Raw genomic sequence first — 144,179 nt, forward strand, 5'->3', positions numbered from 1 at the left:
TGCAAATATCTCGGAAACGAAGCGAGCTATGGCAAAATGTTCAGAGACCTTTTTTGTAGAGAATTATGTTTCCTACAATTTAGGTTCTCTGATATTTTTTGATCAGCAGCGTAGTTTTCGAGATATATCGAGATATTTAAAAGTTCCGAAGCCGCACCAACATAATAGAAATACAGAAACACCGTGGCCCCTTTCTTTGGGATAACTCTGCACTATTGCGAGCTGGAAATGCCACTTCCAGTTTAGCTGTGCAGAAGAAGAACAACAAGAAGAAGAAATATCTCGAAATATGTCCGTCAGGACCATTCCCTTGAGATAAATCTGCAAATATCTCGGAAACGAAGCGAGCTATTGCAAGACGTTAAGAGACCTTTTTTGTAGAGAATTAAGTTTCCTACTTTTTATGTTGTATGATATTTTTTGATCAGATGCGTAGTTCTCGAGATATATCAAGATATTTAAAAGCTCCGAAGCTGCACCAACATAATAGAGGTACAGAAACACCGTGGCCCCTTTCTTTGAGATAACTCTGCACTATTGCGAGCTGCAAATGCCACTTCCAGCTTAGCTGTGCAGAAGAAGAACAACAAGAATAAGAAATATTTCGAAATATGTCCGTCAGGCCCCTTCCCTTGAGATAAATCTGCAAATATCTCGGAAACGAAGCGAGCTACGGCAAAATGTTAAGAGACCTTTTTTGTAGAAAATTAGGTTTCCTACTTTTTATGTTCTAGGATATTTTTTGATCAGATGCGTAGTTCTCGAGATATATCAAGATATTTAAAAGTTCCGAAGCCGCACCAACATAATAGAGATACAGAAACACCGTGGCCCCTTTCTTTGCGATAACTCTGCACTATTGCGAGCTGCAAATGCCACTTCCAGCTTAGCTGTGCAGAAGAAGAACAACAAGAAGAAGAAATATCTCGAAATATGTCCGTCAGGCCCCTTCCCTTGAGATAAATCTGCAAATACCTCGGAAACCAAGCGAGCTATGGCAAAATGTTAAGAGACCTTTTTTGTAGAGAATTAAGTTTCCTACTTTTTATGTTCTATGATATTTTTTGATCAGAAGCGTAGTTTTCGAGATATATCGAGATATGTAAAAGTTCCGAAGACGCACCAACATTATAGAGATACAGAAACACCGTGGCCCCTTTCTTTGAGATAACTCTGCACTATTGCGAGCTGCAAATGCCACTTCCAGCTTAGCTGTGCAGAAGAGGAACAACAAGAAGAAGAAATATCTCGGAATATGTCCGTTAGGCCCCTTCCCTTGAGATGAATGTGCAAATATCTCGGAAACGAAGCGAGCTATGGCAAAATGTTAACAAACTTTTTTGTAGAGAATTAAGTTTCCTACTTTTTATGTTCTATGATATTTTTTGATCAGATGCGTAGTTCTCGAGATATATCAAGATATTTAAAAGCTCCGAAGCTGCACCAACATAATAGAGGTACAGAAACACCGTGGCCCCTTTCTTTGAGATAACTCTGCACTATTGCGAGCTGCAAATGCCACTTCCAGCTTAGCTGTGCAGAAGAAGAACAACAAGAAGAAGAAATATCTCGAAATATGTCCGTCGGCCCCTTCCCTTGAGATAAATCTGCAAATATCTCGGAAACCAAGCGAGCGATGGCAAAATGTTAAGAGACCTTTTTTGTAGAGAATTAAGTTTCCTACTTTTTATGTTCTATGATATTTTTCGATCAGAGGCGTAGTTCTCGAGATATATCAAGATATTTAAAAGTTCCGAAGCCGCACCAACATAATAGAGATACAGAAACACCGTGGCCCCTTTCTTTGAGATAACTCTGCACGATTGCGAGCTGGAAATGCCACTTCCAGTTTAGCTGTGCAGAAGAAGAACAACAAGAAGAAGAAATATCTCGAAATATGTCCATCAGGACCCTTCCCTTGAGATAAATCTGCAAATATCTCGGAAACGAAGCGAGCTATGGCAAAATGTTAAGAGACCTTTTTTGTAGAGAATTATGTTCCCTACAATTTATGTTCTATGATATTTTTTGATCAGATGCGTAGTTCTCGAGATATATCAAGATATTTAAAAGTTCCGAAGCCGCACCAACATAATAGAGATACAGAAACACCGTGGCCCCTTTCTTTGCGATAACTCTGCACTATTGCGAGCTGCAAATGCCACTTCCAGCTTAGCTGTGCAGAAGAAGAACAACAAGAAGAAGAAATATCTCGAAATATGTCCGTCAGGCCCCTTTCCTTGAGATAAATCGGCAAGTATCTCGGAAACGAAGCGAGCTATGGCAAAATGTTAAGAGACCTTTTTTGTAGAGAATTATGTTTCTTACAATTTATGTTCTATGATATTTTTTGATCAGATGCGTAGTTCTCGAGATATATCAAGATATTTAAAAGTTCCGAAGCCGCACCAACATTATAGAGATACAGAAACACCGTGGCCCCTCTCTTTGAGATAACTCTGCACTATTGCGAGCTGGAAATGCCACTTCCAGTTTAGCTGTGCAGAAGAAGAACAACAAGAAGAAGAAATATCTCGAAATATGTCCATCAGGACCCTTCCGTTGAGATAAATCTGCAAATATCTCGGAAACGAAGCGAGCTATGGCAAAATGTTAAGAGACCTTTTTTGTAGAGAATTATGTTTCCTACAATTTATGTTCTATGATATTTTTTGATCAGACGCGTAGTTTTCGAGATATATCGAGATATTTAAAAGTTCCGAAGCCGCACCAACATAATAGAGATACAGAAACACCGTGGCCCCTTTCTTTCAGATAACTATGCACTATTGCGAGCTGTAAATGCCACTCCCAGCTTAGCTGTGCAGAAGAAGAACAACAAGAAGAAGAAATATCTCGAAATATGTCCGTCAGGCCCCTTCCCTTGAGATATATCTGCAAATATCTCGGAAACGAAGCGAGCTATGGCAAAATGTTAACAGACTTTTTTGTAGAGAATTAAGTTTCCTACTTTTTATGTTCTATGATATTTTTTGATCAGACGCGTAGTTTTCGAGATATATCGAGATATTTAAAAGTTCCGAAGCCGCACCAACATAATAGAGATACAGAAACACCGTGGCCCCTTTCTTTGAGATAACTCTGCACTACTGCGAGCTGGAAATGCCACTTCCAGTTTAGCTGTGCAGAAGAAGAACAACAAGAAGAAGAAACATCTCGAAATATGTCCATCAGGACCCTTCCCTTGAGATAAATCTGCAAATATCTCGGAAACGAAGCGAGCTATTGCAAAACGTTAAGAGACCTTTTTTGTAGAGAATTAAGTTTCCTACTTTTTATGTTCTATGATATTTTTTGATCAGATGCGTAGTTCTCGAGATATATCAAGATATTTAAAAGTTCCGAAGCCGCACCAACATAATAGAGATACAGAAACACCGTGGCCCCTTTCTTTGCGATAACTCTGCACTATTGCGAGCTGCAAATGCCACTTCCAGCTTAGCTGTGCAGAAGAAGAACAACACGAAGAAGAAATATCTCGAAATATGTCCGTCGGCCCCTTCCCTTGAGATAAATCTGCAAATATCTCGGAAACGAAGCGAGCTATGGCAAAATGTTAAGAGACCTTTTTTGTAGCGAATTCAGTTTCCTACTTTTTATGTTCTATGATATTTTTCGATCAGAGGCGTAGTTCTCGAGATATATCAAGATATTTAAAAGTTCCGAAGCCGCACCAACATAATAGAGGTACAGAAACACCGTGGCCCCTTTCTTTGAGATAACTCTGTACTATTGCGAGCTGCAAATGCCACTTCCAGCTTAGCTGTGCAGAAGAAGAACAACAAGAATAAGAAATATTTCGAAATATGTCCGTCAGGCCCCTTCCCTTGAGATAAATCTGCAAATATCTCGGAAACGAAGCGAGCTACGGCAAAATGTTAAGAGACCTTTTTTGTAGAAAATTAGGTTTCCTACTTTTTATGTTCTAGGATATTTTTTGATCAGATGCGTAGTTCTCGAGATATATCAAGATATTTAAAAGTTCCGAAGCCGCACCAACATAATAGAGATACAGAAACACCGTGGCCCCTTTCTTTGCGATAACTCTGCACTATTGCGAGCTGCAAATGCCACTTCCAGCTTAGCTGTGCAGAAGAAGAACAACAAGAAGAAGAAATATCTCGAAATATGTCCGTCAGGCCCCTTCCCTTGAGATAAATCTGCAAATACCTCGGAAACCAAGCGAGCTATGGCAAAATGTTAAGAGACCTTTTTTGTAGAGAATTAAGTTTCCTACTTTTTATGTTCTATGATATTTTTCGATCAGAGGCGTAGTTCTCGAGATATATCAAGATTTTTAAAAGTTCCGAAGCCGCACCAACATAATAGAGATACAGAAACACCGTGGCCCCTTTCTTTGAGATAACTCTGCACGATTGCGAGCTGGAAATGCCACTTCCAGTTTAGCTGTGCAGAAGAAGAACAACAAGAAGAAGAAATATCTCGAAATATGTCCATCAGGACCCTTCCCTTGAGATAAATCTGCAAATATCTCGGAAACGAAGCGAGCTATGGCAAAATGTTAAGAGACCTTTTTTGTAGAGAATTAAGTTTCCTACTTTTTATGTTCTATGATATTTTTCGATCAGAAGCGTAGTTTTCGAGATATATCGAGATATTTAAAAGTTCCGAAGCCGCACCAACATAATAGAGATACAGAAACACCGTGGCCCCTCTCTTTCAGATAACTCTGCACTATTGCGCGCTGCAAATGCCACTTCCAGCTTAGCTGTGCAGAAGAAGAACAACAAGAAGAAGAAATATCTCGAAATATGTCCGTCAGGCCCCTTCCCTTGAGATAAATCTGCAAATATCTCGGAAACGAAGCGAGCTATGGCAAAATGTTAAGAGACCTTTTTTGTAGAGAATTATGTTTCCTACAATTTATGTTCCATGATATTTTTTGATCAGAAGCGTAGTTTTCGAGATATATCGAGATATTTAAAAGTTCCGAAGCCGCACCAACATAATAGAGATACAGAAACACCGTGGCCCCTTTCTTTGAGATTACTCTGCACGATTGCGAGCTGGAAATGCCACTTCCGGTTTAGCTGTGCAGAAGAGGAACAACAAGAAGAAGAAATATCTCGAAATATGTCCATCAGGCCCCTTCCCTTGAGATAAATCTGCAAATATCTCGGAAACGAAGCGAGCTATGGCAAAATGTTCAGAGACCTTTTTTGTAGAGAATTATGTTTCCTACAATTTAGGTTCTCTGATATTTTTTGATCAGAAGCGTAGTTTTCGAGATATATCGAGATATTTAAAAGTTCCGAAGCCGCACCAACATAATAGAGATACAGAAACACCGTGGCCCCTTTCTTTGGGATAACTCTGCACTATTGCGAGCTGGAAATGCCACTTCCAGTTTAGCTGTGCAGAAGAAGAACAACAAGAAGAAGAAATATCTCGAAATATGTCCGTCAGGACCCTTCCCTTGAGATAAATCTGCAAATATCTGGGAAACGAAGCGAGCTATTGCAAGACGTTAAGAGACCTTTTTTGTAGAGAATTAAGTTTCCTACTTTTTATGTTGTATGATATTTTTTGATCAGATGCGTAGTTCTCGAGATATATCAAGATATTTAAAAGCTCCGAAGCTGCACCAACATAATAGAGGTACAGAAACACCGTGGCCCCTTTCTTTGAGATAACTCTGCACTATTGCGAGCTGCAAATGCCACTTCCAGCTTAGCTGTGCAGAAGAAGAACAACAAGAATAAGAAATATTTCGAAATATGTCCGTCAGGCCCCTTCCCTTGAGATAAATCTGCAAATATCTCGGAAACGAAGCGAGCTACGGCAAAATGTTAAGAGACCTTTTTTGTAGAAAATTAGGTTTCCTACTTTTTATGTTCTAGGATATTTTTTGATCAGATGCGTAGTTCTCGAGATATATCAAGATATTTAAAAGTTCCGAAGCCGCACCAACATAATAGAGATACAGAAACACCGTGGCCCCTTTCTTTGCGATAACTCTGCACTATTGCGAGCTGCAAATGCCACTTCCAGCTTAGCTGTGCAGAAGAAGAACAACAAGAAGAAGAAATATCTCGAAATATGTCCATCAGGACCCTTCCGTTGAGATAAATCTGCAAATATCTCGGAAACGAAGCGAGCTATGGCAAAATGTTAAGAGACCTTTTTTGTAGAGAATTATGTTTCCTACAATTTATGTTCTATGATATTTTTTGATCAGACGCGTAGTTTTCGAGATATATCGAGATATTTAAAAGTTCCGAAGCCGCACCAACATAATAGAGATACAGAAACACCGTGGCCCCTTTCTTTCAGATAACTATGCACTATTGCGAGCTGTAAATGCCACTCCCAGCTTAGCTGTGCAGAAGAAGAACAACAAGAAGAAGAAATATCTCGAAATATGTCCGTCAGGCCCCTTCCCTTGAGATATATCTGCAAATATCTCGGAAACGAAGCGAGCTATGGCAAAATGTTAACAGACTTTTTTGTAGAGAATTAAGTTTCCTACTTTTTATGTTCTATGATATTTTTTGATCAGACGCGTAGTTTTCGAGATATATCGAGATATTTAAAAGTTCCGAAGCCGCACCAACATAATAGAGATACAGAAACACCGTGGCCCCTTTCTTTGAGATAACTCTGCACTACTGCGAGCTGGAAATGCCACTTCCAGTTTAGCTGTGCAGAAGAAGAACAACAAGAAGAAGAAACATCTCGAAATATGTCCATCAGGACCCTTCCCTTGAGATAAATCTGCAAATATCTCGGAAACGAAGCGAGCTATTGCAAAACGTTAAGAGACCTTTTTTGTAGAGAATTAAGTTTCCTACTTTTTATGTTCTATGATATTTTTTGATCAGATGCGTAGTTCTCGAGATATATCAAGATATTTAAAAGTTCCGAAGCCGCACCAACATAATAGAGATACAGAAACACCGTGGCCCCTTTCTTTGCGATAACTCTGCACTATTGCGAGCTGCAAATGCCACTTCCAGCTTAGCTGTGCAGAAGAAGAACAACACGAAGAAGAAATATCTCGAAATATGTCCGTCGGCCCCTTCCCTTGAGATAAATCTGCAAATATCTCGGAAACGAAGCGAGCTATGGCAAAATGTTAAGAGACCTTTTTTGTAGCGAATTCAGTTTCCTACTTTTTATGTTCTATGATATTTTTCGATCAGAGGCGTAGTTCTCGAGATATATCAAGATATTTAAAAGTTCCGAAGCCGCACCAACATAATAGAGGTACAGAAACACCGTGGCCCCTTTCTTTGAGATAACTCTGTACTATTGCGAGCTGCAAATGCCACTTCCAGCTTAGCTGTGCAGAAGAAGAACAACAAGAATAAGAAATATTTCGAAATATGTCCGTCAGGCCCCTTCCCTTGAGATAAATCTGCAAATATCTCGGAAACGAAGCGAGCTACGGCAAAATGTTAAGAGACCTTTTTTGTAGAAAATTAGGTTTCCTACTTTTTATGTTCTAGGATATTTTTTGATCAGATGCGTAGTTCTCGAGATATATCAAGATATTTAAAAGTTCCGAAGCCGCACCAACATAATAGAGATACAGAAACACCGTGGCCCCTTTCTTTGCGATAACTCTGCACTATTGCGAGCTGCAAATGCCACTTCCAGCTTAGCTGTGCAGAAGAAGAACAACAAGAAGAAGAAATATCTCGAAATATGTCCGTCAGGCCCCTTCCCTTGAGATAAATCTGCAAATACCTCGGAAACCAAGCGAGCTATGGCAAAATGTTAAGAGACCTTTTTTGTAGAGAATTAAGTTTCCTACTTTTTATGTTCTATGATATTTTTCGATCAGAGGCGTAGTTCTCGAGATATATCAAGATTTTTAAAAGTTCCGAAGCCGCACCAACATAATAGAGATACAGAAACACCGTGGCCCCTTTCTTTGAGATAACTCTGCACGATTGCGAGCTGGAAATGCCACTTCCAGTTTAGCTGTGCAGAAGAAGAACAACAAGAAGAAGAAATATCTCGAAATATGTCCATCAGGACCCTTCCCTTGAGATAAATCTGCAAATATCTCGGAAACGAAGCGAGCTATGGCAAAATGTTAAGAGACCTTTTTTGTAGAGAATTAAGTTTCCTACTTTTTATGTTCTATGATATTTTTCGATCAGAAGCGTAGTTTTCGAGATATATCGAGATATTTAAAAGTTCCGAAGCCGCACCAACATAATAGAGATACAGAAACACCGTGGCCCCTCTCTTTCAGATAACTCTGCACTATTGCGCGCTGCAAATGCCACTTCCAGCTTAGCTGTGCAGAAGAAGAACAACAAGAAGAAGAAATATCTCGAAATATGTCCGTCAGGCCCCTTCCCTTGAGATAAATCTGCAAATATCTCGGAAACGAAGCGAGCTATGGCAAAATGTTAAGAGACCTTTTTTGTAGAGAATTATGTTTCCTACAATTTATGTTCCATGATATTTTTTGATCAGAAGCGTAGTTTTCGAGATATATCGAGATATTTAAAAGTTCCGAAGCCGCACCAACATAATAGAGATACAGAAACACCGTGGCCCCTTTCTTTGAGATTACTCTGCACGATTGCGAGCTGGAAATGCCACTTCCGGTTTAGCTGTGCAGAAGAGGAACAACAAGAAGAAGAAATATCTCGAAATATGTCCATCAGGCCCCTTCCCTTGAGATAAATCTGCAAATATCTCGGAAACGAAGCGAGCTATGGCAAAATGTTCAGAGACCTTTTTTGTAGAGAATTATGTTTCCTACAATTTAGGTTCTCTGATATTTTTTGATCAGAAGCGTAGTTTTCGAGATATATCGAGATATTTAAAAGTTCCGAAGCCGCACCAACATAATAGAGATACAGAAACACCGTGGCCCCTTTCTTTGGGATAACTCTGCACTATTGCGAGCTGGAAATGCCACTTCCAGTTTAGCTGTGCAGAAGAAGAACAACAAGAAGAAGAAATATCTCGAAATATGTCCGTCAGGACCCTTCCCTTGAGATAAATCTGCAAATATCTCGGAAACGAAGCGAGCTATTGCAAGACGTTAAGAGACCTTTTTTGTAGAGAATTAAGTTTCCTACTTTTTATGTTGTATGATATTTTTTGATCAGATGCGTAGTTCTCGAGATATATCAAGATATTTAAAAGCTCCGAAGCTGCACCAACATAATAGAGGTACAGAAACACCGTGGCCCCTTTCTTTGAGATAACTCTGCACTATTGCGAGCTGCAAATGCCACTTCCAGCTTAGCTGTGCAGAAGAAGAACAACAAGAATAAGAAATATTTCGAAATATGTCCGTCAGGCCCCTTCCCTTGAGATAAATCTGCAAATATCTCGGAAACGAAGCGAGCTACGGCAAAATGTTAAGAGACCTTTTTTGTAGAAAATTAGGTTTCCTACTTTTTATGTTCTAGGATATTTTTTGATCAGATGCGTAGTTCTCGAGATATATCAAGATATTTAAAAGTTCCGAAGCCGCACCAACATAATAGAGATACAGAAACACCGTGGCCCCTTTCTTTGCGATAACTCTGCACTATTGCGAGCTGCAAATGCCACTTCCAGCTTAGCTGTGCAGAAGAAGAACAACAAGAAGAAGAAATATCTCGAAATATGTCCGTCAGGCCCCTTCCCTTGAGATAAATCTGCAAATACCTCGGAAACCAAGCGAGCTATGGCAAAATGTTAAGAGACCTTTTTTGTAGAGAATTAAGTTTCCTACTTTTTATGTTCTATGATATTTTTTGATCAGAAGCGTAGTTTTCGAGATATATCGAGATATGTAAAAGTTCCGAAGACGCACCAACATAATAGAGATACAGAAACACCGTGGCCCCTTTCTTTGAGATAACTCTGCACTATTGCGAGCTGTAAATGTCACTTCCAGCTTAGCTGTGCAGAAGAAGAACAACAAGAAGAAGAAATATCTCGAAATATGTCCATCAGGACCCTTCCCTTGAGATAAATCTGCAAATATCTCGGAAACGAAGCGAGCTATGGCAAAATGTTAAGAGACCTTTTTTGTAGAGAATTATGTTCCCTACAATTTATGTTCTATGATATTTTTTGATCAGATGCGTAGTTCTCGAGATATATCAAGATATTTAAAAGTTCCGAAGCCGCACCAACATAATAGAGATACAGAAACACCGTGGCCCCTTTCTTTGCGATAACTCTGCACTATTGCGAGCTGCAAATGCCACTTCCAGCTTAGCTGTGCAGAAGAAGAACAACAAGAAGAAGTAATATCTCGAAATATGTCCGTCAGGCCCCTTCCCTTGAGATATATCTGCAAATATCTCGGAAACAAAGCGAGCTATGGCAAAATGTTAAGAGACCTTTTTTGTAGAGAATTATGTTTCCTACAATTTATGTTCTATGATATTTTTTGATCAGAAGCGTAGTTTTCGAGATATATCGAGATATTTAAAAGTTCCGAAGCCGCACCAACATTATAGAGATACAGAAACACCGTGGCCCCTTTCTTTGAGATAACTCTGCACTATTGCGAGCTGCAAATGCCACTTCCAGCTTAGCTGTGCAGAAGAGGAACAACAAGAAGAAGAAATATCTCGGAATATGTCCGTTAGGCCCCTTCCCTTGAGATAAATGTGCAAATATCTCGGAAACGAAGCGAGCTATGGCAAAATGTTAACAAACTTTTTTGTAGAGAATTAAGTTTCCTACTTTTTATGTTCTATGATATTTTTTGATCAGATGCGTAGTTCTCGAGATATATCAAGATATTTAAAAGCTCCGAAGCTGCACCAACATAATAGAGGTACAGAAACACCGTGGCCCCTTTCTTTGAGATAACTCTGCACTATTGCGAGCTGCAAATGCCACTTCCAGCTTAGCTGTGCAGAAGAAGAACAACAAGAAGAAGAAATATCTCGAAATATGTCCGTCGGCCCCTTCCCTTGAGATAAATCTGCAAATATCTCGGAAACCAAGCGAGCTATGGCAAAATGTTAAGAGACCTTTTTTGTAGAGAATTAAGTTTCCTACTTTTTATGTTCTATGATATTTTTCGATCAGAGGCGTAGTTCTCGAGATATATCAAGATATTTAAAAGTTCCGAAGCCGCACCAACATAATAGAGATACAGAAACACCGTGGCCCCTTTCTTTGAGATAACTCTGCACGATTGCGAGCTGGAAATGCCACTTCCAGTTTAGCTGTGCAGAAGAAGAACAACAAGAAGAAGAAATATCTCGAAATATGTCCATCAGGACCCTTCCCTTGAGATAAATCTGCAAATATCTCGGAAACGAAGCGAGCTATGGCAAAATGTTAAGAGACCTTTTTTGTAGAGAATTATGTTCCCTACAATTTATGTTCTATGATATTTTTTGATCAGATGCGTAGTTCTCGAGATATATCAAGATATTTAAAAGTTCCGAAGCCGCACCAACATAATAGAGATACAGAAACACCGTGGCCCCTTTCTTTGCGATAACTCTGCACTATTGCGAGCTGCAAATGCCACTTCCAGCTTAGCTGTGCAGAAGAAGAACAACAAGAAGAAGAAATATCTCGAAATATGTCCGTCAGGCCCCTTTCCTTGAGATAAATCGGCAAGTATCTCGGAAACGAAGCGAGCTATGGCAAAATGTTAAGAGACCTTTTTTGTAGAGAATTATGTTTCTTACAATTTATGTTCTATGATATTTTTTGATCAGATGCGTAGTTCTCGAGATATATCAAGATATTTAAAAGTTCCGAAGCCGCACCAACATTATAGAGATACAGAAACACCGTGGCCCCTCTCTTTGAGATAACTCTGCACTATTGCGAGCTGGAAATGCCACTTCCAGTTTAGCTGTGCAGAAGAAGAACAACAAGAAGAAGAAATATCTCGAAATATGTCCATCAGGACCCTTCCGTTGAGATAAATCTGCAAATATCTCGGAAACGAAGCGAGCTATGGCAAAATGTTAAGAGACCTTTTTTGTAGAGAATTATGTTTCCTACAATTTATGTTCTATGATATTTTTTGATCAGACGCGTAGTTTTCGAGATATATCGAGATATTTAAAAGTTCCGAAGCCGCACCAACATAATAGAGATACAGAAACACCGTGGCCCCTTTCTTTCAGATAACTATGCACTATTGCGAGCTGTAAATGCCACTCCCAGCTTAGCTGTGCAGAAGAAGAACAACAAGAAGAAGAAATATCTCGAAATATGTCCGTCAGGCCCCTTCCCTTGAGATATATCTGCAAATATCTCGGAAACGAAGCGAGCTATGGCAAAATGTTAACAGACTTTTTTGTAGAGAATTAAGTTTCCTACTTTTTATGTTCTATGATATTTTTTGATCAGACGCGTAGTTTTCGAGATATATCGAGATATTTAAAAGTTCCGAAGCCGCACCAACATAATAGAGATACAGAAACACCGTGGCCCCTTTCTTTGAGATAACTCTGCACTACTGCGAGCTGGAAATGCCACTTCCAGTTTAGCTGTGCAGAAGAAGAACAACAAGAAGAAGAAACATCTCGAAATATGTCCATCAGGACCCTTCCCTTGAGATAAATCTGCAAATATCTCGGAAACGAAGCGAGCTATGGCAAAATGTTAAGAGACCTTTTTTGTAGAGAATTATGTTTCCTACAATTTATGTTCTATGATATTTTTTGATCAGAAGCGTAGTTTTCGAGATATATCGAGATATTTAAAAGTTCCGAAGCCGCACCAACATAATAGAGATACAGAAACACCGTGGCCCCTTTCTTTGGGATAACTCTGCACTATTGCGAGCTGGAAATGCCACTTCCAGTTTAGCTGTGCAGAAGAAGAACAACAAGAAGAAGAAATATCTCGAAATATGTCCGTCAGGACCCTTCCCTTGAGATAAATCTGCAAATATCTCGGAAACGAAGCGAGCTATTGCAAAACGTTAAGAGACCTTTTTTGTAGAGAATTAAGTTTCCTACTTTTTATGTTCTATGATATTTTTTGATCAGATGCGTAGTTCTCGAGATATATCAAGATATTTAAAAGTTCCGAAGCCGCACCAACATAATAGAGATACAGAAACACCGTGGCCCCTTTCTTTGCGATAACTCTGCACTATTGCGAGCTGCAAATGCCACTTCCAGCTTAGCTGTGCAGAAGAAGAACAACACGAAGAAGAAATATCTCGAAATATGTCCGTCGGCCCCTTCCCTTGAGATAAATCTGCAAATATCTCGGAAACGAAGCGAGCTATGGCAAAATGTTAAGAGACCTTTTTTGTAGCGAATTCAGTTTCCTACTTTTTATGTTCTATGATATTTTTCGATCAGAGGCGTAGTTCTCGAGATATATCAAGATATTTAAAAGTTCCGAAGCCGCACCAACATAATAGAGGTACAGAAACACCGTGGCCCCTTTCTTTGAGATAACTCTGCACTATTGCGAGCTGCAAATGCCACTTCCAGCTTAGCTGTGCAGAAGAAGAACAACAAGAATAAGAAATATTTCGAAATATGTCCGTCAGGCCCCTTCCCTTGAGATAAATCTGCAAATATCTCGGAAACGAAGCGAGCTACGGCAAAATGTTAAGAGACCTTTTTTGTAGAAAATTAGGTTTCCTACTTTTTATGTTCTAGGATATTTTTTGATCAGATGCGTAGTTCTCGAGATATATCAAGATATTTAAAAGTTCCGAAGCCGCACCAACATAATAGAGATACAGAAACACCGTGGCCCCTTTCTTTGCGATAACTCTGCACTATTGCGAGCTGCAAATGCCACTTCCAGCTTAGCTGTGCAGAAGAAGAACAACAAGAAGAAGAAATATCTCGAAATATGTCCGTCAGGCCCCTTCCCTTGAGATAAATCTGCAAATACCTCGGAAACCAAGCGAGCTATGGCAAAATGTTAAGAGACCTTTTTTGTAGAGAATTAAGTTTCCTACTTTTTATGTTCTATGATATTTTTCGATCAGAGGCGTAGTTCTCGAGATATATCAAGATTTTTAAAAGTTCCGAAGCCGCACCAACATAATAGAGATACAGAAACACCGTGGCCCCTTTCTTTGAGATAACTCTGCACGATTGCGAGCTGGAAATGCCACTTCCAGTTTAGCTGTGCAGAAGAAGAACAGCAAGAAGAAGAAATATCTCGAAATATGTCCATCAGGACCCTTCCCTTGAGATAAATCTGCAAATATCTCGGAAACGAAGCGAGCTATGGCAAAATGTTAAGAGACCTTTTTTGTAGAGAATTATGTTTCCTACAATTTATGTTCTATGATATTTTTTGATCAGAAGCGTAGTTTTCGAGATATATCGAGATATTTAAAAGTTCCGAAGCCGCACCAACATAATAGAGATACAGAAACACCGTGGCCCCTCTCTTTCAGATAACTATGCACTATTGCGAGCTGCAAATGCCACTTCCAGCTTAGCTGTGCAGAAGAAGAACAACAAGAAGAAGAAATATCTCGAAATATGTCCGTCAGGCCCCTTCCCTTGAGATAAATCGGCAAGTATCTCGGAAACGAAGCGAGCTATGGCAAAATGTTAAGAGACCTTTTTTGTAGAGAATTATGTTTCTTACAATTTATGTTCTATGATATTTTTTGATCAGATGCGTAGTTCTCGAGATATATCAAGATATTTAAAAGTTCCGAAGCCGCACCAACATAATAGAGATACAGAAACACCGTGGCCCCTCTCTTTGAGATAACTCTGCACAATTGCGAGCTGCAAATGCCACTTCCAGCTTAGCTGTGCAGAAGAAGAACAACAAGAAGAAGAAATATCTCGGAATATGTCCGTCAGGCCCCTTTCCTTGAGATAAATCGGCAAGTATCTCGGAAACGAAGCGAGCTATGGCAAAATGTTAAGAGACCTTTTTTGTAGAGAATTATGTTTCTTACAATTTATGTTCTATGATATTTTTTGATCACATGCGTAGTTCTCGAGATATATCAAGATATTTAAAAGTTCCGAAGCCGCACCAACATTATAGAGATACAGAAACACCGTGGCCCCTCTCTTTGAGATAACTCTGCACTATTGCGAGCTGGAAATGCCACTTCCAGTTTAGCTGTGCAGAAGAAGAACAACAAGAAGAAGAAATATCTCGAAATATGTCCATCAGGACCCTTCCCTTGAGATAAATCTGCAAATATCTCGGAAACGAAGCGAGCTATGGCAAAATGTTAAGAGACCTTTTTTGTAGAGAATTATGTTTCCTACAATTTATGTTCTATGATATTTTTTGATCAGAAGCGTAGTTTTCGAGATATATCGAGATATTTAAAAGCTCCGAAGCCGCACCAACATAATAGAGATACAGAAACACCGTGGCCCCTTTCTTTGGGGTAACTCTGCACTATTGCGAGCTGGAAATGCCACTTCCAGTTTAGCTGTGCAGAAGAAGAACAACAAGAAGAAGAAATATCTCGAAATATGTCCGTCAGGACCCTTCCCTTGAGATAAATCTGCAAATATCTCGGAAACGAAGCGAGCTATTGCAAAACGTTAAGAGACCTTTTTTGTAGAGAATTAAGTTTCCTACTTTTTATGTTGTATGATATTTTTTGATCAGATGCGTAGTTCTCGAGATATATCAAGATATTTAAAAGCTCCGAAGCTGCACCAACATAATAGAGGTACAGAAACACCGTGGCCCCTTTCTTTGAGATAACTCTGCACTATTGCGAGCTGCAAATGCCACTTCCAGCTTAGCTGTGCAGAAGAAGAACAACAAGAAGAAGAAATATCTCGAAATATGTCCGTCGGCCCCTTCCCTTGAGATAAATCTGCAAATATCTCGGAAACCAAGCGAGCTATGGCAAAATGTTAAGAGACCTTTTTTGTAGAGAATTAAGTTTCCTACTTTTTATGTTCTATGATATTTTTCGATCAGAGGCGTAGTTCTCGAGATATATCAAGATATTTAAAAGTTCCGAAGCCGCACCAACATAATAGAGATACAGAAACACCGTGGCCCCTTTCTTTGAGATAACTCTGCACGATTGCGAGCTGGAAATGCCACTTCCAGTTTAGCTGTGCAGAAGAAGAACAACAAGAAGAAGAAATATCTCGAAATATGTCCATCAGGACCCTTCCCTTGAGATAAATCTGCAAATATCTCGGAAACGAAGCGAGCTATGGCAAAATGCTAAGAGACCTTTTTTGTAGAGAATTATGTTCCCTACAATTTATGTTCTATGATATTTTTTGATCAGATGCGTAGTTCTCGAGATATATCAAGATATTTAAAAGTTCCGAAGCCGCACCAACATAATAGAGATACAGAAACACCGTGGCCCCTTTCTTTGCGATAACTCTGCACTAATGCGAGCTGCAAATGCCACTTCCAGCTTAGCTGTGCAGAAGAAGAACAACAAGAAGAAGAAATATCTCAAAATATGTCCGTCAGGCCCCTTCCCTTGAGATATATCTGCAAATATCTCGGAAACAAAGCGAGCTATGGCAAAATGTTAAGAGACCTTTTTTGTAGAGAATTATGTTTCCTACAATTTATGTTCTATGATATTTTTTGATCAGAAGCGTAGTTTTCGAGATATATCGAGATATTTAAAAGTTCCGAAGCCGCACCAACATAATAGAGATACAGAAACACCGTGGCCCCTCTCTTTCAGATAACTATGCACTATTGCGAGCTGCAAATGCCACTTCCAGCTTAGCTGTGCAGAAGAAGAACAACAAGAAGAAGAAATATCTCGAAATATGTCCGTCAGGCCCCTTCCCTTGGGATAAATCGGCAAGTATCTCGGAAACGAAGCGAGCTATGGCAAAATGTTAAGAGACCTTTTTTGTAGAGAATTATGTTTCTTACAATTTATGTTCTATGATATTTTTTGATCAGATGCGTAGTTCTCGAGATATATCAAGATATTTAAAAGTTCCGAAGCCGCACCAACATTATAGAGATACAGAAACACCGTGGCCCCTCTCTTTGAGATAACTCTGCACTATTGCGAGCTGGAAATGCCACTTCCAGTTTAGCTGTGCAGAAGAAGAACAACAAGAAGAAGAAATATCTCGAAATATGTCCATCAGGACCCTTCCGTTGAGATAAATCTGCAAATATCTCGGAAACGAAGCGAGCTATTGCAAAACGTTAAGAGACCTTTTTTGTAGAGAATTAAGTTTCCTACTTTTTATGTTCTATGATATTTTTTGATCAGATGCGTAGTTCTCGAGATATATCAAGATATTTAAAAGTTCCGAAGCTGCACCAACATAATAGAGGTGCAGAAACACCGTGGCCTCTTTCTTTGAGATAACTCTGCACTATTGCGAGCTGCAAATGTCACTTCCAGCTTAGCTGTGCAGAAGAGGAACAACAAGAAGAAGAAATATCTCGGAATATGTCCGTTAGGCCCCTTCCCTTGAGATAAATCTGCAAGTATCTCGGAATCGAAGCGAGCTATGGCAAAATGTTAACAGACTTTTTTGTAGAGAATTAAGTTTCCTACTTTTTATGTTCTATGATATTTTTTGATCAGAAGCGTAGTTTTCGAGATATATCGAGATATTTAAAAGTTCCGAAGCCGCACCAACATAATAGAGATACAGAAACACCGTGGCCCCTTTCTTTGAGATAACTCTGCACTACTGCGAGCTGGAAATGCCACTTCCAGTTTAGCTGTGCAGAAGAAGAACAACAAGAAGAAGAAACATCTCGAAATATGTCCATCAGGACCCTTCCCTTGAGATAAATCTGCAAATATCTCGGAAACGAAGCGAGCTATGGCAAAATGTTAAGAGACCTTTTTTGTAGAGAATTATGTTTCCTACTTTTTATGTTCTATGATATTTTCTGATCAGACGCGTAGTTCTCGAGATATATCAAGATATTTAAAAGTTCCGAAGCCGCACCAACATAATAGAGATACAGAAACACCGTGGCCCCTCTCTTTGAGATAACTCTGCACTATTGCGAGCTGGAAATGCCACTTCCAGTTTAGCTGTGCAGAAGAAGAACAACAAGAAGAAGAAATATCTCGAAATATGTCCGTTAGGCCCCTTCCCTTGAGATAAATCTGCAAATATCTCGGAAACGAAGCGAGCTATGGCAAAATGTTAAGAGACCTTATTTGTGGAGAATTAAGTTTCCTACTTTTTATGTTCTATGATATTTTTTGATCGGATGCGTAGTTTTCGAGATATATCGAGATATTTAAAAGTTCCGAAGCCGCACCAACATAATAGAGATACAGAAACACCGTGGCCCCTTTCTTTGAGATAACTCTGCACTATTGCGAGCTGCAAATGCCACTTCCAGCTTAGCTGTGCAGAAGAAGAACAACAAGAAGAAGAAATATCACCAAATATGTCCGTTAGGCCCCTTCCCTTGAGATAAATCTGCAAATATCTCGGAAACGAAGCGAGCTATGGCAAAATGTTAAGAGACCTTTTTTGTAGGGAATTAAGTTTCCTACTTTTTATGTTCTATGATATTTTTTGAACAGATGCGTAGTTCTCGAGATATATCAAGATATTTAAAAGTTCCGAAGCCGCACCAACATAATAGAGATACAGAAACACCGTGGCCCCTCTCTTTGAGATAACTCTGCACTATAGCGAGCTGGAAATGCCACTTGCAGTTTAGCTGTGCAGAAGAAGAACAACAAGAAGAAGAAATATCTCGAAATATGTCCGTTAGGCCCCTTCCCTTGAGATAAATCTGCAAATTCTCGGAAACGAAGCGAGCTATGCCAAAATGTTAACAGACTTTTTTGTAGAGAATTAAGTTTCCTACTTTTTATGTTCTATGATATTTTTTGATCAGATGCGTAGTTCTCGAGATATATCAAGATATTTAAAAGTTCCGAAGCTGCACCAACATAATAGAGGTGCAGAAACACCGTGGCCTCTTTCTTTGAGATAACTCTGCACTATTGCGAGCTGCAAATGTCACTTCCAGCTTAGCTGTGCAGAAGAGGAACAACAAGAAGAAGAAATATCTCGGAATATGTCCGTTAGGCCCCTTCCCTTGAGATAAATCTGCAAGTATCTCGGAATCGAAGCGAGCTATGGCAAAATGTTAACAGACTTTTTTGTAGAGAATTAAGTTTCCTACTTTTTATGTTCTATGATATTTTTTGATCAGAAGCGTAGTTTTCGAGATATATCGAGATATTTAAAAGTTCCGAAGCCGCACCAACATAATAGAGATACAGAAACACCGTGGCCCCTTTCTTTGAGATAACTCTGCACTACTGCGAGCTGGAAATGCCACTTCCAGTTTAGCTGTGCAGAAGAAGAACAACAAGAAGAAGAAACATCTCGAAATATGTCCATCAGGACCCTTCCCTTGAGATAAATCTGCAAATATCTCGGAAACGAAGCGAGCTATGGCAAAATGTTAAGAGACCTTTTTTGTAGAGAATTATGTTTCCTACAATTTATGTTCTATGATATTTTTTGATCAGAAGCGTAGTTTTCGAGATATATCGAGATATTTAAAAGTTCCGAAGCCGCACCAACATAATAGAGATACAGAAACACCGTGGCCCCTTTCTTTGGGATAACTCTGCACTATTGCGAGCTGGAAATGCCACTTCCAGTTTAGCTGTGCAGAAGAAGAACAACAAGAAGAAGAAATATCCCGAAATATGTCCGTCAGGACCCTTCCCTTGAGATAAATCTGCAAATATCTCGGAAACGAAGCGAGCTATTGCAAAACGTTAAGAGACCTTTTTTGTAGAGAATTAAGTTTCCTACTTTTTATGTTCCATGATATTTTTTGATCAGATGCGTAGTTCTCGAGATATATCAAGATATTTAAAAGCTCCGAAGCTGCACCAACATAATAGAGGTACAGAAACACCGTGGCCCCTTTCTTTGAGATAACTCTGCACTATTGCGAGCTGCAAATGCCACTTCCAGCTTAGCTGTGCAGAAGAAGAACAACAAGAAGAAGAAATATCTCGAAATATGTCCGTCGGCCCCTTCCCTTGAGATATATCTGCAAATATCTCGGAAACGAAGCGAGCTATGGCAAACTGTTAAGAGACCTTTTTTGTAGAGAATTATGTTTCCTACAATTTATGTTCTATGATATTTTTTGATCAGAAGCGTAGTTCTCGAGATATATCAAGATATTTAAAAGTTCCGAAGCCGCACCAACATAATAGAGATACAGAAACACCGTGGCCCCTTTCTTTGAGATAACTCTGCACTATTGCGAGCTGTAAATGCCACTTCCAGCTTAGCTGTGCAGAAGAAGAACAACAAGAAGAAGAAATATCTCGAAATATGTCCGTCAGGCCCCTTCCCTTGAGATATATCTGCAAATATCTCGGAAACGAAGCGAGCTATGGCAAAATGTTAAGAGACCTTTTTTGTAGAGAATTATGTTTCCTACAATTTATGTTCTATGATATTTTTTGATCAGAAGCGTAGTTTTCGAGATATATCGAGATATTTAAAAGTTCCGAAGCCGCACCAACATAATAGAGATACAGAAACACCGTGGCCCCTTTCTTTCAGATAGCTATGCACTATTGCGAGCTGCAAATGCCACTTCCAGCTTAGCTGTGCAGAAGAAGAACAACAAGAAGAAGAAATATCTCGAAATATGTCCGTGAGGCCCCTTACCTTGAGATAAATCTGCAAATATCTCCGAAACGAAGCGAGCTATGGCAAAATGTTAAGAGACCTTTTTTGTAGAGAATTAAGTTTCCTACATTTTATCTTCTATGATATTTTCTGATCAGATGCGTAGTTCTCGAGATATATCAAGATATTTAAAAGTTCCGAAGCCGCACCAACATAATAGAGATACAGAAACACCGTGGCCCCTCTCTTTGAGATAACTCTGCACAATTGCGAGCTGCAAATGCCACTTCCAGCTTAGCTGTGCAGAAGAGGAACAACAAGAAGAAGAAATATCTCAAAATATGTCCGTCAGGCCCCTTCCCTTGAGATAAATCTGCAAATATCTCGGAAACGAAGCGAGCTATGGCAAAATGTTAAGAGACCTTTTTTGTAGAGAATTATGTTTCCTACTTTTTATGTTCTATGATATTTTTTGATCAGACGCGTAGTTCTCGAGATATATCAAGATATTTAAAAGTTCCGAAGCCGCACCAACATAATAGAGATACAGAAACACCGTGGCCCCTCTCTTTGAGATAACTCTGCACTATTGCGAGCTGGAAATGCCACTTCCAGTTTAGCTGTGCAGAAGAAGAACAACAAGAAGAAGAAATATCTCGAAATATGTCCGTTAGGCCCCTTCCCTTGAGATAAATCTGCAAATATCTCGGAAACGAAGCGAGCTATGGCAAAATGTTAAGAGACCTTATTTGTGGAGAATTAAGTTTCCTACTTTTTATGTTCTATGATATTTTTTGATCGGATGCGTAGTTTTCGAGATATATCGAGATATTTAAAAGTTCCGAAGCCGCACCAACATAATAGAGATACAGAAACACCGTGGCCCCTTTCTTTGAGATAACTCTGCACTATTGCGAGCTGCAAATGCCACTTCCAGCTTAGCTGTGCAGAAGAAGAACAACAAGAAGAAGAAATATCACCAAATATGTCCGTTAGGCCCCTTCCCTTGAGATAAATCTGCAAATATCTCGGAAACGAAGCGAGCTATGGCAAAATGTTAAGAGACCTTTTTTGTAGGGAATTAAGTTTCCTACTTTTTATGTTCTATGATATTTTTTGATCAGACGCGTAGTTCTCGAGATATATCAAGATATTTAAAAGTTCCGAAGCCGCACCAACATAATAGAGATACAGAAACACCGTGGCTCCTTTCTTTGAGATAACTCTGCACTATTGCGACCTGGAAATGCCACTTCCAGTTTAGCTGTGCAGAAGAAGAACAACAAGAAGAAGAAATATCTCGAAATATGTCCGTTAGGCCCGTTCCCTTGAGATAAATCTGCAAATATCTCGGAAACGAAGCGAGCTATGGCAAAATGTTAAGAGACCTTTTTTGTAGAGAATTAAGTTTCCTACGTTTTATGTTCTATGATATTTTTTGATCAGATGCGTAGTTCTCGAGATATATCAAGATATTTTAAAGTTCCGAAGCCGCACCAACATAATAGAGATACAGAAACACCGTGGCCCCTTTCTTTGAGATAACTCTGCACTATTACGAGCTGCAAATGCCACTTCCAGCTTAGCTGTGCAGAAGAAGAACAACAAGAAGAAGAAATATCTCGAAATATGTCCGTCAGGCCCCTTCCCTTGAGATAAATTTGCAAATATCTCGGAAACGAAGCGAGCTATGGCAAAATGTTAAGAGACCTTTTTTGTAGAGAATTATGTTTCCTACTTTTTATGTTCTATGATATTTTTTGATCAGACGCGTAGTTCTCGAGATATATCAAGATATTTAAAAGTTCCGAAGCCGCACCAACATAATAGAGATACAGAAACACCGTGGCCCCTCTCTTTGAGATAACTCTGCACTATTGCGAGCTGGAAATGCCACTTCCAGTTTAGCTGTGCAGAAGAAGAACAACAAGAAGAAGAAATATCTCGAAATATGTCCGTTAGGCCCCTTCCCTTGAGCTGAATCTGCAAATATCTCGGAAACGAAGCGAGCTATGGCAAAATGTTAAGAGACCTTTTTTGTAGAGAATTATGTTTCCTACTTTTTATGTTCTATGATATTTTTTGATCAGACGCGTAGTTCTCGAGATATATCAAGATATTTAAAAGTTCCGAAGCCGCACCAACATAATAGAGATACAGAAACACCGTGGCCCCTCTCTTTGAGATAACTCTGCACTATTGCGAGCTGGAAATGCCACTTCCATTTTAGCTGTGCAGAAGAAGAACAACAAGAAGAAGAAATATCTCGAAATATGTCCGTTAGGCCTCTTCCCTTGAGATAAATCTGCAAATATCTCGGAAACGAAGCGAGCTATGGCAAAATGTTATCAGACTTTTTTGTAGAGAATTAAGTTTCCTACTTTTTATGTTCTATGATATTTTTTGATCAGACGCGTAGTTCTCGAGATATATCAAGATATTTAAAAGTTCCGAAGCCGCACCAACATAATAGAGATACAGAAACACCGTGGCCCCTTTCTTTGAGATAACTCTGCACTATTGCGAGCTGCAAATGCCACTTCCAGCTTAGCTGTGCAGAGGAAGAACAACAAGAAGAAGAAATATCTCGAAATATGTCCGTCAGGCCAGTTCCTTTGAGCTGAATCTGCAAATATCTCGGAAACGAAGCGAGCTATGGCAAAATGTTAAGAGAGGTTTTTTGTAGAGAATTATGTTTCCTACAATTTATGTTCTATGAAATTTTTTGATCAGAAGCGTAGTTTTCGAGATATATCGAGATATTTAAAAGTTCCGAAGCCGCACCAACATAATAGAGATACAGAAACACCGTGGCCCCTCTCTTTGAGATAACTCTGCACTATTGCGAGCTGCAAATGCCACTTCCAGCTTAGCTGTGCAGAAGAAGAACAACAAGAAGAAGAAATATCTCGAAATATGTCCGTCAGGCCCCTTCCCTTGAGATAAATTTGCAAATATCTCGGAAACGAAGCGAGCTATGGCAAAATGTTAAGAGACCTTTTTTGTAGAGAATTATGTTTCCTACTTTTTATGTTCTATGATATTTTTTGATCAGACGCGTAGTTCTCGAGATATATCAAGATATTTAAAAGTTCCGAAGCCGCACCAACATAATAGAGATACAGAAACACCGTGGCCCCTTTCTTTGGGATAACTCTGCACTATTGCGAGCTGGAAATGCCACTTCCAGTTTAGCTGTGCAGAAGAAGAACAACAAGAAGAAGAAATATCCCGAAATATGTCCGTCAGGACCCTTCCCTTGAGATAAATCTGCAAATATCTCGGAAACGAAGCGAGCTATTGCAAAACGTTAAGAGACCTTTTTTGTAGAGAATTAAGTTTCCTACTTTTTATGTTCCATGATATTTTTTGATCAGATGCGTAGTTCTCGAGATATATCAAGATATTTAAAAGCTCCGAAGCTGCACCAACATAATAGAGGTACAGAAACACCGTGGCCCCTTTCTTTGAGATAACTCTGCACTATTGCGAGCTGCAAATGCCACTTCCAGCTTAGCTGTGCAGAAGAAGAACAACAAGAAGAAGAAATATCTCGAAATATGTCCGTCGGCCCCTTCCCTTGAGATATATCTGCAAATATCTCGGAAACGAAGCGAGCTATGGCAAACTGTTAAGAGACCTTTTTTGTAGAGAATTATGTTTCCTACAATTTATGTTCTATGATATTTTTTGATCAGAAGCGTAGTTCTCGAGATATATCAAGATATTTAAAAGTTCCGAAGCCGCACCAACATAATAGAGATACAGAAACACCGTGGCCCCTTTCTTTGAGATAACTCTGCACTTTTGCGAGCTGTAAATGCCACTTCCAGCTTAGCTGTGCAGAAGAAGAACAACAAGAAGAAGAAATATCTCGAAATATGTCCGTTAGGCCCCTTCCCTTGAGATAAATCTGCAAATTCTCGGAAACGAAGCGAGCTATGCCAAAATGTTAACAGACTTTTTTGTAGAGAATTAAGTTTCCTACTTTTTATGTTCTATGATATTTTTTGATCAGACGCGTAGTTCTCGAGATATATCAAGATATTTAAAAGTTCCGAAGCCGCACCAACATAATAGAGATACAGAAACACCGTGGCTCCTTTCTTTGAGATAACTCTGCACTATTGCGACCTGGAAATGCCACTTCCAGTTTAGCTGTGCAGAAGAAGAACAACAAGAAGAAGAAATATCTCGAAATATGTCCGTTAGGCCCGTTCCCTTGAGATAAATCTGCAAATATCTCGGAAACGAAGCGAGCTATGGCAAAATGTTAAGAGACCTTTTTTGTAGAGAATTAAGTTTCCTACGTTTTATGTTCTATGATATTTTTTGATCAGATGCGTAGTTCTCGAGATATATCAAGATATTTTAAAGTTCCGAAGCCGCACCAACATAATAGAGATACAGAAACACCGTGGCCCCTTTCTTTGAGATAACTCTGCACTATTACGAGCTGCAAATGCCACTTCCAGCTTAGCTGTGCAGAAGAAGAACAACAAGAAGAAGAAATATCTCGAAATATGTCCGTCAGGCCCCTTCCCTTGAGATAAATTTGCAAATATCTCGGAAACGAAGCGAGCTATGGCAAAATGTTAAGAGACCTTTTTTGTAGAGAATTATGTTTCCTACTTTTTATGTTCTATGATATTTTTTGATCAGACGCGTAGTTCTCGAGATATATCAAGATATTTAAAAGTTCCGAAGCCGCACCAACATAATAGAGATACAGAAACACCGTGGCCCCTCTCTTTGAGATAACTCTGCACTATTGCGAGCTGGAAATGCCACTTCCAGTTTAGCTGTGCAGAAGAAGAACAACAAGAAGAAGAAATATCTCGAAATATGTCCGTTAGGCCCCTTCCCTTGAGCTGAATCTGCAAATATCTCGGAAACGAAGCGAGCTATGGCAAAATGTTAAGAGACCTTTTTTGTAGAGAATTATGTTTCCTACTTTTTATGTTCTATGATATTTTTTGATCAGACGCGTAGTTCTCGAGATATATCAAGATATTTAAAAGTTCCGAAGCCGCACCAACATAATAGAGATACAGAAACACCGTGGCCCCTCTCTTTGAGATAACTCTGCACTATTGCGAGCTGGAAATGCCACTTCCATTTTAGCTGTGCAGAAGAAGAACAACAAGAAGAAGAAATATCTCGAAATATGTCCGTTAGGCCTCTTCCCTTGAGATAAATCTGCAAATATCTCGGAAACGAAGCGAGCTATGGCAAAATGTTATCAGACTTTTTTGTAGAGAATTAAGTTTCCTACTTTTTATGTTCTATGATATTTTTTGATCAGACGCGTAGTTCTCGAGATATATCAAGATATTTAAAAGTTCCGAAGCCGCACCAACATAATAGAGATACAGAAACACCGTGGCCCCTTTCTTTGAGATAACTCTGCACTATTGCGAGCTGCAAATGCCACTTCCAGCTTAGCTGTGCAGAGGAAGAACAACAAGAAGAAGAAATATCTCGAAATATGTCCGTCAGGCCAGTTCCTTTGAGCTGAATCTGCAAATATCTCGGAAACGAAGCGAGCTATGGCAAAATGTTAAGAGAGGTTTTTTGTAGAGAATTATGTTTCCTACAATTTATGTTCTATGAAATTTTTTGATCAGAAGCGTAGTTTTCGAGATATATCGAGATATTTAAAAGTTCCGAAGCCGCACCAACGTAATAGAGATACAGAAACACCGTGGCCCCTCTCTTTGAGATAACTCTGCACTATTGCGAGCTGCAAATGCCACTTCCAGCTTAGCTGTGCAGAAGAAGAACAACAAGAAGAAGAAATATCTCGAAATATGTCCGTCAGGCCCCTTCCCTTGAGATAAATTCGCAAATATCTCGGAAACGAAGCGAGCTATGGCAAAATGTTAAGAGACCTTTTTTGTAGAGAATTATGTTTCCTACTTTTTATGTTCTATGATATTTTTTGATCAGACGCGTAGTTCTCGAGATATATCAAGATATTTAAAAGTTCCGAAGCCGCACCAACATAATAGAGATACAGAAACACCGTGGCCCCTCTCTTTGAGATAACTCTGCACTATTGCGAGCTGGAAATGCCACTTCCAGTTTAGCTGTGCAGAAGAAGAACAACAAGAAGAAGAAATATCTCGAAATATGTCCGTTAGGCCCCTTCCCTTGAGCTGAATCTGCAAATATCTCGGAAACGAAGCGAGCTATGGCAAAATGTTAAGAGACCTTTTTTGTAGAGAATTATGTTTCCTACTTTTTATGTTCTATGATATTTTTTGATCAGACGCGTAGTTCTCGAGATATATCAAGATATTTAAAAGTTCCGAAGCCGCACCAACATAATAGAGATACAGAAACACCGTGGCCCCTCTCTTTGAGATAACTCTGCACTATTGCGAGCTGGAAATGCCACTTCCAGTTTAGCTGTGCAGAAGAAGAACAACAAGAAGAAGAAATATCTCGAAATGTGTCCGTTAGGCCTCTTCCCTTGAGATAAATCTGCAAATATCTCGGAAACGAAGCGAGCTATGGCAAAATGTTAACAGACTTTTTTGTAGAGAATTAAGTTTCCTACTTTTTATGTTCTATGATATTTTTTGATCAGACGCGTAGTTCTCGAGATATATCAAGATATTTAAAAGTTCCGAAGCCGCACCAACATAATAGAGATACAGAAACACCGTGGCCCCTTTCTTTGAGATAACTCTGCACTATTGCGAGCTGCAAATGCCACTTCCAGCTTAGCTGTGCAGAGGAAGAACAACAAGAAGAAGAAATATCTCGAAATATGTCCGTCAGGCCAGTTCCTTTGAGCTGAATCTGCAAATATCTCGGAAACGAAGCGAGCTATGGCAAAATGTTAAGAGACGTTTTTTGTAGAGAATTATGTTTCCTACAATTTATGTTCTATGATATTTTTTGATCAGAAGCGTAGTTTTCGAGATATATCGAGATATTTAAAAGTTCCGAAGCCGCACCAACATAATAGAGATACAGAAACACCGTGGCCCCTTTCTTTGAGATAACTCTGCACTAGTGCGAGCCGCAAATGCCACTTCCAGCTTAGCTGTGCAGAAGAAGAACAACAAGAAGAAGAAATATCTCGAAATATGTCCGTCAGGCCCCTTCCCTTGAGATAAATCTGCAAATATCTCGGAAACGAAGCGAGCTATTGCAAAATGTTAAGAGACCTTTTTTGTAGAGAATTGAGTTTCCTACTTTTTATGTTCTATGAAATTTTTTGATCAGATGCGTAGTTCTCGAGATATATCAAGATATTTAAAAGTTAAGAAGCCGCACCAACATAATAGAGATACAGAAACACCGTGGCCCCTTTCTTTGAGATAACTCTGCACTATTGCGAGCTGCAAATGCCACTTCCAGCTTAGCTGTGCAGAAGAAGAACAACAAGAAGAAGAAATATCACGAAATATGTCCGTTAGGCCCCTTCCCTTGAGATAAATCTGCAAATATCTCGGAAACGAAGCGAGCTATGGCAAAATGTTAAGAGACCTTTTTTGTAGAGAATTAAGTTTCCTACTTTTTATCTTCTATGATATTTTCTGATCAGATGCGTAGTTCTCGAGATATATCAAGATATTTAAAAGTTCCGAAGCCGCACCAACATAATAGAGATACAGAAACACCGTGGCCCCTCTCTTTGAGATAAATCTGCACAATTGCGAGCTGCAAATGCCACTTCCAGCTTAGCTGTGCAGAAGAGGAACAACAAGAAGAAGAAATATCTCGAAATATGTCCGTCAGGCCCCTTCCCTTGAGATAAATCTGCAAATATCTCGGAAACGAAGCGAGCTCTGGCAAAATGTTAAGAGACCTTTTTTGTAGAGAATTATGTTTCCTACTTTTTATGTTCTATGATATTTTTTGATCAGACGCGTAGTTCTCGAGATATATCAAGATATTTAAAAGTTCCGAAGCCGCACCAACATAATAGAGATACAGAAACACCGTGGCTCCTTTCTTTGAGATAACTCTGCACTATTGCGAGCTGCAAATGCCACTTCCAGCTTAGCTGTGCAGAAGAGGAACAACAAGAAGAAGAAATATCTCGGAATATGTCCGTCAGGCCCCTTCCCTTGAGATAAATCTGCAAATATCTCGGAAACGATGCCAGCTATGGGAAAATGTTAAGAGACCTTTTTTGTAGAGAATTAGGTTTCCTACGTTTTATGTTCTATGATATTTTTTGATCAGATGCGTAGTTCTCGAGATATATCAAGATATTCAAAAGTTCCGAAGCCGCACCAACATAATAGAGATACAGAAACACCGTGGCCCCTTTCTTTGAGATAACTCTGCACTATTGCGAGCTGCAAATGCCACTTCCAGCTTAGCTGTGCAGAAGAAGAACAACAAGAAGAAGAAATATCTCGAAATATGTCCGTCAGGCCCCTTCCCTTGAGATAAATTTGCAAATATCTCGGAAACGAAGCGAGCTATGGCAAAATGTTAAGAGACCTTTTTTGTAGAGAATTATGTTTCCTACTTTTTATGTTCTATGATATTTTTTGATCAGACGCGTAGTTCTCGAGATATATCAAGATATTTAAAAGTTCCGAAGCCGCACCAACATAATAGAGATACAGAAACACCGTGGCCCCTTTCTTTGAGATAACTCTGCACTATTGCGAGCTGGCAATGCCACTTCCAGTTTAGCTGTGCAGAAGAAGAACAACAAGAAGAAGAAGTATCTCGAAATATGTCCGTCAGGCCCCTTCCCTTGAGATAAATCTGCAAATATCTCGGAAACGAAGCGAGCTATGGCAAAATGTTAAGAGACCTTTTTTGTAGAGAATTATGTTTCCTACTTTTTATGTTCTATGATATTTTTTGATCAGACGCGTAGTTCTCGAGATATATCAAGATATTTAAAAGTTCCGAAGCCGCACCAACATAATAGAGATACAGAAACACCGTGGCTCCTTTCTTTGAGATAACTCTGCACTATTGCGAGCTGCAAATGCCACTTCCAGCTTAGCTGTGCAGAAGAAGAACAACAAGAAGAAGAAATATCTCGAAATATGTCCATCAGGCCCCTTCCCTTGAGATAAATCTGCAAATATCTCGGAAACGAAGCGAGCTATGGCAAAATGTTAAGAGACCTTATGTGTAGAGAATTAAGTTTCCTACTTTTTATGTTCTATGGTATTTTTTGATCAGATGCGTAGTTCTCGAGATATATCAAGATATTTAAAAGTTCCGAAGCCGCACCAACATAATAGAGATACAGAAACACCGTGGCTCCTTTCTTTGAGATAACTCTGCACTATTGCGAGCTGCAAATGCCACTTCCAGCTTAGCTGTGCAGAAGAAGAACAACAAGAAGAAGAAATATCTCGAAATATGTCCATCAGGCCCCTTCCCTTGAGATAAATCTGCAAATATCTCGGAAACGAAGCGAGCTATGGCAAAATGTTAAGAGACCTTATGTGTAGAGAATTAAGTTTCCTACTTTTTATGTTCTATGGTATTTTTTGATCAGATGCGTAGTTCTCGAGATATATCAAGATATTTAAAAGTTCCGAAGCCGCACCAACATAATAGAGATACAGAAACACCGTGGCTCCTTTCTTTGAGATAACTCTGCACTATTGCGACCTGGAAATGCCACTTCCAGTTTAGCTGTGCAGAAGAAGAACAACAAGAAGAAGAAATATCTCGAAATATGTCCGTTAGGCCCGTTCCCTTGAGATAAATCTGCAAATATCTCGGAAACGAAGCGAGCTATGGCAAAATGTTAAGAGACGTTTTTTGTAGAGAATTAAGTTTCCTACGTTTTATGTTCTATGATATTTTTTGATCAGATGCGTAGTTCTCGAGATATATCAAGATATTTAAAAGTTCCGAAGCCGCACCAACATAATAGAGATACAGAAACACCGTGGCCCCTTTCTTTGAGATAACTCTGCACTATTGCGAGCTGCAAATGCCACTTCCAGCTTAGCTGTGCAGAAGAAGAACAACAAGAAGAAGAAATATCTCGAAATATGTCCGTCAGGCCCCTTCCCTTGAGATAAATTTGCAAATATCTCGGAAACGAAGCGAGCTATGGCAAAATGTTAAGAGACCATTTTTGTAGAGAATTATGTTTCCTACTTTTTATGTTCTATGATATTTTTTGATCAGACGCGTAGTTCTCGAGATATATCAAGATATTTAAAAGTTCCGAAGCCGCACCAACATAATAGAGATACAGAAACACCGTGGCCCCTCTCTTTGAGATAACTCTGCACTATTGCGAGCTGCAAATGCCACTTCCAGCTTAGCTGTGCAGAAGAAGAACAACAAGAAGAAGAAATATCTCGAAATATGTCCGTCAGGCCCCTTCCCTTGAGATAAATTTGCAAATATCTCGGAAACGAAGCGAGCTATGGCAAAATGTTAAGAGACCTTTTTTGTAGAGAATTATGTTTCCTACTTTTTATGTTCTATGATATTTTTTGATCAGACGCGTAGTTCTCGAGATATATCAAGATATTTAAAAGTTCCGAAGCCGCACCAACATAATAGAGATACAGAAACACCGTGGCTCCTTTCTTTGAGATAACTCTGCACTATTGCGAGCTGCAAATGCCACTTCCAGCTTAGCTGTGCAGAAGAAGAACAACAAGAAGAAGAAATATCTCGAAATATGTCCATCAGGCCCCTTCCCTTGAGATAAATCTGCAAATATCTCGGAAACGAAGCGAGCTATGGCAAAATGTTAAGAGACCTTATGTGTAGAGAATTAAGTTTCCTACTTTTTATGTTCTATGGTATTTTTTGATCAGATGCGTAGTTCTCGAGATATATCAAGATATTTAAAAGTTCCGAAGCCGCACCAACATAATAGAGATACAGAAACACCGTGGCTCCTTTCTTTGAGATAACTCTGCACTATTGCGACCTGGAAATGCCACTTCCAGTTTAGCTGTGCAGAAGAAGAACAACAAGAAGAAGAAATATCTCGAAATATGTCCGTTAGGCCCGTTCCCTTGAGATAAATCTGCAAATATCTCGGAAACGAAGCGAGCTATGGCAAAATGTTAAGAGACGTTTTTTGTAGAGAATTAAGTTTCCTACGTTTTATGTTCTATGATATTTTTTGATCAGATGCGTAGTTCTCGAGATATATCAAGATATTTAAAAGTTCCGAAGCCGCACCAACATAATAGAGATACAGAAACACCGTGGCCCCTTTCTTTGAGATAACTCTGCACTATTGCGAGCTGCAAATGCCACTTCCAGCTTAGCTGTGCAGAAGAAGAACAACAAGAAGAAGAAATATCTCGAAATATGTCCGTCAGGCCCCTTCCCTTGAGATAAATTTGCAAATATCTCGGAAACGAAGCGAGCTATGGCAAAATGTTAAGAGACCATTTTTGTAGAGAATTATGTTTCCTACTTTTTATGTTCTATGATATTTTTTGATCAGACGCGTAGTTCTCGAGATATATCAAGATATTTAAAAGTTCCGAAGCCGCACCAACATAATAGAGATACAGAAACACCGTGGCCCCTCTCTTTGAGATAACTCTGCACTATTGCGAGCTGGAAATGCCACTTCCAGTTTAGCTGTGCAGAAGAAGAACAACAAGAAGAAGAAATATCTCGAAATATGTCCGTTAGGCCCCTTCCCTTGAGCTGAATCTGCAAATATCTCGGAAACGAAGCGAGCTATGGCAAAATGTTAAGAGACCTTTTTTGTAGAGAATTATGTTTCCTACTTTTTATGTTGTATGATATTTTTTGATCAGACGCGTAGTTCTCGAGATATATCAAGATATTTAAAAGTTCCGAAGCCGCACCAACATAATAGAGATACAGAAACACCGTGGCCCCTCTCTTCGAGATAACTCTGCACTATTGCGAGCTGGAAATGCCACTTCCAGTTTAGCTGTGCAGAAGAAGAACAACAAGAAGAAGAAATATCTCGAAATATGTCCGTTAGGCCCCTTCCCTTGAGATAAATCTGCAAATATCTCGGAAACGAAGCGAGCTATGGCAAAATGTTAACAGACTTTTTTGTAGAGAATTAAGTTTCCTACTTTTTATGTTCTATGATATTTTTTGATCAGACGCGTAGTTCTCGAGATATATCAAGATATTTAAAAGTTCCGAAGCCGCACCAACATAATAGAGATACAGAAACACCGTGGCCCCTTTCTTTGAGATAACTCTGCACTATTGCGAGCTGCAAATGCCACTTCCAGCTTAGCTGTGCAGAGGAAGAACAACAAGAAGAAGAAATATCTCGAAATATGTCCGTCAGGCCAGTTCCTTTGAGCTGAATCTGTAAATATCTCGGAAACGAAGCGAGCTATGGCAAAATGTTAAGAGACGTTTTTTGTAGAGAATTATGTTTCCTACAATTTATGTTCTATGATATTTTTTGATCAGAAGCGTAGTTTTCGAGATATATCGAGATATTTAAAAGTTCCGAAGCCGCACCAACATAATAGAGATACAGAAACACCGTGGCCCCTTTCTTTGAGATAACTCTGCACTATTGCGAGCTGCAAATGCGACTTCCAGCTTAGCTGTGCAGAAGAAGAACAAGAAGAAGAAGAAATATCTCGAAATATGTCCGTCAGGCCCCTTCCCTTGAGATAAATCTGCATATATCTCGGAAACGAAGCGAGCTATGGCAAAATGTTGAGAGACCTTTTTTGTAGAGAATTACGTTTTCTACTTTTTATGTTCTATGATATTTTTTGATCAGATGCGTAGTTCTCGAGATATATCAAGATATTTAAAAGTTCCGAAGCCGCACCAACATAATAGAGATACAGAAACACCGTGGCCCCTTTCTTTGAGATAACTCTGCACTATTGCGAGCTGCAAATGCCACTTCCAGCTTAGCTGTGCAGAAGAAGAACAACAAGAAGAAGAAATATCTCGAAATATGTCCGTCAGGCCCCTTCCCTTGAGATAAATCTGCAAATATCTCGGAAACGAAGCGAGCTATGGCAAAATGTTAAGCGACTTTATTTGTAGAGAATTAAGTTTCCTACTTTTTACGTTCTATGATATTTTTTAATCAGATGCGTAGTTCTCGAGATATATAAAGATATTTTAAAGTTCCGAAGCCGCACCAACATAATTGAGATACAGAAACACCGTGGCCCCTTTCTTCGAGATAACTCTGCACTATTGCGAGCTGCAAATGCCACTTCCAGCTTAGCTGTGCAGAAGAAGAACAACAAGAAGAAGAAATATCTCGAAAAATGTCCGTCAGGCCCCTTCCCTTGAGATAAATCTGCAAATATCTCGGAAACGAAGCGAGCATTGGCAAAATGTTAAGAGACCTTATTTGTAGAGAATTAAGTTTCCTACTTTTTATGTTCTATGATATTTTTTGATCAGATGCGTAGTTCTCGAGATATATCAAGATATTTAAAAGTTCCGAAGCCGCACCAACATAATAGAGATACAGAAACACCGTGGCCCCTTTCTTTGAGATAACTCTGCACTATTGCGAGCTGTAAATGCCACGTCCAGCTTAGCTGTGCAGAAGAAGAACAACAAGAAGAAGAAATATCTCGAAATATGTCCGTCAGGCCCCTTACCTTGAGATAAATCTGCAAATATCTCGGAAACGAAGCGAGCTATTGCAAAATGTTAAGAGACCTTTTTTGTAGAGAATTGAGTTTCCTACTTTTTATGTTCTATGAAATTTTTTGATCAGATGCGTAGTTCTCGAGATATATCAAGATATTTAAAAGTTAAGAAGCCGCACCAACATAATAGAGATACAGAAACACCGTGGCCCCTTTCTTTGAGATAACTCTGCACTATTGCGAGCTGCAAATGCCACTTCCAGCTTAGCTGTGCAGAAGAAGAACAACAAGAAGAAGAAATATCACGAAATATGTCCGTTAGGCCCCTTCCCTTGAGATAAATCTGCAAATATCTCGGAAACGAAGCGAGCTATGGCAAAATCTTAAGAGACCTTTTTTGTAGAGAATTAAGTTTCCTACTTTTTATCTTCTATGATATTTTCTGATCAGATGCGTAGTTCTCGAGATATATCAAGATATTTAAAAGTTCCGAAGCCGCACCAACATAATAGAGATACAGAAACACCGTGGCCCCTTTCTTCGAGATAACTCTGCACTATTGCGAGCTGCAAATGCCACTTCCAGCTTAGCTGTGCAGAAGAAGACCAACAAGAAGAAGAAATATCTCGAAATATGTCCGTCAGGCCCCTTCCCTTGAGATAAATCTGCAAATATCTCGGAAACGAAGCGAGCTATGGCAAAATCTTAAGAGACCTTTTTTGTAGAGAATTAAGTTTCCTACTTTTTATCTTCTATGATATTTTCTGATCAGATGCGTAGTTCTCGAGATATATCAAGATATTTAAAAGTTCCGAAGCCGCACCAACATAATAGAGATACAGAAACACCGTGGCCCCTTTCTTCGAGATAACTCTGCACTATTGCGAGCTGCAAATGCCACTTCCAGCTTAGCTGTGCAGAAGAAGACCAACAAGAAGAAGAAATATCTCGAAATATGTCCGTCAGGCCCCTTCCCTTGAGATAAATCTGCAAATATCTCGGAAACGAAGCGAGCTATGGCAAAATGTTAAGAGACCTTATTTGTGGAGAATTAAGTTTCCTACTTTTTATGTTCTATGATATTATTTGATCAGATGCGTAGTTCTCGAGATATATCAAGATATTTAAAAGTTCCGAAGCCGCACCAACATAATAGAGATACAGAAACACCGTGGCCCCTTTCTTTGAGATAACTCTGCACTATTGCGAGCTGCAAATGCCACTTCCAGCTTAGCTGTGCAGAAGAAGAACAACAAGAAGAAGAAATATCTCGAAAAATGTCCGTCAGGCCCCTTCCCTTGAGATAAATCTGCAAATATCTCGGAAACGAAGCGAGCTATGGCAAAATGTTAAGAGACCTTATTTGTGGAGAATTAAGTTTCCTACTTTTTATGTTCTATGATATTTTTTGATCGGATGCGTAGCTCTCGAGATATATCAAGATATTTAAAAGTTCCGAAGCCGCACCAACATAATAGAGATACAGAAACACCGTGGCCCCTTTCTTTGAGATAACTCGGCACTACTGCGAGCTGGAAATGCCACTTCCAGTTTAGCTGTGCAGAAGAAGAACAACAAGAAGAAGAAATATCTCGAAATATGTCCGTCAGGCCCCTTCCCTTGAGATAAATCTGCAAGTATCTTGGAAACGAAGCGAGCTATGGCAAAATGTTAAGAGACCTTTTTTGTAGAGAATTAAGTTTCCTACTTTTTATGTTCTACGATATTTTTTGATCAGATGCGTAGTTCTCGAGATATATCAAGATATTTAAAAGTTCCGAAGCCGCACCAACATAATAGAGATACAGAAACACCGTGGCCCCTTTCTTTGAGATAACTCTGCACTATTGCGAGCTGCAAATGCCACTTCCAGCTTAGCTGTGCAGAAGAAGAACAACAAGAAGAAGAAATATCTCGAAATATGTCCGTCAGGCCCCTTCCCTTGAGATAAATCTGCAAATATCTCGGAAACGAAGCGAGCTATTGCAAAATGTTAAGAGACCTTTTTTGTAGAGAATTGAGTTTCCTACTTTTTATGTTCTATGAAATTTTTTGATCAGATGCGTAGTTCTCGAGATATATCAAGATATTTAAAAGTTAAGAAGCCGCACCAACATAATAGAGATACAGAAACACCGTGGCCCCTTTCTTTGAGATAACTCTGCACTATTGCGAGCTGCAAATGCCACTTCCAGCTTAGCTGTGCAGAAGAAGAACAACAAGAAGAAGAAATATCACGAAATATGTCCGTTAGGCCCCTTCCCTTGAGATAAATCTGCAAATATCTCGGAAACGAAGCGAGCTATGGCAAAATGTTAAGAGACCTTTTTTGTAGAGAATTAAGTTTCCTACTTTTTATCTTCTATGATATTTTCTGATCAGATGCGTAGTTCTCGAGATATATCAAGATATTTAAAAGTTCCGAAGCCGCACCAACATAATAGAGATACAGAAACACCGTGGCCCCTTTCTTCGAGATAACTCTGCACTATTGCGAGCTGCAAATGCCACTTCCAGCTTAGCTGTGCAGAAGAAGACCAAGAAGAAGAAGAAATATCTCGAAATATGTCCGTCAGGCCCCTTCCCTTGAGATAAATCTGCAAATATCTCGGAAACGAAGCGAGCTATGGCAAAATGTTAAGAGACCTTATTTGTGGAGAATTAAGTTTCCTACTTTTTATGTTCTATGATATTATTTGATCAGATGCGTAGTTCTCGAGATATATCAAGATATTTAAAAGTTCCGAAGCCGCACCAACATAATAGAGATACAGAAACACCGTGGCCCCTTTCTTTGAGATAACTCTGCACTATTGCGAGCTGCAAATGCCACTTCCAGCTTAGCTGTGCAGAAGAAGAACAACAAGAAGAAGAAATATCTCGAAAAATGTCCGTCAGGCCCCTTCCCTTGAGATAAATCTGCAAATATCTCGGAAACGAAGCGAGCTATGGCAAAATGTTAAGAGACCTTATTTGTGGAGAATTAAGTTTCCTACTTTTTATGTTCTATGATATTTTTTGATCGGATGCGTAGCTCTCGAGATATATCAAGATATTTAAAAGTTCCGAAGCCGCACCAACATAATAGAGATACAGAAACACCGTGGCCCCTTTCTTTGAGATAACTCTGCACTATTGCGAGCTGCAAATGCCACTTCCAGCTTAGCTGTGCAGAAGAAGAACAACAAGAAGAAGAAATATCTCGAAATATGTCCGTCAGGCCCCTTCCCTTGAGATAAATCTGCATATATCTCGGAAACGAAGCGAGCTATGGCAAAATGTTGAGAGACCTTTTTTGTAGAGAATTACGTTTTCTACTTTTTATGTTCTATGATATTTTTTGATCAGATGCGTAGTTCTCGAGATATATCAAGATATTTAAAAGTTCCGAAGCCGCACCAACATAATAGAGATACAGAAACACCGTGGCCCCTTTCTTTGAGATAACTCGGCACTACTGCGAGCTGGAAATGCCACTTCCAGTTTAGCTGTGCAGAAGAAGAACAACAAGAAGAAGAAATATCTCGAAATATGTCCGTCAGGCCCCTTCCCTTGAGATAAATCTGCAAGTATCTTGGAAACGAAGCGAGCTATGGCAAAATGTTAAGAGACCTTTTTTGTAGAGAATTAAGTTTCCTACTTTTTATGTTCTACGATATTTTTTGATCAGATGCGTAGTTCTCGAGATATATCAAGATATTTAAAAGTTCCGAAGCCGCACCAACATAATAGAGATACAGAAACACCGTGGCCCCTTTCTTTGAGATAACTCTGCACTATTGCGAGCTGCAAATGCCACTTCCAGCTTAGCTGTGCAGAAGAAGAACAACAAGAAGAAGAAATATCTCGAAATATGTCCGTCAGGCCCCTTCCCTTGAGATAAATCTGCAAATATCTCGGAAACGAAGCGAGCTATGGCAAAATGTTAAGCGACTTTATTTGTAGAGAATTAAGTTTCCTACTTTTTCCGTTCTATGATATTTTTTAATCAGATGCGTAGTTCTCGAGATATATAAAGATATTTTAAAGTTCCGAAGCCGCACCAACATAATTGAGATACAGAAACACCGTGGCCCCTTTCTTCGAGATAACTCTGCACTATTGCGAGCTGCAAATGCCACTTCCAGCTTAGCTGTGCAGAAGAAGAACAACAAGAAGAAGAAATATCTCGAAAAATGTCCGTCAGGCCCCTTCCCTTGAGATAAATCTGCAAATATCTCGGAAACGAAGCGAGCATTGGCAAAATGTTAAGAGACCTTATTTGTAGAGAATTAAGTTTCCTACTTTTTATGTTCTATGATATTTTTTGATCAGATGCGTAGTTCTCGAGATATATCAAGATATTTAAAAGTTCCGAAGCCGCACCAACATAATAGAGATACAGAAACACCGTGGCCCCTTTCTTTGAGATAACTCTGCACTATTGCGAGCTGTAAATGCCACGTCCAGCTTAGCTGTGCAGAAGAAGAACAACAAGAAGAAGAAATATCTCGAAATATGTCCGTCAGGCCCCTTCCCTCGAGATAAATCTGCAAATATCTCGGAAACGAAGCGAGCTATGGCAAAATGTTAAGAGACCTTTTTTGTAGAGAATTAAGTTTCCTACTTTTTATGTTCTATGATATTTTTTGATCGGATGCGTAGCTCTCGAGATATATCAAGATATTTAAAAGTTCCGAAGCCGCACCAACATAATAGAGATACAGAAACACCGTGGCCCCTTTCTTTGAGATAACTCTGCACTATTGCGAGCTGCAAATGCCACTTCCAGCTTAGCTGTGCAGAAGAAGAACAACAAGAAGAAGAAATATCTCGAAATATGTCCGTCAGACCCCTTCCCTTGAGATAAATCTGCAAATATCTCGGAAACGAAGCGAGCTATGGCAAAATGTTAAGAGACCTTTTTTGTAGAGAATTATGTTTCCCACAATTTACGTTCTATGATATTTTTTTATCAGAAGCGTAGTTTTCGAGATATATCGAGATATTTAAAAGATCCGAAGCCGCACCAACATAATAGAGATACAGAAACACCGTGGCCCCTTTCTTCGAGATAACTCTGCACTATTGCGAGCTGCAAATGCCACTTCCAGCTTAGCTGTGCAGAAGAAGACCAACAAGAAGAAGAAATATCTCGAAATATGTCCGTCAGGCCCCTTCCCTTGAGATAAATCTGCAAATATCTCGGAAACGAAGCGAGCTATGGCAAAATGTTAAGAGACCTTATTTGTGGAGAATTAAGTTTCCTACGTTTCATGTTGTATGATATTTTTTGATCAGATGCGTAGTTCTCGAGATATATCAAGATATTTAAAAGTTCCGAAGCCGCACCAACATAATAGAGATACAGAAACACCGTGGCCCCTCTCTTTGAGATAACTCTGCACTATTGCGAGCTGCAAATGCCACTTCCAGTTTAGCTGTGCAGAAGAAGACCAACAAGAAGAAGAAATATCTCGAAATATGTCCGTCAGGCCCCTTCCCTTGAGATAAATCTGCAAATATCTCGGAAACGAAGCGAGCTATGGCAAAATGTTAAGAGACCTTTTTTGTAGAGAATTAAGTTTCCTACGTTTTATGTTGTATGATATTTTTTGATCAGATGCGTAGTTCTCGAGATATATCAAGATATTTAAAAGTTCCGAAGCCGCACCAACATAATAGAGATACAGAAACACCGTGGCCCCTCTCTTTGAGATAACTCTGCACTATTGCGAGCTGCAAATGCCACTTCCAGTTTAGCTGTGCAGAAGAAGACCAACAAGAAGAAGAAATATCTCGAAATATGTCCGTCAGGCCCCTTCCCTTGAGATAAATCTGCAAATATCTCGGAAACGAAGCGAGCTATGGCAAAATGTTAAGAGACCTTATTTGTGGAGAATTAAGTTTCCTACTTTTTATGTTCTATGATATTTTTTGATCAGATGCGTAGTTCTCGAGATATATCAAGATATTTAAAAGTTCCGAAGCCGCACCAACATAATAGAGATACAGAAACACCGTGGCCCCTTTCTTTGAGATAACTCTGCACTATTGCGAGCTGCAAATGCCACTTCCAGCTTAGCTGTGCAGAAGAAGAACAACAAGAAGAAGAAATATCTCGAAATATGTCCGTCAGGCCCCTTCCCTTGAGATAAATCTGCATATATCTCGGAAACGAAGCGAGCTATGGCAAAATGTTGAGAGACCTTATTTGTGGAGAATTAAGTTTCCTACTTTTTATGTTCTATGATATTATTTGATCAGATGCGTAGTTCTCGAGATATATCAAGATATTTAAAAGTTCCGAAGCCGCACCAACATAATAGAGATACAGAAACACCGTGGCCCCTTTCTTTGAGATAACTCTGCACTATTGCGAGCTGCAAATGCCACTTCCAGCTTAGCTGTGCAGAAGAAGAACAACAAGAAGAAGAAATATCTCGAAATATGTCCGTCAGGCCCCTTCCCTTGAGATAAATCTGCAAATATCTCGGAAACGAAGCGAGCTATGGCAAAATGTTAAGAGACCTTTTTTGTAGAGAATTAAGTTTCCTACGTTTTAAGTTGTATGATATTTTTTGATCAGATGCGTAGTTCTCGAGATATATCAAGATATTTAAAAGTTCCGAAGCCGCACCAACATAATAGAGATACAGAAACACCGTGGCCGCTCTCTTTGAGATAACTCTGCACTATTGCGAGCTGCAAATGCCACTTCCAGTTTAGCTGTGCAGAAGAAGACCAACAAGAAGAAGAAATATCTCGAAATATGTCCGTCAGGCCCCTTCCCTTGAGATAAATCTGCAAATATCTCGGAAACGAAGCGAGCTATGGCAAAATGTTAAGAGACCTTATTTGTGGAGAATTAAGTTTCCTACTTTTTATGTTCTATGATATTATTTGATCAGATGCGTAGTTCTCGAGATATATCAAGATATTTAAAAGTTCCGAAGCCGCACCAACATAATAGAGATACAGAAACACCGTGGCCCCTTTCTTTGAGATAACTCTGCACTATTGCGAGCTGCAAATGCCACTTCCAGCTTAGCTGTGCAGAAGAAGAACAACAAGAAGAAGAAATATCTCGAAATATGTCCGTCAGGCCCCTTCCCCTGAGATAAATCTGCATATATCTCGGAAACGAAGCGAGCTATGGCAAAATGTTGAGAGACCTTTTTTGTAGAGAATTAAGTTTTCTACTTTTTACGTTCTATGATATTTTTTGATCAGATGCGTAGTTCTCGAGATATATCAAGATATTTAAAAGTTCCGAAGCCGCACCAACATAATAGAGATACAGAAACACCGTGGCCCCTTTCTTTGAGATAACTCGGCACTACTGCGAGCTGGAAATGCCACCTCCAGTTTAGCTGTGCAGAATAAGAACAACAAGAAGAAGAAATATCTCGAAATATGTCCGTCAGGCCCCTTCCCTTGAGATAAATCTGCAAGTATCTTGGAAACGAAGCGAGCTATGGCAAAATGTTAAGAGACGTTTTTTGTAGAGAATTAAGTTTCCTACTTTTTATGTTCTATGATATTTTTTGATCAGATGCGTAGTTCTCGAGATATATCAAGATATTTAAAAGTTCCGAAGCCGCACCAACATAATAGAGATACAGAAACACCGTGGCCCCTTTCTTTGAGATAACTCTGCACTATTGCGAGCTGCAAATGCCACTTCCTGCTTAGCTGTGCAGAGGAAGAACAACAAGAAGTAGAAGTATCTCGAAATATGTCCGTCAGGCCCGTTCCTTTGAGCTGAATCTGCAAATATCTCGGAAACGAAGCGAGCTATGGCAAAATGTTCAGAGACGTTTTTTGTAGAGAATTAAGTTTCCTACTTTTTATGTTCTATGATATTTTTTGATCAGATGCGTAGTTCTCGAGATATATCAAGATATTTAAAAGTTCCGAAGCCGCACCAACATAATAGAGATACAGAAACACCGTGGCCCCTTTCTTTGAGATAACTCTGCACTATTGCGAGCTGCAAATGCCACTTCCAGCTTAGCTGTGCAGAAGAAGAACAACAAGAAGAAGAAATATCTCGAAATATGTCCGTCAGGCCCCTTCCCTTGAGATAAATCTGCAAATATCTCGGAAACGAAGCGAGCTATGGCAAAATGTTAAGCGACTTTATTTGTAGAGAATTAAGTTTCCTACTTTTTACGTTCTATGATATTTTTTAATCAGATGCGTAGTTCTCGAGATATATAAAGATATTTTAAAGTTCCGAAGCCGCACCAACATAATTGAGATACAGAAACACCGTGGCCCCTTTCTTCGAGATAACTCTGCACTATTGCGAGCTGCAAATGCCACTTCCAGCTTAGCTGTGCAGAAGAAGAACAACAAGAAGAAGAAATATCTCGAAAAATGTCCGTCAGGCCCCTTCCCTTGAGATAAATCTGCAAATATCTCGGAAACGAAGCGAGCATTGGCAAAATGTTAAGAGACCTTATTTGTAGAGAATTAAGTTTCCTACTTTTTATGTTCTATGATATTTTTTGATCAGATGCGTAGTTCTCGAGATATATCAAGATATTTAAAAGTTCCGAAGCCGCACCAACATAATAGAGATACAGAAACACCGTGGCCCCTTTCTTTGAGATAACTCTGCACTATTGCGAGCTGTAAATGCCACGTCCAGCTTAGCTGTGCAGAAGAAGAACAACAAGAAGAAGAAATATCTCGAAATATGTCCGTCAGGCCCCTTACCTTGAGATAAATCTGCAAATATCTCGGAAACGAAGCGAGCTATGGCAAAATGTTAAGAGACCTTTTTTGTAGAGAATTAAGTTTCCTACTTTTTATCTTCTATGATATTTTCTGATCAGATGCGTAGTTCTCGAGATATATCAAGATATTTAAAAGTTCCGAAGCCGCACCAACATAATAGAGATACAGAAACACCGTGGCCCCTTTCTTCGAGATAACTCTGCACTATTGCGAGCTGCAAATGCCACTTCCAGCTTAGCTGTGCAGAAGAAGACCAACAAGAAGAAGAAATATCTCGAAATATGTCCGTCAGGCCCCTTCCCTTGAGATAAATCTGCAAATATCTCGGAAACGAAGCGAGCTATGGCAAAATGTTAAGAGACCTTATTTGTGGAGAATTAAGTTTCCTACTTTTTATGTTCTATGATATTATTTGATCAGATGCGTAGTTCTCGAGATATATCAAGATATTTAAAAGTTCCGAAGCCGCACCAACATAATAGAGATACAGAAACACCGTGGCCCCTTTCTTTGAGATAACTCTGCACTATTGCGAGCTGCAAATGCCACTTCCAGCTTAGCTGTGCAGAAGAAGAACAACAAGAAGAAGAAATATCTCGAAAAATGTCCGTCAGGCCCCTTCCCTTGAGATAAATCTGCAAATATCTCGGAAACGAAGCGAGCTATGGCAAAATGTTAAGAGACCTTATTTGTGGAGAATTAAGTTTCCTACTTTTTATGTTCTATGATATTTTTTGATCGGATGCGTAGCTCTCGAGATATATCAAGATATTTAAAAGTTCCGAAGCCGCACCAACATAATAGAGATACAGAAACACCGTGGCCCCTTTCTTTGAGATAACTCTGCACTATTGCGAGCTGCAAATGCCACTTCCAGCTTAGCTGTGCAGAAGAAGAACAACAAGAAGAAGAAATATCTCGAAATATGTCCGTCAGGCCCCTTCCCTTGAGATAAATCTGCATATATCTCGGAAACGAAGCGAGCTATGGCAAAATGTTGAGAGACCTTTTTTGTAGAGAATTACGTTTTCTACTTTTTATGTTCTATGATATTTTTTGATCAGATGCGTAGTTCTCGAGATATATCAAAATATTTAAAAGTTCCGAAGCCGCACCAACATAATAGAGATACAGAAACACCGTGGCCCCTTTCTTTGAGATAACTCGGCACTACTGCGAGCTGGAAATGCCACTTCCAGTTTAGCTGTGCAGAAGAAGAACAACAAGAAGAAGAAATATCTCGAAATATGTCCGTCAGGCCCCTTCCCTTGAGATAAATCTGCAAGTATCTTGGAAACGAAGCGAGCTATGGCAAAATGTTAAGAGACCTTTTTTGTAGAGAATTAAGTTTCCTACTTTTTATGTTCTACGATATTTTTTGATCAGATGCGTAGTTCTCGAGATATATCAAGATATTTAAAAGTTCCGAAGCCGCACCAACATAATAGAGATACAGAAACACCGTGGCCCCTTTCTTTGAGATAACTCTGCACTATTGCGAGCTGCAAATGCCACTTCCAGCTTAGCTGTGCAGAAGAAGAACAACAAGAAGAAGAAATATCTCGAAATATGTCCGTCAGGCCCCTTCCCTTGAGATAAATCTGCAAATATCTCGGAAACGAAGCGAGCTATTGCAAAATGTTAAGAGACCTTTTTTGTAGAGAATTGAGTTTCCTACTTTTTATGTTCTATGAAATTTTTTGATCAGATGCGTAGTTCTCGAGATATATCAAGATATTTAAAAGTTAAGAAGCCGCACCAACATAATAGAGATACAGAAACACCGTGGCCCCTTTCTTTGAGATAACTCTGCACTATTGCGAGCTGCAAATGCCACTTCCAGCTTAGCTGTGCAGAAGAAGAACAACAAGAAGAAGAAATATCACGAAATATGTCCGTTAGGCCCCTTCCCTTGAGATAAATCTGCAAATATCTCGGAAACGAAGCGAGCTATGGCAAAATGTTAAGAGACCTTTTTTGTAGAGAATTAAGTTTCCTACTTTTTATCTTCTATGATATTTTCTGATCAGATGCGTAGTTCTCGAGATATATCAAGATATTTAAAAGTTCCGAAGCCGCACCAACATAATAGAGATACAGAAACACCGTGGCCCCTTTCTTCGAGATAACTCTGCACTATTGCGAGCTGCAAATGCCACTTCCAGCTTAGCTGTGCAGAAGAAGACCAACAAGAAGAAGAAATATCTCGAAATATGTCCGTCAGGCCCCTTCCCTTGAGATAAATCTGCAAATATCTCGGGAACGAAGCGAGCTATGGCAAAATGTTAAGAGACCTTTTTTGTAGAGAATTAAGTTTCCTACTTTTTATGTTCGATGATATTTTTCGATCAGATGCGTAGTTCTCGAGATATATCAAGATATTTAAAAGTTCCGAAGCCGCACCAACATAATAGAGATACAGAAACACCGTGGCCCCTTTCTTTGAGATAACTCTGCACTATTGCGAGCTGCAAATGCCACTTCCTGCTTAGCTGTGCAGAGGAAGAACAACAAGAAGAAGAAGTATCTCGAAATATGTCCGTCAGGCCCGTTCCTTTGAGCTGAATCTGCAAATATCTCGGAAACGAAGCGAGCTATGGCAAAATGTTCAGAGACGTTTTTTGTAGAGAATTAAGTTTCCTACTTTTTATGTTCTATGATATTTTTTGATCAGATGCGTAGTTCTCGAGATATATCAAGATATTTAAAAGTTCCGAAGCCGCACCAACATAATTGAGATACAGAAACACCGTGGCCCCTTTCTTCGAGATAACTCTGCACTATTGCGAGCTGCAAATGCCACTTCCAGCTTAGCTGTGCAGAAGAAGAACAACAAGAAGAAGAAATATCTCGAAATATGTCCGTCAGGCCCCTTCCCTTGAGATAAATCTGCAAGTATCTTGGAAACGAAGCGAGCTATGGCAAAATGTTAAGAGACCTTTTTTGTAGAGAATTAAGTTTCCTACTTTTTATGTTCTACGATATTTTTTGATCAGATGCGTAGTTCTCGAGATATATCAAGATATTTAAAAGTTCCGAAGCCGCACCAACATAATAGAGATACAGAAACACCGTGGCCCCTTTCTTTGAGATAACTCTGCACTATTGCGAGCTGCAAATGCCACTTCCAGCTTAGCTGTGCAGAAGAAGAACAACAAGAAGAAGAAATATCTCGAAATATGTCCGTCAGGCCCCTTCCCTTGAGATAAATCTGCAAATATCTCGGAAACGAAGCGAGCTATTGCAAAATGTTAAGAGACCTTTTTTGTAGAGAATTGAGTTTCCTACTTTTTATGTTCTATGAAATTTTTTGATCAGATGCGTAGTTCTCGAGATATATCAAGATATTTAAAAGTTAAGAAGCCGCACCAACATAATAGAGATACAGAAACACCGTGGCCCCTTTCTTTGAGATAACTCTGCACTATTGCGAGCTGCAAATGCCACTTCCAGCTTAGCTGTGCAGAAGAAGAACAACAAGAAGAAGAAATATCACGAAATATGTCCGTTAGGCCCCTTCCCTTGAGATAAATCTGCAAATATCTCGGAAACGAAGCGAGCTATGGCAAAATGTTGAGAGACCTTTTTTGTAGAGAATTAAGTTTCCTACTTTTTATCTTCTATGATATTTTCTGATCAGATGCGTAGTTCTCGAGATATATCAAGATATTTAAAAGTTCCGAAGCCGCACCAACATAATAGAGATACAGAAACACCGTGGCCCCTTTCTTCGAGATAACTCTGCACTATTGCGAGCTGCAAATGCCACTTCCAGCTTAGCTGTGCAGAAGAAGACCAACAAGAAGAAGAAATATCTCGAAATATGTCCGTCAGGCCCCTTCCCTTGAGATAAATCTGCAAATATCTCGGAAACGAAGCGAGCTATGGCAAAATGTTAAGAGACCTTATTTGTGGAGAATTAAGTTTCCTACTTTTTATGTTCTATGATATTTTTTGATCAGATGCGTAGTTCTCGAGATATATCAAGATATTTAAAAGTTCCGAAGCCGCACCAACATAATAGAGATACAGAAACACCGTGGCCCCTTTCTTTGAGATAACTCTGCACTATTGCGAGCTGCAAATGCCACTTCCTGCTTAGCTGTGCAGAGGAAGAACAACAAGAAGAAGAAGTATCTCGAAATATGTCCGTCAGGCCCGTTCCTTTGAGCTGAATCTGCAAATATCTCGGAAACGAAGCGAGCTATGGCAAAATGTTCAGAGACCTTATTTGTGGAGAATTAAGTTTCCTACTTTTTATGTTCTATGATATTTTTTGATCGGATGCGTAGCTCTCGAGATATATCAAGATATTTAAAAGTTCCGAAGCCGCACCAACATAATAGAGATACAGAAACACCGTGGCCCCTTTCTTTGAGATAACTCTGCACTATTGCGAGCTGCAAATGCCACTTCCAGCTTAGCTGTGCAGAAGAAGAACAACAAGAAGAAGAAATATCTCGAAATATGTCCGTCAGGCCCCTTCCCTTGAGATAAATCTGCATATATCTCGGAAACGAAGCGAGCTATGGCAAAATGTTAAGAGACCTTATTTGTGGAGAATTAAGTTTCCTACTTTTTATGTTCTATGATATTATTTGATCAGATGCGTAGTTCTCGAGATATATCAAGATATTTAAAAGTTCCGAAGCCGCACCAACATAATAGAGATACAGAAACACCGTGGCCCCTTTCTTTGAGATAACTCTGCACTATTGCGAGCTGCAAATGCCACTTCCAGCTTAGCTGTGCAGAAGAAGAACAACAAGAAGAAGAAATATCTCGAAAAATGTCCGTCAGGCCCCTTCCCTTGAGATAAATCTGCAAATATCTCGGAAACGAAGCGAGCTATGGCAAAATGTTAAGAGACCTTATTTGTGGAGAATTAAGTTTCCTACTTTTTATGTTCTATGATATTTTTTGATCGGATGCGTAGCTCTCGAGATATATCAAGATATTTAAAAGTTCCGAAGCCGCACCAACATAATAGAGATACAGAAACACCGTGGCCCCTTTCTTTGAGATAACTCTGCACTATTGCGAGCTGCAAATGCCACTTCCAGCTTAGCTGTGCAGAAGAAGAACAACAAGAAGAAGAAATATCTCGAAATATGTCCGTCAGGCCCCTTCCCTTGAGATAAATCTGCATATATCTCGGAAACGAAGCGAGCTATGGCAAAATGTTGAGAGACCTTTTTTGTAGAGAATTACGTTTTCTACTTTTTATGTTCTATGATATTTTTTGATCAGATGCGTAGTTCTCGAGATATATCAAAATATTTAAAAGTTCCGAAGCCGCACCAACATAATAGAGATACAGAAACACCGTGGCCCCTTTCTTTGAGATAACTCGGCACTACTGCGAGCTGGAAATGCCACTTCCAGTTTAGCTGTGCAGAAGAAGAACAACAAGAAGAAGAAATATCTCGAAATATGTCCGTCAGGCCCCTTCCCTTGAGATAAATCTGCAAGTATCTTGGAAACGAAGCGAGCTATGGCAAAATGTTAAGAGACCTTTTTTGTAGAGAATTAAGTTTCCTACTTTTTATGTTCTACGATATTTTTTGATCAGATGCGTAGTTCTCGAGATATATCAAGATATTTAAAAGTTCCGAAGCCGCACCAACATAATAGAGATACAGAAACACCGTGGCCCCTTTCTTTGAGATAACTCTGCACTATTGCGAGCTGCAAATGCCACTTCCAGCTTAGCTGTGCAGAAGAAGAACAACAAGAAGAAGAAATATCTCGAAATATGTCCGTCAGGCCCCTTCCCTTGAGATAAATCTGCAAATATCTCGGAAACGAAGCGAGCTATTGCAAAATGTTAAGAGACCTTTTTTGTAGAGAATTGAGTTTCCTACTTTTTATGTTCTATGAAATTTTTTGATCAGATGCGTAGTTCTCGAGATATATCAAGATATTTAAAAGTTAAGAAGCCGCACCAACATAATAGAGATACAGAAACACCGTGGCCCCTTTCTTTGAGATAACTCTGCACTATTGCGAGCTGCAAATGCCACTTCCAGCTTAGCTGTGCAGAAGAAGAACAACAAGAAGAAGAAATATCACGAAATATGTCCGTTAGGCCCCTTCCCTTGAGATAAATCTGCAAATATCTCGGAAACGAAGCGAGCTATGGCAAAATGTTAAGAGACCTTTTTTGTAGAGAATTAAGTTTCCTACTTTTTATCTTCTATGATATTTTCTGATCAGATGCGTAGTTCTCGAGATATATCAAGATATTTAAAAGTTCCGAAGCCGCACCAACATAATAGAGATACAGAAACACCGTGGCCCCTTTCTTCGAGATAACTCTGCACTATTGCGAGCTGCAAATGCCACTTCCAGCTTAGCTGTGCAGAAGAAGACCAACAAGAAGAAGAAATATCTCGAAATATGTCCGTCAGGCCCCTTCCCTTGAGATAAATCTGCAAATATCTCGGAAACGAAGCGAGCTATGGCAAAATGTTAAGAGACCTTATTTGTGGAGAATTAAGTTTCCTACTTTTTATGTTCTATGATATTATTTGATCAGATGCGTAGTTCTCGAGATATATCAAGATATTTAAAAGTTCCGAAGCCGCACCAACATAATAGAGATACAGAAACACCGTGGCCCCTTTCTTTGAGATAACTCTGCACTATTGCGAGCTGCAAATGCCACTTCCAGCTTAGCTGTGCAGAAGAAGAACAACAAGAAGAAGAAATATCTCGAAAAATGTCCGTCAGGCCCCTTCCCTTGAGATAAATCTGCAAATATCTCGGAAACGAAGCGAGCTATGGCAAAATGTTAAGAGACCTTATTTGTGGAGAATTAAGTTTCCTACTTTTTATGTTCTATGATATTTTTTGATCGGATGCGTAGCTCTCGAGATATATCAAGATATTTAAAAGTTCCGAAGCCGCACCAACATAATAGAGATACAGAAACACCGTGGCCCCTTTCTTTGAGATAACTCTGCACTATTGCGAGCTGCAAATGCCACTTCCAGCTTAGCTGTGCAGAAGAAGAACAACAAGAAGAAGAAATATCTCGAAATATGTCCGTCAGGCCCCTTCCCTTGAGATAAATCTGCATATATCTCGGAAACGAAGCGAGCTATGGCAAAATGTTGAGAGACCTTTTTTGTAGAGAATTACGTTTTCTACTTTTTATGTTCTATGATATTTTTTGATCAGATGCGTAGTTCTCGAGATATATCAAGATATTTAAAAGTTCCGAAGCCGCACCAACATAATAGAGATACAGAAACACCGTGGCCCCTTTCTTTGAGATAACTCGGCACTACTGCGAGCTGGAAATGCCACTTCCAGTTTAGCTGTGCAGAAGAAGAACAACAAGAAGAAGAAATATCTCGAAATATGTCCGTCAGGCCCCTTCCCTTGAGATAAATCTGCAAGTATCTTGGAAACGAAGCGAGCTATGGCAAAATGTTAAGAGACCTTTTTTGTAGAGAATTAAGTTTCCTACTTTTTATGTTCTACGATATTTTTTGATCAGATGCGTAGTTCTCGAGATATATCAAGATATTTAAAAGTTCCGAAGCCGCACCAACATAATAGAGATACAGAAACACCGTGGCCCCTTTCTTTGAGATAACTCTGCACTATTGCGAGCTGCAAATGCCACTTCCAGCTTAGCTGTGCAGAAGAAGAACAACAAGAAGAAGAAATATCTCGAAATATGTCCGTCAGGCCCCTTCCCTTGAGATAAATCTGCAAATATCTCGGAAACGAAGCGAGCTATGGCAAAATGTTAAGCGACTTTATTTGTAGAGAATTAAGTTTCCTACTTTTTCCGTTCTATGATATTTTTTAATCAGATGCGTAGTTCTCGAGATATATAAAGATATTTTAAAGTTCCGAAGCCGCACCAACATAATTGAGATACAGAAACACCGTGGCCCCTTTCTTCGAGATAACTCTGCACTATTGCGAGCTGCAAATGCCACTTCCAGCTTAGCTGTGCAGAAGAAGAACAACAAGAAGAAGAAATATCTCGAAAAATGTCCGTCAGGCCCCTTCCCTTGAGATAAATCTGCAAATATCTCGGAAACGAAGCGAGCATTGGCAAAATGTTAAGAGACCTTATTTGTAGAGAATTAAGTTTCCTACTTTTTATGTTCTATGATATTTTTTGATCAGATGCGTAGTTCTCGAGATATATCAAGATATTTAAAAGTTCCGAAGCCGCACCAACATAATAGAGATACAGAAACACCGTGGCCCCTTTCTTTGAGATAACTCTGCACTATTGCGAGCTGTAAATGCCACGTCCAGCTTAGCTGTGCAGAAGAAGAACAACAAGAAGAAGAAATATCTCGAAATATGTCCGTCAGGCCCCTTCCCTCGAGATAAATCTGCAAATCTCTCGGAAACGAAGCGAGCTATGGCAAAATGTTAAGAGACCTTTTTTGTAGAGAATTAAGTTTCCTACTTTTTATGTTCTATGATATTTTTTGATCGGATGCGTAGCTCTCGAGATATATCAAGATATTTAAAAGTTCCGAAGCCGCACCAACATAATAGAGATACAGAAACACCGTGGCCCCTTTCTTTGAGATAACTCTGCACTATTGCGAGCTGCAAATGCCACTTCCAGCTTAGCTGTGCAGAAGAAGAACAACAAGAAGAAGAAATATCTCGAAATATGTCCGTCAGACCCCTTCCCTTGAGATAAATCTGCAAATATCTCGGAAACGAAGCGAGCTATGGCAAAATGTTAAGAGACCTTTTTTGTAGAGAATTATGTTTCCCACAATTTACGTTCTATGATATTTTTTGATCAGAAGCGTAGTTTTCGAGATATATCGAGATATTTAAAAGATCCGAAGCCGCACCAACATAATAGAGATACAGAAACACCGTGGCCCCTTTCTTCGAGATAACTCTGCACTATTGCGAGCTGCAAATGCCACTTCCAGCTTAGCTGTGCAGAAGAAGACCAACAAGAAGAAGAAATATCTCGAAATATGTCCGTCAGGCCCCTTCCCTTGAGATAAATCTGCAAATATCTCGGAAACGAAGCGAGCTATGGCAAAATGTTAAGAGACCTTATTTGTGGAGAATTAAGTTTCCTACGTTTCATGTTGTATGATATTTTTTGATCAGATGCGTAGTTCTCGAGATATATCAAGATATTTAAAAGTTCCGAAGCCGCACCAACATAATAGAGATACAGAAACACCGTGGCCCCTCTCTTTGAGATAACTCTGCACTATTGCGAGCTGCAAATGCCACTTCCAGTTTAGCTGTGCAGAAGAAGACCAACAAGAAGAAGAAATATCTCGAAATATGTCCGTCAGGCCCCTTCCCTTGAGATAAATCTGCAAATATCTCGGAAACGAAGCGAGCTATGGCAAAATGTTAAGAGACCTTATTTGTGGAGAATTAAGTTTCCTACTTTTTATGTTCTATGATATTTTTTGATCAGATGCGTAGTTCTCGAGATATATCAAGATATTTAAAAGTTCCGAAGCCGCACCAACATAATAGAGATACTGAAACACCGTGGCCCCTTTCTTTGAGATAACTCTGCACTATTGCGAGCTGCAAATGCCACTTCCAGCTTAGCTGTGCAGAAGAAGAACAACAAGAAGAAGAAATATCTCGAAATATGTCCGTCAGGCCCCTTCCCTTGAGATAAATCTGCATATATCTCGGAAACGAAGCGAGCTATGGCAAAATGTTGAGAGACCTTATTTGTGGAGAATTAAGTTTCCTACTTTTTATGTTCTATGATATTATTTGATCAGATGCGTAGTTCTCGAGATATATCAAGATATTTAAAAGTTCCGAAGCCGCACCAACATAATAGAGATACAGAAACACCGTGGCCGCTCTCTTTGAGATAACTCTGCACTATTGCGAGCTGCAAATGCCACTTCCAGTTTAGCTGTGCAGAAGAAGACCAACAAGAAGAAGAAATATCTCGAAATATGTCCGTCAGGCCCCTTCCCTTGAGATAAATCTGCAAATATCTCGGAAACGAAGCGAGCTATGGCAAAATGTTAAGAGACCTTATTTGTGGAGAATTAAGTTTCCTACTTTTTATGTTCTATGATATTATTTGATCAGATGCGTAGTTCTCGAGATATATCAAGATATTTAAAAGTTCCGAAGCCGCACCAACATAATAGAGATACAGAAACACCGTGGCCCCTTTCTTTGAGATAACTCTGCACTATTGCGAGCTGCAAATGCCACTTCCAGCTTAGCTGTGCAGAAGAAGAACAACAAGAAGAAGAAATATCTCGAAATATGTCCGTCAGGCCCCTTCCCCTGAGATAAATCTGCATATATCTCGGAAACGAAGCGAGCTATGGCAAAATGTTGAGAGACCTTTTTTGTAGAGAATTAAGTTTTCTACTTTTTACGTTCTATGATATTTTTTGATCAGATGCGTAGTTCTCGAGATATATCAAGATATTTAAAAGTTCCGAAGCCGCACCAACATAATAGAGATACAGAAACACCGTGGCCCCTTTCTTTGAGATAACTCGGCACTACTGCGAGCTGGAAATGCCACCTCCAGTTTAGCTGTGCAGAATAAGAACAACAAGAAGAAGAAATATCTCGAAATATGTCCGTCAGGCCCCTTCCCTCGAGATAAATCTGCAAATATCTCGGAAACGAAGCGAGCTATGGCAAAATGTTAAGAGACCTTTTTTGTAGAGAATTAAGTTTCCTACTTTTTATGTTCTATGATATTTTTTGATCGGATGCGTAGCTCTCGAGATATATCAAGATATTTAAAAGTTCCGAAGCCGCACCAACATAATAGAGATACAGAAACACCGTGGCCCCTTTCTTTGAGATAACTCTGCACTATTGCGAGCTGCAAATGCCACTTCCAGCTTAGCTGTGCAGAAGAAGAACAACAAGAAGAAGAAATATCTCGAAATATGTCCGTCAGACCCCTTCCCTTGAGCTAAATCTGCAAATATCTCGGAAACGAAGCGAGCTATGGCAAAATGTTAAGAGACCTTTTTTGTAGAGAATTATGTTTCCCACAATTTAGGTTCTATGATATTTTTTGATCAGAAGCGTAGTTTTCGAGATATATCGAGATATTTAAAAGATCCGAAGCCGCACCAACATAATAGAGATACAGAAACACCGTGGCCCCTTTCTTCGAGATAACTCTGCACTATTGCGAGCTGCAAATGCCACTTCCAGCTTAGCTGTGCAGAAGAAGACCAACAAGAAGAAGAAATATCTCGAAATATGTCCGTCAGGCCCCTTCCCTTGAGATAAATCTGCAAATATCTCGGAAACGAAGCGAGCTATAGCAAAATGTTAAGAGACCTTATTTGTGGAGAATTAAGTTTCCTACTTTTTATGTTCTATGATATTATTTGATCAGATGCGTAGTTCTCGAGATATATCAAGATATTTAAAAGTTCCGAAGCCGCACCAACATAATAGAGATACAGAAACACCGTGGCCCCTTTCTTTGAGATAACTCTGCACTATTGCGAGCTGCAAATGCCACTTCCAGCTTAGCTGTGCAGAAGAAGAACAACAAGAAGAAGAAATATCTCGAAATATGTCCGTCAGGCCCCTTCCCTTGAGATAAATCTGCAAATATCTCGGAAACGAAGCGAGCTATGGCAAAATGTTAAGAGATCTTATTTGTAGAGAATTAAGTTTCCTACTTTTTATGTTCTATGATATTTTTTGATCAGATGCGTAGTTCTCGAGATATATCAAGATATTTAAAAGTTCCGAAGCCGCACCAACATAATAGAGATACAGAAACACCGTGGCCCCTTTCTTTGAGATAACTCTGCACTAGTGCGAGCCGCAAATGCCGCTTCCAGCTTAGCTGTGCAGAAGAAGAACAACAAGAAGAAGAAATATCTCGAAATATGTCCGTCAGGCCCCTTCCCTCGAGATAAATCTGCAAATATCTCGGAAACGAAGCGAGCTATGGCAAAATGTTAAGAGACCTTTTTTGTAGAGAATTAAGTTTCCTACTTTTTATGTTCTATGATATTTTTTGATCGGATGCGTAGTTCTCGAGATATATCAAGATATTTAAAAGTTCCGAAGCCGCACCAACATAATAGAGATACAGAAACACAGTGGCCCCTTTCTTTGAGATAACTCTGCACGATTGCGAGCTGTAAATGCCACTTCCAGCTTAGCTGTGCAGACGAAGGACAACAAGAAGCAGAAATATCTCGAAATATGTCCGTCAGGCCCCTTCCCTTGAGATAAATCTGCAAATATCTCGGAAACGAAGCGAGCTATGGCGAAATGTTAAGAGACCTTTTTTGTAGAGAATTAAGTTTCCTCCTTTTTATCTTCTATGATATTTTTTGATCAGATGCGTAGTTCTCGAGATATATCAAGATATTTAAAAGCTCCGAAGCCGCACCAACATAATAGAGATACAGAAACACCGTGGCCCCTTTCTTTGAGATAACTCTGCACTATTGCGAGCTGCAAATGCCACTTCCAGCTTAGCTGTGCAGAGGAAGAACAACAAGAAGAAGAAATATCTCGAAATATGTCCGTCAGGCCAGTTCCTTTGAGCTGAATCTGCAAATATCTCGGAAACGAAGCGAGCTATGGCAAAATGTTAAGAGACGTTTTTTGTAGAGAATTATGTTTCCTACAATTTATGTTCTATGATGTTTTTTGATCAGAAGCGTAGTTTTCGAGATATATCGAGGTATTTAAAAGTTCCGAAGCCGCACCAACATAATAGAGATACAGAAACACCGTGGCCCCTTTCTTTGAGATAACTCTGCACGATTGCGAGCTGTAAATGCCACTTCCAGCTTAGCTGTGCAGAAGAAGGACAACAAGAAGAAGAAATATCTCGAAATATGTCCGTCAGGCCCCTTCCCTTGAGATAAATCTGCAAATATCTCGGAAACGAAGCGAGCTATGGCGAAATGTTAAGAGACCTTTTTTGTAGAGAATTAAGTTTCCTACTTTTTATGTCCTATGATATTTTTTGATCAGATGCGTAGTTCTCGAGATATATCAAGATATTTAAAAGTTCCGAAGCCGCACCAAAATAATAGAGATACAGAAACACCGTGGCCCCTTTCTTTGAGATAACTCTGCACTATTGCGAGCTGCAAATGCCACTTCCAGCTTATCTGTGCAGAGGAACAACAACAAGAAGAAGAAATATCTCGAAATATGTCCGTCAGGCCAGTTCCTTTGAGCTGAATCTGCAAATATCTCGGAAACGAAGCGAGCTATGGCAAAATGTTAAGAGACGTTTTTTATAGAGAATTATGTTTCCTACAATTTATGTTCTATGATATTTTTTGATCAGAAGCGTAGTTTTCGAGATATATCGAGATATTTAAAAGTTCCGAAGCCGCACCAACATAATAGGGATACAGAAACACCGTGGCCCCTTTCTTTGAGATAACTCTGCACTAGTGCGAGCCGCAAATGCCACTTCCAGCTTAGCTGTGCAGAAGAAGAACAACAAGAAGAAGAAATATCTCGAAATATGTCGGTCAGGTCCCTTCCCTTGAGATATATCTGCAAATATCTCGGAAACGAAGCGAGCTATGGCAAAATGTTAAGAGACCTTTTTTGTAGAGAATTATGCTTCCTACAATTTATGTTCTATGATATTTTTTGATCAGAAGCGTAGTTTTCGAGATACATCGAGATATTTAAAAGTTCCGAAGCCGCACCAACATAATAGAGATACAGAAACACCGTGGCCCCTTTCTTTGAGATAACTCTGCACTAGTGCGAGCCGCAAATGCCAGTTCCAGCTTAGCTGTGCAGAAGAAGAACAACAAGAAGATGAAATATCTCGAAATATGTCCGTCAGGCCCCTTCCCTTGAGATAAATCTGCAAATATCTCGGAAACGAAGCGAGCTATGGCAAAATGTTAAGAGACCTTTTTTGTAGAGAATTAAGTTTCCTACTTTTTATGTTGTATGATATTTTTTGATCAGATGCGTAGTTCTCGAGATATATCAAGATATTTAAAAGTTCCGAAGCCGCACCAACATAATAGAGATACAGAAACACCGTGGCCCCTTTCTTTGAGATAACTCTGCACTATTGCGAGCTGCAAATGCCACTTCCAGCTTAGCTGTGCAAAGGAAGAACAACAAGAAGAAGAAATATCTCGAAATATGTCCGTCAGGCCAGTTCCTTTGAGCTGAATCTGCAAATATCTCGGAAACGAAGCGAGCTATGGCAAAATGTTAAGAGACGTTTTTTGTAGAGAATTATGTTTCCTACAATTTACGTTCTATGATATTTTTTGATCAGAAGCGTAGTTTTCGAGATATATCGAGGTATTTAAAAGTTCCGAAGCCGCACCAACATAATAGGGATACAGAAACACCGTGGCCCCTTTCTTTGAGATAACTCTGCACTAGTGCGAGCCGCAAATGCCACTTCCAGCTTAGCTGTGCAGAAGAAGAACAACAAGAAGAAGAAATATCTCGAAATATGTCCGTCAGGCCCCTTCCCTTGAGATAAATCTGCAAATATCTCGGAAACGAAGCGACCTATGGCGAAATGTTAAGAGACCTTTTTTGTAGAGAATTAAGTTTCGTACTTTTCATGTTCTATGATATTTTTTGATCAGATGCGTAGTTCTCGAGATATATCAAGATATTTAAAAGTTCCGAAGCCGCACCAACATAATAGAGATACAGAAACACCGTGGCCCCTTTCTTTGAGATAACTCTGCACGATTGCGAGCTGTAAATGCCACTTCCAGCTTAGCTGTGCAGAAGAAGGACAACAAGAAGAAGAAATATCTCGAAATATGTCCGTCAGGCCCCTTCCCTTGAGATAAATCTGCAAATATCTCGGAAACGAAGCGAGCTATGGCGAAATGTTAAGAGACCTTTTTTGTAGAGAATTAAGTTTCCTACTTTTTATGTCCTATGATATTTTTTGATCAGATGCGTAGTTCTCGAGATATATCAAGATATTTAAAAGTTCCGAAGCCGCACCAACATAATAGAGATACAGAAACACCGTGGCCCCTTTCTTTGAGATAACTCTGCACTATTGCGAGCTGCAAATGCCACTTCCAGCTTATCTGTGCAGAGGAAGAACAACAAGAAGAAGAAATATCTCGAAATATGTCGGTCAGGCCCCTTCCCTTGAGATATATCTGCAAATATCTCGGAAACGAAGCGAGCTATGGCAAAATGTTAAGAGACCTTTTTTGTAGAGAATTATGCTTCCTACAATTTATGTTCTATGATATTTTTTGATCAGAAGCGTAGTTTTCGAGATACATCGAGATATTTAAAAGTTCCGAAGCCGCACCAACATAATAGAGATACAGAAACACCGTGGCCCCTTTCTTTGAGATAACTCTGCACTAGTGCGAGCCGCAAATGCCAGTTCCAGCTTAGCTGTGCAGAAGAAGAACAACAAGAAGATGAAATATCTCGAAATATGTCCGTCAGGCCCCTTCCCTTGAGATAAATCTGCAAATATCTCGGAAACGAAGCGAGCTATGGCAAAATGTTAAGAGACCTTTTTTGTAGAGAATTAAGTTTCCTACTTTTTATGTTGTATGATATTTTTTGATCAGATGCGTAGTTCTCGAGATATATCAAGATATTTAAAAGTTCCGAAGCCGCACCAACATAATAGAGATACAGAAACACCGTGGCCCCTTTCTTTGAGATAACTCTGCACTATTGCGAGCTGCAAATGCCACTTCCAGCTTAGCTGTGCAAAGGAAGAACAACAAGAAGAAGAAATATCTCGAAATATGTCCGTCAGGCCAGTTCCTTTGAGCTGAATCTGCAAATATCTCGGAAACGAAGCGAGCTATGGCAAAATGTTAAGAGACGTTTTTTGTAGAGAATTATGTTTCCTACAATTTACGTTCTATGATATTTTTTGATCAGAAGCGTAGTTTTCGAGATATATCGAGGTATTTAAAAGTTCCGAAGCCGCACCAACATAATAGGGATACAGAAACACCGTGGCCCCTTTCTTTGAGATAACTCTGCACTAGTGCGAGCCGCAAATGCCACTTCCAGCTTAGCTGTGCAGAAGAAGAACAACAAGAAGAAGAAATATCTCGAAATATGTCCGTCAGGCCCCTTCCCTTGAGATAAATCTGCAAATATCTCGGAAACGAAGCGACCTATGGCGAAATGTTAAGAGACCTTTTTTGTAGAGAATTAAGTTTCCTACTTTTCATGTTCTATGATATTTTTTGATCAGATGCGTAGTTCTCGAGATATATCAAGATATTTAAAAGTTCCGAAGCCGCACCAACATAATAGAGATACAGAAACACCGTGGCCCCTTTCTTTGAGATAACTCTGCACGATTGCGAGCTGTAAATGCCACTTCCAGCTTAGCTGTGCAGAAGAAGGACAACAAGAAGAAGAAATATCTCGAAATATGTCCGTCAGGCCCCTTCCCTTGAGATAAATCTGCAAATATCTCGGAAACGAAGCGAGCTATGGCGAAATGTTAAGAGACCTTTTTTGTAGAGAATTAAGTTTCCTACTTTTTATGTCCTATGATATTTTTTGATCAGATGCGTAGTTCTCGAGATATATCAAGATATTTAAAAGTTCCGAAGCCGCACCAACATAATAGAGATACAGAAACACCGTGGCCCCTTTCTTTGAGATAACTCTGCACTATTGCGAGCTGCAAATGCCACTTCCAGCTTATCTGTGCAGAGGAAGAACAACAAGAAGAAGAAATATCTCGAAATATGTCCGTCAGGCCAGTTCCTTTGAGCTGAATCTGCAAATATCTCGGAAACGAAGCGAGCTATGGCAAAATGTTAAGAGACGTTTTTTATAGAGAATTATGTTTCCTACAATTTATGTTCTATGATATTTTTTGATCAGAAGCGTAGTTTTCGAGATATATCGAGATATTTAAAAGTTCCGAAGCCGCACCAACATAATAGGGATACAGAAACACCGTGGCCCCTTTCTTTGAGATAACTCTGCACTAGTGCGAGCCGCAAATGCCACTTCCAGCTTAGCTGTGCAGAAGAAGAACAACAAGAAGAAGAAATATCTCGAAATATGTCGGTCAGGCCCCTTCCCTTGAGATATATCTGCAAATATCTCGGAAACGAAGCGAGCTATGGCAAAATGTTAAGAGACCTTTTTTGTAGAGAATTATGCTTCCTACAATTTATGTTCTATGATATTTTTTGATCAGAAGCGTAGTTTTCGAGATACATCGAGATATTTAAAAGTTCCGAAGCCGCACCAACATAATAGAGATACAGAAACACCGTGGCCCCTTTCTTTGAGATAACTCTGCACTAGTGCGAGCCGCAAATGCCAGTTCCAGCTTAGCTGTGCAGAAGAAGAACAACAAGAAGATGAAATATCTCGAAATATGTCCGTCAGGCCCCTTCCCTTGAGATAAATCTGCAAATATCTCGGAAACGAAGCGAGCTATGGCAAAATCTTAAGAGACCTTTTTTGTAGAGAATTAAGTTTGCTACTTTTAATGTTGTATGATATTTTTTGATCAGATGCGTAGTTCTCGAGATATATCAAGATATTTAAAAGTTCCGAAGCCGCACCAACATAATAGAGATACATCAACACCGTGGCCCCTTTCTTTGAGACAACTCTGCACTATTGCGAGCTGCAAATGCCACTTCCAGCTTAGCTGTGCAGAGGAAGAACAACAAGAAGAAGAAATATCTCGAAATATGTCCGTCAGGCCAGTTCCTTTGAGCTGAATCTGCAAATATCTCGGAAACGAAGCGAGCTATGGCAAAATGTTAAGAGACGTTTTTTATAGAGAATTATGTTTCCTACAATTTATGTTCTATGATATTTTTTGATCAGAAGCGTAGTTTTCGAGATATATCGAGATATTTAAAAGTTCCGAAGCCGCACCAACATAATAGGGATACAGACACACCGTGGCCCCTTTCTTTGAGATAACTCTGCACTAGTGCGAGCCGCAAATGCCACTTCCAGCTTAGCTGTGCAGAAGAAGAACAACAAGAAGAAGAAATATCTCGAAATATGTCCGTCAGGCCCCTTCCCTTGAGATATATCTGCAAATATCTCGGAAACGAAGCGAGCTATGGCAAAATGTTGAGAGACCTTTTTTGTAGAGAATTATGCTTCCTACAATTTATGTTCTATGATATTTTTTGATCAGAATCGTAGTTTTCGAGATACATCGAGATATTTAAAAGTTCCGAAGCCGCACCAACATAATAGAGATACAGAAACACCGTGGCCCCTTTCTTTGAGATAACTCTGCACGATTGCGAGCTGTAAATGCCACTTCCAGCTTAGCTGTGCAGAAGAAGGACAACAAGAAGAAGAAATATCTCGAAGTATGTCCGTCAGGCCCCTTCCCTTGAGATAAATCTGCAAATATCTCGGAAACGAAGCGAGCTATGGCAAAATGTTAAGAGACCTTTTTTGTAGAGAATTAAGTTTCCTACTTTTTATGTTGTATGATATTTTTTGATCAGATGCGTAGTTCTCGAGATATATCAAGATATTTAAAAGTTCCGAAGCCGCACCAACATAATAGAGATACAGAAACACCGTGGCCCCTTTCTTTGAGATAACTCTGCACTATTGCGAGCTGCAAATGCCACTTCCAGCTTAGCTGTGCAGAGGAAGAACAACAAGAAGAAGAAATATCTCGAAATATGTCCGTCAGGCCAGTTCCTTTGAGCTGAATCTGCAAATATCTCGGAAACGAAGCGAGCTATGGCAAAATGTTAAGAGACGTTTTTTGTAGAGAATTATGTTTCCTACAATTTATGTTCTATGATATTTTTTGATCAGAAGCGTAGTTTTCGAGATATATCGAGATATTTAAAAGTTCCGAAGCCGCACCAACATAATAGGGATACAGAAACACCGTGGCCCCTTTCTTTGAGATAACTCTGCACTAGTGCGAGCCGCAAATGCCACTTCCAGCTTAGCTGTGCAGAAGAAGAACAACAAGAAGAAGAAATATCTCGAAATATGTCGGTCAGGCCCCTTCCCTTGAGATATATCTGCAAATATCTCGGAAACGAAGCGAGCTATGGCAAAATGTTAAGAGACCTTTTTTGTAGAGAATTATGCTTCCTACAATTTATGTTCTATGATATTTTTTGATCAGAAGCGTAGTTTTCGAGATACATCGAGATATTTAAAAGTTCCGAAGCCGCACCAACATAATAGAGATACAGAAACACCGTGGCCCCTTTCTTTGAGATAACTCTGCACTAGTGCGAGCCGCAAATGCCAGTTCCAGCTTAGCTGTGCAGAAGAAGATCAACAAGAAGATGAAATATCTCGAAATATGTCCGTCAGGCCCCTTCCCTTGAGATAAATCTGCAAATATCTCCGAAACGAAGCGAGCTATGGCAAAATCTTAAGAGACCTTTTTTGTAGAGAATTAAGTTTGCTACTTTTAATGTTGTATGATATTTTTTGATCAGATGCGTAGTTCTCGAGATATATCAAGATACTTAAAAGTTCCGAAGCCGCACCAACATAATAGAGATACATCAACACCGTGGCCCCTTTCTTTGAGATAACTCTGCACTATTGCGAGCTGCAAATGCCACTTCCAGCTTAGCTGTGCAGAGGAAGAACAACAAGAAGAAGAAATATCTCGAAATATGTCCGTCAGGCCAGTTCCTTTGAGCTGAATCTGCAAATATCTCGGAAACGAAGCGAGCTATGGCAAAATGTTAAGAAACGTTTTTTATAGAGAATTATGTTTCCTACAATTTATGTTCTATGATATTTTTTGATCAGAAGCGTAGTTTTCGAGATATATCGAGATATTTAAAAGTTCCGAAGCCGCACCAACATAATAGGGATACAGACACACCGTGGCCCCTTTCTTTGAGATAACTCTGTACTAGTGCGAGCCGCAAATGCCACTTCCAGCTTAGCTGTGCAGAAGAAGAACAACAAGAAGAAGAAATATCTCGAAATATGTCCGTCAGGCCCCTTCCCTTGAGATAAATCTGCAAATATCTCGGAAACGAAGCGAGCTATGGCGAAATGTTAAGAGACCTTTTTTGTAGAGAATTAAGTTTCCTACTTTTTATGTTCTATGATATTTTCTGATCAGATGCGTAGTTCTCGAGATATATCAAGATATTTAAAAGTTCCGAAGCCGCACCAACATAATAGAGATACAGAAACACCGTGGCCCCTTTCTTTGAGATAACTCTGCACTATTGCGAGCTGCAAATGCCACTTCCAGCTTAGCTGTGCAGAGGAAGAACAACAAGAAGAAGAAATATCTCGAAATATGACCGTCAGGCCAGTTCCTTTGAGCTGAATCTGCAAATATCTCGGAAACGAAGCGAGCTATGGCAAAATGTTAAGAGACGTTTTTTGTAGAGAATTATGTTTCCTACAATTTATGTTCTATGATATTTTTTGATCAGAAGCGTAGTTTTCGAGATATATCGAGGTATTTAAAAGTTCCGAAGCCGCACCAACATAATAGGGATACAGAAACACCGTGGCCCCTTTCTTTGAGATAACTCTGCACTAGTGCGAGTCGCAAATGCCACTTCCAGCTTAGCTGTGCAGAAGAAGAACAACAAGAAGAAGAAATATCTCGAAATATGTCCGTCAGGCCCCTTCCCTTGAGATAAATCTGCAAATATCTCGGAAACGAAGCGAGCTATGGCGAAATGTTAAGAGACCTTTTTTGTAGAGAATTAAGTTTCCTACTTTTCATGTTCTATGATATTTTTTGATCAGATGCGTAGTTCTCGAGATATATCAAGATATTTAAAAGTTCCGAAGCCGCACCAACATAATAGAGATACAGAAACACCGTGGCCCCTTTCTTTGAGATAACTCTGCACGATTGCGAGCTGTAAATGCCACTTCCAGCTTAGCTGTGCAGAAGAAGGACAACAAGAAGAAGAAATATCTCGAAATATGTCCGTCAGGCCCCTTCCCTTGAGATAAATCTGCAAATATCTCGGAAACGAAGCGAGCTATGGCGAAATGTTAAGAGACCTTTTTTGTAGAGAATTAAGCTTCCTACTTTTTATGTCCTATGATATTTTTTGATCAGATGCGTAGTTCTCGAGATATATCAAGATATTTAAAAGTTCCGAAGCCGCACCAACATAATAGAGATACAGAAACACCGTGGCCCCTTTCTTTGAGATAACTCTGCACTATTGCGAGCTGCAAATGCCACTTCCAGCTTATCTGTGCAGAGGAAGAACAACAAGAAGAAGAAATATCTCGAAATATGTCCGTCAGGCCAGTTCCTTTGAGCTGAATCTGCAAATATCTCGGAAACGAAGCGAGCTATGGCAAAATGTTAAGAGACGTTTTTTATAGAGAATTATGTTTCCTATAATTTACGTTCTATGATATTTTTTGATCAGAAGCGTAGTTTTCGAGATATATCGAGATATTTAAAAGTTCCGAAGCCGCACCAACATAATAGGGATACAGAAACACCGTGGCCCCTTTCTTTGAGATAACTCTGCACTAGTGCGAGCCGCAAATGCCACTTCCAGCTTAGCTGTGCAGAAGAAGAACAACAAGAAGAAGAAATATCTCGAAATATGTCGGTCAGGCCCCTTCCCTTGAGATATATCTGCAAATATCTCGGAAACGAAGCGAGCTATGGCAAAATGTTAAGAGACCTTTTTTGTAGAGAATTATGCTTCCTACAATTTATGTTCTATGATATTTTTTGATCAGAAGCGTAGTTTTCGAGATACATCGAGATATTTAAAAGTTCCGAAGCCGCACCAACATAATAGAGATACAGAAACACCGTGGCCCCTTTCTTTGAGATAACTCTGCACTAGTGCGAGCCGCAAATGCCAGTTCCAGCTTAGCTGTGCAGAAGAAGAACAACAAGAAGATGAAATATCTCGAAATATGTCCGTCAGGCCCCTTCCCTTGAGATAAATCTGCAAATATCTCGGAAACGAAGCGAGCTATGGCAAAATGTTAAGAGACCTTTTTTGTAGAGAATTAAGTTTCCTACTTTTTATGTTGTATGATATTTTTTGATCAGATGCGTAGTTCTCGAGATATATCAAGATATTTAAAAGTTCCGAAGCCGCACCAACATAATAGAGATACAGAAACACCGTGGCCCCTTTCTTTGAGATAACTCTGCACTATTGCGAGCTGCAAATGCCACTTCCAGCTTAGCTGTGCAGAGGAAGAACAACAAGAAGAAGAAATATCTCGAAATATGTCCGTCAGGCCAGTTCCTTTGAGCTGAATCTGCAAATATCTCGGAAACGAAGCGAGCTATGGCAAAATGTCAAGAGACGTTTTTTGTAGAGAATTATGTTTCCTACAATTTATGTTCTATGATATTTTTTGATCAGAAGCGTAGTTTTCGAGATATATCGAGGTATTTAAAAGTTCCGAAGCCGCACCAACATAATAGGGATACAGAAACACCGTGGCCCCTTTCTTTGAGATAACTCTGCACTAGTGCGAGCCGCAAATGCCACTTCCAGCTTAGCTGTGCAGAAGAAGAACAACAAGAAGAAGAAATATCTCGAAATATGTCCGTCAGGCCCCTTCCCTTGAGATAAATCTGCAAATATCTCGGAAACGAAGCGAGCTATGGCGAAATGTTAAGAGACCTTTTTTGTAGCGAATTAAGTTTCCTACTTTTCATGTTCTATGATATTTTTTGATCAGATGCGTAGTTCTCGAGATATATCAAGATATTTAAAAGTTCCGAAGCCGCACCAACATAATAGAGATACAGAAACACCGTGGCCCCTTTCTTTGAGATAACTCTGCACGATTGCGAGCTGTAAATGCCACTTCCAGCTTAGCTGTGCAGAAGAAGGACAACAAGAAGAAGAAATATCTCGAAATATGTCCGTCAGGCCCCTTCCCTTGAGATAAATCTGCAAATATCTCGGAAACGAAGCGAGCTATGGCGAAATGTTAAGAGACCTTTTTTGTAGAGAATTAAGTTTCCTACTTTTTATGTTCTATGATATTTTCTGATCAGATGCGTAGTTCTCGAGATATATCAAGATATTTAAAAGTTCCGAAGCCGCACCAACATAATAGAGATACATCAACACCGTGGCCCCTTTCTTTGAGATAACTCTGCACTATTGCGAGCTGCAAATGCCACTTCCAGCTTAGTTGTGCAGTGGAAGAACAACAAGAAGAAGAAATATCTCGAAATATGTCCGTCAGGCCAGTTCCTTTGAGCTGAATCTGCAAATATCTCGGAAACGAAGCGAGCTATGGCAAAATGTTAAGAGACGTTTTTTATAGAGAATTATGTTTCCTACAATTTATGTTCTATGATATTTTTTGATCAGAAGCGTAGTTTTCGAGATATATCGAGATATTTAAAAGTTCCGAAGCCGCACCAACATAATAGGGATACAGACACACCGTGGCCCCTTTCTTTGAGATAACTCTGCACTAGTGCGAGCCGCAAATGCCACTTCCAGCTTAGCTGTGCAGAAGAAGAACAACAAGAAGAAGAAATATCTCGAAATATGTCCGTCAGGCCCCTTCCCTTGAGATATATCTGCAAATATCTCGGAAACGAAGCTAGCTATGGCAAAATGTTGAGAGACCTTTTTTGTAGAGAATTATGCTTCCTACAATTTATGTTCTATGATATTTTTTGATCAGAAGCGTAGTTTTCGAGATACATCGAGATATTTAAAAGTTCCGAAGCCGCACCAACATAATAGAGATACAGAAACACCGTGGCCCCTTTCTTTGAGATAACTCTGCACTAGTGCGAGCCGCAAATGTCAGTTCCAGCTTAGCTGTGCAGAAGAAGAACAACAAGAAGAAGAAATATCTCGAAATATGTCCGTCAGGCCCCTTCCCTTGAGATAAATCTGCAAATATCTCGGAAACGAAGCGAGCTATGGCAAAATGTTAAGAGACCTTTTTTGTAGAGAATTAAGTTTCCTACTTTTTATGTTGTATGATATTTTTTGATCAGATGCGTAGTTCTCGAGATATATCAAGATATTTAAAAGTTCCGAAGCCGCACCAACATAATAGAGATACAGAAACACCGTGGCCCCTTTCTTTGAGATAACTCAGCACTATTGCGAGCTGCAAATGCCACTTCCAGCTTAGCTGTGCAGAAGAAGAACAACAAGAAGAAGAAATATCTCGAAATATGTCCGTCAGGCCCCTTCCCTTGAGATAAATCTGCAAATATCTCGGAAACGAAGCGAGCTATGGCGAAATGTTAAGAGACCTTTTTTGTAGAGAATTAAGTTTCCTACTTTTTATGTTCTATGATATTTTCTGATCAGATGCGTAGTTCTCGAGATATATCAAGATATTTAAAAGTTCCGAAGCCGCACCAACATAATAGAGATACATCAACACCGTGGCCCCTTTCTTTGAGATAACTCTGCACTATTGCGAGCTGCAAATGCCACTTCCAGCTTAGCTGTGCAGAGGAAGAACAACAAGAAGAAGAAATATCTCGAAATATGTCCGTCAGGCCAGTTCCTTTGAGCTGAATCTGCAAATATCTCGGAAACGAAGCGAGCTATGGCAAAATGTTAAGAGACGTTTTTTATAGAGAATTATGTTTCCTACAATTTATGTTCTATGATATTTTTTGATCAGAAGCGTAGTTTTCGAGATATATCGAGATATTTAAAAGTTCCGAAGCCGCACCAACATAATAGGGATACAGACACACCGTGGCCCCTTTCTTTGAGATAACTCTGCACTAGTGCGAGCCGCAAATGCCACTTCCAGCTTAGCTGTGCAGAAGAAGAACAACAAGAAGAAGAAATATCTCGAAATATGTCCGTCAGGCCCCTTCCCTTGAGATATATCTGCAAATATCTCGGAAACGAAGCGAGCTATGGCAAAATGTTGAGAGACCTTTTTTGTAGAGAATTATGCTTCCTACAATTTATGTTCTATGATATTCTTTGATCAGAAGCGTAGTTTTCGAGATACATCGAGATATTTAAAAGTTCCGAAGCCGCACCAACATAATAGAGATACAGAAACACCGTGGCCCCTTTCTTTGAGATAACTCTGCACTAGTGCGAGCCGCAAATGCCAGTTCCAGCTTAGCTGTGCAGAAGAAGAACAACAAGAAGAAGAAATATCTCGAAATATGTCCGTCAGGCCCCTTCCCTTGAGATAAATCTGCAAATATCTCGGAAACGAAGCGAGCTATGGCAAAATGTTAAGAGACCTTTTTTGTAGAGAATTAAGTTTCCTACTTTTTATGTTGTATGATATTTTTTGATCAGATGCGTAGTTCTCGAGATATATCAAGATATTTAAAAGTTCCGAAGCCGCACCAACATAATAGAGATACAGAAACACCGTGGCCCCTTTCTTTGAGATAACTCTGCACTATTGCGAGCTGCAAATGCCACTTCCAGCTTAGCTGTGCAGAGGAAGAACAACAAGAAGAAGAAATATCTCGAAATATGTCCGTCAGGCCAGTTCCTTTGAGCTGAATCTGCAAATATCTCGGAAACGAAGCGAGCTATGGCAAAATGTTAAGAGACGTTTTTTGTAGAGAATTATGTTTCCTACAATTTATGTTCTATGATATTTTTTGATCAGAAGCGTAGTTTTCGAGATATATCGAGATATTTAAAAGTTCCGAAGCCGCACCAACATAATAGGGATACAGAAACACCGTGGCCCCTTTCTTTGAGATAACTCTGCACTAGTGCGAGCCGCAAATGCCACTTCCAGCTTAGCTGTGCAGAAGAAGAACAACAAGAAGAAGAAATATCTCGAAATATGTCCGTCAGGCCCCTTCCCTTGAGATAAATCTGCAAATATCTCGGAAACGAAGCGAGCTATGGCGAAATGTTAAGAGACCTTTTTTGTAGAGAATTAAGTTTCCTACTTTTTATGTTCTATAATATTTTCTGATCAGATGCGTAGTTCTCGAGATATATCAAGATATTTAAAAGTTCCGAAGCCGCACCAACATAATAGAGATACATCAACACCGTGGCCCCTTTCTTTGAGATAACTCTGCACTATTGCGAGCTGCAAATGCCACTTCCAGCTTAGCTGTGCAGAGGAAGAACAACAAGAAGAAGAAATATCTCGAAATATGTCCGTCAGGCCAGTTCCTTTGAGCTGAATCTGCAAATATCTCGGAAACGAAGCGAGCTATGGCAAAATGTTAAGAGACGTTTTTTATAGAGAATTATGTTTCCTACAATTTATGTTCTATGATATTTTTTGATCAGGAGCGTAGTTTTCGAGATATATCGAGATATTTAAAAGTTCCGAAGCCGCACCAACATAATAGGGATACAGACACACCGTGGCCCCTTTCTTTGAGATAACTCTGCACTAGTGCGAGCCGCAAATGCCACTTCCAGCTTAGCTGTGCAGAAGAAGAACAACAAGAAGAAGAAATATCTCGAAATATGTCCGTCAGGCCCCTTCCCTTGAGATATATCTGCAAATATCTCGGAAACGAAGCGAGCTATGGCAAAATGTTAAGAGACCTTTTTTGTAGAGAATTATGCTTCCTACAATTTATGTTCTATGATATTTTTTGATCAGAAGCGTAGTTTTCGAGATACATCGAGATATTTAAAAGTTCCGAAGCCGCACCAACATAATAGAGATACAGAAACACCGTGGCCCCTTTCTTTGAGATAACTCTGCACTAGTGCGAGCCGCAAATGCCAGTTCCAGCTTAGCTGTGCAGAAGAAGAACGACAAGAAGAAGAAATATCTCGAAATATGTCCGTCAGGCCCCTTCCCTTGAGATAAATCTGCAAATATCTCGGAAACGAAGCGAGCTATGGCAAAATGTTAAGAGACCTTTTTTGTAGAGAATTAAGTTTCCTACTTTTTATGTTGTATGATATTTTTTGATCAGATGCGTAGTTCTCGAGATATATCAAGATATTTAAAAGTTCCGAAGCCGCACCAACATAATAGAGATACAGAAACACCGTGGCCCCTTTCTTTGAGATAACTCTGCACTATTGCGAGCTGCAAATGCCACTTCCAGCTTAGCTGTGCAGAGGAAGAACAACAAGAAGAAGAAATATCTCGAAATATGTCCGTCAGGCCAGTTCCTTTGAGCTGAATCTGCAAATATCTCGGAAACGAAGCGAGCTATGGCAAAATGTTAAGAGACGTTTTTTGTAGAAAATTATGTTTCCTACAATTTATGTTCTATGATATTTTTTGATCAGAAGCGTAGTTTTCGAGATATATCGATATATTTAAAAGTTCCGAAGCCGCACCAACATAATAGGGATACAGAAACACCGTGGCCCCTTTCTTTGAGATAACTCTGCACTAGTGCGAGCCGCAAATGCCACTTCCAGCTTAGCTGTGCAGAAGAAGAAATATCTCGAAATATGTCCGTCAGGCCCCTTCCCTTGAGATAAATCTGCAAATATCTCGGAAACGAAGCGAGCTATGGCAAAATGTTAAGAGACCTTTTTTGTAGAGAATTAAGTTTCCTACTTTTTATGTTCTATGATATTTTTTGATCAGATGCGTAGTTCTCGAGATATATCAAGATATTTAAAAGTTCCGAAGCCGCACCAACATAATAGAGATACAGAAACACCGTGGCCCCTTTCTTTGAGATAACTCTGCACTATTGCGAGCTGTAAATGCCACTTCCAGCTTAGCTGTGCAGAAGAAGAACAACAAGAAGAAGAAATATCTCGAAATATGTCCGTCAGGCCCCTTCCCTTGAGATATATCTGCAAATATCTCGGAAACGAAGCGAGATATGGCAAAATGTTAAGAGACCTTTTTTGTAGAGAATTCTGTTTCCTACAATTTATGTTCTATGATATTTTTTGATCAGAAGCGTAGTTTTCGAGATACATCGAGATATTTAAAAGTTCCGAAGCCGCACCAACATAATAGAGATACAGAAACACCGTGGCCCCTTTCTTTGAGATAACTCTGCACTAGTGCGAGCCGCAAATGCCACTTCCAGCTTAGCTGTGCAGAAGAAGAACAACAAGAAGAAGAAATATCTCGAAATATGTCCGTCAGGCCCCTTCCCTTGAGATAAATCTGCAAATATCTCGGAAACGAAGCGAGCTATGGCAAAATGTTAAGAGACCTTTTTTGTAGAGAAGTAAGTTTCCTACTTTTTATGTTCTATGATATTTTTTGATCAGATGCGTAGTTCTCGAGATATATCAAGATATTTAAAAGTTCCGAAGCCGCACCAACATAATAGAGATACAGAAACACCGTGGCCCCTTTCTTTGAGATAACTCTGCACTATTGCGAGCTGCAAATGTCACTTCCAGCTTAGCCGTGCAGAGGAAGAACAACAAGAAGAAGAAATATCTCGAAATATGTCCGTCAGGCCAGTTCCTTTGAGATAAATCTGCAAATATCTCGGAAACGAAGTGAGCTATGGCGAAATGTTAAGAGACCTTTTCTGTAGAGAATTAAGTTTCCTACTTTTTATCTTCTATGATATTTTTTGATCAGATGCGTAGTTCTCGAGATATATCAAGATATTTAAAAGTTCCGAAGCCGCACCAACATAATAGAGATACAGAAACACCGTGGCCCCTCTCTTTGAGATAACTCTGCACTATTGCGAGCTGCAAATGCCACTTCCAGCTTAGCTGTGCCGAAGAAGAACAACAAGAAGAAGAAATATCTCGAAATATGTCCGTCAGGCCCCTTCCCTTGAGATAAATCTGCAAATATCTCGGAAACGAAGCGAGCTATGGCAAAATGTTTACAGACCTTTCTTGTAGAGAATTAAGTTTCCTACTTTTTATGTAGTATGATATTTTTTGATCAGATGCGTAGTTCTCGAGATATATCAAGATATTTAAAAGTTCCGAAACCGCACCAACATAATAGAGATACAGAAACACCGTGGCCCCTTTCTTTGAGATAACTCTGCACTATTGCGAGCTGCAAATGCCACTTCCAGCTTAGCTGTGCAGAGGAAGAACAACAAGAAGAAGTAGTATCTCGAAATATGTCCGTCAGGCCCGTTCCTTTGAGCTGAATCTGCAAATATCTCGGAAACGAAGCGAGCTATGGCAAAATGTTAAGAGACGTTTTTTGTAGAGAATTATGTTTCCTACAATTTATGATCTATCATATTTTTTGATCAGAAGCGTAGTTTTTGAGATATATCGAGATATTTAAAAGTTCCGAAGCCGCACCAACATAATAGAGATACAGAAACACCGTGGCCCCTTTCTTTGAGATAACTCTGCACTATTGCGCGCTGCAAATGCCACTTCCAGCTTAGCTGTGCAGAAGAAGAACAACAAGAAGAAGAAATATCTCGAAATATGTCCATCAGGACCCTTCCCTTGAGATAAATCTGCAAATATCTCGGAAACGAAGCGAGCTATGGCAAAATGTTAAGAGACCTTTTTTGTAGAGAATAATGTTTCCTACAATTTACGTTCTATGATATTTTTTGATCAGAAGCGTAGTTTTCGAGATATATCGAGATATTTAAAAGTTCCGAAGACGCACCAACATAATAGAGATACAGAAACACCGTGGCCCCTTTCTTTGAGATAACTCTGCACTATTGCGACCTGCAAATGCCACTTCCAGCTCAGCTGTGCAGAAGAAGAACAACAAGAAGAAGAAATATCTCGAAATATGTCCGTCAGGCCCCTTCCCTTGAGATAAATCTGCAAATATCTCGGAAACGAAGCGAGCTATGGCAAAATGTTAAGAGACCGTTTTTGTAGAGAATTAAGTTTCCTACTTTTTATGTTCTATGATATTTTTTGATCAGATGCGTAGTTCTCGAGATATATCAAGATATTTAAAAGTTCCGAAGCCGCACCAACATAATAGAGATACAGAAACACCGTGGCCCCTTTCTTTGAGATAACTCTGCACTATTGCGAGCTGCAAATGTCACTTCCAGCTTAGCTGTGCAGAGGAAGAACAACAAGAAGAAGAAATATCTCGAAATATGTCCGTCAGGCCAGTTCCTTTGAGCTGAATCTGCAAATATCTCGGAAACGAAGCGAGCTATGGCAAAATGTTAAGAGACGTTTTTTGTAGAGAATTATGTTTCCTACAATTTATGTTCTATGATATTTTTTGATCAGAAGCGTAGTTTTCGAGATATATCGATATATTTAAAAGTTCCGAAGCCGCACCAACATAATAGGGATACAGAAACACCGTGGCCCCTTTCTTTGAGATAACTCTGCACTAGTGCGAGCCGCAAATGCCACTTCCAGCTTAGCTGTGCAGAAGAAGAACAACAAGAAGAAGAAATATCTCGAAATATGTCCGTCAGGCCCCTTCCCTTGAGATAAATCTGCAAATATCTCGGAAACGAAGCGAGCTATGGCAAAATGTTAAGAGACCTTTTTTGTAGAGAATTAAGTTTCCTACTTTTTATGTTCTATGATATTTTTTGATCAGATGCGTAGTTCTCGAGATATATCAAGATATTTAAAAGTTCCGAAGCCGCACCAACATAATAGAGATACAGAAACACCGTGGCCCCTTTCTTTGAGATAACTCTGCACTATTGCGAGCTGTAAATGCCACTTCCAGCTTAGCTGTGCAGAAGAAGAACAACAAGAAGAAGAAATATCTCGAAATATGTCCGTCAGGCCCCTTCCCTTGAGATATATCTGCAAATATCTCGGAAACGAAGCGAGCTATGGCAAAATGTTAAGAGACCTTTTTTGTAGAGAATTCTGTTTCCTACAATTTATGTTCTATGATATTTTTTGATCAGAAGCGTAGTTTTCGAGATACATCGAGATATTTAAAAGTTCCGAAGCCGCACCAACATAATAGAGATACAGAAACACCGTGGCCCCTTTCTTTGAGATAACTCTGCACTAGTGCGAGCCGCAAATGCCACTTCCAGCTTAGCTGTGCAGAAGAAGAACAACAAGAAGAAGAAATATCTCGAAATATGTCCGTCAGGCCCCTTCCCTTGAGATAAATCTGCAAATATCTCGGAAACGAAGCGAGCTATGGCAAAATGTTAAGAGACCTTTTTTGTAGAGAAGTAAGTTTCCTACTTTTTATATTCTATGATATTTTTTGATCAGATGCGTAGTTCTCGAGATATATTAAGATATTTAAAAGTTCCGAAGCCGCACCAACATAATAGAGATACAGAAACACCGTGGCCCCTTTCTTTGAGATAACTCTGCACTATTGCGAGCTGTAAATGCCACTTCCAGCTTAGCAGTGCAGTAGAAGAACAACAAGAAGAAGAAATATCTCGAAATATGTCCGTCAGGCCCCTTCCCTTGAGATATATCTGCAAATATCTCGGAAACGAAGCGAGCTATGGCAAAATGTTAAGAGACCTTTTTTGTAGAGAATTCTGTTTCCTACAATTTATGTTCTATGATATTTTTTGATCAGAAGCGTAGTTTTCGAGATATATCGATATATTTAAAAGTTCCGAAGCCGCACCAACATAATAGGGATACAGATACACCGTGGCCCCTTTCTTTGAGATAACTCTGCACTAGTGCGAGCCGCAAATGCCACTTCCAGCTTAGCTGTGCAGAAGAAGAACAACAAGAAGAAGAAATATCTCGAAATATGTCCGTCAGGCCCCTTCCCTTGAGATAAATCTGCAAATATCTCGGAAACGAAGCGAGCTATGGCAAAATGTTAAGAGACCTTTTTTGTAGAGAATTAAGTTTCCTACTTTTTATGTTCTATGATATTTTTTGATCAGATGCGTAGTTCTCGAGATATATCAAGATATTTAAAAGTTCCGAAGCCGCACCAACATAATAGAGATACAGAAACACCGTGGCCCCTTTCTTTGAGATAACTCTGCACTATTGCGAGCTGTAAATGCCACTTCCAGCTTAGCTGTGCAGAAGAAGAACAACAAGAAGAAGAAATATCTCGAAATATGTCCGTCAGGCCCCTTCCCTTGAGATATATCTGCAAATATCTCGGAAACGAAGCGAGCTATGGCAAAATGTTAAGAGACCTTTTTTGTAGAGAATTCTGTTTCCTACAATTTATGTTCTATGATATTTTTTGATCAGAAGCGTAGTTTTCGAGATACATCGAGATATTTAAAAGTTCCGAAGCCGCACCAACATAATAGAGATACAGAAACACCGTGGCCCCTTTCTTTGAGATAACTCTGCACTATTGCGCGCTGCAAATGCCACTTCCAGCTTAGCTGTGCAGAAGAAGAACAACAAGAAGAAGAAATATCTCGAAATATGTCCATCAGGACCCTTCCCTTGAGATAAATCTGCAAATATCTCGGAAACGAAGCGAGCTATGGCAAAATGTTAAGAGACCTTTTTTGTAGAGAATAATGTTTCCTACAATTTACGTTCTATGATATTTTTTGATCAGAAGCGTAGTTTTCGAGATATATCGAGATATTTAAAAGTTCCGAAGCCGCACCAACATAATAGAGATACAGAAACACCGTGGCCCCTTTCTTTGAGATAACTCTGCACTATTGCGACCTGCAAATGCCACTTCCAGCTCAGCTGTGCAGAAGAAGAACAACAAGAAGAAGAAATATCTCGAAATATGTCCGTCAGGCCCCTTCCCTTGAGATAAATCTGCAAATATCTCGGAAACGAAGCGAGCTATGGCAAAATGTTAAGAGACCGTTTTTGTAGAGAATTAAGTTTCCTACTTTTTATGTTCTATGATATTTTTTGATCAGATGCGTAGTTCTCGAGATATATCAAGATATTTAAAAGTTCCGAAGCCGCACCAACATAATAGAGATACAGAAACACCGTGGCCCCTTTCTTTGAGATAACTCTGCACTATTGCGAGCTGCAAATGTCACTTCCAGCTTAGCTGTGCAGAGGAAGAACAACAAGAAGAAGAAATATCTCAAAATATGTCCGTCAGGCCAGTTCCTTTGAGCTGAATCTGCAAATATCTCGGAAACGAAGCGAGCTATGGCAAAATGTTAAGAGACGTTTTTTGTAGAGAATTATGTTTCCTACAATTTATGTTCTATGATATTTTTTGATCAGAAGCGTAGTTTTCGAGATATATCGAGATATTTAAAAGTTCCGAAGCCGCACCAACATAATAGAGATACAGAAACACCGTGGCCCCTTTCTTTGAGATAACTCTGCACTAGTGCGAGCCGCAAATGCCACTTCCAGCTTAGCTGTGCAGAAGAAGAACAACAAGAAGAAGAAATATCTCGAAATATGTCCGACAGGCCCCTTCCCTTGAGATAAATCTGCAAATATCTCGGAAACGAAGTGAGCTATGGCGAAATGTTAAGAGACCTTTTCTGTAGAGAATTAAGTTTCCTACTTTTTATCTTCTATGATATTTTTTGATCAGATGCGTAGTTCTCGAGATATATCAAGATATTTAAAAGTTCCGAAGCCGCACCAACATAATAGAGATACAGAAACACCGTGGCCCCTTTCTTTGAGATAACTCTGCACTATTGCGCGCTGCAAATGCCACTTCCAGCTTAGCTGTGCAGAAGAAGAACAACAAGAAGAAGAAATATCTCGAAATATGTCCATCAGGACCCTTCCCTTGAGATAAATCTGCAAATATCTCGGAAACGAAGCGAGCTATGGCAAAATGTTAAGAGACCTTTTTTGTAGAGAATAATGTTTCCTACAATTTACGTTCTATGATATTTTTTGATCAGAAGCGTAGTTTTCGAGATATATCGAGATATTTAAAAGTTCCGAAGCCGCACCAACATAATAGAGATACAGAAACACCGTGGCCCCTTTCTTTGAGATAACTCTGCACTAGTGCGAGCCGCAAATGCCACTTCCAGCTTAGCTGTGCAGAAGAAGAACAACAAGAAGAAGAAATATCTCGAAATATGTCCGACAGGCCCCTTCCCTTGAGATAAATCTGCAAATATCTCGGAAACGAAGTGAGCTATGGCGAAATGTTAAGAGACCTTTTCTGTAGAGAATTAAGTTTCCTACTTTTTATCTTCTATGATATTTTTTGATCAGATGCGTAGTTCTCGAGATATATCAAGATATTTAAAAGTTCCGAAGCCGCACCAACATAATAGAGATACAGAAACACCGTGGCCCCTTTCTTTGAGATAACTCTGCACTATTGCGCGCTGCAAATGCCACTTCCAGCTTAGCTGTGCAGAAGAAGAACAACAAGAAGAAGAAATATCTCGAAATATGTCCATCAGGACCCTTCCCTTGAGATAAATCTGCAAATATCTCGGAAACGAAGCGAGCTATGGCAAAATGTTAAGAGACCTTTTTTGTAGAGAATAATGTTTCCTACAATTTACGTTCTATGATATTTTTTGATCAGAAGCGTAGTTTTCGAGATATATCGAGATATTTAAAAGTTCCGAAGCCGCACCAACATAATAGAGATACAGAAACACCGTGGCCCCTTTCTTTGAGATAACTCTGCACTATTGCGACCTGCAAATGCCACTTCCAGCTCAGCTGTGCAGAAGAAGAACAACAAGAAGAAGAAATATCTCGAAATATGTCCGTCAGGCCCCTTCCCTTGAGATAAATCTGCAAATATCTCGGAAACGAAGCGAGCTATGGCAAAATGTTAAGAGACCTTTTTTGTAGAGAATTAAGTTTCCTACTTTTTATGTTCTATGATATTTTTTGATCAGATGCGTAGTTCTCGAGATATATCAAGATATTTAAAAGTTCCGAAGCCGCACCAACATAATAGAGATACAGAAACACCGTGGCCCCTTTCTTTGAGATAACTCTGCACTATTGCGAGCTGTAAATGCCACTTCCAGCTTAGCTGTGCAGAAGAAGAACAACAAGAAGAAGAAATATCTCGAAATATGTCCGTCAGGCCCCTTCCCTTGAGATATATCTGCAAATATCTCGGAAACGAAGCGAGATATGGCAAAATGTTAAGAGACCTTTTTTGTAGAGAATTCTGTTTCCTACTTTCTATGTTCTATGATATTTTTTGATCAGATGCGTAGTTCTCGAGATATATCAAGATATTTAAAAGTTCCGAAGCCGCACCAACATAATAGAGATACAGAAACACCGTGGCCCCTTTCTTTGAGATAACTCTGCACTATTGCGAGCTGCAAATGTCACTTCCAGCTTAGCCGTGCAGAGGAAGAACAACAAGAAGAAGAAATATCTCGAAATATGTCCGTCAGGCCAGTTCCTTTGAGATAAATCTGCAAATATCTCGGAAACGAAGTGAGCTATGGCGAAATGTTAAGAGACCTTTTCTGTAGAGAATTAAGTTTCCTACTTTTTATCTTCTATGATATTTTTTGATCAGATGCGTAGTTCTCGAGATATATCAAGATATTTAAAAGTTCCGAAGCCGCACCAACATAATAGAGATACAGAAACACCGTGGCCCCTCTCTTTGAGATAACTCTGCACTATTGCGAGCTGCAAATGCCACTTCCAGCTTAGCTGTGCCGAAGAAGAACAACAAGAAGAAGAAATATCTCGAAATATGTCCGTCAGGCCCCTTCCCTTGAGATAAATCTGCAAATATCTCGGAAACGAAGCGAGCTATGGCAAAATGTTTACAGACCTTTCTTGTAGAGAATTAAGTTTCCTACTTTTTATGTAGTATGATATTTTTTGATCAGATGCGTAGTTCTCGAGATATATCAAGATATTTAAAAGTTCCGAAGCCGCACCAACATAATAGAGATACAGAAACACCGTGGCCCCTTTCTTTGAGATAACTCTGCACTATTGCGAGCTGCAAATGCCACTTCCAGCTTAGCTGTGCAGAGGAAGAACAACAAGAAGAAGTAGTATCTCGAAATATGTCCGTCAGGCCCGTTCCTTTGAGCTGAATCTGCAAATATCTCGGAAACGAAGCGAGCTATGGCAAAATGTTAAGAGACGTTTTTTGTAGAGAATTATGTTTCCTACAATTTATGATGTATCATATTTTTTGATCAGAAGCGTAGTTTTTGAGATATATCGAGATATTTAAAAGTTCCGAAGCCGCACCAACATAATAGAGATACAGAAACACCGTGGCCCCTTTCTTTGAGATAACTCTGCACTATTGCGCGCTGCAAATGCCACTTCCAGCTTAGCTGTGCAGAAGAAGAACAACAAGAAGAAGAAATATCTCGAAATATGTCCATCAGGACCCTTCCCTTGAGATAAATCTGCAAATATCTCGGAAACGAAGCGAGCTATGGCAAAATGTTAAGAGACCTTTTTTGTAGAGAATAATGTTTCCTACAATTTACGTTCTATGATATTTTTTGATCAGAAGCGTAGTTTTCGAGATATATCGAGATATTTAAAAGTTCCGAAGCCGCACCAACATAATAGAGATACAGAAACACCGTGGCCCCTTTCTTTGAGATAACTCTGCACTATTGCGACCTGCAAATGCCACTTCCAGCTCAGCTGTGCAGAAGAAGAACAACAAGAAGAAGAAATATCTCGAAATATGTCCGTCAGGCCCCTTCCCTTGAGATAAATCTGCAAATATCTCGGAAACGAAGCGAGCTATGGCAAAATGTTAAGAGACCGTTTTTGTAGAGAATTAAGTTTCCTACTTTTTATGTTCTATGATATTTTTTGATCAGATGCGTAGTTCTCGAGATATATCAAGATATTTAAAAGTTCCGAAGCCGCACCAACATAATAGAGATACAGAAACACCGTGGCCCCTTTCTTTGAGATAACTCTGCACTATTGCGAGCTGCAAATGTCACTTCCAGCTTAGCTGTGCAGAGGAAGAACAACAAGAAGAAGAAATATCTCGAAATATGTCCGTCAGGCCAGTTCCTTTGAGCTGAATCTGCAAATATCTCGGAAACGAAGCGAGCTATGGCAAAATGTTAAGAGACGTTTTTTGTAGAGAATTATGTTTCCTACAATTTATGTTCTATGATATTTTTTGATCAGAAGCGTAGTTTTCGAGATATATCGATATATTTAAAAGTTCCGAAGCCGCACCAACATAATAGGGATACAGAAACACCGTGGCCCCTTTCTTTGAGATAACTCTGCACTAGTGCGAGCCGCAAATGCCACTTCCAGCTTAGCTGTGCAGAAGAAGAACAACAAGAAGAAGAAATATCTCGAAATATGTCCGTCAGGCCCCTTCCCTTGAGATAAATCTGCAAATATCTCGGAAACGAAGCGAGCTATGGCAAAATGTTAAGAGACCTTTTTTGTAGAGAATTAAGTTTCCTACTTTTTATGTTCTATGATATTTTTTGATCAGATGCGTAGTTCTCGAGATATATCAAGATATTTAAAAGTTCCGAAGCCGCACCAACATAATAGAGATACAGAAACACCGTGGCCCCTTTCTTTGAGATAACTCTGCACTATTGCGCGCTGCAAATGCCACTTCCAGCTTAGCTGTGCAGAAGAAGAACAACAAGAAGAAGAAATATCTCGAAATATGTCCATCAGGACCCTTCCCTTGAGATAAATCTGCAAATATCTCGGAAACGAAGCGAGCTATGGCAAAATGTTAAGAGACCTTTTTTGTAGAGAATTCTGTTTCCTACAATTTATGTTCTATGATATTTTTTGATCAGAAGCGTAGTTTTCGAGATACATCGAGATATTTAAAAGTTCCGAAGCCGCACCAACATAATAGAGATACAGAAACACCGTGGCCCCTTTCTTTGAGATAACTCTGCACTAGTGCGAGCCGCAAATGCCACTTCCAGCTTAGCTGTGCAGAAGAAGAACAACAAGAAGAAGAAATATCTCGAAATATGTCCGTCAGGCCCCTTCCCTTGAGATAAATCTGCAAATATCTCGGAAACGAAGCGAGCTATGGCAAAATGTTAAGAGACCTTTTTTGTAGAGAAGTAAGTTTCCTACTTTTTATGTTCTATGATATTTTTTGATCAGATGCGTAGTTCTCGAGATATATTAAGATATTTAAAAGTTCCGAAGCCGCACCAACATAATAGAGATACAGAAACACCGTGGCCCCTCTCTTTGAGATAACTCTGCACTATTGCGAGCTGCAAATGCCACTTCCAGCTTAGCTGTGCCGAAGAAGAACAACAAGAAGAAGAAATATCTCGAAATATGTCCGTCAGGCCCCTTCCCTTGAGATAAATCTGCAAATATCTCGGAAACGAAGCGAGCTATGGCAAAATGTTTACAGACCTTTCTTGTAGAGAATTAAGTTTCCTACTTTTTATGTAGTATGATATTTTTTGATCAGATGCGTAGTTCTCGAGATATATCAAGATATTTAAAAGTTCCGAAGCCGCACCAACATAATAGAGATACAGAAACACCGTGGCCCCTTTCTTTGAGATAACTCTGCACTATTGCGAGCTGCAAATGCCACTTCCAGCTTAGCTGTGCAGAGGAAGAACAACAAGAAGAAGTAGTATCTCGAAATATGTCCGTCAGGCCCGTTCCTTTGAGCTGAATCTGCAAATATCTCGGAAACGAAGCGAGCTATGGCAAAATGTTAAGAGACGTTTTTTGTAGAGAATTATGTTTCCTACAATTTATGATCTATCATATTTTTTGATCAGAAGCGTAGTTTTTGAGATATATCGAGATATTTAAAAGTTCCGAAGCCGCACCAACATAATAGAGATACAGAAACACCGTGGCCCCTTTCTTTGAGATAACTCTGCACTATTGCGCGCTGCAAATGCCACTTCCAGCTTAGCTGTGCAGAAGAAGAACAACAAGAAGAAGAAATATCTCGAAATATGTCCATCAGGACCCTTCCCTTGAGATAAATCTGCAAATATCTCGGAAACGAAGCGAGCTATGGCAAAATGTTAAGAGACCTTTTTTGTAGAGAATAATGTTTCCTACAATTTACGTTCTATGATATTTTTGGATCAGAAGCGTAGTTTTCGAGATATATCGAGATATTTAAAAGTTCCGAAGCCGCACCAACATAATAGAGATACAGAAACACCGTGGCCCCTTTCTTTGAGATAACTCTGCACTATTGCGACCTGCAAATGCCACTTCCAGCTCAGCTGTGCAGAAGAAGAACAACAAGAAGAAGAAATATCTCGAAATATGTCCGTCAGGCCCCTTCCCTTGAGATAAATCTGCAAATATCTCGGAAACGAAGCGAGCTATGGCAAAATGTTAAGAGACCGTTTTTGTAGAGAATTAAGTTTCCTACTTTTTATGTTCTATGATATTTTTTGATCAGATGCGTAGTTCTCGAGATATATCAAGATATTTAAAAGTTCCGAAGCCGCACCAACATAATAGAGATACAGAAACACCGTGGCCCCTTTCTTTGAGATAACTCTGCACTATTGCGAGCTGTAAATGCCACTTCCAGCTTAGCAGTGCAGTAGAAGAACAACAAGAAGAAGAAATATCTCGAAATATGTCCGTCAGGCCCCTTCCCTTGAGATATATCTGCAAATATCTCGGAAACGAAGCGAGCTATGGCAAAATGTTAAGAGACCTTTTTTGTAGAGAATTCTGTTTCCTACAATTTATGTTCTATGATATTTTTTGATCAGAAGCGTAGTTTTCGAGATATATCGATATATTTAAAAGTTCCGAAGCCGCACCAACATAATAGGGATACAGATACACCGTGGTCCCTTTCTTTGAGATAACTCTGCACTAGTGCGAGCCGCAAATGCCACTTCCAGCTTAGCTGTGCAGAAGAAGAACAACAAGAAGAAGAAATATCTCGAAATATGTCCGTCAGGCCCCTTCCCTTGAGATAAATCTGCAAATATCTCGGAAACGAAGCGAGCTATGGCAAAATGTTAAGAGACCTTTTTTGTAGAGAATTAAGTTTCCTACTTTTTATGTTCTATGATATTTTTTGATCAGATGCGTAGTTCTCGAGATATATCAAGATATTTAAAAGTTCCGAAGCCGCACCAACATAATAGAGATACAGAAACACCGTGGCCCCTTTCTTTGAGATAACTCTGCACTATTGCGAGCTGTAAATGCCACTTCCAGCTTAGCTGTGCAGAAGAAGAACAACAAGAAGAAGAAATATCTCGAAATATGTCCGTCAGGCCCCTTCCCTTGAGATATATCTGCAAATATCTCGGAAACGAAGCGAGCTATGGCAAAATGTTAAGAGACCTTTTTTGTAGAGAATTCTGTTTCCTACAATTTATGTTCTATGATATTTTTTGATCAGAAGCGTAGTTTTCGAGATACATCGAGATATTTAAAAGTTCCGAAGCCGCACCAACATAATAGAGATACAGAAACACCGTGGCCCCTTTCTTTGAGATAACTCTGCACTATTGCGAGCTGCAAATGTCACTTCCAGCTTAGCCGTGCAGAGGAAGAACAACAAGAAGAAGAAATATCTCGAAATATGTCCGTCAGGCCAGTTCCTTTGAGCTGAATCTGCAAATATCTCGGAAACGAAGCGAGCTATGGCAAAATGTTAAGAGACGTTTTTTGTAGAGAATTATGTTTCCTATAATTTATGTTCTATGATATTTTTTGATCAGAAGCGTAGTTTTCGAGATATATCGAGATATTTAAAAGTTCCGAAGCCGCACCAACATAATAGAGATACAGAAACACCGTGGCCCCTTTCTTTGAGATAACTCTGCACTAGTGCGAGCCGCAAATGCCACTTCCAGCTTAGCTGTGCAGAAGAAGAACAACAAGAAGAAGAAATATCTCGAAATATGTCCGACAGGCCCCTTCCCTTGAGATAAATCTGCAAATATCTCGGAAACGAAGTGAGCTATGGCGAAATGTTAAGAGACCTTTTCTGTAGAGAATTAAGTTTCCTACTTTTTATCTTCTATGATATTTTTTGATCAGATGCGTAGTTCTCGAGATATATCAAGATATTTAAAAGTTCCGAAGCCGCACCAACATAATAGAGATACAGAAACACCGTGGCCCCTTTCTTTGAGATAACTCTGCACTATTGCGCGCTGCAAATGCCACTTCCAGCTTAGCTGTGCAGAAGAAGAACAACAAGAAGAAGAAATATCTCGAAATATGTCCATCAGGACCCTTCCCTTGAGATAAATCTGCAAATATCTCGGAAACGAAGCGAGCTATGGCAAAATGTTAAGAGACCTTTTTTGTAGAGAATAATGTGTCCTACAATTTACGTTCTATGATATTTTTTGATCAGAAGCGTAGTTTTCGAGATATATCGAGATATTTAAAAGTTCCGAAGCCGCACCAACATAATAGAGATACAGAAACACCGTGGCCCCTTTCTTTGAGATAACTCTGCACTATTGCGACCTGCAAATGCCACTTCCAGCTCAGCTGTGCAGAAGAAGAACAACAAGAAGAAGAAATATCTCGAAATATGTCCGTCAGGCCCCTTCCCTTGAGATAAATCTGCAAATATCTCGGAAACGAAGCGAGCTATGGCAAAATGTTAAGAGACCGTTTTTGTATAGAATTAAGTTTCCTACTTTTTATGTTCTATCATATTTTTTGATCAGATGCGTAGTTCTCGAGATATATCAAGATATTTAAAAGTTCCGAAGCCGCACCAACATAATAGAGATACAGAAACACCGTGGCCCCTTTCTTTGAGATAACTCTGCACTATTGCGAGCTGCAAATGCCACTTCCAGCTTAGCTGTGCAGAAGAAGAACAACAAGAAGAAGAAATATCTCGAAATATGTCCATCAGGACCCTTCCCTTGAGATAAATCTGCAAATATCTCGGAAACGAAGCGAGCTATGGCAAAATGTTAAGAGACCTTTTTTGTAGAGAATAATGTTTCCTACAATTTACGTTCTATGACATTTTTTGATCAGAAGCGTAGTTTTCGAGATATATCGAGATATTTAAAAGTTCCGAAGCCGCACCAACATAATAGAGATACAGAAACACCGTGGCCCCTTTCTTTGAGATAACTCTGCACTATTGCGACCTGCAAATGCCACTTCCAGCTCAGCTGTGCAGAAGAAGAACAACAAGAAGAAGAAATATCTCGAAATATGTCCGTCAGGCCCCTTCCCTTGAGATAAATCTGCAAATATCTCGGAAACGAAGCGAGCTATGGCAAAATGTTAAGAGACGTTTTTTGTAGAGAATTATGTTTCCTACAATTTATGTTCTATGATATTTTTTGATCAGAAGCGTAGTTTTCGAGATATATCGAGATATTTAAAAGTTCCGAAGCCGCACCAACATAATAGGGATACAGAAACACCGTGGCCCCTTTCTTTGAGATAACTCTGCACTAGTGCGAGCCGCAAATGCCACTTCCAGCTTAGCTGTGCAGAAGAAGAACAACAAGAAGAAGAAATATATCGAAATATGTCCGTCAGGCCCCTTCCCTTGAGATAAATCTGCAAATATCTCGGAAACGAAGCGAGCTATGGCAAAATGTTAAGAGACCTTTTTTGTAGAGAATTAAGTTTCGTACTTTTTATGTTCTATGATATTTTTTGATCAGATGCGTAGTTCTCGAGATATATCAAGATATTTAAAAGTTCCGAAGCCGCACCAACATAATAGAGATACAGAAACACCGTGGCCCCTTTCTTTGAGATAACTCTGCACTATTGCGAGCTGTAAATGCCACTTCCAGCTTAGCTGTGCAGAAGAAGAACAACAAGAAGAAGAAATATCTCGAAATATGTCCGTCAGGCCCCTTCCCTTGAGATATATCTGCAAATATCTCGGAAACGAAGCGAGCTATGGCAAAATGTTAAGAGACCTTTTTTGTAGAGAATTCTGTTTCCTACAATTTATGTTCTATGATATTTTTTGATCAGAAGCGTAGTTTTCGAGATATATCGATATATTTAAAAGTTCCGAAGCCGCACCAACATAATAGAGATACAGAAACACCGTGGCCCCATTCTTTGAGATAACTCTGCACTAGTGCGAGCCGCAAATGCCACTTCCAGCTTAGCTGTGCAGAAGAAGAACAACAAGAAGAAGAAATATCTCGAAATATGTCCGTCAGGCCCCTTCCATTGAGATAAATCTGCAAATATCTCGGAAACGAAGCGAGCTATGGCAAAATGTTTACAGACCTTTCTTGTAGAGAATTAAGTTTCCTACTTTTTATGTAGTATGATATTTTTTGATCAGATGCGTAGTTCTCGAGATATATCAAGATATTTAAAAGTTCCGAAGCCGCACCAACATAATAGAGATACAGAAACACCGTGGCCCCTTTCTTTGAGATAACTCTGCACTAGTGCGAGCCGCAAATGCCACTTCCAGCTTAGCTGTGCAGAAGAAGAACAACAAGAAGAAGAAATATCTCGAAATATGTCCGACAGGCCCCTTCCCTTGAGATAAATCTGCAAATATCTCGGAAACGAAGTGAGCTATGACGAAATGTTAAGAGACCTTTTCTGTAGAGAATTAAGTTTCCTACTTTTTATCTTCTATGATATTTTTTGATCAGATGCGTAGTTCTCGAGATATATCAAGATATTTAAAAGTTCCGAAGCCGCACCAACATAATAGAGATACAGAAACACCGTGGCCCCTCTCTTTGAGATAACTCTGCACTATTGCGAGCTGCAAATGCCACTTCCAGCTTAGCTGTGCAGAAGAAGAACAACAAGAAGAAGAAATATCTCGAAATATGTCCGTCAGGCCCCTTCCATTGAGATAAATCTGCAAATATCTCGGAAACGAAGCGAGCTATGGCAAAATGTTTACAGACCTTTCTTGTAGAGAATTAAGTTTCCTACTTTTTATGTAGTATGATATTTTTTGATCAGATGCGTAGTTCTCGAGATATATCAAGATATTTAAAAGTTCCGAAGCCGCACCAACATAATAGAGATACAGAAACACCGTGGCCCCTTTCTTTGAGATAACTCTGCACTATTGCGAGCTGCAAATGCCACTTCCAGCTTAGCTGTGCAGAGGAAGAACAACAAGAAGAAGTAGTATCTCGAAATATGTCCGTCAGGCCCGTTCCTTTGAGCTGAATCTGCAAATATCTCAGAAACGAAGCGAGCTATGGCAAAATGTTCAGAGACGTTTTTTGTAGAGAATTATGTTTCCTACAATTTATGTTCTATCATATTTTTTGATCAGAAGCGTAGTTTTTGAGATATATCGAGATATTTAAAAGTTCCGAAGCCGCACCAACATAATAGAGATACAGAAACACGGTGGCCCCTTTCTTTGAGATAACTCTGCACTAGTGCGAGCCGCAAATGCCACTTCCAGCTTAGCTGTGCAGAAGAAGAACAACAAGAAGAAGAAACATCTCGAAATATGTCCGACTGGCCCCTTCCCTTGAGATAAATCTGCAAATATCTCGGAAACGAAGCGAGCTATGGCGAAATGTTAAGAGACCTTTTTTGTAGAGAATTAAGTTTCCTACTTTTTATCTTCTACGATATTTTTTGATCAGATGCGTAGTTCTCGAGATATATCAAGATATTTAAAAGTTCCGAAGCCGCACCAACATAATAGAGATACAGAAACACCGTGGCCCCTTTCTTTGAGATAACTCTGCACTATTGCGCGCTGCAAATGCCACTTCCAGCTTAGCTGTGCAGAAGAAGAACAACAAGAAGAAGAAATATCTCGAAATATGTCCGTCAGGCCCCTTCCCTTGAGATAAATCTGCAAATATCTCGGAAACGAAGCGAGCTATGGCAAAATGTTAAGAGACCGTTTTTGTAGAGAATTAAGTTTCCTACTTTTTACGTTCTATGATATTTTTTGATCAGATGCGTAGTTCTCGAGATATATCAAGATATTTAAAAGTTCCGAAGCCGCACCAACATAATAGAGATACAGAAACACCGTGGCCCCTTTCTTTGAGATAACTCTGCACTATTGCGAGCTGCAAATGCCACTTCCAGCTTAGCTGTGCAGAAGAAGAACAACAAGAAGAAGAAATATCTCGAAATATGTCCATCAGGACCCTTCCCTTGAGATAAATCTGCAAATATCTCGGAAACGAAGCGAGCTATGGCAAAATGTTAAGAGACCTTTTTTGTAGAGAATAATGTTTCCTACAATTTACGTTCTATGACATTTTTTGATCAGAAGCGTAGTTTTCGAGATATATCGAGATATTTAAAAGTTCCGAAGCCGCACCAACATAATAGAGATACAGAAACACCGTGGCCCCTTTCTTTGAGATAACTCTGCACTATTGCGACCTGCAAATGCCACTTCCAGCTCAGCTGTGCAGAGAAGAACAACAAGAAGAAGAAATATCTCGAAATATGTCCGTCAGGCCCCTTCCCTTGAGATAAATCTGCAAATATCTCGGAAACGAAGCGAGCTATGGCAAAATGTTAAGAGACCTTTTTTGTAGAGAATTAAGTTTCCTACTTTTTATGTTCTATGATATTTTTTGATCAGAAGCGTAGTTTTCGAGATATATCGAGATATTTAAAAGTTCCGAAGCCGGACCAACATAATAGAGATACAGAAACACCGTGGCCCCTTTCTTTGAGATAACTCTGCACTAGTGCGAGCCGCAAATGCCACTTCCAGCTTAGCTGTGCAGAAGAAGAACAACAAGAAGAAGAAATATCTCGAAATATGTCCGTCAGGCCCCTTCCCTTGAGATAAATCTGCAAATATCTCGGGAACGAAGCGAGCTATGGCAAAATGTTAAGAGACCTTTTTTGTAGAGAATTAAGTTTCCTACTTTTTATGTTCTATGATATTTTTTGATCAGATGCGTAGTTCTCGAGATATATCAAGATATTTAAAAGTTCCGAAGCCGCACCAACATAATAGAGATACAGAAACACCGTGGCCCCTTTCTTTGAGATAACACTGCACTATTGCGAGCTGCAAATGCCACTTCCTGCTTAGCTGTGCAGAGGAAGAACAACAAGAAGAAGAAGTATCTCGAAATATGTCCGTCAGGCCCGTTCCTTTGAGCTGAATCTGCAAATATCTCGGAAACGAAGCGAGCTATGGCAAAATGTTAAGAGACGTTTTTTGTAGTGAATTATGTTTTCTACAATTTATGTTCTATGATATTTTTTGATCAGAAGCGTAGTTTTCGAGATATATCGAGATATTTAAAAGTTCCGAAGCCGCACCAACATAATAGAGATACAGAAACACCGTGGCTCCTTTCTTTGAGATAACTCTGCACTAGTGCGAGCCGCAAATGCCACTTCCAGCTTAGCTGTGCAGAAGAAGAACAACAAGAAGAAGAAATATCTCGAAATATGTCCGTCAGGCCCCTTCCCTTGAGATAAATCTGCAAATATCTCGGGAACGAAGCGAGCTATGGCAAAATGTTAAGAGACCTTTTTTGTAGAGAATTAAGTTTCCTACTTTTTATGTTCTATGATATTTTTTGATCAGATGCGTAGTTCTCGAGATATATCAAGATATTTAAAAGTTCCGAAGCCGCACCAACATAATAGAGATACAGAAACATCGTGGCCCCTTTCTTTGAGATAACTCTGCACTATTGCGAGCTGCAAATGCCACTTCCAGCTTAGCTGTGCAGAGGAAGAACAACAAGAAGAAGAAGTATCTCGAAATATGTCCGTCAGGCCCGTTCCTTTGAGCTGAATCTGCAAATATCTCGGAAACGAAGCGAGCTATGGCAAAATGTTAAGAGACGTTTTTTGTAGTGAATTATGTTTCCGACAATTTATGTTCTATGATATTTTTTGATCAGAAGCGTAGTTTTCGAGATATATCGAGATATTTAAAAGTTCCGAAGCCGCACCAACATAATAGAGATACAGAAACACCGTGGCCCCTTTCTTTGAGATAACTCTGCACTATTGCGCGCTGCAAATGCCACTTCCAGCTTAGCTGTGCAGAAGAAGAACAACAAGAAGAAGAAATATCTCGAAATATGTCCATCAGGACCCTTCCCTTGAGATAAATCTGCAAATATCTCGGAAACGAAGCGAGCTATGGCAAAATGTTAAGAGACCGTTTTTGTAGAGAATTAAGTTTCCTACTTTTTATGTTCTATGATATTTTTTGATCAGATGCGTGGTTCTCGAGATATATCAAGATATTTAAAAGTTCCGAAGCCGCACCAACATAATAGAGATACAGATACACCGTGGCCCCTTTCTTAGAGATAACTCTGCACTATTGCGAGCTGCAAATGCCACTTCCAGCTTAGCTGTGCAGAAGAAGAACAACAAGAAGAAGAAATATCTCGAAATATGTCCGTCAGGCCCCTTCCCTTGAGATATATCTGCAAATATCTCGGAAACGAAGCGAGCTATGGCAAAATGTTAAGAGACGTTTTTTGTAGAGAATTATGTTTCCTACAATTTATGTTCTATGATATTTTTTGATCAGAAGCGTAGTTTTCGAGATATATCGAGATATTTAAAAGTTCCGAAGCCGCACCAACATAATAGAGATACAGAAACACCGTGGCCCCTTTCTTTGAGATAACTCTGCACTAGTGCGAGCCGCAAATGCCACTTCCAGCTTAGCTGTGCAGAAGAAGAACAACAAGAAGAAGAAATATCTCGAAATATGTCCGACAGGCCCCTTCCCTTGAGATAAATCTGCAAATATCTCGGAAACGAAGCGAGCTATGGCGAAATGTTAAGAGACCTTTTTTGTAGAGAATTAAGTTTCCTACTTTTTATCTTCTATGATATTTTTTCATCAGATGCGTAGTTCTCGAGATATATCAAGATATTTAAAAGTTCCGAAGCCGCACCAACATAATAGAGATACAGAAACACCGTGGCCCCTTTCTTTGAGATAACTCTGCACTATTGCGCGCTGCAAATGCCACTTCCAGCTTAGCTGTGCAGAAAAAGAACAACAAGAAGAAGAAATATCTCGAAATATGTCCGTCAGGCCCCTTCCCTTGAGATAAATCTGCAAATATCTCGGAAACGAAGCGAGCTATGGCAAAATGTTAAGAGACCTTTTTTGTAGAGAATTAAGTTTCCTACTTTTTATGTTCTATGATATTTTTCGGTCAGAGGCGTAGTTCTCGAGATATATCAAGATATTTAAAAGTTCCGAAGCCGCACCAACATAATAGAGATACAGAAACACCGTGGCCCCTTTCTTTGAGATAACTCTCCACTATTGCGAGCTGCAAATGCCACTTCCTGCTTGGCTGTGCAGAGGAAGAACAACAAGAAGAAGAAGTATCTCGAAATATGTCCGTCAGGCCCGTTCCTTTGAGCTGAATCTGCAAATATCTCGGAAACGAAGCGAGCTATGGCAAAATGTTAAGAGACGTTTTTTGTAGTGAATTATGTTTCCTACAATTTATGTTCTATGATACTTGTTGATCAGAAGCGTAGTTTTCGAGATATATCGAGATATTTAAAAGTTCCGAAGCCGCACCAACATAATAGAGATACAGAAACACCGTGGCTCCTTTCTTTGAGATAACGCTGCACTAGTGCGAGCCGCAAATGCCACTTCCAGCTTAGCTGTGCAGAAGAAGAACAACAAGAAGAAGAAATATCTCGAAATATGTCCGACAGGCCCCTTCCCTTGAGATAAATCTGCAAATATCTCGGAAACGAAGCGAGCTATGGCGAAATGTTAAGAGACCTTTTTTGTAGAGAATTAAGTTTCCTACTTTTTATCTTCTATGATATTTTTTGATCAGATGCGTAGTTCTCGAGATATATCAAGATATTTAAAAGTTCCGAAGCCGCACCAACATAATAGAGATACAGAAACACCGTGGCCCCTTTCTTTGAGATAACTCTGCACTATTGCGCGCTGCAAATGCCACTTCCAGCTTAGCTGTGCAGAAAAAGAACAACAAGAAGAAGAAATATCTCGAAATATGTCCGTCAGGCCCCTTCCCTTGAGATAAATCTGCAAATATCTCGGAAACGAAGCGAGCTATGGCAAAATGTTAAGAGACCTTTTTTGTAGAGAATTAAGTTTCCTACTTTTTATGTTCTATGATATTTTTCGGTCAGAGGCGTAGTTCTCGAGATATATCAAGATATTTAAAAGTTCCGAAGCCGCACCAACATAATAGAGATACAGAAACACCGTGGCCCCTTTCTTTGAGATAACTCTCCACTATTGCGAGCTGCAAATGCCACTTCCTGCTTGGCTGTGCAGAGGAAGAACAACAAGAAGAAGAAGTATCTCGAAATATGTCCGTCAGGCCCGTTCCTTTGAGCTGAATCTGCAAATATCTCGGAAACGAAGCGAGCTATGGCAAAATGTTAAGAGACGTTTTTTGTAGTGAATTATGTTTCCTACAATTTATGTTCTATGATACTTGTTGATCAGAAGCGTAGTTTTCGAGATATATCGAGATATTTAAAAGTTCCGAAGCCGCACCAACATAATAGAGATACAGAAACACCGTGGCTCCTTTCTTTGAGATAACGCTGCACTAGTGCGAGCCGCAAATGCCACTTCCAGCTTAGCTGTGCAGAAGAAGAACAACAAGAAGAAGAAATATCTCGAAATATGTCCGACAGGCCCCTTCCCTTGAGATAAATCTGCAAATATCTCGGAAACGAAGCGAGCTATGGCGAAATGTTAAGAGACCTTTTTTGTAGAGAATTAAGTTTCCTACTTTTTATCTTCTATGATATTTTTTGATCAGATGCGTAGTTCTCGAGATATATCAAGATATTTAAAAGTTCCGAAGCCGCACCAACATAATAGAGATACAGAAACACCGTGGCCCCTTTCTTTGAGATAACTCTGCACTATTGCGCGCTGCAAATGCCACTTCCAGCTTAGCTGTGCAGAAAAAGAACAACAAGAAGAAGAAATATCTCGAAATATGTCCGTCAGGCCCCTTCCCTTGAGATAAATCTGCAAATATCTCGGAAACGAAGCGAGCTATGGCAAAATGTTAAGAGACCTTTTTTGTAGAGAATTAAGTTTCCTACTTTTTATGTTCTATGATATTTTTCGATCAGAGGCGTAGTTCTCGAGATATATCAAGATATTTAAAAGTTCCGAAGCCGCACCAACATAATAGAGATACAGAAACACCGTGGCCCCTTTCTTTGAGATAACTCTGCACTATTGCGACCTGCAAATGCCACTTCCAGCTCAGCTGTGCAGAAGAAGAACAACAAGAAGAAGAAATATCTCGAAATATGTCCGTCAGGCCCCTTCCCTTGAGATAAATCTGCAAATATCTCGGAAACAAAGCGAGCTATGGCAAAATGTTAAGAGACCGTTTTTGTAGAGAATTAAGTTTCCTACTTTTTATGTTCTATGATATTTTTTGATCAGATGCGTAGTTCTCGAGATATATCAAGATATTTAAAAGTTCCGAAGCCGCACCAACATAATAGAGATACAGAAACACCGTGGCCCCTTTCTTTGAGATAACTCTGCACTATTGCGAGCTGCAAATGCCACTTCCAGCTTAGCTGTGCAGAGGAAGAACAACAAGAAGAAGAAATATCTCGAAATATGTCCGTCAGGCCAGTTCCTTTGAGCTGAATCTGCAAATATCTCGGAAACGAAGCGAGCTATTGCAAAATGTTAAGAGACGTTTTTTGTAGTGAATTATGTTTCCTACAATTTATGTTCTATGATATTTGTTGATCAGAAGCGTAGTTTTCGAGATATATCGAGATATTTAAAAGTTCCGAAGCCGCACCAACATAATAGAGATACAGAAACACCGTGGCCCCTTTCTTTGAGATAACTCTGCACTATTGCGAGCTGCAAATGCCACTTCCAGCTTAGCTGTGCAGAAGAAGAACAACAAGAAGAAGAAATATCTCGAAATATGTCCGTCAGGCCCCTTCCCTTGAGATAAATCTGCAAATATCTCGGAAACGAAGAGAGCTATGGCAAAATGTTAAGAGACCTTTTTTGTAGAGAATTAAGTTTCCTACTTTTCATGTTCTACGATATTTTTTGATCAGATGCGTAGTTCTCGAGATATATCAAGATATTTAAAAGTTCCGAAGCAGCACCAACATAATAGAGATACAGAAACACCGTGGCCCCTTTCTTTGAGATAACTCTGCACTATTGCGAGCTGTAAATGCCACTTCCAGCTTAGCTGTGCAGAAGAAGAACAACAAGAAGAAGAAATATCTCGAAATATGTCCGGCAGGCCCCTTCCCTTGAGATATATCTGCAAATATCTCGGAAACGAAGCGAGCTATGGCAAAATGTTAAGATACCTTTTTTGTAGAGAATTATGTTTCCTACAATTTATGTTCTATGATATTTTTTGATCAGATGCGTAGTTCTCGAGATATATCAAGATATTTAAAAGTTCCGAAGCCGCACCAACATAATAGAGATACAGAAACACCGTGGCCCCTTTCTTTGAGATAACTCTGCACTATTGCGAGCTGCAAATGCCACTTCCAGCTTAGCTGTGCAGAGGAAGAACAACAAGAAGAAGAAATATCTCGAAATATGTCCGTCAGGCCAGTTCCTTTGAGCTGAATCTGCAAATATCTCGGAAACGAAGCGAGCTATGGCAAAATGTTAAGAAACGTTTTTTGTAGTGAATTATGTTTCCTACAATTTATGTTCTATGATATTTGTTGATCAGAAGCGTAGTTTTCGAGATATATCGAGATATTTAAAAGTTCCGAAGCCGCACCAACATAATAGAGATACAGAAACACCGTGGCTCCTTTCTTTGAGATAACGCTGCACTAGTGCGAGCCGCAAATGCCACTTCCAGCTTAGCTGTGCAGAAGAAGAACAACAAGAAGAAGAAATATCTCGAAATATGTCCGACAGGCCCCTTCCCTTGAGATAAATCTGCAAATATCTCGGAAACGAAGCGAGCTATGGCGAAATGTTAAGAGACCTTTTTTGTAGAGAATTAAGTTTCCTACTTTTTATCTTCTATGATATTTTTTGATCAGATGCGTAGTTCTCGAGATATATCAAGATATTTAAAAGTTCCGAAGCCGCACCAACATAATAGAGATACAGAAACACCGTGGCCCCTTTCTTTGAGATAACTCTGCACTATTGCGCGCTGCAAATGCCACTTCCAGCTTAGCTGTGCAGAAAAAGAACGACAAGAAGAAGAAATATCTCGAAATATGTCCGTCAGGCCCCTTCCCTTGAGATAAATCTGCAAATATCTCGGAAACGAAGCGAGCTATGGCAAAATGTTAAGAGACCTTTTTTGTAGAGAATTAAGTTTCCTACTTTTTATGTTCTATGATATTTTTCGATCAGAGGCGTAGTTCTCGAGATATATCAAGATATTTAAAAGTTCCGAAGCCGCACCAACATAATAGAGATACAGAAACACCGTGGCCCCTTTCTTTGAGATAACTCTGCACTATTGCGACCTGCAAATGCCACTTCCAGCTCAGCTGTGCAGAAGAAGAACAACAAGAAGAAGAAATATCTCGAAATATGTCCGTCAGGCCCCTTCCCTTGAGATAAATCTGCAAATATCTCGGAAACAAAGCGAGCTATGGCAAAATGTTAAGAGACCGTTTTTGTAGAGAATTAAGTTTCCTACTTTTTATGTTCTATGATATTTTTTGATCAGATGCGTGGTTCTCGAGATATATCAAGATATTTAAAAGTTCCGAAGCCGCACCAACATAATAGAGATACAGAAACACCGTGGCCCCTTTCTTAGAGATAACTCTGCACTATTGCGAGCTGCAAATGCCACTTCCTGCTTAGCTGTGCAGAGGAAGAACAACAAGAAGAAGAAATATCTCGAAATATGTCCGTCAGGCCCCTTCCCTTGAGATAAATCTGCAAATATCTCGGAAACAAAGCGAGCTATGGCAAAATGTTAAGAGACCGTTTTTGTAGAGAATTAAGTTTCCTACTTTTTATGTTCTATGATATTTTTTGATCAGATGCGTGGTTCTCGAGATATATCAAGATATTTAAAAGTTCCGAAGCCGCACCAACATAATAGAGATACAGAAACACCGTGGCCCCTTTCTTAGAGATAACTCTGCACTATTGCGAGCTGCAAATGCCACTTCCTGCTTAGCTGTGCAGAGGAAGAACAACAAGAAGAAGAAGTATCTCGAAATATGTCCGTCAGGCCCGTTCCTTTGAGCTGAATCTGCAAATATCTCGGAAACGAAGCGACCTATGGCAAAATGTTAAGAGACGTTTTTTGTAGAGAATTAAGTTTCCTACTTTTTATGTTCTATGATATTTTTTGATCAGATGCGTAGTTCTCGAGATATATCAAGATATTTAAAAGTTCCGAAGCCGCACCAACATAATAGAGATACAGAAACACCGTGGCCCCTTTCTTTGAGATAACTCTGCACTATTGCGAGCTGCAAATGCCACTTCCAGCTTAGCTGTGCAGAAGAAGAACAACAAGAAGAAGAAATATCTCGAAATATGTCCGTCAGGCCCCTTCCCTTGAGATAAATCTGCAAATATCTCGGAAACGAAGAGAGCTATGGCAAAATGTTAAGAGACCTTTTTTGTAGAGAATTAAGTTTGCTACTTTTCATGTTCTACGATATTTTTTGATCAAATGCGTAGTTCTCGAGATATATCAAGATATTTAAAAGTTCCGAAGCAGCACCAACATAATAGAGATACAGAAACACCGTGGCCCCTTTCTTTGAGATAACTCTGCACTATTGCGAGCTGTAAATGCCACTTCCAGCTTAGCTGTGCAGAAGAAAAACAACAAGAAGAAGAAATATCTCGAAATATGTCCGGCAGGCCCCTTCCCTTGAGATATATCTGCAAATATCTCGGAAACGAAGCGAGCTATGGCAAAATGTTAAGATACCTTTTTTGTAGAGAATTATGTTTCCTACAATTTATGTTCTATGATATTTTTTGATCAGATGCGTAGTTCTCGAGATATATCAAGATATTTAAAAGTTCCGAAGCCGCACCAACATAATAGAGATACAGAAACACCGTGGCCCCTTTCTTTGAGATAACTCTGCACTATTGCGAGCTGCAAATGCCACTTCCAGCTTAGCTGTGCAGAGGAAGAACAACAAGAAGAAGAAATATCTCGAAATATGTCCGTCAGGCCAGTTCCTTTGAGTTGAATCTGCAAATATCTCGGAAACGAAGCGAGCTATGGCAAAATGTTAAGAGACATTTTTTGTAGTGAATTATGTTTCCTACAATTTATGTTCTATGATATTTGTTGATCAGAAGCGTAGTTTTCGAGATATATCGAGATATTTAAAAGTTCCGAAGCCGCACCAACATAATAGAGATACAGAAACACCGTGGCTCCTTTCTTTGAGATAACGCTGCACTAGTGCGAGCCGCAAATGCCACTTCCAGCTTAGCTGTGCAGAAGAAGAACAACAAGAAGAAGAAATATCTCGAAATATGTCCGACAGGCCCCTTCCCTTGAGATAAATCTGCAAATATCTCGGAAACGAAGCGAGCTATGGCGAAATGTTAAGAGACCTTTTTTGTAGAGAATTAAGTTTCCTACTTTTTATCTTCTATGATATTTTTTGATCAGATGCGTAGTTCTCGAGATATATCAAGATATTTAAAAGTTCCGAAGCCGCACCAACATAATAGAGATACAGAAACACCGTAGCCCCTTTCTTTGAGATAACTCTGCACTATTGCGCGCTGCAAATGCCACTTCCAGCTTAGCTGTGCAGAAAAAGAACAACAAGAAGAAGAAATATCTCGAAATATGTCCGTCAGGCCCCTTCCCTTGAGATAAATCTGCAAATATCTCGGAAACGAAGCGAGCTATGGCAAAATGTTAAGAGACCTTTTTTGTAGAGAATTAAGTTTCCTACTTTTTATGTTCTATGATATTTTTCGATCAGAGGCGTAGTTCTCGAGATATATCAAGATATTTAAAAGTTCCGAAGCCGCACCAACATAATAGAGATACAGAAACACCGTGGCCCCTTTCTTTGAGATAACTCTGCACTATTGCGACCTGCAAATGCCACTTCCAGCTCAGCTGTGCAGAAGAAGAACAACAAGAAGAAGAAATATCTCGAAATATGTCCGTCAGGCCCCTTCCCTTGAGATAAATCTGCAAATATCTCGGAAACGAAGCGAGCTATGGCAAAATGTTAAGAGACCTTTTTTGTAGAGAATTAAGTTTCCTACTTTTTATGTTCTATGATATTTTTCGATCAGACGCGTAGTTCTCGAGATATATCGAGATATTTAAAAGTTCCGAAGCCGCACCAACATAATAGAGATACAGAAACACCGTGGCCCCTTTCTTTGAGATAACTCTGCACTAGTGCGAGCCGCAAATGCCACTTCAAGCTTAGCTGTGCAGAAGAAGAACAACAAGAAGAAGAAATATCTCGAAATATGTCCGACAGGCCCCTTCCCTTGAGATAAATCTGCAAATATCTCGGAAACGAAGCGAGCTATGGCGAAATGTTAAGAGACCTTTTTTGTAGAGAATTAAGTTTCCTACTTTTTATCTTGTATGATATTTTTTGATCAGATGCGTAGTTCTCGAGATGTATCAAGATATTTAAAAGTTCCGAAGCCGCACCAACATAATAGAGATACAGAAACACCGTGGCCCCTTTCTTTGAGATAACTCTGCACTAGTGCGAGCCGCAAATGCCACTTCCAGCTTAGCTGTGCAGAAGAAGAACAACAAGAAGAAGAAATATCTCGAAATATGTCCGTCAGGCCCCTTCCCTTGAGATAAATCTGCAAATATCTCGGAAACGAAGCGAGCTATGGCAAAATGTTAAGAGACCTTTTTTGTAGAGAATTAAGTTTCCTACTTTTTACGTTCTATGATATTTTTCAATCAGAGGCGTAGTTCTCGAGATATATCAAGATATTTAAAAGTTCCGAAGCCGCACCAACATAATAGAGATACAGAAACACCGTGGCCCCGTTCTTTGAGATAACTCTGCACGATTGCGAGCTGGAAATGCCACTACCAGTTTAGCTGTGCAGAAGAAGAACAACAAGAAGAAGAAATATCTCGAAATATGTCCATCAGGACCCTTCCCTCGAGATAAATCTGCAAATATCTCGGAAACGAAGCGAGCTATGGCAAAATGTTAAGAGACCTTTTTTGTAGAGAATAATGTTTCCTCCAATTTACGTTCTATGATATTTTTTGATCAGAGGCGTAGTTCTCGAGATATATCAAGATATTTAAAAGTTCCGAAGCCGCACCAACATAATAGAGATACAGAAACACCGTGGCCCCTTTCTTTGAGATAACTCTGCACTATTGCGACCTGCAAATGCCACTTCCAGCTCAGCTGTGCAGAAGAAGAACAACAAGAAGAAGAAATATCTCGAAATATGTCCGTCAGGCCCCTTCCCTTGAGATAAATCTGCAAATATCTCGGAAACGAAGCGAGCTATGGCAAAATGTTAAGAGACCGTTTTTGTAGAGAATTAAGTTTCCTACTTTTTATATTCTATGATATTTTTTGATCAGATGCGTAGTTCTCGAGATATATCAAGATATGTAAAAGTTCCGAAGCCGCACCAACATAATAGAGATACAGAAACACCGTGGCCCCTTTCTTTGAGATAACTCTGCACTATTGCGAGATGCAAATGCCACTTCCAGCTTAGCTGTGCAGAAGAAGAACAACAAGAAGAAGAAATATCTCGAAATATGTCCGTCAGGCCCCTTCCCTTGAGATATATCTGCAAATATCTCGGAAACGAAGCGAGCTATGGCAAAATGTTAAGAGACCTTTTTTGTAGAGAATTATGTTTCCTACAATTTAGGTTCTATGATATTTTTTAATCAGAAGCGTAGTTTTCGAGATATATCGAGATATTTAAAAGTTCCGAAGCCGCACCAACATAATAGAGATACAGAAACACCGTGGCCCCTTTCTTTGAGATAACTCTGCACTATTGCAAGCTGTAAATGCCACTTCCAGCTTAGCTGTGCAGAAGAAGAACAACAAGAAGAAGAAATATCTCGAAATATGTCCGGCAGGCCCCTTCCCTTGAGATATATCTGCAAATATCTCGGAAACGAAGCGAGCTATGTCAAAATGTTAAGATACCTTTTTTGTAGAGAATTATGTTTCCTACAATTTATGTTCTATGATATTTTTTGATCAGATGCGTAGTTCTCGAGATATATCAAGATATTTAAAAGTTCCGAAGCCGCACCAACATAATAGAGATACAGAAACACCGTGGCCCCTTTCTTTGAGATAACTCTGCACTATTGCGAGCTGCAAATGCCACTTCCAGCTTAGCTGTGCAGAGGAAGAACAACAAGAAGAAGAAATATCTCGAAATATGTCCGTCAGGCCAGTTCCTTTGAGCTGAATCTGCAAATATCTCGGAAACGAAGCGAGCTATGGCAAAATGTTAAGAGACGTTTTTTGTAGAGAATTATGTTTCCTACAATTTATGTTCTGTGATATTTTTTGATCAGACGCGTAGTTTTCGAGATATATCGAGATATTTAAAAGTTCCGAAGCCGCACCAACATAATAGAGATACAGAAACACCGTGGCCCCTTTCTTTGAGATAACTCTGCACTAGTGCGAGCCGCAAATGCCACTTCAAGCTTAGCTGTGCAGAAGAAGAACAACAAGAAGAAGAAATATCTCGAAATATGTCCGACAGGCCCCTTCCCTTGAGATAAATCTGCAAATATCTCGGAAACGAAGCGAGCTATGGCGAAATGTTAAGAGACCTTTTTTGTAGAGAATTAAGTTTCCTACTTTTTATCTTGTATGATATTTTTTGATCAGATGCGTAGTTCTCGAGATGTATCAAGATATTTAAAAGTTCCGAAGCCGCACCAACATAATAGAGATACAGAAACACCGTGGCCCCTTTCTTTGAGATAACTCTGCACTAGTGCGAGCCGCAAATGCCACTTCCAGCTTAGCTGTGCAGAAGAAGAACAACAAGAAGAAGAAATATCTCGAAATATGTCCGTCAGGCCCCTTCCCTTGAGATAAATCTGCAAATATCTCGGAAACGAAGCGAGCTATGGCAAAATGTTAAGAGACCTTTTTTGTAGAGAATTAAGTTTCCTACTTTTTACGTTCTATGATATTTTTCAATCAGAGGCGTAGTTCTCGAGATATATCAAGATATTTAAAAGTTCCGAAGCCGCACCAACATAATAGAGATACAGAAACACCGTGGCCCCGTTCTTTGAGATAACTCTGCACGATTGCGAGCTGGAAATGCCACTTCCAGTTTAGCTGTGCAGAAGAAGAACAACAAGAAGAAGAAATATCTCGAAATATGTCCATCAGGACCCTTCCCTTGAGATAAATCTGCAAATATCTCGGAAACAAAGCGAGCTATGGCAAAATGTTAAGAGACCTTTTTTGTAGAGAATAATGTTTCCTACAATTTACGTTCTATGATATTTTTTGATCAGAGGCGTAGTTCTCGAGATATATCAAGATATTTAAAAGTTCCGAAGCCGCACCAACATAATAGAGATACAGAAACACCGTGGCCCCTTTCTTTGAGATAACTCTGCACTAGTGCGAGCCGCAAATGCCACTTCCAGCTTAGCTGTGCAGAAGAAGAACAACAAGAAGAAGAAATATCTCGAAATATGTCCGTCAGGCCCCTTCCCTTGAGATAAATATGCAAATATCTCGGAAACGAGGCGAGCTATGGCAAAATGTTAAGAGACCTTTTTTGTAGAGAATTAAGTTTCCTACATTTTATGTTCTATGATATTTTTTGATCAGATGCGTAGTTCTCGAGATATATCAACATATTTAAAAGTTCCGAAGCCGCACCAACATAATAGAGATACAGAAACAACGTGGCTCCTTTCTTAGAGATAACTCTGCACTATTGCGAGCTGGAAATGCCACTTCCAGTTTAGCTGTGCAGAAGAAGAACAACAAGAAGAAGAAATATCTCGAAATATGTCCGTCAGGCCCCTGCCCTTGAGATATATCTGCAAATATCTCGGAAACGAAGCGAGCTATGGCAAAATGTTGAGAGACCTTTTTTGTAGAGAATTATGTTTCCTACAATTTATGTTCTATGATATTTTTTGATCAGAAGCGTAGTTTTCGAGATATATCGAGATATTTAAAAGTTCCGAAGCCGCACCAACATAATAGAGATACAGAAACACCGTGGCCCCTTTCTTTGAGATAACTCTGCACTAGTGCGAGCCGCAAATGCCACTTCCAGCTTAGCTGTGCAGAAGAAGAACAACAAGAAGAAGAAGTATCTCGAAATATGTCCGTCAGGCCCCTTCCCTTGAGATAAATCTGCAAATATCTCGGAAACGAAGCGAGCTATGGCAAAATGTTAAGAGATCTTTTTTGTAGAGAATTAAGTTTCCTACTTTTTATGTTCTATGATATTTTTTGATCAGATGCGTAGTTCTCGAGATATATCAAGATATTTAAAAGTTCCGAAGCCGCACCAACATAATAGAGATACAGAAACACCGTGGCCCCTTTCTTTGAGATAACTCTGCACTAGCGCGAGCCGCAAATGCCACTTACAGCTTAGCTGTGCAGAAGAAGAACAACAAGAAGAAGAAATATCTCGGAATATGTCCGTCAGGCCCCTTCCCTTGAGATAAATCTGTAAATATCTCGGAAACGAAGCGAGCTATGGCAAAATGTTAAGAGACCTTTTTTGTAGAGAATTAAGTTTCCTACTTTTTATGTTCTATGATATTTTTCGATCAGAGGCGTAGTTCTCGAGATATATCAAGATATTTAAAAGTTCCGAAGCCGCACCAACATAATAGAGATACAGAAACACCGTGGCCCCTCTCTTTGAGATAACTCTGCACGATTGCGAGCTGGAAATGCCACTTCCAGTTTAGCTGTGCAGCAGAAGAACAACAAGAAGAAGAAATATCTCGAAATATGTCCGTCAGGCCCCTTCCCTTGAGATAAATCTGCAAATATCTCGGAAACGAAGCGAGCTATGGCAAAATGTTAAGAGACCTTTTTTGTAGAGAATTAAGTTTCCTACTTTTTATGGTCTATGATATTTTTTGATCAGATGCGTAGTTCTCGAGATATATCAAGATATTTAAAAGCTCCGAAGCTGCACCAACATAATAGAGGTACAGAAACACCGTGGCCCCTTTCTTTGAGATAACCCTGCACTATTGCGAGCTGCAAATGCCACTTCCAGCTTAGCTGTGCAGAAGAAGAACAACAAGAATAAGAAATATTTCGAAATATGTCCGTCAGGCCCCTTCCCTTGAGATAAATCTGCAAATATCTCGGAAACGAAGCGAGCTACGGCAAAATGTTAAGCGACCTTTTTTGTAGAAAATTAGGTTTCCTACTTTTTATGTTCTATGATATTTTTTGATCAGATGCGTAGTTCTCGAGATATATCAAGATATTTAAAAGTTCCGAAGCCGCACCAACATAATAGAGATACAGAAACACCGTGGCCCCTTTCTTTGAGATAACTCTGCACTATTGCGAGCTGCAAATGCCACTTCCAGCTTAGCTGTGCAGAAGAAGAACAACAAGAAGAAGAAATATCTGGAAATATGTCCGTCAGGCCCCTTCCCTTGAGATAAATCTGCAACTATCTCGGAAACCAAGCGAGCTACGGCAAAATGTTAAGCGACCTTTTTTGTAGAAAATTAGGTTTCCTACTTTTTATGTTCTATGATATTTTTTGATCAGATGCGTAGTTCTCGAGATATATCAAGATATTTAAAAGTTCCGAAGCCGCACCAACATAATAGAGATACAGAAACACCGTGGCCCCTTTCTTTGAGATAACTCTGCACTATTGCGAGCTGCAAATGCCACTTCCAGCTTAGCTGTGCAGAAGAAGAACAACAAGAAGAAGAAATATCTGGAAATATGTCCGTCAGGCCCCTTCCCTTGAGATAAATCTGCAACTATCTCGGAAACCAAGCGAGCTATGGCAAAATGTTAAGAGACCTTATTTGTAGAGAATTAAGTTTCCTACTTTTTATGTTCTACGATATTTTTTGATCAGATGCGTAGTTCTCGAGATATATCAAGATATTTAAAAGTTCCGAAGCCGCACCAACATAACAGAGATACAGAAACACCGTGGCCCCTTTCTTTGAGATAACTCTGCACTACTGCGAGCTGCAAATGCCACTTCCAGCTTAGCTGTGCAGAAGAAGAACAACAAGAAGAAGAAATATCTGGAAATATGTCCGTCAGGCCCCTTCCCTTGAGATAAATCTGCAACTATCTCGGAAACCAAGCGAGCTATGGCAAAATGTTAAGAGACATTATTTGTAGAGAATTAAGTTTCCTACTTTTTATGTTCTACGATATTTTTTGATCAGATGCGTAGTTCTCGAGATATATCAAGATATTTAAAAGTTCCGAAGCCGCACCAACATAATAGAGATACAGAAACACCGTGGCCCCTTTCTTTGTGATAACTCTGCACTACTGCGAGCTGCAAATGCCACTTCCAGCTTAGCTGTGCAGAAGAAGAACAACAAGAAGAAGAAATATCTCGAAATATGTCCGTCAGGCCCCTTCCCTTGAGATAAATCTGCAAATATCTCGGAAACGAAGCGAGCTATGGCAAAATGTTAAGAGACCTTTTTTGTAGAGAATTAAGTTTCCTACTTTTTATGTTCTATGATATTTTTTGATCAGATGCGTAGTTCTCGAGATATATCCAGATATTTAAAAGTTCCGAAGCGGCACCAACATAATAGAGATACAGAAACACCGTGGCCCCTTTCTTTGAGGTAACTCTGCACTATTGCGAGCTGCAAGTGCCACTTCCAGCTTAGCTGTGCAGAAGAAGAACAACAAGAAGAAGAAATATCTCGAAATATGTCCCTCAGGCCCCTTCCCTTGAGATAAATCTGCAAATATCTCGGAAACCAACCGAGCTATGGCAAAATGTTAAGAGACCTTTTTTGTAGAGAATTAAGTTTCCTACTTTTTATGTTCTATGATATTTTTCGATCAGAGGCGTAGTTCTCGAGATATATCAAGATATTTAAAAGTTCCGAAGCCGCACCAACATAATAGAGATACAGAAACACCGTGGCCCCTCTCTTTGAGATAACTCTGCACGATTGCGAGCTGGAAATGCCACTTCCAGTTTAGCTGTGCAGCAGAAGAACAACAAGAAGAAGAAATATCTCGAAATATGTCCGTCAGGCCCCTTCCCTTGAGATAAATCTGCAAATATCTCGGAAACGAAGCGAGCTATGGCAAAATGTTAAGAGACCTTTTTTGTAGAGAATTAAGTTTCCTACTTTTTATGGTCTATGATATTTTTTGATCAGATGCGTAGTTCTCGAGATATATCAAGATATTTAAAAGCTCCGAAGCTGCACCAACATAATAGAGGTACAGAAACACCGTGGCCCCTTTCTTTGAGATAACCCTGCACTATTGCGAGCTGCAAATGCCACTTCCAGCTTAGCTGTGCAGAAGAAGAACAACAAGAATAAGAAATATTTCGAAATATGTCCGTCAGGCCCCTTCCCTTGAGATAAATCTGCAAATATCTCGGAAACGAAGCGAGCTACGGCAAAATGTTAAGCGACCTTTTTTGTAGAAAATTAGGTTTCCTACTTTTTATGTTCTATGATATTTTTTGATCAGATGCGTAGTTCTCGAGATATATCAAGATATTTAAAAGTTCCGAAGCCGCACCAACATAATAGAGATACAGAAACACCGTGGCCCCTTTCTTTGAGATAACTCTGCACTATTGCGAGCTGCAAATGCCACTTCCAGCTTAGCTGTGCAGAAGAAGAACAACAAGAAGAAGAAATATCTGGAAATATGTCCGTCAGGCCCCTTCCCTTGAGATAAATCTGCAACTATCTCGGAAACCAAGCGAGCTATGGCAAAATGTTAAGAGACCTTATTTGTAGAGAATTAAGTTTCCTACTTTTTATGTTCTACGATATTTTTTGATCAGATGCGTAGTTCTCGAGATATATCAAGATATTTAAAAGTTCCGAAGCCGCACCAACATAATAGAGATACAGAAACACCGTGGCCCCTTTCTTTGAGATAACTCTGCACTACTGCGAGCTGCAAATGCCACTTCCAGCTTAGCTGTGCAGAAGAAGAACAACAAGAAGAAGAAATATCTCGAAATATGTCCGTCAGGCCCCTTCCCTTGAGATAAATCTGCAAATATCTCGGAAACGAAGCGAGCTATGGCAAAATGTTAAGAGACCTTTTTTGTAGAGAATTAAGTTTCCTACTTTTTATGTTCTATGATATTTTTTGATCAGATGCGTAGTTCTCGAGATATATCCAGATATTTAAAAGTTCCGAAGCGGCACCAACATAATAGAGATACAGAAACACCGTAGCCCCTTTCTTTGAGGTAACTCTGCACTATTGCGAGCTGCAAATGCCACTTCCAGCTTAGCTGTGCAGAAGAAGAACAACAAGAAGAAGAAATATCTCGAAATATGTCCCTCAGGCCCCTTCCCTTGCGATAAATCTGCAAATATCTCGGAAACCAAGCGAGCTATGGCAAAATGTTAAGAGACCTTATTTGTAGAGAATTAAGTTTCCTACTTTTTATGTTCTACGATATTTTTTGATCAGATGCGTAGTTCTCGAGATATATCAAGATATTTACAAGTTCCGAAGCCGCACCAACATAATAGAGATACAGAAACACCGTGGCCCCTTTCTTTGAGATAACTCTGCACTATTGCGAGCTGCAAATGCCACTTCCAGCTTAGCTGTGCAGAAGAAGAACAACAAGAAGAAGAAATATCTCGAAATATGTCCGTCAGGCCCCTTCCCTTGAGATAAATCTGCAAATATCTCGGAAACGAAGCGAGCTATGGCAAAATGTTAAGAGACCTTTTTTGTAGAGAATTATGTTTCCTACAATTTACGTTCTCTGATATTTTTTGTTCAGAAGCGTAGTTTTCGAGATATATCAAGATATTTAAAAGTTCCGAAGCCGCACCAACATAATAGAGATACAGAAACACCGTGGCCCCTTTCTTTGAGATAACTCTGCACTATTGCGCGCTGCAAATGCCACTTCCAGCTTAGCTGTGCAGAAGAAGAACAACAAGAAGAAGAAATATCTCGAAATATGTCCGTCAGGCCCCTTCCCTTGAGATAAATCTGCAAATATCTCGGAAACGAAGCGAGCTATGGCAAAATGTTAAGAGACCTTTTTTGTAGAGAATTAAGTTTCCTACTTTTTATGTTCTATGATATTTTTTGATCAGATGCGTAGTTCTCGAGATATATCAAGATATTTAAAAGCTCCGAAGCTGCACCAACATAATAGAGGTACAGAAACACCGTGGCCCCTTTCTTTGAGATAACACTGCACTATTGCGAGCTGGAAATGCCACTTCCAGTTTAGCTGTGCAGAAGAAGAACAACAAGAATAAGAAATATTTCGAAATATGTCCGTCAGGCCCCTTCCCTTGAGATAAATCTGCAAATATCTCGGAAACGAAGCGAGCTACGGCAAAATGTTAAGAGACCTTTTTTGTAGAAAATTAGGTTTCCTACTTTTTATGTTCTATGATATGTTTTGATCAGATGCGTAGTTCTCGAGATATATCAAGATATTTAAAAGTTCCGAAGCCGCACCAACATAATAGAGATACAGAAACACCGTGGCCCCTTTCTTTGCGATAACTCTGCACTATTGCGAGCTGCAAATGCCACTTCCAGCTTAGCTGTGCAGAAGAAGAACAACAAGAAGAAGAAATATCTCGAAATATGTCCGTCAGGCCCCTTCCCTTGAGATAAATCTGCAAATATCTCGGAAACGAAGCGAGCTACGGCAAAATGTTAAGAGACCTTTTTTGTAGAAAATTAGGTTTCCTACTTTTTATGTTCTATGATATTTTTTGATCAGATGCGTAGTTCTCGAGATATATCAAGATATTTAAAAGTTCCGAAGCCGCACCAACATAATAGAGATACAGAAACACCGTGGCCCCTTTCTTTGCGATAACTCTGCACTATTGCGAGCTGCAAATGCCACTTCCAGCTTAGCTGTGCAGAAGAAGAACAACAAGAAGAAGAAATATCTCGAAATATATCCGTCAGGCCCCTTCCCTTGAGATAAATCTGTAAATATCTCGGAAACGAAGCGAGCTATGGCAAAATGTTAAGAGACCTTTTTTGTAGAGAATTAAGTTTCCTACTTTTTATGTTCTATGATATTTTTCGATCAGAGGCGTAGTTCTCCAGATATATCAAGATATTTAAAAGTTCCGAAGCCGCACCAACATAATAGAGATACAGAAACACCGTGGCCCCTCTCTTTGAGATAACTCTGCACGATTGCGAGCTGGAAATGCCACTTCCAGTTTAGCTGTGCAGAAGAAGAACAACAAGAAGAAGAAATATCTCGAAATATGTCCGTCAGGACCCTTCCCTTGAGATAAATCTGCAAATATCTCGGAAACGAAGCGAGCTATGGCAAAATGTTAAGAGACCTTTTTTGTAGAGAATTATGTTTCCTACAATTTAGGTTCTCTGATATTTTTTGATCAGAAGCGTAGTTTTCGAGATATATCGAGATATTTAAAAGTTCCGAAGCCGCACCAACATAATAGAGATACAGAAACACCGTGGCCCCTTTCTTTGAGATAACTCTGCACTATTGCGACCTGCAAATGCCACTTCCAGCTTAGCTGTGCAGAAGAGGAACAACAAGAAGAAGAAATATCTCGGAATATGTCCGTCAGGCCCCTTCCCTTGAGCTAAATCTGCAAATATCTCGGAAACGATGCCAGCTATGGGAAAATGTTAAGAGATCTTTTTTGTAGAGAATTAAGTTTCCTACTTTTTATGTTCTATGATATTTTTTGATCAGATGCGTAGTTCTCGAGATATATCAAGATATTTAAAAGTTCCGAAGCCGCACCAACATAATAGAGATACAGAAACAACGTGGCCCCTTTCTTTGAGATAACTCTGCACTATTGCGCGCTGCAAATGCCACTTCCAGCTTAGCTGTGCAGAAGAAGAACAACAAGAAGAAGAAATATCTCGAAATATGTCCGTCAGGCCCCTTCCCTTGAGATAAATCTGCAAATATCTCGGAAACGAAGCGAGCTATGGCAAAATGTTAAGAGACCTTTTTTGTAGAGAATTAAGTTTCCTACTTTTTATGTTCTATGATATTTTTTGATCAGATGCGTAGTTCTCGAGATATATCAAGATATTTAAAAGCTCCGAAGCTGCACCAACATAATAGAGGTACAGAAACACCGCGGCCCCTTTCTTTGAGATAACTCTGCACTATTGCGAGCTGCAAATGCCACTTCCAGCTTAGCTGTGCAGAAGAAGAACAACAAGAATAAGAAATATTTCGAAATATGTCCGTCAGGCCCCTTCCCTTGAGATAAATCTGCAAATATCTCGGAAACGAAGCGAGCTACGGCAAAATGTTAAGAGACCTTTTTTGTAGGAAATTAGGTTTCCTACTTTTTATGTTCTATGATATTTTTTGATCAGATGCGTAGTTCTCGAGATATATCAAGATATGTAAAAGTTCCGAAGCCGCACCAACATAATAGAGATACAGAAACACCGTGGCCCCTTTCTTTGCGATAACTCTGCACTATTGCGAGCTGCAAATGCCACTTCCAGCTTAGCTGTGCAGAAGAAGAACAACAAGAAGAAGAAATATCTCGATATATATCCGTCAGGCCCCTTCCCTTGAGATAAATCTGTAAATATCTCGGAAACGAAGCGAGCTATGGCAAAATGTTAAGAGACCTTTTTTGTAGAGAATTAAGTTTCCTACTTTTTATGTTCTATGATATTTTTCGATCAGAGGCGTAGTTCTCCAGATATATCAAGATATTTAAAAGTTCCGAAGCCGCACCAACATAATAGAGATACAGAAACACCGTGGCCCCTCTCTTTGAGATAACTCTGCACGATTGCGAGCTGGAAATGCCACTTCCAGTTTAGCTGTGCAGAAGAAGAACAACAAGAAGAAGAAATATCTCGAAATATGTCCGTCAGGACCCTTCCCTTGAGATAAATCTGCAAATATCTCGGAAACGAAGCGATCTATGGCAAAATGTTAAGAGACCTTTTTTGTAGAGAATTATGTTTGCTACAATTTAGGTTCTCTGATATTTTTTGATCAGAAGCGTAGTTTTCGAGATATATCGAGATATTTAAAAGTTCCGAAGCCGCACCAACATAATAGAGATACAGAAACACCGTGGCCCCTTTCTTTGAGATAACTCTGCACTATTGCGACCTGCAAATGCCACTTCCAGCTTAGCTGTGCAGAAGAGGAACAACAAGAAGAAGAAATATCTCGGAATATGTCCGTCAGGCCCCTTCCCTTGAGCTAAATCTGCAAATATCTCGGAAACGATGCCAGCTATGGGAAAATGTTAAGAGACCTTTTTTGTAGAGAATTAAGTTTCCTACTTTTTATGTTCTATGATATTTTTTGATCAGATGCGTAGTTCTCGAGATATATCAAGATATTTAAAAGTTCCGAAGCCGCACCAACATAATAGAGATACAGAAACAACGTGGCCCCTTTCTTTGAGATAACTCTGCACTATTGCGCGCTGCAAATGCCACTTCCAGCTTAGCTGTGCAGAAGAAGAACAACAAGAAGAAGAAATATCTCGAAATATGTCCGTCAGGCCCCTTCCCTTGAGATAAATCTGCAAATATCTCGGAAACGAAGCGAGCTATGGCAAAATGTTAAGAGACCTTTTTTGTAGAGAATTACGTTTCCTACTTTTTATGTTCTATGATATTTTTTGATCAGATGCGTAGTTCTCGAGATATATCAAGATATTTAAAAGCTCCGAAGCTGCACCAACATAATAGAGGTACAGAAACACCGTGGCCCCTTTCTTTGAGATAACTCTGCACTATTGCGAGCTGCAAATGCCACTTCCAGCTTAGCTGTGCAGAAGAAGAACAACAAGAATTAGAAATATTTCGAAATATGTCCGTCAGGCACCTTCCCTTGAGATAAATCTGCAAATATCTCGGAAACGAAGCGAGCTACGGCAAAATGTTGAGAGACCTTTTTTGTAGAAAATTAGGTTTCCTACTTTTTATGTTCTATGATATTTTTCGATCAGAGGCGTAGTTCTCGAGATATATCAAGATATGTAAAAGTTCCGAAGCCGCACCAACATAATAGAGATACAGAAACACCGTGGCCCCTTTCTTTGAGATAACTCTGCACGATTGCGAGCTGGAAATGCCACTTCCAGTTTAGCTGTGCAGAAGAAGAACAACAAGAAGAAAAAATATCTCGAAATATGTCCATCAGGACCCTTCCCTTGAGATAAATCTGCAAATATCTCGGAAACGAAGCGAGCTATGGCAAAATGTTAGGAGACCTTTTTTGTAGAGAATTATGTTTCCTACAATTTACGTTCTATGATATTTTTTGATCAGAAGCGTAGTTTTCGAGATATATCGAGATATTTAAAAGTTCCGAAGCCGCACCAACATAATAGAGATACGGAAACACCGTGGCCCCTTTCTTTGGGATAACTCTGCACTATTGCGAGCTGGAAATGCCACTTCCAGTTTAGCTGTGCAGAAGAAGAACAACAAGAAGAAGAAATATCTCGAAATATGTCCATCAGGCCCCTTCCCTTGAGATAAATCTGCAAATATCTCGGAAACGAAGCGAGCTATGGCAAAATGTTAAGAGACCTTTTTTGTAGAGAATTAAGTTTCCTACTTTTTATGTTCTATGATATTTTTTGATCAGATGCGTAGTTCTCGAGATATAGCAAGATATTTAAAAGTTCCGAAGCCGCACCAACATAATAGAGATACAGAAACACCGTGGCCCCTTTCTTTGAGATAACTCTGCACTACTGCGAGCTGCAAATGCCACTTCCAGCTTAGCTGTGCAGAAGAAGAACAACAAGAAGAAGAAATATCTCGAAATATGTCCGTCAGGCCCCTTCCCTTGAGATAAATCTGCAAATATCTCGGAAACGAAGCGAGCTATGGCAAAATGTTAAGAGACCTTTTTTGTAGAGAATTAAGTTTCCTACTTTTTATGTTCTATGATATTTTTTGATCAGATGCGTAGTTCTCGAGATATATCAAGATATTTAAAAGCTCCGAAGCTGCACCAACATAATAGAGGTACAGAAACACCGTGGCCCCTTTCTTTGAGATAACTCTGCACTATTGCGAGCTGCAAATGCCACTTCCAGCTTAGCTGTGCAGAAGAAGAACAACAAGAATAAGAAATATTTCGAAATATGTCCGTCAGGCCCCTTCCCTTGAGATAAATCTGCAAATATCTCGGAAACGAAGCGAGGTACGGCAAAATGTTAAGAGACCTTTTTTGTAGAGAATTATGTTTCCTACAATTTAGGTTGTCTGATATTTTTTGATCAGAAGCGTAGTTTTCGAGATATATCGAGATATTTAAAAGTTCCGAAGCCGCACCAACATAATAGAGATACAGAAACACCGTGGCCCCTTTCTTTGAGATAACTCTGCACTATTGCGACCTGCAAATGCCACTTCCAGCTTAGCTGTGCAGAGGAGGAACAACAAGAAGAAGAAATATCTCGGAATATGTCCGTCAGGCCCCTTCCCTTGAGCTAAATCTGCAAATATCTCGGAAACGATGCCAGCTATGGGAAAATGTTAAGAGACCTTTTTTGTAGAGAATTAAGTTTCCTACTTTTTATGTTCTATGATATTTTTTGATCAGATGCATAGTTCTCGAGATATATCAAGATATTTAAAAGTTCCGAAGCCGCACCAACATAATAGAGATACAGAAACAACGTGGCCCCTTTCTTTGAGATAACTCTGCACTATTGCGCGCTGCAAATGCCACTTCCAGCTTAGCTGTGCAGAAGAAGAACAACAAGAAGAAGAAATATCTCGAAATATGTCCGTCAGGCCCCTTCCCTTGAGATAAATCTGCAAATATCTCGGAAACGAAGCGAGCTATGGCAAAATGTTAAGAGACCTTTTTTGTAGAGAATTAAGTTTCCTACTTTTTATGATCTATGATATTTTTTGATCAGATGCGTAGTTCTCGAGATATATCAAGATATTTAAAAGCTCCGAAGCTGCACCAACATAATAGAGGTACAGAAACACCGTGGCCCCTTTCTTTGAGATAACTCTGCACTATTGCGAGCTGCAAATGCCACTTCCAGCTTAGCTGTGCAGAAGAAGAACAACAAGAATAAGAAATATTTCGAAATATGTCCGTCAGGCACCTTCCCTTGAGATAAATCTGCAAATATGTCGGAAACGAAGCGAGCTACGGCAAAATGTTGAGAGACCTTTTTTGTAGAAAATTACGTTTCCTACTTTTTATGTTCTATGATATTTTTCGATCAGAGGCGTAGTTCTCGAGATATATCAAGATATTTAAAAGTTCCGAAGCCGCACCAACATAATAGAGATACAGAAACACCGTGGCCCCTTTCTTTGAGATAACTCTGCACGATTGCGAGCTGGAAATGCCACTTCCAGTTTAGCTGTGCAGAAGAAGAACAACAAGAAGAAAAAATATCTCGAAATATGTCCATCAGGACCCTTCCCTTGAGATAAATCTGCAAATATCTCGGAAACGAAGCGAGCTATGGCAAAATGTTAGGAGACCTTTTTTGTAGAGAATTATGTTTCCTACAATTTATGTTCTATGATATTTTTTGATCAGAAGCGTAGTTTTCGAGATATATCGAGATATTTAAAAGTTCCGAAGCCGCACCAACATAATAGAGATACGGAAACACCGTGGCCCCTTTCTTTGGGATAACTCTGCACTATTGCGAGCTGGAAATGCCACTTCCAGTTTAGCTGTGCAGAAGAAGAACAACAAGAAGAAGAAATATCTCGAAATATGTCCGTCAGGACCCTTCCCTTGAGATAAATCTGCAAATATCTCGAAAACCAAGCGAGCTATGGCAAAATGTTAGGAGACCTTTTTTGTAGAGAATTATGTTTCCTACAATTTATGTTCTATGATATTTTTTGATCAGAAGCGTAGTTTTCGAGATATATCGAGATATTTAAAAGTTCCGAAGCCGCACCAACATAATAGAGATACGGAAACACCGTGGCCCCTTTCTTTGGGATAACTCTGCACTATTGCGAGCTGGAAATGCCACTTCCAGTTTAGCTGTGCAGAAGAAGAACAACAAGAAGAAGAAATATCTCGAAATATGTCCGTCAGGACCCTTCCCTTGAGATAAATCTGCAAATATCTCGAAAACCAAGCGAGCTATGGCAAAATGTTAGGAGACCTTATTTGTAGAGAATTAAGTTTCCTACTTTTTATGTTCTACGATATTTTTTGATCAGATGCGTAGTTCTCGAGATATATCAAGATATTTAAAAGTTCCCAAGCCGCACCAACATAATAGAGATACAGAAACACCGTGGCCCCTTTCTTTGAGATAACTCTGCACTATTGCGACCTGCAAATGCCACTTCCAGCTTAGCTGTGCAGAAGAGGAACAACAAGAAGAAGAAATATCTCGGAATATGTCGTCAGGCCCCTTCCCTTGAGATAAATCTGCAAATATCTCGGAAACGAAGCGAGCTACGGCAAAATGTTGAGAGACCTTTTTTGTAGAAAATTACGTTTCCTACTTTTTATGTTCTATGATATTTTTCGATCAGAGGCGTAGTTCTCGAGATATATCAAGATATTTAAAAGTTCCGAAGCCGCACCAACATAATAGAGATACAGAAACACCGTGGCCCCTTTCTTTGAGATAACTCTGCACGATTGCGAGCTGGAAATGCCACTTCCAGTTTAGCTGTGCAGAAGAAGAACAACAAGAAGAAAAAATATCTCGAAATATGTCCATCAGGACCCTTCCCTTGAGATAAATCTGCAAATATCTCGGAAACGAAGCGAGCTATGGCAAAATGTTAGGAGACCTTTTTTGTAGAGAATTATGTTTCCTACAATTTATGTTCTATGATATTTTTTGATCAGAAGCGTAGTTTTCGAGATATATCGAGATATTTAAAAGTTCCGAAGCCGCACCAACATAATAGAGATACGGAAACACCGTGGCCCCTTTCTTTGGGATAACTCTGCACTATTGCGAGCTGGAAATGCCACTTCCAGTTTAGCTGTGCAGAAGAAGAACAACAAGAAGAAGAAATATCTCGAAATATGTCCGTCAGGACCCTTCCCTTGAGATAAATCTGCAAATATCTCGGAAACCAAGCGAGCTATGGCAAAATGTTAGGAGACCTTATTTGTAGAGAATTAAGTTTCCTACTTTTTATGTTCTACGATATTTTTTGATCAGATGCGTAGTTCTCGAGATATATCAAGATATTTAAAAGTTCCCAAGCCGCACCAACATAATAGAGATACAGAAACACCGTGGCCCCTTTCTTTGAGATAACTCTGCACTATTGCGACCTGCAAATGCCACTTCCAGCTTAGCTGTGCAGAAGAGGAACAACAAGAAGAAGAAATATCTCGGAATATGTCGTCAGGCCCCTTCCCTTGAGCTAAATCTGCAAATATCTCGGAAACGATGCCAGCTATGGGAAAATGTTAGGAGACCTTTTTTGTAGAGAATTATGTTTCCTACAATTTATGTTCTATGATATTTTTTGATCAGAAGCGTAGTTTTCGAGATATATCGAGATATTTAAAAGTTCCGAAGCCGCACCAACATAATAGAGGTACAGAAACACCGTGGCCCCTTTCTTTGAGATAACTCTGCACTATTGCGCGCTGCAAATGCCACTTCCACCTTAGCTGTGCAGAGGAGGAACAACAAGAAGAAGAAATATCTCGGAATATGTCCGTCAGGCCCCTTCCCTTGAGCTAAATCTGCAAATATCTCGGAAACGATGCCAGCTATGGGAAAATGTTAAGAGACCTTTTTTGTAGAGAATTAAGTTTCCTACTTTTTATGTTCTATGATATTTTTTGATCAGATGCATAGTTCTCGAGATATATCAAGATATTTAAAAGTTCCGAAGCCGCACCAACATAATAGAGATACAGAAACAACGTGGCCCCTTTCTTTGAGATAACTCTGCACTATTGCGCGCTGCAAATGCCACTTCCAGCTTAGCTGTGCAGAAGAAGAACAACAAGAAGAAGAAATATCTCGAAATATGTCCGTCAGGCCCCTTCCCTTGAGATAAATCTGCAAATATCTCGGAAACGAAGCGAGCTATGGCAAAATGTTAAGAGACCTTTTTTGTAGAGAATTAAGTTTCCTACTTTTTATGATCTATGATATTTTTTGATCAGATGCGTAGTTCTCGAGATATATCAAGATATTTAAAAGCTCCGAAGCTGCACCAACATAATAGAGGTACAGAAACACCGTGGCCCCTTTCTTTGAGATAACTCTGCACTATTGCGAGCTGCAAATGCCACTTCCAGCTTAGCTGTGCAGAAGAAGAACAACAAGAATAAGAAATATTTCGAAATATGTCCGTCAGGCACCTTCCCTTGAGATAAATCTGCAAATATGTCGGAAACGAAGCGAGCTACGGCAAAATGTTGAGAGACCTTTTTTGTAGAAAATTACGTTTCCTACTTTTTATGTTCTATGATATTTTTCGATCAGAGGCGTAGTTCTCGAGATATATCAAGATATTTAAAAGTTCCGAAGCCGCACCAACATAATAGAGATACAGAAACACCGTGGCCCCTTTCTTTGAGATAACTCTGCACGATTGCGAGCTGGAAATGCCACTTCCAGTTTAGCTGTGCAGAAGAAGAACAACAAGAAGAAAAAATATCTCGAAATATGTCCATCAGGACCCTTCCCTTGAGATAAATCTGCAAATATCTCGGAAACGAAGCGAGCTATGGCAAAATGTTAGGAGACCTTTTTTGTAGAGAATTATGTTTCCTACAATTTATGTTCTATGATATTTTTTGATCAGAAGCGTAGTTTTCGAGATATATCGAGATATTTAAAAGTTCCGAAGCCGCACCAACATAATAGAGATACGGAAACACCGTGGCCCCTTTCTTTGGGATAACTCTGCACTATTGCGAGCTGGAAATGCCACTTCCAGTTTAGCTGTGCAGAAGAAGAACAACAAGAAGAAGAAATATCTCGAAATATGTCCGTCAGGACCCTTCCCTTGAGATAAATCTGCAAATATCTCGAAAACCAAGCGAGCTATGGCAAAATGTTAGGAGACCTTATTTGTAGAGAATTAAGTTTCCTACTTTTTATGTTCTACGATATTTTTTGATCAGATGCGTAGTTCTCGAGATATATCAAGATATTTAAAAGTTCCCAAGCCGCACCAACATAATAGAGATACAGAAACACCGTGGCCCCTTTCTTTGAGATAACTCTGCACTATTGCGACCTGCAAATGCCACTTCCAGCTTAGCTGTGCAGAAGAGGAACAACAAGAAGAAGAAATATCTCGGAATATGTCGTCAGGCCCCTTCCCTTGAGATAAATCTGCAAATATCTCGGAAACGAAGCGAGCTACGGCAAAATGTTGAGAGACCTTTTTTGTAGAAAATTACGTTTCCTACTTTTTATGTTCTATGATATTTTTCGATCAGAGGCGTAGTTCTCGAGATATATCAAGATATTTAAAAGTTCCGAAGCCGCACCAACATAATAGAGATACAGAAACACCGTGGCCCCTTTCTTTGAGATAACTCTGCACGATTGCGAGCTGGAAATGCCACTTCCAGTTTAGCTGTGCAGAAGAAGAACAACAAGAAGAAAAAATATCTCGAAATATGTCCATCAGGACCCTTCCCTTGAGATAAATCTGCAAATATCTCGGAAACGAAGCGAGCTATGGCAAAATGTTAGGAGACCTTTTTTGTAGAGAATTATGTTTCCTACAATTTATGTTCTATGATATTTTTTGATCAGAAGCGTAGTTTTCGAGATATATCGAGATATTTAAAAGTTCCGAAGCCGCACCAACATAATAGAGATACGGAAACACCGTGGCCCCTTTCTTTGGGATAACTCTGCACTATTGCGAGCTGGAAATGCCACTTCCAGTTTAGCTGTGCAGAAGAAGAACAACAAGAAGAAGAAATATCTCGAAATATGTCCGTCAGGACCCTTCCCTTGAGATAAATCTGCAAATATCTCGGAAACCAAGCGAGCTATGGCAAAATGTTAGGAGACCTTATTTGTAGAGAATTAAGTTTCCTACTTTTTATGTTCTACGATATTTTTTGATCAGATGCGTAGTTCTCGAGATATATCAAGATATTTAAAAGTTCCCAAGCCGCACCAACATAATAGAGATACAGAAACACCGTGGCCCCTTTCTTTGAGATAACTCTGCACTATTGCGACCTGCAAATGCCACTTCCAGCTTAGCTGTGCAGAAGAGGAACAACAAGAAGAAGAAATATCTCGGAATATGTCGTCAGGCCCCTTCCCTTGAGCTAAATCTGCAAATATCTCGGAAACGATGCCAGCTATGGGAAAATGTTAGGAGACCTTTTTTGTAGAGAATTATGTTTCCTACAATTTATGTTCTATGATATTTTTTGATCAGAAGCGTAGTTTTCGAGATATATCGAGATATTTAAAAGTTCCGAAGCCGCACCAACATAATAGAGGTACAGAAACACCGTGGCCCCTTTCTTTGAGATAACTCTGCACTATTGCGCGCTGCAAATGCCACTTCCACCTTAGCTGTGCAGAAGAAGAACAACAAGAAGAAGAAATATCTCGAAATATGTCCGTCAGGCCCCTTCCCTTGAGATAAATCTGCAAATATCTCGGAAACGAAGCGAGCTATGGCAAAATGTTAAGACACCTTTTTTGTAGAGAATTAAGTTTCCTACTTTTTATGTTCTACGATATTTTTTGATCAGATGCGTAGTTCTCGAGATATATCAAGATATTTAAAAGTTCCCAAGCCGCACCAACATAATAGAGATACAGAAACACCGTGGCCCCTTTCTTTGAGATAACTCTGCACTATTGCGACCTGCAAATGCCACTTCCAGCTTAGCTGTGCAGAAGAGGAACAACAAGAAGAAGAAATATCTCGGAATATGTCGTCAGGCCCCTTCCCTTGAGATAAATCTGCAAATATCTCGGAAACGAAGCGAGCTACGGCAAAATGTTGAGAGACCTTTTTTGTAGAAAATTACGTTTCCTACTTTTTATGTTCTATGATATTTTTCGATCAGAGGCGTAGTTCTCGAGATATATCAAGATATTTAAAAGTTCCGAAGCCGCACCAACATAATAGAGATACAGAAACACCGTGGCCCCTTTCGTTGAGATAACTCTGCACTAGTGCGAGCCGCAAATGCCACTTCCAGCTTAGCTGTGCAGAAGAAGAACAACAAGAAGAAGAAATATCTCGAAATATGTCCGTCAGGCCCCTTCCCTTGAGATAAATCTGCAAATATCTCGGAAACGAAGCGAGCTATGGCAAAATGTTAAGAGACCTTTTTTGTAGAGAATTAAGTTTCCTACTTTTCATGTTCTATGATATTTTTTGATCAGATCCGTAGTTCTCGAGATATATCAAGATATTTAAAAGTTCCGAAGCCGCACCAACATAATAGAGATACAGAAACACCGTGGCCCCTTTCTTTGAGATAACTCTGCACTATTGCGCGCTGCAAATGCCACTTCCAGCTTAGCTGTGCAGAGGAAGAACAACAAGAAGAAGAAATATCTCGAAATATGTCCGTCAGGCCCCTTCCCTTGAGATAAATCTGCAAATATCTCGGAAACGAAGCGAGCTATGGCAAAATGTTAAGAGACCTTTTTTGTAGAGAATTATGTTTCCTACAATTTATCTTCTATGATATTTTTTGATCAGACGCGTAGTTCTCGAGATATATCAAGATATTTAAAAGTTCCGAAGCCGCACCAACATAATAGAGATACAGAAACACCGTGGCCCCTTTCTTTGAGATAACTCTGCACTATTGCGAGCTGGAAATGCCACTTCCAGTTTAGCTGTGCAGAAGAAGAACAACAAGAAGAAGAAATATCTCGAAATATGTCCGTTAGGCCCCTTCCCTTGAGATAAATCTGCAAATATCTCGGAAACGAAGCGAGCTATGGCAAAATGTTAAGAGACCTTTTTTGTAGAGAATTAAGTTTCCTACTTTTTATGTTCTATGATATTTTTTGATCAGATGCGTAGTTCTCGAGATATATCAAGATATTTAAAAGTTCCGAAGCCGCACCAACATAATAGAGATACAGAAACACCGTGGCCCCTTTCTTTGAGATAACTCTGCACTATTGCGAGCTGCAAATGCCACTTCCAGCTTAGCTGTGCAGAAGAAGAACAACAAGAAGAAGAAATATCTCGAAATATGTCCGTCAGGCCCCTTCCCTTGAGATAAATCTGCAAATATCTCGGAAACGAAGAGAGCTATGGCAAAATGTTAACAGACGTTTTTTGTAGAGAATTAAGTTTCCTACTTTTCATGTTCTATGATATTTTTTGATCAGATGCGTAGTTCTCGAGATATATCAAGATATTTAAAAGTTCCGAAGCCGCACCAACATAATAGAGATACAGAAACACCGTGGCCCCTTTCGTTGAGATAACTCTGCACTAGTGCGAGCCGCAAATGCCACTTCCAGCTTAGCTGTGCAGAAGAAGAACAACAAGAAGAAGAAACATCTCGAAATATGTCCGTCAGGCCCCTTCCCTTGAGATAAATCTGCAAATATCTCGGAAACGAAGCGAGCTATGGCAAAATGTTAAGAGACCTTTTTTGTAGAGAATTAAGTTTCCTACTTTTTATGTTCTATGATATTTTTTGATCAGAAGCGTAGTTTTCGCGATATATCGAGATATTTAAAAGTTCCGAAGCCGCACCAACATAATAGAGATACAGAAACACCGTGGCCCCTTTCTTTGAGATAACTCTGCACTATTGCGCGCTGCAAATGCCACTTCCAGCTTAGCTGTGCAGAAGAAGAACAACAAGAAGAAGAAATATCTCGAAATATGTCCGTCAGGCCCCTTCCCTTGAGATAAATCTGCAAATATCTCGGAAACGAAGCGAGCTATGGCAAAATGTTAAGAGACGTTTTTTGTAGAGAATTAAGTTTCCCACTTTTTCTGTTCTATGATATTTTTCGATCAGAGGCGTAGTTCTCGAGATATATCAAGATATTTAAAAGTTCCGAAGCCGCACCAACATAATAGAGATACAGAAACACCGTGGCCCCTTTCTTTGAGATAACTCTGCACTATTGCGAGCTGCAAATGCCACTTCCAGCTTAGCTGTGCAGAAGAAGACAACAAGAAGAAGAAATATCTCGAAATATGTCCGTCAGGCCCCTTCCCTTGAGATAAATCTGCAAATATCTCGGAAACGAAGAGAGCTATGGCAAAATGTTAAGAGACCTTTTTTGTAGAGAATTAAGTTTCCTACTTTTCATGTTCTATGGTATTTTTTGATCAGATGCGTAGTTCTCGAGATATATCAAGATATTTAAAAGTTCCGAAGCCGCACCAACATAATAGAGATACAGAAACACCGTGGCCCCTTTCTTTGAGATAACTCTGCACTATTGCGAGCTGTAAATGCCACTTCCAGCTTAGCTGTGCAGAAGAAGAACAACAAGAAGAAGAAATATCTCGAAATATGTCCGTCAGGCCCCTTCCCTTGAGATATATCTGCAAATATCTCGGAAACGAAGCGAGCTATGGCAAAATGTTAAGAGACCTTTTTTGGAGAGAATTATGTTTCCCACAATTTATGTTCTATGATATTTTTTGATCAGAAGCGTAGTTTTCGAGATATATCGAGATATTTAAAAGTTCCGAAGCCGCACCAACATAATAGAGATACAGAAACACCGTGGCCCCTTTCTTTGAGATAACTCTGCACTAGTGCGAGCCGCAAATGCCACTTCCAGCTTAGCTGTGCAGAAGAAGAACAACAAGAAGAAGAAATATCTCGAAATATGTCCGTCAGGCCCCTTCCCTTGAGATAAATCTGCAAATATCTCGGAAACGAAGCGAGCTATCGCAAAATGTTAAGAGACCTTTTTTGTAGAGAATTATGTTTCCTACAATTTATGTTCTATGATATTTTTTGATCAGAAGCGTAGTTTTCGAGATATATCGAGATATTTAAAAGTTCCGAAGCCGCACCAACATAATAGAGATACAGAAACACCGTGGCCCCTTTCTTTGCGATAACTCTGCACTAGTGCGAGCCGCAAATGCCACTTCCAGCTTAGCTGTGCAGAAGAAGAGCAACAAGAAGAAGAAATATCTCGAAATATGTCCGACAGGCCCCTTCCCTTGAGATAAATCTGCAAATATCTCGGAAACGATGCGAGCTATGGCGAAATGTTAAGAGACCTTTTTTGTAGAGAATTAAGTTTCCTACTTTTTATGTAGTATGATATTTTTTGATCAGATGCGTAGTTCTCGAGATATATCAAGATATTTAAAAGTTCCGAAGCCGCACCAACATAATAGAGATACAGAAACACCGTGGCCCCTTTCTTTGAGATAACTCTGCACTATTGCGCGCTGCAAGTGCCACTTCCAGCTTAGCTGTGCAGAAGAAGAACAACAACAAGAAGAAATATCTCGAAATATGTCCGTCAGGCCACTTCCCTTGAGATAAATCTGCAAATATCTCGGAAACGAAGCGAGCTATGGCAAAATGTTAAGAGACCTTTTTTGTAGAGAATTAAGTTTTCTACTTTTTATGTTCGATGATATTTTTTGATCAGACGCGTAGTTCTCGAGATATATCAAGATATTTAAAAGTTCCGAAGCCGCACCAACATAATAGAGATACAGAAACACCGTGGCCCCTTTCTTTGAGATAACTCTGCACTATTGCGAGCTGCAAATGCCACTTCCAGCTTAGCTGTGCAGAGGAAGAACAACAAGAAGAAGAAATATCTCGAAATATGTCCGTCAGGCCAGTTCCTTTGAGCTGAATCTGCAAATATCTCGGAAACGAAGCGAGCTATGGCAAAATGTTAAGAGCCGTTTTTTGTAGAGAATTATGTTTCCTACAATTTATGTTCTATGATATTTTTTGATCAGAAGCGTAGTTTTCGAGATATATCGAGATATTTAAAAGTTCCGAAGACGCACCAACATAATAGAGATACAGAAACACCGTGGCCCCTTTCTTTGAGATAACTGTGCACCAGTGCGAGCCGCAAATGCCACTTTCAGCTTAGCTGTGCAGAAGAAGAACAACAAGAAGAAGAAATATCTCGAAATATGTCCGTTAGGCCCCTTCCCTTGAGATAAATCTGCAAATATCTCGGAAACGAAGCGAGCTATGGCAAAATGTTAAGAGACCTTTTTTGTAGAGAATTAAGTTTCCTACTTTTTATGTTCTATGATATTTTTTGATCAGATGCGTAGTTCTCGAGATATATCAAGATATTTAAAAGTTCCGAAGCCGCACCAACATAATAGAGATACAGAAACACCGTGGCCCCTTTCTTTGAGATAACTCTGCACTATTGCGAGCTGCAAATGCCACTTCCAGCTTAGCTGTGCAGAAGAAGAACAACAAGAAGAAGAAATATCTCGAAATATGTCCGTCAGGCCCCTTCCCTTGAGATAAATCTGCAAATATCTCGGAAACGAAGAGAGCTATGGCAAAATGTTAACAGACGTTTTTTGTAGAGAATTAAGTTTCCTACTTTTCATGTTCTATGATATTTTTTGATCAGATGCGTAGTTCTCGAGATATATCAAGATATTTAAAAGTTCCGAAGCCGCACCAACATAATAGAGATACAGAAACACCGTGGCCCCTTTCGTTGAGATAACTCTGCACTAGTGCGAGCCGCAAATGCCACTTCCAGCTTAGCTGTGCAGAAGAAGAACAACAAGAAGAAGAAACATCTCGAAATATGTCCGTCAGGCCCCTTCCCTTGAGATAAATCTGCAAATATCTCGGAAACGAAGCGAGCTATGGCAAAATGTTAAGAGACCTTTTTTGTAGAGAATTAAGTTTCCTACTTTTTATGTTCTATGATATTTTTTGATCAGAAGCGTAGTTTTCGCGATATATCGAGATATTTAAAAGTTCCGAAGCCGCACCAACATAATAGAGATACAGAAACACCGTGGCCCCTTTCTTTGAGATAACTCTGCACTATTGCGAGCTGCAAATGCCACTTCCAGCTTAGCTGTGCAGAAGAAGACAACAAGAAGAAGAAATATCTCGAAATATGTCCGTCAGGCCCCTTCCCTTGAGATAAATCTGCAAATATCTCGGAAACGAAGAGAGCTATGGCAAAATGTTAAGAGACCTTTTTTGTAGAGAATTAAGTTTCCTACTTTTCATGTTCTATGGTATTTTTTGATCAGATGCGTAGTTCTCGAGATATATCAAGATATTTAAAAGTTCCGAAGCCGCACCAACATAATAGAGATACAGAAACACCGTGGCCCCTTTCTTTGAGATAACTCTGCACTATTGCGAGCTGTAAATGCCACTTCCAGCTTAGCTGTGCAGAAGAAGAACAACAAGAAGAAGAAATATCTCGAAATATGTCCGTCAGGCCCCTTCCCTTGAGATATATCTGCAAATATCTCGGAAACGAAGCGAGCTATGGCAAAATGTTAAGAGACCTTTTTTGGAGAGAATTATGTTTCCCACAATTTATGTTCTATGATATTTTTTGATCAGAAGCGTAGTTTTCGAGATATATCGAGATATTTAAAAGTTCCGAAGCCGCACCAACATAATAGAGATACAGAAACACCGTGGCCCCTTTCTTTGAGATAACTCTGCACTAGTGCGAGCCGCAAATGCCACTTCCAGCTTAGCTGTGCAGAAGAAGAACAACAAGAAGAAGAAATATCTCGAAATATGTCCGTCAGGCCCCTTCCCTTGAGATAAATCTGCAAATATCTCGGAAACGAAGCGAGCTATCGCAAAATGTTAAGAGACCTTTTTTGTAGAGAATTATGTTTCCTACAATTTATGTTCTATGATATTTTTTGATCAGAAGCGTAGTTTTCGAGATATATCGAGATATTTAAAAGTTCCGAAGCCGCACCAACATAATAGAGATACAGAAACACCGTGGCCCCTTTCTTTGCGATAACTCTGCACTAGTGCGAGCCGCAAATGCCACTTCCAGCTTAGCTGTGCAGAAGAAGAGCAACAAGAAGAAGAAATATCTCGAAATATGTCCGACAGGCCCCTTCCCTTGAGATAAATCTGCAAATATCTCGGAAACGATGCGAGCTATGGCGAAATGTTAAGAGACCTTTTTTGTAGAGAATTAAGTTTCCTACTTTTTATGTAGTATGATATTTTTTGATCAGATGCGTAGTTCTCGAGATATATCAAGATATTTAAAAGTTCCGAAGCCGCACCAACATAATAGAGATACAGAAACACCGTGGCCCCTTTCTTTGAGATAACTCTGCACTATTGCGCGCTGCAAGTGCCACTTCCAGCTTAGCTGTGCAGAAGAAGAACAACAACAAGAAGAAATATCTCGAAATATGTCCGTCAGGCCACTTCCCTTGAGATAAATCTGCAAATATCTCGGAAACGAAGCGAGCTATGGCAAAATGTTAAGAGACCTTTTTTGTAGAGAATTAAGTTTTCTACTTTTTATGTTCGATGATATTTTTTGATCAGACGCGTAGTTCTCGAGATATATCAAGATATTTAAAAGTTCCGAAGCCGCACCAACATAATAGAGATACAGAAACACCGTGGCCCCTTTCTTTGAGATAACTCTGCACTATTGCGAGCTGCAAATGCCACTTCCAGCTTAGCTGTGCAGAGGAAGAACAACAAGAAGAAGAAATATCTCGAAATATGTCCGTCAGGCCAGTTCCTTTGAGCTGAATCTGCAAATATCTCGGAAACGAAGCGAGCTATGGCAAAATGTTAAGAGCCGTTTTTTGTAGAGAATTATGTTTCCTACAATTTATGTTCTATGATATTTTTTGATCAGAAGCGTAGTTTTCGAGATATATCGAGATATTTAAAAGTTCCGAAGACGCACCAACATAATAGAGATACAGAAACACCGTGGCCCCTTTCTTTGAGATAACTGTGCACCAGTGCGAGCCGCAAATGCCACTTTCAGCTTAGCTGTGCAGAAGAAGAACAACAAGAAGAAGAAATATCTCGAAATATGTCCGTCAGGCCCCTTCCCTTGAGATATATCTGCAAATGTCTCGGAAACGAAGCGAGCTATGGCAAAATGTTAAGAGACCGTTTTTGTAGAGAATCATGTTTCCTACTTTTTATGTTCTATGATATTTTTTGATCAGACGCGTAGTTCTCGAGATATATCAAGATATTTAAAAGTTCCGAAGCCGCACCAACATAATAGAGATACAGAAACACCGTGGCCCCTTTCTTTGAGATAACTCTGCACTAGTGCGAGCCGCAAATGCCACTTCCAGCTTAGCTGTGCAGAAGAAGGACAACAAGAAGAAGAAATATCCCGAAATATGTCCGTCAGGCCCCTTCCCTTGAGATAAATCTGCAAATGTCTCGGAAACGATGCGAGCTATGGCGAAATATTAAGAGACCTTTTTTGTAGAGAATTAAGTTTCCTACTTTTTATGTTCTATGATATTTTTTGATGAGATGCGTAGTTCTCGAGATATATCAAGATATTTAAAAGTTCCGAAGCCGCACCAACATAATAGAGATACAGAAACACCGTGGCCCCTCTCTTTGAGATAACTCTGCACTATTGCGAGCTGCAAATGCCACTTCCAGCTTAGCTGTGCAGAAGAAGAACAACAAGAAGAAGAAATATCTCGAAATATGTCCGTCAGGCCCCTTCCCTTGAGATAAATCTGCAAATATCTCGGAAACGAAGCGAGCTATGGCAAAATGTTTAGAGACCTTTCTTGTAGAGAATTAAGTTTCCTACTTTTTATGTAGTATGATATTTTTTGATCAGATGCGTAGTTCTCGAGATATATCAAGATATTTAAAAGTTCCGAAGCCGCACCAACATAATAGAGATACAGAAACACCGTGGCCCCTTTCTTTGGGATAACTCTGCACTATTGCGAGCTGCAAATGCCACTTCCAGCTTAGCTGTGCAGAACAAGAACAACAAGAAGAAGAAATATCTCGAAATATGTCCGTCAGGCCACTTCCCTTGAGATAAATCTGCAAATATCTCGGAAACGAAGCGAGCTATGGCAAAATGTTAAGAGACCTTTTTTGTAGAGAATTAAGTTTCCTACTTTTTATGTTCGATGATATTTTTTGATCAGATGCGTAGTTTTCGAGATATATCGAGATATTTAAAAGTTCCGAAGCCGCACCAACATAATAGAGATACAGAAACACCGTGGCCCCTTTCTTTGAGATAACTCTGCACTATTGCGAGCTGCAAATGCCACTTCCAGCTTAGCTGTGCAGAGGAAGAACAACAAGAAGAAGAAATATCTCGAAGTATGTCCGTCAGGCCAGTTCCTTTGAGCTGAATCTGTAAATATCTCGGAAACGAAGCGAGCTATGGCAAAATGTTAAGAGCCGTTTTTTGTAGAGAATTATGTTTCCTATAATTTATGTTCTATGATATTTTTTGATCAGAAGCGTAGTTTTCGAGATATATCGAGATATTTAAAAGTTCCGAAGACGCACCAACATAATAGAGATACAGAAACACCGTGGCCCCTTTCGTTGAGATAACTCTGCACTAGTGCGAGCCGCAAATGCCACTTCCAGCTTAGCTGTGCAGAAGAAGAACAACAAGAAGAAGAAACATCTCGAAATATGTCCGTCAGGCCCCTTCCCTTGAGATAAATCTGCAAATATCTCGGAAACGAAGCGAGCTATGGCAAAATGTTAAGAGACCTTTTTTGTAGAGAATTAAGTTTCCTACTTTTTATGTTCTATGATATTTTTTGATCAGAAGCGTAGTTTTCGCGATATATCGAGATATTTAAAAGTTCCGAAGCCGCACCAACATAATAGAGATACAGAAACACCGTGGCCCCTTTCTTTGAGATAACTCTGCACTATTGCGCGCTGCAAATGCCACTTCCAGCTTAGCTGTGCAGAAGAAGAACAACAAGAAGAAGAAATATCTCGAAATATGTCCGTCAGGCCCCTTCCCTTGAGATAAATCTGCAAATATCTCGGAAACGAAGCGAGCTATGGCAAAATGTTAAGAGACGTTTTTTGTAGAGAATTAAGTTTCCCACTTTTTCTGTTCTATGATATTTTTCGATCAGAGGCGTAGTTCTCGAGATATATCAAGATATTTAAAAGTTCCGAAGCCGCACCAACATAATAGAGATACAGAAACACCGTGGCCCCTTTCTTTGAGATAACTCTGCACTATTGCGAGCTGCAAATGCCACTTCCAGCTTAGCTGTGCAGAAGAAGACAACAAGAAGAAGAAATATCTCGAAATATGTCCGTCAGGCCCCTTCCCTTGAGATAAATCTGCAAATATCTCGGAAACGAAGAGAGCTATGGCAAAATGTTAAGAGACCTTTTTTGTAGAGAATTAAGTTTCCTACTTTTCATGTTCTATGGTATTTTTTGATCAGATGCGTAGTTCTCGAGATATATCAAGATATTTAAAAGTTCCGAAGCCGCACCAACATAATAGAGATACAGAAACACCGTGGCCCCTTTCTTTGAGATAACTCTGCACTATTGCGAGCTGTAAATGCCACTTCCAGCTTAGCTGGGCAGAAGAAGAACAACAAGAAGAAGAAATATCTCGAAATATGTCCGTCAGGCCCCTTCCCTTGAGATATATCTGCAAATATCTCGGAAACGAAGCGAGCTATGGCAAAATGTTAAGAGACCTTTTTTGGAGAGAATTATGTTTCCCACAATTTATGTTCTATGATATTTTTTGATCAGAAGCGTAGTTTTCGAGATATATCGAGATATTTAAAAGTTCCGAAGCCGCACCAACATAATAGAGATACAGAAACACCGTGGCCCCTTTCTTTGAGATAACTCTGCACTAGTGCGAGCCGCAAATGCCACTTCCAGCTTAGCTGTGCAGAAGAAGAACAACAAGAAGAAGAAATATCTCGAAATATGTCCGTCAGGCCCCTTCCCTTGAGATAAATCTGCAAATATCTCGGAAACGAAGCGAGCTATCGCAAAATGTTAAGAGACCTTTTTTGTAGAGAATTATGTTTCCTACAATTTATGTTCTATGATATTTTTTGATCAGAAGCGTAGTTTTCGAGATATATCGAGATATTTAAAAGTTCCGAAGCCGCACCAACATAATAGAGATACAGAAACACCGTGGCCCCTTTCTTTGCGATAACTCTGCACTAGTGCGAGCCGCAAATGCCACTTCCAGCTTAGCTGTGCAGAAGAAGAGCAACAAGAAGAAGAAATATCTCGAAATATGTCCGACAGGCCCCTTCCCTTGAGATAAATCTGCAAATATCTCGGAAACGATGCGAGCTATGGCGAAATGTTAAGAGACCTTTTTTGTAGAGAATTAAGTTTCCTACTTTTTATCTTCTATGATATTTTTTGATCAGATGCGTAGTTATCGAGATAGATCAAGATACTTAAAAGTTCCGAAGCCGCACCAACATAATAGAGATACAGAAACACCGTGGCCCCTTTCTTTGAGATAACTCTGCACTATTGCGCGCTGCAAGTGCCACTTCCAGCTTAGCTGTGCAGAAGAAGAACAACAACAAGAAGAAATATCTCGAAATATGTCCGTCAGGCCACTTCCCTTGAGATAAATCTGCAAATATCTCGGAAACGAAGCGAGCTATGGCAAAATGTTAAGAGACCTTTTTTGTAGAGAATTAAGTTTTCTACTTTTTATGTTCGATGATATTTTTTGATCAGACGCGTAGTTCTCGAGATATATCAAGATATTTAAAAGTTCCGAAGCCGCACCAACATAATAGAGATACAGAAACACCGTGGCCCCTTTCTTTGAGATAACTCTGCACTATTGCGAGCTGCAAATGCCACTTCCAGCTTAGCTGTGCAGAGGAAGAACAACAAGAAGAAGAAATATCTCGAAATATGTCCGTCAGGCCAGTTCCTTTGAGCTGAATCTGCAAATATCTCGGAAACGAAGCGAGCTATGGCAAAATGTTAAGAGCCGTTTTTTGTAGAGAATTATGTTTCCTACAATTTATGTTCTATGATATTTTTTGATCAGAAGCGTAGTTTTCGAGATATATCGAGATATTTAAAAGTTCCGAAGACGCACCAACATAATAGAGATACAGAAACACCGTGGCCCCTTTCTTTGAGATAACTGTGCACCAGTGCGAGCCGCAAATGCCACTTTCAGCTTAGCTGTGCAGAAGAAGAACAACAAGAAGAAGAAATATCTCGAAATATGTCCGTCAGGCCCCTTCCCTTGAGATATATCTGCAAATGTCTCGGAAACGAAGCGAGCTATGGCAAAATGTTAAGAGACCGTTTTTGTAGAGAATCATGTTTCCTACTTTTTATGTTCTATGATATTTTTTGATCAGACGCGTAGTTCTCGAGATATATCAAGATATTTAAAAGTTCCGAAGCCGCACCAACATAATAGAGATACAGAAACACCGTGGCCCCTTTCTTTGAGATAACTCTGCACTAGTGCGAGCCGCAAATGCCACTTCCAGCTTAGCTGTGCAGAAGAAGAACAACAAGAAGAAGAAATATCCCGAAATATGTCCGTCAGGCCCCTTCCCTTGAGATAAATCTGCAAATGTCTCGGAAACGATGCGAGCTATGGCGAAATATTAAGAGACCTTTTTTGTAGAGAATTAAGTTTCCTACTTTTTATGTTCTATGATATTTTTTGATGAGATGCGTAGTTCTCGAGATATATCAAGATATTTAAAAGTTCCGAAGCCGCACCAACATAATAGAGATACAGAAACACCGTGGCCCCTCTCTTTGAGATAACTCTGCACTATTGCGAGCTGCAAATGCCACTTCCAGCTTAGCTGTGCAGAAGAAGAACAACAAGAAGAAGAAATATCTCGAAATATGTCCGTCAGGCCCCTTCCCTTGAGATAAATCTGCAAATATCTCGGAAACGAAGCGAGCTATGGCAAAATGTTTAGAGACCTTTCTTGTAGAGAATTAAGTTTCCTACTTTTTATGTAGTATGATATTTTTTGATCAGATGCGTAGTTCTCGAGATATATCAAGATATTTAAAAGTTCCGAAGCCGCACCAACATAATAGAGATACAGAAACACCGTGGCCCCTTTCTTTGGGATAACTCTGCACTATTGCGAGCTGCAAATGCCACTTCCAGCTTAGCTGTGCAGAACAAGAACAACAAGAAGAAGAAATATCTCGAAATATGTCCGTCAGGCCACTTCCCTTGAGATAAATCTGCAAATATCTCGGAAACGAAGCGAGCTATGGCAAAATGTTAAGAGACCTTTTTTGTAGAGAATTAAGTTTCCTACTTTTTATGTTCGATGATATTTTTTGATCAGATGCGTAGTTTTCGAGATATATCGAGATATTTAAAAGTTCCGAAGCCGCACCAACATAATAGAGATACAGAAACACCGTGGCCCCTTTCTTTGAGATAACTCTGCACTATTGCGAGCTGCAAATGCCACTTCCAGCTTAGCTGTGCAGAGGAAGAACAACAAGAAGAAGAAATATCTCGAAGTATGTCCGTCAGGCCAGTTCCTTTGAGCTGAATCTGTAAATATCTCGGAAACGAAGCGAGCTATGGCAAAATGTTAAGAGCCGTTTTTTGTAGAGAATTATGTTTCCTATAATTTATGTTCTATGATATTTTTTGATCAGAAGCGTAGTTTTCGAGATATATCGAGATATTTAAAAGTTCCGAAGACGCACCAACATAATAGAGATACAGAAACACCGTGGCCCATTTCGGTGAGATAACTCTGCACTAGTGCGAGCTGCAAATGCCACTTCCAGCTTAGCTGTGCAGAAGAAGAACAACAAGAAGAGGAAATATCTCGAAATACGTCCGTCAGGCCCCTTCCCTTGAGATAAATCTGCAAATATCTCGGAAACGAAGCGAGCTATGGCAAAATGTTAAGAGACCTGTTTTGTAGAGAATTAAGTTTCCTACTTTTTATGTTCTATGATATTTTTTGATCAGATGCGTAGTTCTCGAGATATATCAAGATATTTAAAAGTTCCGAAACCGCACCAACATAATAGAGATACAGAAACACCGTGGCCCCTTTCTTTGAGATAACTCTGCACTATTGCGAGCTGCAAATGCCACTTCCAGCTTAGCTGTGCAGAGGAAGAACAACAAGAAGAAGAAATATCTCGAAGTATGTCCGTCAGGCCAGTTCCTTTGAGCTGAATCTGTAAATATCTCGGAAACGAAGCGAGCTATGGCAAAATGTTAAGAGCCGTTTTTTGTAGAGAATTATGTTTCCTATAATTTATGTTCTATGATATTTTTTGATCAGAAGCGTAGTTTTCGAGATATATCGAGATATTTAAAAGTTCCGAAGACGCACCAACATAATAGAGATACAGAAACACCGTGGCCCCTTTCGTTGAGATAACTCTGCACTAGTGCGAGCCGCAAATGCCACTTCCAGCTTAGCTGTGCAGAAGAAGAACAACAAGAAGAAGAAACATCTCGAAATATGTCCGTCAGGCCCCTTCCCTTGAGATAAATCTGCAAATATCTCGGAAACGAAGCGAGCTATGGCAAAATGTTAAGAGACCTTTTTTGTAGAGAATTAAGTTTCCTACTTTTTATGTTCTATGATATTTTTTGATCAGAAGCGTAGTTTTCGAGATATATCGAGATATTTAAAAGTTCCGAAGACGCACCAACATAATAGAGATACAGAAACACCGTGGCCCCTTTCTTTGAGATAACTGTGCACTAGTGCGAGCCGCAAATGCCACTTCCAGCTTAGCTGTGCAGAACAAGAACAACAAGAAGAAGAAATATCTCGAAATATGTCCGTCAGGCCCCTTCCCTTGAGATAAATCTGCAAATGTCTCGGAAACGAAGCGAGCTATGGCGAAATATTAAGAGACCTTTTTTGTAGAGAATTAAGTTTCCTACTTTTTATGTTCTATGATATTTTTTGATGAGATGCGTAGTTCTCGAGATATATCAAGATATTTAAAAGTTCCGAAGCCGCACCAACATAATAGAGATACAGAAACACCGTGGCCCCACTCTTTGAGATAACTCTGCACTATTGCGAGCTGCAAATGCCACTTCCAGCTTAGCTGTGCAGAAGAAGAACAACAAGAAGAAGAAATATCTCGAAATATGTCCGTCAGGCCCCTTCCCTTGAGATAAATCTGCAAATATCTCGGAAACGAAGCGTGCTATGGCAAAATGTTTAGAGACCTTTCTTGTAGAGAATTAAGTTTCCTACTTTTTATGTAGTATGATATTTTTTGATCAGATGCGTAGTTCTCGAGATATATCAAGATATTTAAAAGTTCCGAAGCCGCACCAACATAATAGAGATACAGAAACACCGTGGCCCTTTCTTTGGGATAACTCTGCACTATTGCGAGCTGCAAATGCCACTTCCAGCTTAGCTGTGCAGAACAAGAACAACAAGAAGAAGAAATATCTCGAAATATGTCCGTCAGGCCACTTCCCTTGAGATAAATCTGCAAATATCTCGGAAACGAAGCGAGCTATGGCAAAATGTTAAGAGACCTTTTTTGTAGAGAATTAAGTTTCCTACTTTTTATGTTCGATGATATTTTTTGATCAGATGCGTAGTTCTCGAGATATATCAAGATATTTAAAAGTTCCGAAGCTGCACCAACATAATAGAGGTACAGAAACACCGTGGCCTCTTTCTTTGAGATAACTCTGCACTATTGCGAGCTGCAAATCTCGCTTCGAGCTTAGCTGTGCAGAAGAAGAACAACAAGAAGAAGAAATATCTCGAAATATGTCCGTCAGACCCCTTCCCTTGAGATGAATCTGCAAATATCTCGGAAACGAAGCGAGCTATGGCAAAATGTTAAGAGACCTTTTTTGTAGAGAATAATGTTTCCTACAATTTACGTTCTATGATATTTTTTGATCAGAAGCGTAGTTTTCGAGATATATCGAGATATTTAAACGTTCCGAAGCCGCACCAACATAATAGAGATACAGAAACACCGTGGCCCCTTTCTTTGAGATAACTCTGCACTAGTGCGAGCCGCAAATGCCACTTCCAGCTTAGCTGTGCAGAAGAAGAACAACAAGAAGAGGAAATATCTCGAAATACGTCCGTCAGGCCCCTTCCCTTGAGATAAATCTGCAAATATCTCGGAAACGAAGCGAGCTATGGCAAAATGTTAAGAGACCTTTTTTGTAGAGAATTAAGTTTCCTACTTTTTATGTTCTATGATATTTTTTGATCAGATGCGTAGTTCTCGAGATATATCAAGATATTTAAAAGTTCCGAAACCGCACCAACATAATAGAGATACAGAAACACCGTGGCCCCTTTCTTTGAGATAACTCTGCACTATTGTGAGCTGCAAATGCCACTTCCAGCTTAGCTGTGCAGAGGAAGAACAACAAGAAGAAGAAATATCTCGAAATATGTCCGTCAGGCCAGTTCCTTTGAGCTGAATCTGCAAATATCTCGGAAACGAAGCGAGCTATGGCAAAATGTTAAGAGACGTTTTTTGTAGAGAATTATGTTTCCTACAATTTATGTTCTATGATATTTTTTGATCAGAAGCGTAGTTTTCGAGATATATCGAGATATTTAAAAGTTCCGAAGCCGCACCAACATAATAGAGATACAGAAACACCGTGGCCCCTTTCTTTGAGATAACTCTGCACTAGTGAGAGCCGCAAATGCCACTTCCAGCTTAGCTGTGCAGAGGAAGAACAACAAGAAGAAGAAATATCTCGAAATATGTCCGTCAGGCCAGTTCCTTTGAGCTGAATCTGCAAATATCTCGGAAACGAAGCGAGCTATGGCAAAATGTTAAGAGACGTTTTTGTAGAGAATTATGTTTCCTACAATTTATGTTCTATGATATTTTTTGATCAGAAGCGTAGTTTTCGAGATATATCGAGATATTTAAAAGTTCCGAAGACGCACCAACATAATAGAGATACAGAAACACCGTGGCCCCTTTCTCTGAGATAACTGTGCACTAGTGCGAGCCGCAAATGCCACTTCCAGCTTAGCTGTGCAGAAGAAGAACAACAAGAAGAAGAAATATCTCGAAATATGTCCGTCAGGCCCCTTCCCTTGAGATAAATCTGCAAATGTCTCGGAAACGAAGCGAGCTATGGCGAAATATTAAGAGACCTTTTTTGTAGAGAATTAAGTTTCCTACTTTTTATGATCTATGATATTTTTTGATGAGATGCGTAGTTCTCGAGATATATCAAGATATTTAAAAGTTCCGAAGCCGCACCAACATAATAGAGATACAGAAACACCGTGGCCCCTCTCTTTGAGATAACTCTGCACTATTGCGAGCTGCAAATGCCACTTCCAGCTTAGCTGTGCAGAAGAAGAACAACAAGAAGAAGAAATATCTCGAAATATGTCCGTCAGGCCCCTTCCCTTGAGATAAATCTGCAAATATCTCGGAAACGAAGCGAGCTATGGCAAAATGTTTAGAGACGTTTCTTGTAGAGAATTAAGTTTCCTACTTTTTATGTAGTATGATATTTTTTGATCAGATGCGTAGTTCTCGAGATATATCAAGATATTTAAAAGTTCCGAAGCCGCACCAACATAATAGAGATACAGAAACACCGTGGCCCTTTCTTTGGGATAACTCTGCACTATTGCGAGCTGCAAATGCCACTTCCAGCTTAGCTGTGCAGAACAAGAACAACAAGAAGAAGAAATATCTCGAAATATGTCCGTCAGGCCACTTCCCTTGAGATAAATCTGCAAATATCTCGGAAACGAAGCGAGCTATGGCAAAATGTTAAGAGACCTTTTTTGTAGAGAATTAAGTTTCCTACTTTTTATGTTCGATGATATTTTTTGATCAGATGCGTAGTTCTCGAGATATATCAAGATATTTAAAAGTTCCGAAGCTGCACCAACATAATAGAGGTACAGAAACACCGTGGCCTCTTTCTTTGAGATAACTCTGCACTATTGCGAGCTGCAAATCTCGCTTCGAGCTTAGCTGTGCAGAAGAAGAACAACAAGAAGAAGAAATATCTCGAAATATGTCCGTCAGACCCCTTCCCTTGAGATGAATCTGCAAATATCTCGGAAACGAAGCGAGCTATGGCAAAATGTTAAGAGACCTTTTTTGTAGAGAATAATGTTTCCTACAATTTACGTTCTATGATATTTTTTGATCAGAAGCGTAGTTTTCGAGATATATCGAGATATTTAAACGTTCCGAAGCCGCACCAACATAATAGAGATACAGAAACACCGTGGCCCCTTTCTTTGAGATAACTCTGCACTAGTGCGAGCCGCAAATGCCACTTCCAGCTTAGCTGTGCAGAAGAAGAACAACAAGAAGAGGAAATATCTCGAAATACGTCCGTCAGGCCCCTTCCCTTGAGATAAATCTGCAAATATCTCGGAAACGAAGCGAGCTATGGCAAAATGTTAAGAGACCTTTTTTGTAGAGAATTAAGTTTCCTACTTTTTATGTTCTATGATATTTTTTGATCAGATGCGTAGTTCTCGAGATATATCAAGATATTTAAAAGTTCCGAAACCGCACCAACATAATAGAGATACAGAAACACCGTGGCCCCTTTCTTTGAGATAACTCTGCACTATTGTGAGCTGCAAATGCCACTTCCAGCTTAGCTGTGCAGAGGAAGAACAACAAGAAGAAGAAATATCTCGAAATATGTCCGTCAGGCCAGTTCCTTTGAGCTGAATCTGCAAATATCTCGGAAACGAAGCGAGCTATGGCAAAATGTTAAGAGACGTTTTTTGTAGAGAATTATGTTTCCTACAATTTATGTTCTATGATATTTTTTGATCAGAAGCGTAGTTTTCGAGATATATCGAGATATTTAAAAGTTCCGAAGCCGCACCAACATAATAGAGATACAGAAACACCGTGGCCCCTTTCTTTGAGATAACTCTGCACTAGTGAGAGCCGCAAATGCCACTTCCAGCTTAGCTGTGCAGAGGAAGAACAACAAGAAGAAGAAATATCTCGAAATATGTCCGTCAGGCCAGTTCCTTTGAGCTGAATCTGCAAATATCTCGGAAACGAAGCGAGCTATGGCAAAATGTTAAGAGACGTTTTTGTAGAGAATTATGTTTCCTACAATTTATGTTCTATGATATTTTTTGATCAGAAGCGTAGTTTTCGAGATATATCGAGATATTTAAAAGTTCCGAAGACGCACCAACATAATAGAGATACAGAAACACCGTGGCCCCTTTCTCTGAGATAACTGTGCACTAGTGCGAGCCGCAAATGCCACTTCCAGCTTAGCTGTGCAGAAGAAGAACAACAAGAAGAAGAAATATCTCGAAATATGTCCGTCAGGCCCCTTCCCTTGAGATAAATCTGCAAATGTCTCGGAAACGAAGCGAGCTATGGCGAAATATTAAGAGACCTTTTTTGTAGAGAATTAAGTTTCCTACTTTTTATGATCTATGATATTTTTTGATGAGATGCGTAGTTCTCGAGATATATCAAGATATTTAAAAGTTCCGAAGCCGCACCAACATAATAGAGATACAGAAACACCGTGGCCCCTCTCTTTGAGATAACTCTGCACTATTGCGAGCTGCAAATGCCACTTCCAGCTTAGCTGTGCAGAAGAAGAACAACAAGAAGAAGAAATATCTCGAAATATGTCCGTCAGGCCCCTTCCCTTGAGATAAATCTGCAAATATCTCGGAAACGAAGCGAGCTATGGCAAAATGTTTAGAGACGTTTCTTGTAGAGAATTAAGTTTCCTACTTTTTATGTAGTATGATATTTTTTGATCAGATGCGTAGTTCTCGAGATATATCAAGATATTTAAAAGTTCCGAAGCCGCACCAACATAATAGAGATACAGAAACACCGTGGCCCTTTCTTTGGGATAACTCTGCACTATTGCGAGCTGCAAATGCCACTTCCAGCTTAGCTGTGCAGAACAAGAACAACAAGAAGAAGAAATATCTCGAAATATGTCCGTCAGGCCACTTCCCTTGAGATAAATCTGCAAATATCTCGGAAACGAAGCGAGCTATGGCAAAATGTTAAGAGACCTTTTTTGTAGAGAATTAAGTTTCCTACTTTTTATGTTCGATGATATTTTTTGATAAGATGCGTAGTTCTCGAGATATATCAAGATATTTAAAAGTTCCGAAGCTGCACCAACATAATAGAGGTACAGAAACACCGTGGCCTCTTTCTTTGAGATAACTCTGCACTATTGCGAGCTGCAAATGCCGCTTCGAGCTTAGCTGTGCAGAAGAAGAACAACAAGAAGAAGAAATATCTCGAAATATGTCCGTCAGACCCCTTCCCTTGAGATGAATCTGCAAATATCTCGGAAACGAAGCGAGCTATGGCAAAATGTTAAGAGACCTTTTTTGTAGAGAATAATGTTTCCTACAATTTACGTTCTATGATATTTTTTGATCAGAAGCGTAGTTTTCGAGATATATCGAGATATTTAAAAGTTCCGAAGCCGCACCAACATAATAGAGATACAGAAACACCGTGGCCCCTTTCTTTGAGATAACTCTGCACTAGTGCGAGCCGCAAATGCCACTTCCAGCTTAGCTGTGCAGAAGAAGAACAACAAGAAGAAGAAATATCTCGAAATATGTCCGTCAGGCCCCTTCCCTTGAGATAAATATGCAAATATCTCGGAAACGAAGCGAGCTATGGCAAAATGTTAAGAGACCTTTTTTGTAGAGAATTAAGTTTCCTACTTTTTATGTTCTATGATATTTTTTGATCAGATGCGTAGTTCTCGAGATATATCAAGATATTTAAAAGTTCCGAAGCCGCACCAACATAATAGAGATACAGAAACACCGTGGCCCCTTTCTTTGAGATAACTCTGCACTATTGCGAGCTGCAAATGCCAGTTCCAGCTTAGCTGTGCAGAGGAAGAACAACAAGAAGAAGAAATATCTCGAAATATGTCCGTCAGGCCAGTTCCTTTGAGCTGAATCTGCAAATATCTCGGAAACGAAGCGAGCTATGGCAAAATGTTAAGAGACGTTTTTTGTAGAGAATTATGTTTCCTACAATTTATGTTGTATGATATTTTTTGATCAGAAGCGTAGTTCTCGAGATATATCGAGATATTTAAAAGTTCCGAAGACGCACCAACATAATAGAGATACAGAAACACCGTGGCCCCTTTCTTTGAGATAACTGTGCACTAGTGCGAGCCGCAAATGCAACTTCCAGCTTAGCTGTGCAGAAGAAGAACAACAAGAAGAAGAAATATCTCGAAATATGTCCGTCAGGCCCCTTCCCTTGAGATAAATCTGCAAATATCTCGGAAACGAAGCGAGCTATGGCAAAATGTTAAGAGACCTTTTTTGTAGAGAATTAAGTTTCCTACTTTTTATGTTCTATGATATTTTTTGATCAGATGCGTAGTTCTCGAGATATATCAAGATATTTAAAAGTTCCGAAGCCGCACCAACATAATAGAGATACAGAAACACCGTGGCCCCTTTCTTTGAGATAACTCTGCACTATTGCGAGCTGCAAATGCCACTTCCAGCTTAGCTGTGCAGAGGAAGAACAACAAGAAGAAGAAATATCTCGAAATATGTCCGTCAGGCCAGTTCCTTTGAGCTGAATCTGCAAATATCTCGGAAACGAAGCGAGCTATGGCAAAATGTTAAGAGACCTTTTTTGTAGAGAATTATGTCTCCTACAATTTATGTTCTATGATATTTTTTGATCAGAAGCGTAGTTTTCGAGATATATCGAGATATTTAAAAGTTCCGAAGACGCACCAACATAATAGAGATACAGAAACACCGTGGCCCCTTTCTTTGAGATAACTGTGCACTAGTGCGAGCCGCAAATGCCACTTCCAGCTTAGCTGTGCAGAAGAAGAACAACAAGAAGAAGAAATATCTCGAAATATGTCCGTCAGGCCCCTTCCCTTGAGATATATCTGCAAATATCTCGGAAACGAAGCGAGCTATGGCAAAATGTTAAGAGACCTTTTTTGTAGAGAATTAAGTTTCCTACTTTTTATCTTCTATGATATTTTTTGATCAGATGCGTAGTTCTCGAGATATATCAAGATATTTAAAAGTTCCGAAGCCGCACCAACATAATAGAGATACAGAAACACTGTGGCCCCTCTCTTTGAGATAACTCTGCACTATTGCGAGCTGCAAATGCCACTTCCAGCTTAGCTGTGCAGAAGAAGAACAACAAGAAGAAGAAATATCTCGAAATATGTCCGTCAGGCCCCTTCCCTTGAGATAAATCTGCAAATATCTCGGAAACGAAGCAAGCTATGGCAAAATGTTTAGAGACCTTTCTTGTAGAGAATTAAGTTTCCTACTTTTTATGTAGTATGATATTTTTTGATCAGATGCGTAGTTCTCGAGATATATCAAGATATTTAAAAGTTCCGAAGCCGCACCAACATAATAGAGATACAGAAACACCGTGGCCCCTTTCTTTGGGATAACTCTGCACTATTGCGAGCTGCAAATGCCACTTCCAGTTTAGCTGTGCAGAAGAAGAACAACAAGAAGAAGAAATATCTCGAAATATGTCCGTTAGGCCCCTTCCCTTGAGATAAATCTGCAAATATCTCGGAAACGAAGCGAGCTATGGCAAAATGTTAAGAGACCTTTTTTGTAGAGAATTAAGTTTCCTACTTTTTATGTTCTATGATATTTTTTGATCAGAAGCGTAGTTTTCGAGATATATCGAGATATTTAAAAGTTCCGAAGCCGCACCAACATAATAGAGATACAGAAACACCGTGGCCCCTTTCTTTGAGATAACTCTGCACTAGTGCGAGCCGCAAATGCCACTTCCAGCTTAGCTGTGCAGAAGAAGAACAACAAGAAGAGGAAATATCTCGAAATACGTCCGTCAGGCCCCTTCCCTTGAGATAAATCTGCAAATATCTCGGAAACGAAGCGAGCTATGGCAAAATGTTAAGAGACCTTTTTTGTAGAGAATTAAGTTTCCTACTTTTTATGTTCTATGATATTTTTTGATCAGATGCGTAGTTCTCGAGATATATCAAGATATTTAAAAGTTCCGAAACCGCACCAACATAATAGAGATACAGAAACACCGTGGCCCCTTTCTTTGAGATAACTCTGCACTATTGCGAGCTGCAAATGCCACTTCCAGCTTAGCTGTGCAGAGGAAGAACAACAAGAAGAAGAAATATCTCGAAATATGTCCGTCAGGCCAGTTCCTTTGAGCTGAATCTGCAAATATCTCGGAAACGAAGCGAGCTATGGCAAAATGTTAAGAGACGTTTTTTGTAGAGAATTATGTTTCCTACAATTTATGTTCTATGATATTTTTTGATCAGAAGCGTAGTTTTCGAGATATATCGAGATATTTAAAAGTTCCGAAGACGCACCAACATAATAGAGATACAGAAACACCGTGGCCCCTTTCTTTGAGATAGCTGTGCACTATTGCGAGCTGCAAATGCCACTTCCAGCTTAGCTGTGCAGAGGAAGAACAACAAGAAGAAGAAATATCTCGAAATATGTCCGTCAGGCCAGTTCCTTTGAGCTGAATCTGCAAATACCTCGGAAACGAAGCGAGCTATGGCAAAATGTTAAGAGACGTTTTTTGTAGAGAATTAAGTTTCCTACTTTTTATGTTCTATGATATTTTTTGATCAGATGCGTAGTTCTCGAGATATATCAAGATATTTAAAAGTTCCGAAACCGCACCAACATAATAGAGATACAGAAACACCGTGGCCCCTTTCTTTGAGATAACTCTGCACTATTGTGAGCTGCAAATGCCACTTCCAGCTTAGCTGTGCAGAGGAAGAACAACAAGAAGAAGAAATATCTCGAAATATGTCCGTCAGGCCAGTTCCTTTGAGCTGAATCTGCAAATATCTCGGAAACGAAGCGAGCTATGGCAAAATGTTAAGAGACGTTTTTTGTAGAGAATTATGTTTCCTACAATTTATGTTCTATGATATTTTTTGATCAGAAGCGTAGTTTTCGAGATATATCGAGATATTTAAAAGTTCCGAAGCCGCACCAACATAATAGAGATACAGAAACACCGTGGCCCCTTTCTTTGAGATAACTCTGCACTAGTGAGAGCCGCAAATGCCACTTCCAGCTTAGCTGTGCAGAGGAAGAACAACAAGAAGAAGAAATATCTCGAAATATGTCCGTCAGGCCAGTTCCTTTGAGCTGAATCTGCAAATATCTCGGAAACGAAGCGAGCTATGGCAAAATGTTAAGAGACGTTTTTGTAGAGAATTATGTTTCCTACAATTTATGTTCTATGATATTTTTTGATCAGAAGCGTAGTTTTCGAGATATATCGAGATATTTAAAAGTTCCGAAGACGCACCAACATAATAGAGATACAGAAACACCGTGGCCCCTTTCTCTGAGATAACTGTGCACTAGTGCGAGCCGCAAATGCCACTTCCAGCTTAGCTGTGCAGAAGAAGAACAACAAGAAGAAGAAATATCTCGAAATATGTCCGTCAGGCCCCTTCCCTTGAGATAAATCTGCAAATGTCTCGGAAACGAAGCGAGCTATGGCGAAATATTAAGAGACCTTTTTTGTAGAGAATTAAGTTTCCTACTTTTTATGATCTATGATATTTTTTGATGAGATGCGTAGTTCTCGAGATATATCAAGATATTTAAAAGTTCCGAAGCCGCACCAACATAATAGAGATACAGAAACACCGTGGCCCCTCTCTTTGAGATAACTCTGCACTATTGCGAGCTGCAAATGCCACTTCCAGCTTAGCTGTGCAGAAGAAGAACAACAAGAAGAAGAAATATCTCGAAATATGTCCGTCAGGCCCCTTCCCTTGAGATAAATCTGCAAATATCTCGGAAACGAAGCGAGCTATGGCAAAATGTTTAGAGACGTTTCTTGTAGAGAATTAAGTTTCCTACTTTTTATGTAGTATGATATTTTTTGATCAGATGCGTAGTTCTCGAGATATATCAAGATATTTAAAAGTTCCGAAGCCGCACCAACATAATAGAGATACAGAAACACCGTGGCCCTTTCTTTGGGATAACTCTGCACTATTGCGAGCTGCAAATGCCACTTCCAGCTTAGCTGTGCAGAACAAGAACAACAAGAAGAAGAAATATCTCGAAATATGTCCGTCAGGCCACTTCCCTTGAGATAAATCTGCAAATATCTCGGAAACGAAGCGAGCTATGGCAAAATGTTAAGAGACCTTTTTTGTAGAGAATTAAGTTTCCTACTTTTTATGTTCGATGATATTTTTTGATAAGATGCGTAGTTCTCGAGATATATCAAGATATTTAAAAGTTCCGAAGCTGCACCAACATAATAGAGGTACAGAAACACCGTGGCCTCTTTCTTTGAGATAACTCTGCACTATTGCGAGCTGCAAATGCCGCTTCGAGCTTAGCTGTGCAGAAGAAGAACAACAAGAAGAAGAAATATCTCGAAATATGTCCGTCAGACCCCTTCCCATGAGATGAATCTGCAAATATCTCGGAAACGAAGCGAGCTATGGCAAAATGTTAAGAGACCTTTTTTGTAGAGAATAATGTTTCCTACAATTTACGTTCTATGATATTTTTTGATCAGAAGCGTAGTTTTCGAGATATATCGAGATATTTAAAAGTTCCGAAGCCGCACCAACATAATAGAGATACAGAAACACCGTGGCCCCTTTCTTTGAGATAACTCTGCACTAGTGCGAGCCGCAAATGCCACTTCCAGCTTAGCTGTGCAGAAGAAGAACAACAAGAAGAAGAAATATCTCGAAATATGTCCGTCAGGCCCCTTCCCTTGAGATAAATATGCAAATATCTCGGAAACGAAGCGAGCTATGGCAAAATGTTAAGAGACCTTTTTTGTAGAGAATTAAGTTTCCTACTTTTTATGTTCTATGATATTTTTTGATCAGATGCGTAGTTCTCGAGATATATCAAGATATTTAAAAGTTCCGAAGCCGCACCAACATAATAGAGATACAGAAACACCGTGGCCCCTTTCTTTGAGATAACTCTGCACTATTGCGAGCTGCAAATGCCAGTTCCAGCTTAGCTGTGCAGAGGAAGAACAACAAGAAGAAGAAATATCTCGAAATATGTCCGTCAGGCCAGTTCCTTTGAGCTGAATCTGCAAATATCTCGGAAACGAAGCGAGCTATGGCAAAATGTTAAGAGACGTTTTTTGTAGAGAATTATGTTTCCTACAATTTATGTTGTATGATATTTTTTGATCAGAAGCGTAGTTCTCGAGATATATCGAGATATTTAAAAGTTCCGAAGACGCACCAACATAATAGAGATACAGAAACACCGTGGCCCCTTTCTTTGAGATAACTGTGCACTAGTGCGAGCCGCAAATGCAACTTCCAGCTTAGCTGTGCAGAAGAAGAACAACAAGAAGAAGAAATATCTCGAAATATGTCCGTCAGGCCCCTTCCCTTGAGATAAATCTGCAAATATCTCGGAAACGAAGCGAGCTATGGCAAAATGTTAAGAGACCTTTTTTGTAGAGAATTAAGTTTCCTACTTTTTATGTTCTATGATATTTTTTGATCAGATGCGTAGTTCTCGAGATATATCAAGATATTTAAAAGTTCCGAAGCCGCACCAACATAATAGAGATACAGAAACACCGTGGCCCCTTTCTTTGAGATAACTCTGCACTATTGCGAGCTGCAAATGCCACTTCCAGCTTAGCTGTGCAGAGGAAGAACAACAAGAAGAAGAAATATCTCGAAATATGTCCGTCA

The sequence above is a fragment of the Osmia lignaria genome, unplaced genomic scaffold (genome assembly GCF_051020975.1).
Source record: "Osmia lignaria lignaria isolate PbOS001 unplaced genomic scaffold, iyOsmLign1 scaffold0006, whole genome shotgun sequence".
Lineage (NCBI taxonomy): Eukaryota > Metazoa > Arthropoda > Insecta > Hymenoptera > Megachilidae > Osmia > Osmia lignaria.